The sequence below is a fragment of the Megascapheus bottae genome, chromosome 2 (genome assembly GCF_031878675.1).
Source record: "Megascapheus bottae isolate mThoBot1 chromosome 2, mThoBot2.hap1, whole genome shotgun sequence".
Classification (NCBI taxonomy): Eukaryota; Metazoa; Chordata; class Mammalia; order Rodentia; family Geomyidae; genus Megascapheus; species Megascapheus bottae.
The window spans coordinates 23,969,978-24,113,799 of record NC_143510.1 but is presented as its reverse complement, the minus strand read 5'-3'; the positions used below and the strand labels follow the sequence as shown (position 1 = coordinate 24,113,799).

General features: G+C 42.7%; 4 protein-coding genes across 7 annotated transcripts in view; 1 reads left to right on the top strand and 3 right to left on the bottom strand.

Annotated features, from left to right (window-relative positions):
* Nr1d2 (nuclear receptor subfamily 1 group D member 2) overlaps nucleotides 1-9,187 on the bottom strand; it is a 33,954-nt gene extending 24,767 nt beyond the window's left edge. The window contains exon 1 of the mRNA XM_090322243.1: nucleotides 8,938-9,187. Coding sequence (XP_090178369.1) covers nucleotides 8,938-8,953 — 16 coding nt within the window. The 5' untranslated portion in view covers nucleotides 8,954-9,187. The remainder of the gene's footprint in view (nucleotides 1-8,937) is intronic.
* An 18,887-nt stretch (nucleotides 9,188-28,074) lies between these two features.
* On the bottom strand, nucleotides 28,075-30,293 carry Rpl15 (ribosomal protein L15). The gene is made up of 4 exons (XM_090322210.1): nucleotides 30,195-30,293; nucleotides 29,311-29,492; nucleotides 28,957-29,093; nucleotides 28,075-28,433 (listed from the first exon to the last, which is right to left on the bottom strand). Exons 2-4 carry the CDS (start codon nucleotides 29,480-29,482, stop codon nucleotides 28,128-28,130), a joined length of 615 nt encoding a protein of 204 aa, XP_090178336.1. The 5' UTR covers nucleotides 29,483-29,492; nucleotides 30,195-30,293; the 3' UTR covers nucleotides 28,075-28,127.
* Nucleotides 30,294-30,335: 42 nt separating this feature from the next.
* Nucleotides 30,336-42,628, top strand: Nkiras1 (NFKB inhibitor interacting Ras like 1). 2 transcript variants are annotated; one of them, XM_090322225.1, is made up of 4 exons: nucleotides 30,336-30,573; nucleotides 36,303-36,413; nucleotides 39,638-39,879; nucleotides 41,390-42,628. In XM_090322225.1, the coding sequence occupies exons 2-4, from the start codon at nucleotides 36,320-36,322 to the stop codon at nucleotides 41,630-41,632; spliced, it is 579 nt and encodes a 192-aa protein (XP_090178351.1). In that variant the 5' UTR covers nucleotides 30,336-30,573; nucleotides 36,303-36,319; the 3' UTR covers nucleotides 41,633-42,628. The 2 variants fall into 2 exon arrangements, with proteins under 2 accessions (XP_090178351.1, XP_090178357.1); XM_090322231.1 differs by lacking the exons at nucleotides 30,336-30,573; nucleotides 36,303-36,413 and adding an exon at nucleotides 38,410-38,499.
* A 1,370-nt stretch (nucleotides 42,629-43,998) lies between these two features.
* On the bottom strand, nucleotides 43,999-99,270 carry Ube2e1 (ubiquitin conjugating enzyme E2 E1). Of its 3 annotated transcripts, none has more exons than XM_090322196.1 (6): nucleotides 99,190-99,270; nucleotides 98,054-98,145; nucleotides 93,635-93,685; nucleotides 47,400-47,532; nucleotides 45,540-45,687; nucleotides 43,999-44,763 (listed from the first exon to the last, which is right to left on the bottom strand). In XM_090322196.1, exons 2-6 carry the CDS (start codon nucleotides 98,092-98,094, stop codon nucleotides 44,666-44,668), a joined length of 471 nt encoding a protein of 156 aa, XP_090178322.1. In that variant the 5' UTR covers nucleotides 98,095-98,145; nucleotides 99,190-99,270; the 3' UTR covers nucleotides 43,999-44,665. The 3 variants fall into 3 exon arrangements, with proteins under 3 accessions (XP_090178322.1, XP_090178313.1, XP_090178305.1); XM_090322187.1 differs by having other exon boundaries at nucleotides 98,054-98,238; nucleotides 99,190-99,268; XM_090322179.1 differs by lacking the exon at nucleotides 99,190-99,270 and adding an exon at nucleotides 98,363-98,618 and having other exon boundaries at nucleotides 98,054-98,238.
* Between the last annotated feature and the right edge of the window lie 44,552 nt (nucleotides 99,271-143,822).

Below are 143,822 nucleotides of genomic sequence, written 5' to 3'. Positions count from 1 at the left end.
GAGACTGGAGTAGGGCACGGGGTGACTCACACTTGTAATCCTACCTATTTAGGAAGCTGAGATATGAGGATCAAGATTTAAGGTTATGGGGCCAGGAGTTTGGCCTAGTGGTTAAAGTGCTTGCCTAGCATGCATGAAGACCCGGGTTCGATTCCTCGGTACCACATACATAGAAAAAAGCCGGAAGTGGTGCTGAGGCTCAAGTGGTAGAGCTCTAGCCTTGAGAAAAGTCCAAGGACAGTGCTCAGGCCCTGAGCCGAAGCCCAGGACTGGCAAAAAAAAAAAAAAAAAAACAAAAAAAGATTTAAGGTTATCCTGAGCAGAAAAGTCCTTGACATCTTATCTCCAATTAACCATCAAAAAAGCCAGAAGGTTGGCTCAAGTGTTAGAGCACCAGCCTTGAGCAGAAAAAAAGTTCAAAGACAGTTCCCAGGATCTGAAATCAAGGGCCAAGACCGGAGAGAGAGTGAGAATGAGATAAATAGAGAGAGAGAAAGACAGAAAAGAACATGCCATGAGAGCACACAAGTTAGGCTGAAACTAACCTTCTTCCTAAAACTATTCTCAAATCTTAATTCCCAAGTTCACCAATAATCCTCTGGAAACTGACCTAGACTTCTTAACAGCTATAAGCCTCCCAGGTTAAGAAAAAGCATCTAAACTTATTCTCAGGAATAATTTTAAACTACTTCCCTCAATGCAATACCATGTTACGTAACCTCAAGACCAAATATATCACTATCTCAAATCCCACACCAAATACATAAATCTATCCTCTGCCTATGTCCACTTCTTCCCTTCAGCATGAACACATACTTACTGGCTTTTCCAGTATATGCAGGGATTGATTATATATCTCATATCACGGTACTGAAATCTTAAACCTACGGCAATGTGGTTCAACCAACCAATCTCCAAGGGAAAGTGGACCCTGGACCAGGAGAATCATGCCTCCTGGAAATCTGTAAGAAATAGCAATTCTCAGAGCTCCTCTAGATCCTTTCCATTATAATCTTCCTGAGTCTTTCTGGAAATTCTGACACACACTAGATTGAGGAACACTGCCACAAATCAACTACTGCATGTGTAGGGAAGTACCCAGGGTCAGTGCTCATATACCCCAACTTTTCTAAACCAGCAAGTCCCCAGAAATCAAAGCACTAGGAGAAAAAACTCCCAAATTCTGACTTTATCACCAAGAGAAATTATGCAAAATACCTGTTACCAAAAGTACCCAATATTTTAAAACATGCTTCCAAGGCTCTGCCTAGTATAGAGAAGATACTATCAGAAGAAAACCCTTTTAAACAGACTCTTTTGTATGCTAGTTTAAAAAGAGCTGAAATCAGTGAACTTAAATACAAATCGGTACATAGGATGATGGAATTCACTTATAAGTCCAGTACTCAAGACTGAGGAAGGGGGAATGGAGATTTTTAAGACTAGTCAGGGCTACCTAGCAAGTCTGTTACCAAAAAGAAGGCCTACTCTGAAAGCCTATCATTTTTAGTGGTCTAAGTAATGTGTTTGCTGAGCACCTGTGGCACATATCTGTAATCCTAGCTACTCAGGAGGCTGAGATCTGAGGATTGTGAAGCCAGCTCTGGCTGGAACGTCCATGAGACTACCAAGAAAACACTGGAAGTGGTGCTGTAGCTCAAGTGATAGAGCACTACCCTTGCACATCCAGGCCCTGAGTTCAAGCAACAACAACAACAAAAAAAAAAGGTAGTGAATCATTTGTCTTTACAATGCTTAATGAGATAAGGCTTGCCCTAGAAATTTCAGCTATTAGCAAGCTACTCCTTTCTTATATGTGTATCCACTCAGTATATAAATATGAAGAAAACATTATTCTCAATCCTCGATAAAGTCCTAAAGTAATATTTCATAGCTATTTGTCTTTTCTAAATTAGTGCCTCATGTACTAAATTCACACCTAACATATTTCAGGAGGATAAAAAATGATAAAAGCGGGTAGGCTTTTTCTAAGGCCAATATTCTGAGGCCATTATATGCACAAGGTCTTCTGACTACTGACTACCTCTACTTAGATAAACTTTTAGCCCTATGTATAGTGCTACATACCTGTCATCACAGCACTTGAGAAAGAGGTAGAGAATAGGAAGGGGCTCAAAAATAAAAGGAGAAAGGAGAGGAAGAGGAGAGAAATAAACATAAAGATCTGACAGGCAGCAGTGGTTCATGCTTGAATTCCCAGCTACCTAGAAGGCTAAGAATGGGAAGATCATGGTTTGAGGCCAGCTCAGGCAGAGAAGTCACAAAATCCCCTTCTCAACACATAACAGAGCACCATGTTGCACATCTATTCTTCCAAGCTACATGAGAACTCAGATTGGAAGGATCATGGATGGTACCAGCCTGAGTAGAAAAGTCCAAAAGATGTGTCTCTGTGGAAGAAAAGCTGGAAGCCATAACATGTAACTGTGATATGAAACCTATGACAGGTAAAGCAAAGCTCAGAAACCAGCCTGGTAGGAAACAAGAACCCATCGTCAAGTAACCAGTAAAAACAGAGCTGGACAAGTGACAGAGCACCAGCCTTGAGCAAAGTGTCCAAGGACAGTCCCCAGGCCCTGAGTCCAAGCCCCTAGTCTGGCCAAAAAAAATAAAAATATAGAGCTGGAGATATGGCTCCCCAGAACTGTGCCAATCTAACAAGTACAAGACACTGGGTTCAAATCACAAGTACCACCCCCCCACCCAAAAAAAAAAAATCACAGCTATCCAGATTGCTTAAGAACTGTTTTAAAACATTAGCTATATAATGGGAAGCACTGTAATTAATTACCAAAAAAATTAATTGAAACAGTTCCAATCAAACCTAAGAAAAATTACTAGGTTACCAATTCAAATCAGATCTGATTCATCTTCAGGAAGTACAAACACACACAGAATCAAAGATGACTCCCCTGGAAGCAGATACCTTCTCCTAGCAAACCTTCAACACTAGGTAAGCTGTCTTTAGCATCTATCCTTACCACCAAAAAAACTGCCAGCACAATGGCTAGCAATCCAAGGAGTGAAGTTGTACTTTCCTAGAACCTAAGGAGTTCATCCCGTGGCCCTTCCACCCAATTAAGACAAAGATGTAAAACTACAGGTCACCATTCACCTATTGGGTGCCAACCACAAAATGATACAACTTCATGTCACGCTTCATCCTCATAAGGATCCTGTGAATTGGTTAGTTTCTACTGACCCATTTTGTAGATGAGCTGAGAGCTTAAAAGGTTAATGTACCTAAGGAGCAGGGCCAAAGCTGAGAATTGTGGCTGTCCAAGCCAGAGTACAAACTCACTTTGTATATGTGTGAGTGGAGGGGTTGAGGGGATGTGCACCAGTGCTGAAGCTTGAACTCAGGACCTTGGGCTCTCAGCTTTTTCACTCAAGCCTCCTAAGCCTAGGGCTCTACCACTTGAGCTGCACCTCCAGTCCTGGCATTTTGCTGATTAAGTGAAGTAAGAGTATCTCAGATTTGTCTTTCCCAGACTAGCTTTTGACTATGATCCTTAGATCTTAGCCTCTTGAGTAGCTAGCCTCATAGGCATGTGCCACCAATGGCCAGCTAGACTGTCACTTCTTAATAAGAAAACCTGAGCAAGCAAGCCACTTTTTGTCTCTAATCCTGAGTCACTTTCTATAAAATGGGAATATCTTGCAGTTAGTACAAGACTGAAAAGAAATTAAAGGGCTTTCTGCAGTTTTTGATGATAAAGCAAGAAAGGTAAAAATCCCCAAACCAGCAGGTTCCAACACCTCCAGAAACACAGATTGCACTTCTTAGAGGCCTGGAGCTAAAATTAGCTAAGGCAGAGTCCTCTCTATTTTTAGTTCAAAGGGACTGTGGAGCAGGGCCAGTTCCCAGGCTAGGGCTTACCCAGTGGTCAACTTCAGACAAGGCAGAAGTCAACATGCACTTACTGCTGGAGAGCACTAGTTCTGCAAACCTGGAGCGGGGAGGGGGAGGGGGAAGAGAGAGGCTGCCCCTGTTACAGGCTTGCTCAAACTCCTGGAAAAGACATTTGACGTCAACTTATGACTATACTTTCTTGCCTAGTGATTCAAAACAAAATACTCTATCACAGGTTTCATTTTCTCATCTGACAGGATTATGGATAATGCCTCTTCACCTATGATAAGCTAGACCTAAAAGCATTACATTTCCAATGATGTCCTGGGCAACAGGGCTCACAGACTAGCGTGATCCCCTCTCTAAAAGGTCTACATTTATGTGAGTAGTATTTCACAGAAAGACTGAAATGCTGAGGATCACATGGAGGGCAGAGATCAAGAGGGGCAAACACAGAGAAGGTGACAAGACCAAAGTAATTTTAAAGAATGCATAAATCATTGCATGTTGTATCATGTAGGAAATTGTTTTTTGAAATGAAATGGCAAAACATGAGGTCTTGGCCAGGAACCTGTGGCTCATGCTTGTAATCCTAGCTACTTCGGAGGCTGAGATCTGAGGAGCAGTTCAAAGTCAGCATGAGATTCTTCTTTTCAATTACTAACTAGAAAATCAGAAGCAGAGCTGTGGCTGAAAGTGGTAAAGCTCTAGCCTTGAGCACAAAGAGCTTAGGAACAGAACCAAGGCCCTGAGTTCTAGCACTCCCCCTACCCCCCCACAAAAGAAAATGAGGGGGCCGGGAGTTTGGCCTAGTGGTTAAAGTGTTTGCCTAGCATGCATGAAGACCCGGGTTCGATTCCTCGGTACCACATACATAGAAAAAAGCCGGAAGTGGTGCTGAGGCTCAAGTGGTAGAGCTCTAGCCTTGAGAAAGTCCAAGGACAGTGCTCAGGCCCTGAGCTCAAGCCCAGGACTGGCAAAAAAAAAAAAAAAAAAAGAAAATGAGGTCTTAATTTATAAATGTTTCTGTTTCCCTGTACATTGCTAGAAAGTCAAGGTATAATCTTACATCTAGAAATAAACCAGCTCAACTAGCAAAAAAGAGGGGGGAGTTAGGGGGAGGGAGGGGAGGGGAGAGAGGAGGAGGAGGGAGAAGAAGAGAGAGAAGGAGAGAGGAAATGATAGAAACAGAGAGAGAAAATGAGACAGATTAAGTGCTGGGGTTTGGAGGCCCTTCACCCACCCTTTTCCACCAGCTTTTTAAGATGGTGTCATCAGGAGGGCCTAACTATGCATACACTTTTCTCCTCCCACATGTTTTACTAGCACCAATCACTTGTGCAAGGGGGTTCCATTTTGGCATATGCATCCAGTGTACCTAGATCAAACTTACTCATTACACTCTTTCATTTCCTCTGCCCCCTTTCTAAGTCAATTTCTTTTTTTCTTTTTTGCCAGACCTGGGCTTGAGCTCAAGGACTGGGCACTGTCCTTGGACTTTCTCAAGACTAGAGCTCTACCACTTGAGTCTCAGCAGCATTTCAGGCTTTTCTTCTATGTATGTGGTACTTAGGAATCGAGTCTGGGTCTTCGTGCATGCTAGGCAAGCACTCTACCATTAGGCCAAACTCCCGGCCCTCTAAGTCCACTTCAACAAGCTTCACTGTTCCATATTTTTCCTTCTTTTTCTTTATAAAGTTTAAGCAAGCATTTCAGTATACGAAAATAAAGCAGGGAGAGAGGAAGAGCACTTGTTTCACGTCCAAGAAAATGGGATAGAGGACTCCCATTGTTCCATTTTCACACAAAGTATTTCTGCGCATTCACTTTCAAATGTTTTGTAGGCTAACATCTTTTACATAATAGTGGTTCAGTTTAGGTTCTCCAAGAGAACTTTTGTGGTTTCAAATTCTTACTCCTACCACTTGAGGGGGGAGGAGGGTTGTGACTTAAGCTAGCTCTTCATCTTTTATGATGTCAACAGCAGCACATTCACAAAATTAATGTGCCTGCCACATTTATGGGTATACAAAGTAATTGCTCGATTGACAATGTGATTGTTGTTCTGCCATCTTTATATGGGAAGACTTCAATCACAATAGCTCAAACAAAACACCCCTATTGTGTCTGCTTTCCTTCGTTTTTAATGTGTCATATAAGCCTAGTGGCTGTAGCTTACCTCCACATTGCCCTTAACTAATCAAGCAGTTTCCTACTGCCCTTTTGACTCTTCACATTATTTTGCTATTTCTAGAACTGAAGATTTCTCTGCCCTTATCCTTCCGGCTCTCTCCTCTAAGTTTGGCAAAAACACAATACAAATCTATAGACCTAAAAATGGACTGTGCAGGAATACTTTCCTTAATTTCAAAATTGTTCACAGATTGTGCAATCAATGATCTTTAGGGAATTTGTTATATGCTACCAAAAGCCTTCTGTGACATAAATGTAGGCAGTTTCTCATCTGTGTTAGTCATGGTAAAGAGTAGACATTGTGTCATGAATCATAGGAGATTAAAATGAAGTTATCCCTGGCCAATGTGTGTCAAGTGATACCAAAGCTAGAGGAAAGTGTCCTGGTCAATATGTATAACTCCTAAGAAAGCTAAAGGAAATTCTTATCAAAGCATCCTCTGAGGGCTGGGATTGTGGCTTAGTAGTCAAGTGCTTGCCTAGCATGCAGGAAACCCTGGAATCAATTCCATGTAACCAGAAAAAGCTTGAAGTGGCACTGTGACTCAAGTGATTGAGAGCTAGCTTTGAACAAAAAAAGCTCAAGGACAGAGCCCAGGCCCCGAGTTCAAGTCCTAGGACTGGCAAAAAAAAAGGTACATCCTAGATGGTGAAAATAATTTAATAGGTGATAGCACAAACTTGGGGTTAAAAATGAACGTGATAAAATTCAAGGGGATACATCTAGCTAATCCTAGCTACTCTGAAGCCTGAGATTTAAGGAGCAGAGCCATTAACAGACAAATACAAAAGACATTTATCTCCAATTAGCCAGAAAAAAAAACCAACACAGAAATTGAAGTCCTGCATTCAAGCACCAGTACTGGCACATAAAAAATTAATAATAAAACAAAAACATTCAAGGGCCAGGAGTTTGCCCTAGTGGTAGAGTGCTTGCCTAGCATGCACGAAGACCTGGGTCCAATTCCTCAGTAGAACATACATAGAAAAAAGCCGGCAGTGGTGCTGAGGCTCAAGTGGTAGAGTTCTAGCCTTGAGAAAATCCAAGGACATTGCTCAGGCCCTGAGGTCACGCCCAGGACTGGCAAAAAAAAAAAAAAAAAAAAAAAAAAGAAAAGAAAAACATTCAAAAATCATAATAGTAAATTCCTACACTTCAAGTCAAGCAATTATTTGTACAACAGATACAATGTGGATTCAAAATACTTCACATGAAAAAGTCCTACCTAACTACAAGTTTACTATGAGTCAGCAAAGGAACACGCCAGCGTTTAACTAAATAAATAGTAAGTTTGCCAGATAGTTCATTTGCAGCAGGGTCCAAAACAAAGAGGGCAACTTGGAACATGGTAGCTGCCCAGTCACTTCCTCAATAGACTATTCACTTCTGCACATTGCATCCCGAAGAGAAAAACACAGATGGGGAGTGATGTGAGCTGGAACCAATGGTTAGAACTGCAAGTTGAACTGAAAAGGATGGGGGAAGGAGTTATCAAGTCACCCAGAGGGATAATTCCTAGCCTCCAAAGTCAAGATTTACAGGGTCAAACCAGAAGAAAACCCACCAGAACCAAGACACATCTGAAGTTTCAAACCATGCCAAAGGCCAGATTAGAAGAGTATAAAGTGAAAGGCTGCTAACTACTATGAGTTGCTACATGTTTTTAAATACCTTCAAATGCTCCTACTTAGGCCCATAGAGAACAATCAGAAAACTTGATTTTTCACCATCAATGGAAGAGTCACAACACAGTTGTTATCAGGATACGATTTTGAGAGGTGTACAACACTTGATTAAAAAAAAGAAACTGGCTGTGTGACCTCATTCCCTTCAGGTAAAGGCCATTGTGTTAGGGGACAAGAACAGTATGATTACTATGACACAGTCGCAGGAATTGTAGTAAGAGAAAGAGTTAGACATTTACGATAGATTCCGGGTCAGAGAGTCTTCAATGTAAATTAAAGTCTGGGAGTCACCTACGATCACGTAACCAGATACAGGGTGACCCGGCTTAGAGAAAAATCCCCGCCCCAGGGAACCTAGGTTTTATTTTTGTGTAACAACGAGGCGGCATCCTATCTGTGGTCGCTGCTGTCCAGTCTCGCCCTAGCCCTGGTCCTATCAGGTCTCCTGGCGGGGGGAGGGGAACCCCCCACGGTGTCTTCCTGGAGTCATCTCCAGCTTCCTCCAGATATCCGCATCGCGGCGTTGCGCCTCTGCCCGCAGGATCGGCCAAGTGTGGGCTGCGACAGCCTAGGCGCCCGGGTCACCGCGAGTCTATGCGGGGGGGCGGCCCCGCGCACTGCGGCGCGGGGATCCGCCGCGGGATCCTGGCGCGCACGCGCCCTGGCCTCCGCAATGTGCAAGCCCGCGGGGGAGGAGGGAATCGCGGCTACGTCACAGCCCGGAGGGCCCCCCGAGGGGGCGGGGCTTCCCCGGTCTGCGGCGCTCCCTGCCGGCGCGCGCAGCCGCCCCCACGTGTCCCTGCGGCCCCGGGGAATGTGGGTCACCGAGCCGAGCGGCCTCACGTGTCCCCGCCCGCCGCCACCGCCTCGGCGCCCATTATGTAATGCCGCGTCACGCGCCCGCCCAGCCAACCGGAGCCCGCGCGCCGCGGAACGTAAACACAGCGCGCACGTGGCTCGCGCGGCCGGGCCATGTGAGGGGGGGGCCGGGCCGGCCGCCGCCAGGGCCGCGCTGCCGCCTCGCGGGGCAGCCCGGGGGGCGACGGGCGGCCCACCTGGGTCGGAATCGCGGCGCGCGGAGCCCACCCCGCCGGCCCCGCAGGCGGCCCCCGCGCCGCCCTCCGCCCCTCCGGCCGCCCCCCCCCCCCGCGCCGCTGTCCCCGCCGCCGCCGCCCGGCGCTTACCCGCATTCACCTCCATGGTGCCCTCGAGACGGGGACTGAGGCCGCCCGCTCCCCGCAGACGGGCAGCGCCGCCGCCCCCTCAGCGCCGCGCCGCCCCGGGCCGCCGGCAGCGGTGGTCGCCGACCCCCCTCATGGGTGGGGCGGGCGGGCGCCCGGGACCCAGGCCCCGAAGCGGAGGGCGGGTGCCGCCCCGGCGAGCGGGCGGAGAGCGGCGCTCCTCGCGGGATCCCTAACAACAAAAGCAGCGGCGCGGCGGCTTCCTGCAGCCAGCACACCGCGGCGGCGAAGGCGGCTGACGGGGAGGGCAGCGACGGCCACGTGACCCGCGCACACCCCCTCCCTCCCTCTGCCCGCCCTTCCCGCCCCCCTTCTCTCCCCTTCCCCCCCTTTCCCGCGGCTGGCCGCTGCGGCGACTCCGCCCCTCCCTCCTCGCTGCGCTGGCCCTCCGCCCCGCCTCGCCTGAGGCCCCGCCCACGGCCCCGCCCCTCGCTGGCTCCGGCCCTGCCCACCGCCGCCTCTTAGGGCCTCGTCCTGCCCCGCCTTCTGGCTGACCTTCCCGCCTAAGGCCCTGGTTCTGTCCCGCCCTGCTCTGCCCGGTGTCGCCACGACCACCACCCGAGTCACCTCAGCGATTGACAGGTCCACCCCGAGGCGCCGAGCCCGGACCTCCTCCCGACTGACCTCTCCCAACTCTGGTCTCTCCATCTCTTTGGGTTTGTTTGTTTGTTTTCTCCTCTCTTTCCGCCTCTAATCTCATACCTGTGTTTTGATGATTTCCAAATTTATATTCCAAAGGGAGACCTCTCTCAACTCTGTCGATTCCCGCATCCAGCCGCTGGCCTGATGATACAGCCTGGCGTCTCAATTTATCCGCGTGTGTTGGCGCCGAGCTGGCGCTGCAGGTTTGTGCAGCTCACCTGGTATGTAAATTTCAGATCAAAAGCAAATCGGAGAGTAAACCCGTGGCTCCGGTGAATTCAGGGGCAAGTGTTTTGAGGACGACAACTCAAATGCACTCCAAAAAGTAGGGTGGGCATGAATTGATGCATAAATAGATGCAAACTTTAGATGGTGGATACGTGGAAGTTCACTGTAAAATTATTCCAGTTTACTTTGAATTTTTTTCAGTATAGAATGGGGAATGTGCCACACAGAAGACGTGTATTTACACGTGCAGTACTTTCCTTCCCCATGCCACCCACATCTGCGAATGGATACACAAGTTCCTTCACCATTATCAGCCCTTACTATTTTGGTGATTCCATCTGTTCTGGAAACAAGCAAATGTTAGGTTTCTAACTTCTCTCGCATTGCCTTTTATGCTCCAATCCATTAACAAATCTAAACTATTCTACCTTCAAAATGTCTCCAACTATGGGTAGATATCAGAGTTTTGCCTTTACCCTCTGACAGCCAATGAGCATCGCCTCTTGTAAAGGAACTAGTTTCCTAATAAAAACCTGTTCCTTGGGTCTTTTCTCCCCCAGACCATGCTATTTTAAAAATGTAAATGAATTCTTATTATTCTGCTTAAAACCTTCTAGCGGCTTCCTAGGACACATTGAAAATGTCCATTCCCTTCCTCTAATTGGGCACGACTCCAGGCTTTGCTAATCTTACCCTCCTCTAAGCAGTCTCTAAGCATCTCTAAACTCAGTACCCACATCCTGCAGCCTACAGTATGATTAGGCCCCCTTGCATCTCAGTTTAAGGTCTAGACAGGTATGGTATACGAATAGGTCAGAACTCACCGAACATGTACTGAAGATTTGTGTATTTTTATCTTATATGTAAATTTTAGATCCAAAGGAAAGTCCTCTTTCCTTCCCACAAACATGTGATGCTAATTCAAGAGTTTCCCAGACCATACTTCATAGTTTGTAGCTTGATCTTCCATTTTCTGTATCAACCCCACAGTCTCTGTCTGCACAAGTCTGGAAGGAAGTTAAAAAGTCATAGCAATGGGTAGCACTCTGATACTAGCTATATGACCCTCTGAGAAGGCAAAACTGGTGACAGAAAAAAGATCACTGGTTGCTAGGTGCTAGAGGAAGAGAATACACAGCATAGAAGATTTAGAGGATGGGCAAAGAAATAACGCTGAATACATATGTGTATATATTAGCCAAAACCCACACAATGTCCAACACCCGGAGCAGCAAATGCTAATGTTAACTATGGGCTTTAAGTGATAAGGATGTGTCAGTGTAGATTTATATAGATGAAAGCAACATGTACCACTGTGCAGCAGGATGTGGAAAGTGAAGGCACTTGTGCATTTGTGGTGACAGGAGGTAGGTGGTAACTCTTAAGTACTTTCCATTCAGAACGCCTAAAAAGTAAAATCTGTTTTAAAATATGAAGTGTTCACCATCCAAATTTGAAAAGACTCTGAAAAATCATACTACGAGACCCTCTCTTCAACGATAACGTCTAAAAAATCTATGGGGGGGGATAAAAAGGGTGAAAGGATGAATATGGTCATCTTTCAATAACTGTTGTGATGTATGAAAACAGAACAAATGAAACCTGTTGAAATTAAGAAAGGGGAAGAATAAAGGGGAATCATGGGGTAGATTAGTTGGAATATATTGTGGACTGGTTTTCCATTTACTGTATCAAGCCTACTGTCTCCCTCTACACAGATAAAATGAAGTTAATATGAACAGTCTGGAAGGCAGACTGGGTAGAAATGTTACAGTGAAATCCCCCCTTGAATAGCTAATGTACAGTAATAAAAATAGTTTAGAAGGATGTAGAAAGAAAGCGATCAGACATGAAGCATGGCTCAAGTGGTAGAGTATCTGCAGATGAGTTCCAACTCTAGTACTTAAAAAAAGAATAAAAACAAAAATCTATGTCTGTGAGCCCAAGGGTTTGTTTGCTTGCTTGATTGCTTTAGATGGGACTTCACAGACTCTTCTTCCTATAGCTGACTTCAAACTTTAGCCCCAAGTGGCTAGAATTACGGGCATGAGACAGCTACACCCAGCTAAGCCTGGGAGGTTTTTAAGACTGCATCACACCTGTAATCCTGGCTGCTCAAGAAGTAGGAGAGCTGAGAATCCAGGTTCTAAGCCAGCCCAGATGGGAAACTCTGTGAGACTCTTTATCTCCTATTAATCACCAAAAAGCCAGAAGTGGAGCTGTGGCTCAAGTTGCAGAGTGCTAGTCTTGAGGGACAATAACGCTCAGGGACAACACCTAGACCCTGAGTTTAAGCCCCAGAACTGACACAAAAGGAGGAGAAGGAAGGGAAGAGGAAAGGAAGGAAGGAAGGAAGCAAGGAAGGAAGGAAGGAAGGAAGGAAGGAAGGAAGGAAGGAAGGAAGGAAGGAAGGAAAGGAAGGAAAAGACTTGCCTGAATCTTATGGGGCTGTAGTGGTCCTAGAGCCACATACACCCAGGTCAGGCTACACAGTCTAGCCACTTGGGTTCTCCAGTACAGTAGGAGCCTGCAAGGCAGCATGTACACTGAACTCACCGGCTGTGGTATAGCTTTTTGCAACTGTCAGGTTTGTTAACCCTGTGGTGTCTAGCTCTATCTATTGAGATTCTCAGACTTTTTTTTGCATTTTTTATTGTAATTAGTAAAAGGGTTACATGATATTTGCCAGATAGAAGGTGCATTAATTCACGTACATTGATACCCTTTCACATGTCTTGGTACCCATTTCCCTCCCTGAGATTCTCAGACTTCTAAAGTGAATTTCTAACCACTCTACTTTCCTATTCTTCTGACCAAAATAGCTACTGAATGAATTAACTATCTTCATAAGTTACCTGTAAAATGAATGTTATAACTATAAGTAGTACACAACTATAATCCTAGCTAGTTAGAAAGCTGAGCCAGAGCAATTGTTGGCATTTAAGGCCATCTTTTGCCACCTGGCTCAAAAAAAAAAAGGGAAAGGAAAAACTATTTCCTAGAAAAACTATCTTGATTTGCCCTTACATGCAACTAACAGCATATAACACAGACAGGTCAATCTGGATATGGGTAAAGGAGAGAATGACGAGTTAGAAATTGCTACCTGTCCATTCTAGTACAATAGACCAAGGGAGGCAGTACAATATGAGGATGTAGGTGAAGAAGGTATGTTAGGAAAAAAAAAGCAAACAGAAAAAAGATGAGATTTTTCCTAAAGATCAAGCCAATGCCTCATTTAAAAATGTCTAACTTCTAAATGTCTTCAGACTGAAATTTTCTCATTGTTAAATGTCCTGATAAGTCCTGCTAGGTCCTAATGCCTCACATGCCACTTAACATTTACCTCTGCCTTGCCCTAGATGATCACATATCAAATATTTTGACCTCAAACCTCCACTGCACTTTTTAAATGGTTGAAGACCAGAAAGTGCTCCTTCTGTAGACTCTATCAATTCCTATCTATTAGAAATAAAAACAGGAATGTTGAATACATATGCACAAACATGTATATATCAAAAGCAATACCATCAAAGAGCAACAGTTTTGACAGATTGTTCTGCCACATGAAATTGCAACTTGCTATCACTCATAACATTTGTGACTTACCTTCTTCTAGGCCCATTTTTTTAACTTACTATTCTAGGCATGATACTAGTTTCTATATACAATATGGTATGCTTTTACTTAAAATTCAAAATGTTTCCAGGCACTGATGCTTCTGGACTGTAATCCTACTCAAGACACTGAGATCTGAGGATCTCTATTCAAAGCTAGCCAGACCAGAAAAGCCCACAAGATTGTTACCTCCAACTCATTACCCAAAAAGCTAGAAGTGGGGCAGTGCCTCAAGTAATAGAGCTCTCATCTTGAGCACAAAAAGCTCAGGAACAGCCCATAAGCCCTGAGTTCAAGCTTCAGGACTGGCACCAAAAATAATAAAATAAAATTTCAAAATTATCTGTACTTTTTAGCTAGAAAAACTAATCTTATCACAACTAAATAAGCAAGGCCCAGAGCCAGTATTAAATTTTTTTCTCCTCATCAGTTTTACTGAAAATATATCTACCTGAAGGCTTTATTAAACTGCCTAAATTTGTTCTCTATTTTAATGAATTGCATTCTTTATCGTCATCATTCTATTTTAATATGATCTTCCCTCTCTTTATTGTTTTACTTCAGGAGATGGAACCCAGGGCCTCATGCATGCTAGGCAAGTACTCTACCACAGGGCCACATCTCCAGACCCTCTCACTTCTTGGGTTTGGACTAGTAGAGTCAGTTTCTCTTATTTGAAATAAGCATCACTGGTCCTCTTGCTTTAACTCATTCTCAGGTATTTTAAGAAATAATTAAACTACTATTTCAGGACAGCAAATCACTCATAACAATGATTTAAAACAACAGTAGCTCAATGGTGTACCATTTGTCTAGCATATACAAGAGCTTGGGTACAATCTCCATCTTAAAAGCCAAGGAAGAAATAAGAGCAATCATTTGATTAATTTCCAATGATTTCTGTGGAGCAAGGTGTCCTGGCAATCAGACAGCAGGTGGAGCTGGAGTTGACAGGACCATCTGGTAATTGATTGATTGATTGATTGATTGATTGATTTCCATTCCTGGGGCTTGAACTCAGGGCCTAAGCACTGTCCTTGGGCTTTCTAGAGGGTAGAGCTCTACCACTTGAGCCACAGCACCGCCTCCAGCTTTTTCTATGTATGTGGTACCAAGGAATGGAACCCAGGTCTTAGTGCATGCTAGGCAAGCACTCTACCACTAGCCAAACTCCTGGCCTGTCTGGGGATTTCTGTCTCTTTGGCTATTGAATGGCTTCTCCACAAAGGCTCTTCACCTTTGCTACTTTAGGCCTCCTCATGACATTGTGGCCTCAGGGTAAACTGATTTCAGTCCCTTCAGTCACCAAAAACCCAGAAGTTGAGGTATGACTCAAGTCATAGGGCACTAGTCTGGAGAAGAAAAAACCAGGCAAGAATTAAGGTCACAGGTGGAATTATGGTTATTAATCAAGTGAGGTTGAAGTGGTCCAATGTAATCTCAGAACTCCTCCAAATGCGGAGAGAGGAAAAGGTCACTGTCAGCATAAACCCGCCTGAGAAAGGTAGAATCAGCTATTGCTGGCCTTGAAATAGAAGGAGACCAGGAGCACAGGAGTTTCAGCTCTTCTAAGACACTGTAAAAGTTAGCCGGGCACCAGTGGTTAATACCTGTAATCCTAGCTATTTAGAAGGCTGAGAATTGAGGGTTGCAGTTCAAAGCCTACCCAGTCAGAGAAGTCCATGAGACTCTTAACTCCAATAAACTAAGAAAATGTTGGAAACAGAGCTCAAGTGGTAAGAGTGCTAGCCTTGAGCACAAAAACCCAGGGATATCACCTGTGCCCAGGCCCAGCATAGGAAGGAAGGGAGGGAGGAAAGGAAGGAAGGAAAGAAGAAAGGAAGGAAAAAAATCTCAAGAACAGCCATAGTGGGGCCGGGAGTTTGGCCTAGTGGTAGAGTGCCTAGCATGCACAAAGACCCGGGTTCGATTCCTCAGTACCACATAGAAAAAAGCCAGAAATGGTGCTATGGCTCAAGTGGTAGAGCTCTAGCCTTGAGAAAACCCCAAGGACAGTGCTCAGGCCCTGAACACAAGCCCAGGACTGGCCAAAAAAATGCCATGTCCATGCCATGATTTGCTCAGTAAGATTCCATTCAGACTTCTGACTTCCAGGATTATAAAGTTTACATTTAATAGAGAGGCCACAAGCCACACAAGTAAACTAGAGAAGAAGCAAAGCTCATGATTTGGTGTATAGAAAAAATTAAGCAGAAGAGAATTCCAACCTCTTGGAGTACTGACTTTACATGGGCCATTATTGCTTGGTTATCACATAAAAACAAGCTGGTATCTCACACCTAAAACCCTAGCTGTAGGAGGCTGAGATCTGAGAATTGGAGTTCAGAGTCATCCTAATCAGGAAAAGTCTATGAACTCTCAAGCTGTGGCTCAGAGTGATAGATCGCTAGGCTTTGAGCAAAAAATTGCTCAGGGACAGCACCTGGGTCCTGAATTGAAGCCCCAGGCAGGAGCAGGGCAGGATCCTGCTAAGCTATACCCACAGTTTTATCATTCTGATAGAATTTTAAAATATTTTACTGCATGGATGCCTTCTACACATTTTAGAGAAAAATATATATTGTATAATAGTAATAAGTCTTGTGATTTTCTCTAAAAGTATTTTTTTTTGGCCAGTCCTGGGCTTGGGCTCAGGGCCTGAGCACTGTCCTTGGACTTTCTCAAGGCTAGCACTCTACCACTTGAGCCTCAGCACCACTTCCAGCTTTTTTCTATGTATTTAGTACCCAGGAATCGAACCCCGGTCTTCATGCATGCTAGGCAAGCACTCTACCACTAGGCAAAACTCCTGGCCCCTCTAAAAGTATTTTTTAAGTACAAGAATGCTAAAAGAATAGATGCTTTTGATTAGAGGAGGGGGCACTCTTTCTGAAGATGGACAATAGGGCCAGCTGTGAATAATCACTTCTGTAGTTACCGTTAATTCCAGCAGTCTATAGGTCAACCTGATTCCTTTCTTTTGCTTTATAAATGGAGCTGAAATAGTTCCTGCTGACCTAGGAGTGCTGGCTGCATGCCCAGAAGTGCCACCCCTGCAGGCAGTGTATAATGAGACAATCCAATGGGCTGAGCTCAGCATAAATACAAGTTCAAGCTGGAACTTCAATTTTTAACACATTTGCAATATGAAAGCAAAATCATCAAGGGAACTACAAGAGAGTGACATCATTCAAAGAACTAAAAAAATCACTTTAATCATTCAAAGATACAAGGCACAAACATCAGGACAGCCTGACCCTCCTTGCCTGAAATGTAAGCCACTTGTAAGCCCATGACAATACATTTGGGTGCAGTTTTGTGAATTGTTTGGCTTTGGTTTATTGAAGTGGTTTCTTTGAGGATAAATAAAGGTAAGATGCCCAGGTTATGTTTGTGAGGGAAGAAGTAATGTTTCTCTGTGTAATGGATGGACAAATGAGCATTTCTTTTAGACAAATATAAAGTTCAAGTCATTACCATGTCATTCCTTGATATCATTCTTTTTTGTGAGGGTAATGAAGCTTGAACTCATGGCCAGAACACTGTTGTCCCATAGCTTTTTCATTCAAGGCTAACGCTCTCCCACTCAAGCCACAGCTCTTCCAGCTTCTTGATGGTTAAGTAGAGATAAGTGTCTTAGAGTTCCCTGCTTGGGCTGGCTTTGGGCCAGATCCTCAGATCTTGGTTCTGAGTATCTAGGATTACAAACATGAGCCACAGATGCCCTGCTGATCTCATTCTTTGATTTGTAATTTTTTGAGATTTTTAGTTTTTAAAATCTCTTAAGCTTTCATAAGCTTTCCATAATATTTATGTGTATCTGTGGTTCTAAGCATGTGCTTGGCATGTTTAAAATTTTTGATTCATGCTTCAGCACCATAAATAAGTAAATAATGTAAATTTTATTTATCTATTGGTAGTACTTGGGCCCAAACCCAGGGCCTCACGCATGCTAAATAAATGCTCTGCCACTGAATTGCAACTCTTGAAAATATGCAAGTTGGGCTGAGTGTCTGGCCTAGTGGTAGAGTGCTTGCCTAGAATGCATGAAGACCCAGGTTCGATTTCTCGGTACCACATAACATAGAAAAAAGCTGGAAGTGGTGCTGAGGCTCAAGTAGTAGAGCTCTAGCCTTGAGAAAGTCCAAGGACAGTGCTCAGGCCCTGAGCTCAAGCCCAGGACTGGTTGGTGGGGGGAAGAAAATATGCAAGTTATCAAAGCTCAAAAATTTCATATCCATAGGATTATTTGTTATACTGTTGGTAAAGACCAGGTAAATAAGCCCTTTTGACATATTGTTTAACAAAAACATTATTTGGATAAAATTTAAAACATTCTATTTGGAAGTTTCTAGCATTTCTAGCATATTAGTAGATCTTCTTTCTTCAGATTAATGGGGGGGTCCTCAAAAAATGAAGAAACGGTTAAAGGACAAAAGATCCTAAAGTATATGATAATTGAACAGTAAATTGGTAACTGTTCACACATTTTAAGAATTCATAAGCATGCAAATTTAAAAATCAATTTATCTTTCCAAAGTATATACTATAATACTCTGTGTGGCTTGTCACTGAACTAAACACAGGTTCTCTAACAGCTTATAGGTTAATTCCCCTAAAATCTAACAACAACATAAAAGCTCAGAGGCAAAGATCACTTTTAGAAAGGATTAATGACACACTTCAGTGAAAAGTGGTATTTCCCAACCCTTTTTCTTTTCATTCTTTATTTTTTTATTTTTTTGCCATTCATGGGGCTTGAACTCAGGGCCTGAGCACTGCCCTTGGACTTTTTCTCGAGGCCGGAGCTCTACCACTTGAGCCAAAGCACCACTTCCAGCTTTTTTTCTGTGTATGTGGTACCGAGGAATCAAAACCCGGGTCCTCATGCATGCTAGGCAAGCACTCTACCACTAGGCCAAACTCCCAGCCCCCTTTTCATTATTTTCTACCTAAGGAAAAAAAAATAAAACATAATTAAAATTCCCCCTATAATTAAAGAATAAGAATTTGTCAGATTATCGGACTGGGAGCATAGCCTAGTAATAGAGTGCTCACCTAAAATGCACAAAGCCCTAGGTTCTCTTCCCCAATACCATATACTCAGAAAAAGCCAGAAGTGGCACTGTGGTCCAAGTGACAGAACACTAGCCTTGCACAAAAGTTTCCAAGGACAGTGCCCGGGCCCGAGTGTAAGCCCCAGGACTGGCAAAAAAAAAAAAAAAAAAAAAAAAAAGATTGTCAGATTATATAAAACTTTGGAGGTTACAAACCATTGCAGCATCTGATGCTTTCTGCACTTTCCCAGGGACTGACTGAATTTCTGTGCCACCCCCCACCAAATGCATATATTGAAACTCTCTCTCCCTCATGATTGGGACTGTGAAGCCTTTGGAGAATAATTAAGACAGGAGGATGGAGGCCTCATAAGTAGAATTAGTGCTCTTATGAAAGGAGACAGGCATAGGCTGGAAATGTGGCTTAATGGTAGAGTGCATGCCTAGCATACATGAAGTCCTGGGTTTGATTCCTCGGTACCACATAAACAGAAAAGGCCAAGAGTGGCACTGTGTTTCAAGTGGTAGAGTGCTAACCTTGAGCTAAAGAATAAAGAAGCTCAGGGACAGTGCCCAGGCCCCAAGTTCAAGCCCCAGGACTGGCAATAAATAAATTAATAAATATATGTAATATATGAATACATAACATATATGTATATATATATGTGTGTGTGTGTGTGTGTGTGTGTGTGTGTGTGTGGAGGCATAGCAGGGCACCAGTAGCTCACACTTGTGATTTCTTTTTTTTTTTTTTTTGCCAGTCCTGGACTTGAGCTCAGGGCCTGAGCACTGTCCTTGGATTTTCTCAAGGCTAGAGCTCTACCACTTGAGCCTCAGCACCACTTCCGGCTTTTTTCTATGTATGTGGCACCAAGGAATTGAACCCGGGTCTTCATGCATGCTAGACAAGCACTTTAACCACTAGTCCAAACTCCCGGGCCCAGTAGCTCACACTTGTAAGCCTAGATACTTAGGAGGCTGAAATCTGAGTATGACAATTCAAAGCCACCCTGGGCAAGAAAGTCTGTGACTCATCCTCAGCTAACCACAAAAAAAAAATAAAAAACCCAAAGCTGGAGCTGTGGCTCAAGTGGCAGAGTACCAAGGCCCAGATTTTAAGTCCCATGGCTTGCAAAAAAAAAAAAAGAAAAAAAAAAAACCATGAGTTTTCCCCCAGGCATGTGGCATAAGGCACCCCGAAGAGTGGGAGATCTAAATATTCTTTAAATCACCCATCTAGAATAATTTGCTACAGCAGATAAGACACCCCTTAAGAACCAATTTTTGCATCCCTGAGGTCATATGGCCCCCTTAAGAATGTGACACTTGAGAGATTGAGGGCTGGAACAGCAGGTGTGTGTCACCATGCCTGGCAATACTGTGGAATACTTAATAGCATCTCAACCTTCTTCCCACCAGAAGCCACTGGCAAACCACTGCTCAATTTTGACAATTGAAAATGTCTCCAAACATTGTCAAATGCCCACAAGAGGCAACCATAAGCATAGAACGATCGAGGAAAAATTGGCCACTGTGGAAAACATTCTGGGGAAGTTGATGGGGAAAGTAACTTCTGAATATGAGATTAAATGACAGAGAATGCATCATATTTGAGCATAGCTTCCTTCAAAGTATACAGGCACTGCTTTCCTTTAATTTACTTTATTAGTATAGAGATGATATAAAGAGGGGTTACAATTGGTACTGCTTTCTTTTTTTTTTTTTTTTTTTTTTTTTGCCAGTCCTGGGCTTGAGCTCAGGGCCTGAGCACTGTCCTTGGACTTTCTCAAGGCTAGAGCTCTACCACTTGAGCCTCAGCACCACTTCCAGCTTTTTTCTATGTATGTGGCACCGAGGAATCGAACCCGGGTCTTCGTGAATGCTAGGCAAGCACTTTAACCACTAGGCCAAACTCCTGGCCCTGGTACTGCTTTCTTAGCTTTAAGTGTTAACACCCCTTCACTAAGCTGGTAAAAAAAAAAACTTTCTCCCTCTGATCTTACCTACTTGCCAAATGATTAGTATATTCTAGGAACAGGGCTATCTTAAAGACATTTATCTTGGGAACAAAATATTTGTTAAAACAACTCCTTTGGGGTGATATTGGTCCACATGCATTGCATTCATAAGCTGCTTGGTTGAATAGCAACTCCTTTGTATAACTATTTACAAATAATAAAAACGATTTTGAAAATGACTTCTTTGAGAGCCTGGGAGCATAGCCTAGTGGTAGAGTGCTTGCCTAGCAAGCACATAGCCCTAGGTTCAAGTCCTTGGTACCACATACACAGAAAAAGCTAGACGTAGAGCTGTGGCTCAAGTGCTAGAGTGCTAGCCTTGAGCTAAATGTGTCCAAATACAGTGTCCAGGCCTTGAGTTCAAGCCCCAGGACTGGCAAAAAAAAAAAATGACTTCTTTGATCACATAAGGTCAAGGGAAGAAAGCATACATGTGTTAAGGAAGACACTGGCTTAAAGGAGATTGGATTAAAAGGAGATTTAAAAGGATATTTCATTTAAGGGTTATTCATGGAAAATACATATCTATGTCACAAGGACATTATGTAATGAGCAGATGGGAGATCTCTGGACCAACTGATAATGTGCAAACAATGTAACAGCAATAATGATGGACTGTAGCAGGCATCAGCACAAAGGGAAGCACTCATCTTCAGCCTGCCTTAGTTCCCTGATGCTACTGCTATTACATGTTGATAGATGTAACCAAGCCCATGTCTGGGCTTGTACTCATCTTCCCTTTGTTTTACTTTACTGATACATTTTTTTTGGGTCTATACTTGAATATATCTGAAAATCCTTTTTTACAGTACCCAAGGTCCCAATAAGCCTCACAGTTTCTATATTTATTGAGCATATCATTACATGACCCAGGAAAACTAAGTGTACTACACTGGAAACTTCTGGAGACAGAAGCCAGGAAAAATGCAATAGTAATGAGGCCAGCCCCTAAATCTCCAAATGAGTGATCTGCAGGGGAGTGATAGCTCCATCTCAGGAATATTTGTGAACTCTCTATTATTTGTCTGTTTATTTTTGTATCTGGTACCAGGGCTTGAACTCAGGGCCTTAAGGGTTTTTGTTTTTCACCACTACCCCTTGAGCCACAGTGCCACTTTCTGGCTTTTTCTGTAATTTACTAGAGACACAGTCCCACTTGTGGCTTTTTGATGGTTAATTGTAGATAAGAGTCTCATGCTCCGGATAGTCTTGGGATGACTTAAAACATCAATCCTCCCCAATCTCTGCCTCCAGAATGTCAGCCACTCTGCCTGACAAGAGAGCAGTCTTATTTATTAACAACTATATTATAAGGACATTATAAAATAATTATATAGGCAATCTATAGCATGGCTTTAACTTTAATTTTTTTCTTTGCCTGTCCTGGGGCTTTGACTCAGGGCTGAGCACTGAGGGCTTTCTTCAAGGCTAGCGCTCTACAACTTGAGCCACAGTACCACTCCCAGCTTTTTCTGTGTATGTAGTACTGAGAAATCAAGTCTAGGACTTCATGCGTGCTAGGCAAGCACTCTACCACTAGGCCACGCTCCTGACCCCAAAATTTAATTTTTTTGTTTTAAGTATTTTCCTTCAAGCTTGCTCTAAATCTAGCCAATAAGGAGCATATGTTTATTACTCATTCAAAATTAAAACAGATTTAGAGCAAGCTTGTTAAGAACCATTTCATTTTAAGAGAGGTGAATATCTCTTTTGTTGAACATCTATGGCCTAGAAATTACTTGACTTAGTGAAGTACTTGACATAATCAACTACTTCCTTGACTATGTGAAAAATCATAATATATAATTGAACAACTATATGCTTCTCCTGGAGGCACAGACCTATTTTGAAATGCTACATTTAAATATTTATCTAAAAGTGATTGAGCTTAAAAAGCAGATCTGAGACATCCAAGACTAGATGGAAAATCATGCAAAATCATTCACTGGCTTTGTTATACTTGAAATGGTGGCTAAAGAAAGTATAGATAATGATAATGCTTTTAGAAGAGACCCCTGTGTAGAGAGAGGAAAATGCAGAGATGTTGTTTGGATCATCAGCAGCTTTTCTGTGGTCCTGATTAGTTCCTGTGCTTTTGTTCCTGATGGTCTCTGTTTGACGCCCCCATCCCCACCCCCATAGGACAATATTGAGCCACCAGAGCACTTTGCCTGCACCTAGGTTGGCCTAGAGAATTATTAATGTCCTTGGGCAGGTTTTGCCCATAGATGACTGACTCCTTAAATGATATGCGACCCCACACTTTTCTTGCCACCCCTAAGTATATACCCAGGAGTACAATTTCCAGTATAGTTTCTCAGGGGGAGCTGGGGGATAAGACTGAACAACTCTGAGTCAGACTTGGACTGAGATCATAGTCTGTCTTGGCTTCTCTTCTGTGTCCTACATCCTTGGTGATTCCCCAGCCTTTAATGACAAACCACTATCAGAGAATCCTTGACTTGCAATCTGCTTCTACATTAGGCAATTCTCACATTACCACTTTTCTAGGGGAAAATGTTAGTATGAATACCCTATTCTAGATTGTTAGGATGCAATAGGCTTTAGTTCTGGGGCCGGGGGGTTGGCCTAGTGGTTAAAGTGCTTGCCTAGCATGCATGAAGACCCGGGTTCGATTCCTCGGTACCACATACATAGAAAAAAGCCAGAAGTGGTGCTGAGGCTCAAGTGATAGAGCTCTAACCTTGAGAAAAAGTCCAAGGACAGTGCTCAGGCCCTGAGCTCAAGCCCAGGACTGGCAAAAAAAAAAAAAAAAAAAAAATAGGCTTTAGTTCTTCATACAAATCAAATATGAGGTCTGTGAGTGTGCCCTAGTAGTAGAGTGCTTACGTAGCATGCATAAAGCCCTGTGTTGGACTCCTCAGTACCAAATACACAGAAAAAGCCAGAAGTGGCACTGTGGCTCAAGTGGCAGAGCTCCAGCCTTGAGCAAAAGTGCCCAGACCCTGAGTTCAAGCCCCAGGACTGGGAGTGGGAGGGTGTGGGGGGAGGGAGTCAAATATGACAATGCATCTGAATCAAACACATTTTATGCATTTAGAAACTTATCAATTCACTAGGACATTGAGGTTAATTATTTTATTTCAGTAACATATAAAATGGATAGCTTAGATCTACGGTCTACAAAGAAGTAGCTATTCCTGGACAAGCAGGAATTCCTGATTGTCAAGCAGTTGCTTGGGGAAGCCCAGGGTTACAGGGAAAGGATTGGTTGGTTGGTTTTTAGTGTCTAGCTATGTAGTAGAGGCTAGCCTGGAACCTGTGATCCTCTCAAATTTGCCTCCTGAGTGCCAGAATTACAAAGGTGTACCACAATCCAGCTCAGAAACTGGCTAAGTGAAATTTCATGTTTCATCAAAGCAATGTTGTTTTTTTGTCCAGTCCCAGGCTTGAGCTCAGGGACTGAGCACTGTCCTTGGGTTTTCTTTTTTTTTTTTTTTTTTTTTTTTGCCAGTCTTGGGCTTGAGCTCAGGGCCTGAGCACTGTCCTTGGACTTTCTCAAGGCTAGAGCTCTACCACTTGAGCCTCAGCACCACTTCTGGCTTTTTTCTATGTATGTGGTACCGAGGAATCGAACCCAGGTCTTCATGCATGCTAGGCAAGCACTTTAACCACTAGGCCAAACTCCCGGCCCCTTCTTTTCTTTTTTTTTTTTTTTTCCAGTCCTGGGCTTAAGCTCAGGGCCTGAGCACTGTCCTTGGATTTCTCTCAAGGCTAGAGCTCTACGATTTGAGCCTCAGCACCACTTCTGGCTTTTTCTAAGTATGTGGTACCAAGGAATTGAACCCGGGTCTTCGTGCATGCTAGGCAAGCACTTTACCACTAGGCCAAACTCCTGGCCCTGTCCTTGGGTTTTCTTAAGGCTAGAGCTCTACCACTTGAGCCACAGCACCACTTTGGCTTTTTTTTTTTTTTTTTTTGTATGTTGTACCAAGGAATCCAACTCAGGTCTTTCTTCATGTTAGGTAATCATTTTTCCACTAGGGTAAACTCCTGGCCCAAGTTTTTCCTCTTAATAGGTAGAATTGGAAAAATACTAATAAAACCCCAGTTGGTTTTACCCATTGTAGGATTAACAAGCTCACCTGTATTTTTCTTGTAAAACCAGGATGTATAACTAGTTCTTTCTTGTTTAGATTCTGAAGAGGTTCAGAAGATCTCTCCTGGTCTCTCTCTCAGCTGTAGTAGAATATAAAGATGATTGTGATATTTGTAATGGTGATCACTGCCAGCCCAAATGGTCAGCAAAGTCTTGCCTATCCCAGCCCTCTTAAAGAGCAGCTACTTCTACACATCTGTAATGAAAGGTTTATTTTAGTTTCTAACACTTGGTGACATTTATGATGTATTACTTTGAAATGACAGTAATGCTGTTATTTAAAATGTTTTTTTAATCCATAACAAAAACTTCAGAAGTATTTTACTAATCACACAGAAACAATGGCTTTCTATTTTGCATAAGGGTTTGCATGAGGAAAAATGTTCAGTAGCAGGTAGCAATTTTAGTAGTGGTTTCTGTCTTTGGGACAGGCATTTTTTTGGTCTTGCCCTTAGGTTTTGTTACTGATTTTACTTAGGGTGATGGAAGGTAGACTCTGATTCTCTTTTCTCATGGAGTTCACTATAAAAAGGGAGAAGGGCTGGAGTTTGGCTTAGTGGAGCTCTTAACTAACATATGGGGTACTGGGTTTGATTCTTAGGCAGGGCAAAAAGAAGCAGGAAAGAAAAAAAAAAGGTGAGTTAAGAAAATTTAGCTAAGTGAGACTAGAAGAGAAAATCTACTAAGCAGCCATTATACCAAATTATATTATACAAAAACAGCACTAACAGACTGGGCTGGTAGTATGTGCCTGTAGTTCCACCACTGAGGATGCTACAACAGGAGGATGAGGGGTTGGAGACCCTGCCTTACAAAGAAAAAAAAGAAACTAATGAATTAATGATTCCTGTATTAGAAGAGGGTGGAACATTAAAAAATGCTTTCATTAAAACCAGTGTGAGTACTGAAATCTTTGGTCAGCAACTAAGTCTAACATACCCTACCCATAATCTAACTGGGGACAATGCACAGAGATGCTCAATGGAGATAAACACTTTCCAAATTTAGCTATGCAAGAAATGAAACTTCCTAGAAGTTAATAACCTCTAGAAACGGAAGTGTTTAGTGATTAGATAGTTCACAATTCCATTACTTACCTATTATTGTTTCCGAAGCAACTACCACTGTCAAATAGTGAACCTCTAAACACCAATGACATTCACAAGCAAGTAAATTGAGATGTTCTTAGGTGGCCAATTAAAGTAAAAGTTAGCCAAGAGGGGCACCCATGGCTTACTCCTATAATCCTAGCTACTCAAGAGGCTGAGATCTGTGGATCACGGTTCAAAACCAGCCCAGGCAAGAAAGTCTGTGAGACTCTTGACCTCCAACTAACCAGCAGAAAACCAGAAGTGAAGCTGTGGCTCAAAATGGTATAGTAGTGTTAGCAAAACAGCTCAGGGCCAGCACCCAGACCTTGAGTTTAAACCACAGGATAGGCACCATTTTTTGTTTTCCCACTCAGGTGCTGGTGGCTCACTCTTGTAATCCCACTAGAGGCTGAGACCTGAGGATACCTAATTGAACATAACTTGGGAAGGACGTCCATGAAAGGATACTCATCTCCAAAAAGCCAAAAATAGTGTATGGCTCAAGTGACAGAGCGAGCTAAATTCAAGGCCCAGAACCACCCCCCCCACCCTGACCCCCAAACCAGATTGGGGAAAAAACCACTTTGGATGATAGGGCATGTCTACTGGACTCTGTTTTCCAGAACAAGTGCCTGATTTATGTGAGTTCTAGCTGCTATGGAGGTAAAACCGTAGGCAGCGCTAGGTACTGGTAGTACATGCCTGTAATCCTAGCCTCTTAGGAGGCTGAGGTCTGAGAATCTAGGTTCAAAGCCAGACTTAGGAGGCTTGCTGTTGCTCACTCTTCTAATAAATTACCCAACCCAGAAGCCACAGCTCAAGTGTTGAGTGCTAGCCTTGAGCATAACAATCTCAGGAACAACAGGCACTGAGTTCAAGCCCCAGACCTGGCAACAGTAACACTGCAGGCAGTAAGACTGCCCCAACCCTCCCCCCTTTTTGTCATGCTGGCAGAATGCTTCTTTCCACCCCAAATATCTGAATAGTTGAACAGTTTCTAACTCATGTCCTAACAAAAGAACAAGAGGAATCTTAATTACCCCTTATTTCTTTTGCTGGGTTAGTTTTAAAGCACATTAGGACTAGATAACAAAAGATAACATAAATTCCACTTGTTCAATACACATTTATTCCTTTAGTCAAACAACCTCTATATACAGAAAGTCTCAGCTTGCCATGAGTATTTCCTGGAAATCATCAGGCCCTTTTAAAACCCGAGATAGATCAATTCAGAGAAGACACCAATTAGATTTGGATATTGAACCATCACTGACAAGAAACCCAGAATTTCTAATAAAGGAAAATTCTTCCTGAACTTACTTCATACCCAAACATCCGCTGGGAAACAGCATAGTATACTAGAAGACAGGATACAAATAAAAATACAATTTATTATCAAGCTCAACGGATGACCTAATCTTGTGGAATGCAAGAATTTTGAGGGTAATTTGAGCAAGGATGAGAAATGTAAAGCTAGATTGGAAACCAAATATAAATACTGTCTTCTGAGTAGCCTTAATAACAGATGAGTTATTCCAAGATAGTTTTACTAGATCAAGTAAAGCCTAAGCCCCTTCCCCCACTGTCAGACTTTAAATGTAGATTGAAACTTCATTTTTAAGCTCACACTCAAAATGTCAGTGCTAGTTTACCCCACCCCTTCTACTGCTAAGCTTACAAACCATAAGGTAAATTTCTACTCACCCATCAGCTTCAAAGTACCTGTACCATCTTAGATGGCTTTAGAGTCATCATGAATTTGATATGGGGACTTGGGGAAATTCTACTCAAGCTAGATTTTCTTAAAGGAACCCATAATAGGTTAATCCAATTCTGAAAATGTCATTCGGAAAGCTTTCTGAAACAGCAATTCCATGACTGTTTAACATGGGCTGGCTCTAGTGATTTCTACACAATTCTGGCATGTTCTCACTCCTCCAAAATTCAGAGCCAAATCCAATCTTGTTTGTACTTGTCCAACTCCCCAAACCCTAGCCACTTTAACCAACACCTTCCCCATACAGCTGCAGGTTCCAGCACATGCACCAGACAAATCTACAGGGCTAGCCTCAGTGATCCTCTTTTCAAGAATTTATTTCACACTTATTAGACCACACTGCAACTTTTAAATATTGACATAGCTCCCTAACAAGATAAAGCAGAGACAGAAAGTTTTATATTAATAGAAACAAAACACACCATCACTTTAGATTTCAAACATTATTGCACTTCCATAACTTGACAAAGCAGTCATGAAATAATCTGCAGACTAGTTCTAACAGACAAATAACACCTCTAAGCAGACATGACTGTCCTAAATTGTTTATTAGGTATGAATTGTACAAACACTTTTTTATTCTTAGCGGTAACGGTGGAGCTGGAGGGTATTGCGCCTTCTCCATGCTGCTCTGCGAGAACCACCAATAGTGTGGTGGAACTTGTGGCCCTTCCCAAGGCCACGGCTCTTGCGGCCTGCAGATGTCAGCCCACGCATCTCTCTGTGCTTGTGGACTGGTTTGGTGATCCACTGGGTGTCGGGGTTTCTTCTGATGGCCTTATGGAACGGATCAATGAGGATAACCTCAAAGAATTTGTATGTAGAATCTTCACCAACCCAGTAAGAATTCAGGACTCTCAGAGCTCCACAGTGACGCCCAGCTCGCTCCTAAAATGTGGGGGAAAGCCCAAGATCAGCCTCCTGCTTGGCTTACTGCAGCAAATTAAGACCCTGTTAAGCACCCTACCCATTAAACTGTACCCCTTAGCCCCAACACTTTTGATCACAACTGAAGCCAACAAAACCTTCTGCCCAGGTCTTAACAAAACTTTTACCTTGTAGAAGGTAACAGTAAAATTTACTTTGTTATTGCCCACAACAGAGAACAGCTGAATTTACCAACCCCTAAATCCTCCTAATGAAGGAGCACACTGGCTAAGTAGGTACATGCAATGTTTGAAAATCGTGTTAAAATCAAGTTTTAATGTCCTTTAAAAGCTTAGGCTTCTCCAAGTCTATTAACCCCCAAATACCTCTTCAGTGTATTATCAACTCAGATTAGTAGACAACGATTGACAGCAACTAATTTAAGATAAATGCCACTCAGGCTTCCCCAAGGTTCAGACAAGGTGCTCCGTCTTCACTAACCACCACTGATAGGTTGGTTCTACAGCCAGTCAAAACCATTTACCTCAGCAACAGACTGAAGACTACGCGCAAACTTGAGCTGGTTAACTCCATGATGGACAGGCTTGCCATAAGTTGCACCCTTAGGTACAGGACGTTTGCGGCCACCGCGGCGCACACGAATCCTGTATATGACATAACCTACAGATTAAAAAAAGATAAAGGTTAGGAGACGCATTGAAAGTTCTTTACATTGGTTACACTGTGAAGAAATGTCCTAAGCTCAAACCTGAGACATGCTGTTGGCACGTCTCACAGTAGTGCGTGTGTAACTTAGTAATTTAATTACAAAGCACTAGGAAGAGACAAGGAAGACAAGGGAGCAGAACATCCGGGGACCCCCACAGAAACCACACACCTTGCTTGGCCTTGTATCCCAGGCGGCGTGCCTTATCTGGCCGGGTGGGGCGGGGCGCCCGGTGCAGCGCCGAGAGCTGGCGGTACTGCCAACAGCGGACTCTCAGAAGAAAGCGCATCACATCGGACTGCTTCTTCCTCCATAGCTCCTGGATGTACTTGTAGGCACCCATCTTGGCTTACCTAGGAGATAAAAGGCGAGCATTCAATTATAGCAATGGCGGGGATAAAGGCAGGCATTAAAACACGGGAATCACCTGCAGAGTCGCCCGTCCATCTTGATTTCCACCACCCACAAGGAAACGGCTGCGAATGAAAATGGCTGTGCACCGACTGCAGGAGACAGCGCGGGACCCAGCGCCCAGCTCAGATCCCCGGAAACCGCGGAAAGCCACCTCTGCGACCCCGGCACGGAGCAGCCCGGGGAAGCGCTCTGCGGACGTGCAGACGGGTGATGGGAGCCGGATTTGCGCACCGAGGGGTTGGGTGGTGGCGGCCAGCGGCGTGTCACCGAGATGTCGCCGCCACCATTGGAGGTGCTGATGATGCCACCGCCGTGGCGGAGATTCAGCTCTCCAGAACGCACTTACCCCACCCAACCAGGCGGCCTCACGTTAGGTCGCTTCAGCCCAAACCTCCCATCCCTCGGCCCCCGGGCCTGCTTCAGGCTTCGGGCCCAGCACCAATGCCCGCCGCCATCACGTCTTTCCCCAACCAGCTCCCGGACCATGCCTCTCCACACTGTTGCCGTCCCCCCTTCTGACCCGACTCCCGCCACACGGGACGCAGAAAGAGCTATCAGAACATAGGGTCTTCAGGCACGGATGGCTGAGAAGAAGGAAGATTAACGACGGATAGATTAGCGAGGAGATCGGTTCTTCCTACCTGATGGCTGCCACCAGACGGAAAGGAAGAGACCTTTCTCCCACAATTCCTTTTGGGCCCCTCCTCTTCTTTCCGGTGGAACGCTGCGGCCGCCCAACGCCTCATGGGACTTGTAGTTCCCGAGGCGAGTCCGGAGGGGCGGAGCTAAATCGGGATTGGGCACAGCCTCCGGTTGTCCCGCCCCCTGCACTGCAGGATTGAGTTTGTGGGAGCCCGGCAGGCAGAGGGTGGTCAACGTTAATGGTGATCCCCGCCTTCAGCCCCGCTGGTGATTCCCGGCAGTTTCCCTTCACTCCGCTGCCCAGCGGAGGCGGGCTGTAAAGCTTCGTCCGCGGAGCTCGGTGCAGCCACTGCCGCTGCTTTGTAGGTTGCTGGAGCGGTAGGTTTGTTTCTGGACCCACGGAGCTGGCGGGCGCCCCAGTCCGGGCAGGACGCTTCCCCGGCCCCCCGGGAAGGCGTCTGTGGAGAGGGGCGTAGGGGGGCGGACGGGAGGGAGGGAGGGGGCCCGGGCCCCGGGGGTGGGAAGGAGGAGGGGGCTGTACCTTCCTAAGAGGCGCAGAGGCGTTGGGTGTCCGCAGCTGGGCACCTTCCATCCCCGGGCTTGTCCTATGCGTGGACTTCATTTGCCAACGTCAGAACCGCAGTTTTTCAGAAAAGCGAAATACTGATTTGCCAAGCAGGAGCGAACTGAACGTATCGGGAAGAAATGCGGAGGGAAATGCTGGCGTTTTGCATTGCGGTGTTTACCTGAGAAGTCGTTGGCTGCTTCCCCCTCTTCTATCTCTGATATATCTATATCTCTATATAATATTTATATATATTATATTTTGTGGTTTTTAATTCCCTCCCAATTTCTAACGCTTACGTCTGACCAATGCTTGAAAATCATATTTACACAGGAAATCAGTGCCTTACCATCTTTTAAAATTAAAAGAAGAAAATATGAAAGGAAAAAAAACCCACAGCTTTTCCATCGTAAGAGTCTTAACATGCTTTTCGACCAACAAATATTTATAACATGCCTAATTTGCCCCCAGGCACTGACCCAGCACTGTTAGGAGTGCAGCAGCAAATAAGGTAGAAATTCTAGCCTTCTTGGAAGCAAACGTTAAACAGTAGGTAGGTATTGTTTGTGTTAAGCGACAAAAGCTAAGGATAGGTTGAAGGGGTAAGGGATGTTGAGGTGAAGGTTTGCATCATCAGCGTTCCCCCAACCCCCCCCCCCTCAAGCCAAGTGACTGCCTTGGCTTTCAGTGCTCCTTCATGCCAGTGTGCCTCCCAGCCTGGTTAGGCAGAGACACCCCTCCGGCTCTGGTTGGGTTTTGACAGGACTGAAGGAAGGTTGGAGGTTGCTGCTTGCTGCTTCCCGATTCCCAATTCACCACCATCCTGCTTACCCTTTGAGTATACCTGATGTAGATTGCACTTTGGGTGGGATGTTCAGGGTAAATTTTCCTAAGGAGTTTTAACATTTAAGTGTGGACTTCAGGCCCTGCAGTAATAGCTAAGAAGGCCTTGGGGTCAATTCTCAGCAGCAATGAAACCCCCAAATCTTTGGACTCTGAACTGATCTGACAGAAGAAAAAGACAAAACAGCAGCAAGCAGAGAGACTGTAATCAACTATAAGAGAAAGAAAGGATGAATGACCTCAAAGAGGAGAGGACTTTAGATTTCAAATTGAAAAGCCACTGGATGACTCTGAGCATCTGGCCTACAATTTACAAAGCTGCTTTGAGGCAAAAAGGAGAAAAAAATGGAAGCAGGCTGTATTGATTCCCTATTGTCACTGTAACAAATCCCCGAAAATTTCCTGGCTCAACACAGCATACATTATCGACTTGTAGTTTGTAGATCAGAAATTTCAGTAGGTTAAAATCAAGATCTTAATTTATTCACAGCTGTAAAATACCCTGTGTGGTAAAATAAGTTTCTCACAGTTTAAGAGAATTAGGATAGAGACATCTTAGGAGGAAGAGATGAAGCCACTTGAATTGTGTCAGTGCATCTAGATACATTTCAAAGGTTTGCTGGTGGATTGGATAATGAGGTGTAAGAGAAATAAGCTGAGGATGATTGACTACCAAGTGTGATGGCTTTGTTGGGGATGGGGTTGAAGGTGATGCAGCAATGTGAATAATCACTCTAACTTATTAATTAGCTTTTCAGTTTTCTTAGCAGTTTATCAGAAGTTGTATTTGTTTCTAATTGGTTTCAAGATTCCTAAGGATAGGCAGCATTTCTGATTTGGCCCTTTAGTTTGTTCCTAATGTTTAGTAAATGCCTACTAATGAATAAAAAAAAAGGCTAGTAAGCTAGAATTTAACATTTTACAACATGGCATGTTTCCAAAAACCCTATGTGTATCTACACAAAATGGTTTTTTTTTTTTTTGCATTTTTTATTGTAATTAGTAAAAGGGTTACATGATATTTGCCAGATAGAAGATGCATTAATTCACATACATTGATACCCTTTCACATGTCTTGGTACCCATTTCCCTCCTCCCCCCACACCCCCCACCCGTCTTGGTTTTCCCCCCTTCCCTATCAAATTTCAAATAACCAAATACAAATAAATTCAATATATCAGATAACAAAGTGAGATACTATAACAATATGAGATAACCAAGGGACAGCAAAGGAGATGAGAGACAACATAGTACATTAAGGACAACAATACAAAATGTTTATATGTGGTGAAACAGTACTAAATACCACAGTGTAGTACATTATTATGTAATGTAACATAGCATTACATAATATCTATGCAACACACATATTGTAGAAGTTCTACTCATCTGATATTTATTTTTATTTTTAACTTGCCTTTTTGGCAACACTGATGCTTGAAAGTAGGACTTAGATCTTGCTAGGCAGGTGCTCCACCACTTGAGATATGCCCTCAGCTTTCTTTTGGCTTTAATTATTTAACAGGTAAGATTCTTTGATTTTTCACCTAGCTAACTAACAACATTAATCATTAGTCCATCTGATCTCTGCCTAAGTAGTTGGGATTACAAACAGGTCCTTTGATGTTAACAATGTTTCCGTATTTTTCTAGTTGCATAAAAATTTGTATTTTAGGGTTGGAAGTTTGGCCTAGTGGTAAAGTGCTTCCCTAGCATGCACAAAGACCTAGGTTTGATTCCCTGGTACCCCATACATAGAAAAAGAGAAAAAACAGGAAGTGGTGCTGTGGCTCAAGCAGTAGAGTGCCAGCCTTGAGAAAGCCTAAGGACAGTGCTCAGCCCCAGGACTGGCAAAAAAAATGTATTTTGGGGCTGGGAGTGTAGCCTAGTGGCAGCATATTCGCCTAGCATGCATGAAGCCCTGGGTTCGATTCCTCAGTATGCACAGAAAAAGCCAGGAGTGGCACTGTGGTTCAGGAGGTAGAGTACTAGCCTTGAGCAAAAGAAGCTCAGGGACAATGCCCAGGCCCTGAAATCAAGCCCCAGGACTGGCAAAAAAGGCAAAAAGAACAAGTTCCTTACGCAGAAGAACAGAAACCAGGAAGTTTGGGGGAGCTATTTTTATTTCTAATGGCTCTTCAAGTGGTTGAGAAGGCTTTGTGTTCTCCACAGAAGTGGACAAAACTGTATGTGTATTCTGTAGCAACATATTGAAAAGCCTGGAAGTCAAAGCAGATACACATTTAAGACTGCATTGGATCTTGCCTACTAAGCATGTTTTCTTAGTTATTTATGAGGTTTAGTAGTTCTCAGATTGAATTTTGTTGTCCAGAAGTTTCTTAACAGTAGGGACTATAAGAAGTAGCTTTAGGTAATGATGGTCATATTAACCTTGCTGTTTATGCATGTTCTGGATAAGCAGTTTTCACTATCAGAACTTCACAGTGTTGTGAGAAAACTAGGTTAGGTCATCCATTTACTCTGAAGTCTTTCCAAACTCTTCAAACTAGATTTAAGTAATGGGGTATAGCCACTCCAGCATGTTTGTATCCTTCATTGCCAGTATGTGGAGGAAAATGATGTACATTCATTGTGCTTATGAAATTTAATCATGCTTTAAAACAATGTTCTAGAACTCACCATTCAGTAAATCACATATATTCCCATGTAGACAAATATATGTATTTGGTGGGGGAGAGGGCTTGAACTCTGGCCTGGGCACTGTCCTTGAGTTCCTTTTATGCTCATGGCTAACATTCTATCCCTTAAGCTACCATACCATTCTAGCCTTTTCTGTGATTAATTGGAGATAAGAATCTTGTGTATGTTCCTGCTGGGGCTGGCTTTGAACCTTGATCCTCAGATCTCAGCCTCTTGAGTAGCTAGGTTTACAGGCATAAGCAACTAGCACCTGGCCCAAATCCTATTTCTGTAGTTGTTCTGACTCAAGGAATAAGATGAGCTGTCCCTGTAGCCAGGGTTACTTAGTGATGCTTCACTTGGAGGTAAGCAGAGAACTGGGAGGAAGGAAGAGGTAGTAGAAAATGGTCAAAAGCAGTGAAGACATTGGAAGTTGTTCTTTCTCCAGGAGTAGGACTTGAACTGAGTATCTGATGATTTCACTTCTTGGCTGATGCTTTATTACCAGAATCATGCCTTCTAACCCCATTGGAATATTTTTATTGTATTTTGTTGTAGTTAATGAGGCCCCACTTTTTTTCCTGCTCTATCTCTGACAGCTTTCCTTCTGAAAACCAAACACTTCAAGGAAACTTGAAGAAAGCACCATTGAATTTTGCTCTTCTCAGATAATTTGGGAAGGTTAGAGACATGAATTTCCCTTTTTTCAGTTCGAAGTATCTCAGTCATCTTTTGGGGGTAGAGGGAGGACAATCCTAGGGCTTGAGCTCAGGGCCTGGGTATTATCCCTGAGCTCTTTTGCTCCCTACCACTTGAGGCAGTGTCACCTCCAGCTTTTTCTGTTTATGTGGTCATGAGGAATCAAACCCAGAGCTTCATGCATGCTAGGCAAGCACTCTGCCACTAAGCCACATTCCCAGCCCCTCAGTCATTGTTCTGTTATCTATTCTTCCTGAAAATGAGCAATGTCTAAGAGCTCACAGGACTACCAAATCCAGTCTTTCATTCCCTTGGGAAGAGTAATGGAGTTGTTAATAGCATTAATGTTTCTATTAAAAAGTCAGATCCAACCCAGATGTCAGCCATTCTAATGACTCATGCCTATAATCCTAGCTGCTCGGGAGGCTTAGATCTCAGGATCCAGATTGAAAGCCAGCCTCTGCAGGAAATTCTGTGAGATTCTTTTCTCCAGTTACTTAGTAAAAGGCCAGAAATGTGGAACTATATGTAGCTCAAGTGGCAGTGCCCTAGATTTGAGTGAAAAAGCTAAAGGACAGTGCCTAGGCTCTGAATTCAAGCTCCAGTACCAGCAACATACACACACACACACACAAATCTGTGTTCTTTACTCCCAATGTCTTATTAAACATCTTACCTTAATGCTTCCTCAAGGTTTTCCTTAAGAGAATAAGAATAGGTGACTTTGTATATGTGTATGAAAATTGTCTTCACCTTTGCAAGTTAATGTATGCTAATATGATTTTTTTCCACTTAAATGTTTATTTTTTTCAGGGAAGTATTTCCAGGTAGGCAGTCTCTTTCATGATTAGTCAAGATTCAGTTAGGTTCTTCTCCCCTCCCCCACACCTCCTCCCTAATACTGAGGTGCTGACACTGAGGCTCGAACTTAGTTCCTCTCACTTTTTTTTGTGTGTGCCAGTCCTGAGGCTTGAACTCAGGGTCTGACGGCTGTCCCTGAGCCTCTTTGTGCTCAAAGCTAGTACTCCACCAATTGAGCCACAGCACCACTTCTGGCTTTTTCTGTTTATATGGTACTGAAGAATAGAACCCAGTGCTTCATGCATGCTAGACAAGCACTCTATCTTTTAAGCCACATTCCCAGCCTGGGCACAAAAGTCTGTGAGACTCTTTGTTTCCAATTAACCAGCAAAAAACTGGAAGTGGAATTGTGGCTCAAGAGGTAGAGTGCTAGCCTTGAGCTGAAGAGCTCAGGGACAGTGCCCAGGCCAAGACTTCAAGCCCCACAACTGAAAGAAAAGAAAAAGAGGAAAGGTTGCTTTCAGCAGTGTTGAGTTTGAGTCTTTTATTCTCTTCACAGTGATAATTTGAGAGAAGATGGGAAAGGGCTGCAAGGTTGTGGTTTGTGGATTGCTGTCTGTGGGGAAGACAGCGATTCTGGAGCAGCTCCTTTATGGAAATCACACCATAGGTAAGGTTATTTTCCTTGAGTTTCTTTCAATTCTGGTTTTGTTGGTACAAAAAATGAGTGTGAGAATGAACGTAGGCACAAGGAAACATTTCTTTGTAATCAAAACCTCATAAGTTTGTATAATAGAATGGCCTCTAATTTTTTTCACCTTGAATATGTTGTTTTTATTGATCCATTTATACCTTGAAAGCTGAAAAAGATGGTATACTTACAAGAAAGCCTAAATGATAACAGAATGTCACAGACTCTCATACATATCATCAAGTTCATGAGTAATTTCCTTATCAAATATGCAAAGTTAGGCTTATCAGATGATTTCTCAGGATGAAATCTATATATCATTAGATCATTATTCCTCTTCACTTAATATTTATGGAGGTTTTAGTACTTGTGGACATTTCTTATGTGTGCATGCACATGTGTCAGGACTGGGGCTTGAACTTAGGGCTCCTCAGTCCTGCTCATTTTATTTTTCTGCTCACTGTTGGCATCTGCCACTTGAGCCTCATCTCCAGTTCTGGGTTTTTGTTGTTGTTGGTTGCGGGACTTGAACTCAGGGCTTCAGTGCCGTCCTGAGCTCTTTTTACTCAAGGTTAGCACTCTCCTAGTTTGAGCCACAGCTCCTCTTCTGGTTTTCTGGTGAGTTCATTGGAGAGTCTCATGGACTTTCCTTGCCTGGGCTATCTTTTGAACTTCCATCCTCAGATCTCAGCCTCCTGAGTAGCTAGGATTACAGGTATGAGCCACCAGTGCTCATAGGTTATCAGGATAGTTCAGTGTTTAGGAGAAACTACAACCAAAGTTTCAAAAAAGTATAATGTCATATGTATGATATATTATGTCTACTATATACAACATATATGGTATACATGTTATATATTATATAGTGTATTGTAATGTGTATATACTATAAATGTATAATATAGCATATATGTATATATTATATACATGTGTATATGTATGTGTGATGTTAATCATAGAATTTTATCTCTGTATGTACCTCATTTAAAACACAATTCTTTTGGAAGTGGACCTGTGGCTCAAACTGGTAGAACTGAAGAGCTCAGGGACACTGTTCAGGCCCAGAGTTCAAGCCACAACAACAACAAAAAAATTTTTCAGTTTTGGGGATTGAGCCTTCCGAAGGCTCAATCTATCTACAGGTTATCTAGTCAATTGCTCTTCTACGTGAATCATGGCCCTGGCTCTTAAAATATGAAACTTAAACTGGTTATAGGAGCCATGCCATATGTTTCTGCTGTATTCATTAAAAATTAGAATATTTTCCTCTTATTCTTTCTTTGATCAACAGAGCATTATTGAATATTTGCTCTGATTCTTTTCTAGCTGGGTGTTGTAACCTACACCTGTAATCTCAGTACTTAGGAAGCTGAGGACAAAAGACTAAGGTTCAAGGCTAGTTTTGGCTATAATAATAAGACTGTCTCAAAAAAACAAAAATGAATCCCCATTCCCAAAGAATAGTTTTTTTTCACTCAAAGAGTTTACAGACCTGTCAGAGACAAACCCTGCACAAATGGAACAAATAAGTAAACAACATTTTTTTTTAAAGCTCCCAGACAAGAAGAGAACTGAAAGAGGAATGTTATGAGATCATTCATTCATAAGATATTGTATTAAGAGCTTTCAGTGTATGTGAATCTGTTCTCAAAACTACAAAGATAGAAATCCATCTGAGCTCCCAAGATATTTATACTCCCATGGGAGGGGATAGTTATGAAAAGATTAAATAGTAAAACACCATATTAACTGTACAGAGCCCAGTAAGGACAGAAAGAGAAGTGGGACATCATTAGCAGCATCTTCCCAGGGTAAGCATTTTTCCAGGTGCTTGCTGTGTTGTGGCAGTAGCTCAGGTGAAGACAGCAGGCCCATGGCATCCCTGGAGGCAGTGCTGAAGCCAAGTTCAAGTTGTATAGTGGCAATTTGTATTAACTTTCTCACTTTTTTGTGGTTGTTCAAGAACTCTGCAGACTGCCCAGTGGACTGCAATAAAGGGAGGAAGCAAGATGGAGGGAAGAGAACTATGAGTAGTTTGAGAGGGACTTTCACATGAAATTGCCTGGTGGGTACTTGGGAATTGAAGGCCTCTTGCTCCAGCTTGGACTTGACATGTGCAGTTTTGAGTTTTGGGGTTCTACAGAAAAGAGCAGAGTTCTTGTTCTTGCTTAATGGAGAAACAAAGGAGACTATTATTTTTAATTTTTAGATTTATTTTTGCTAGTCTTAGGGCTTGAACTCGGGGCTTGGGAACTGTACTTGAACTGCTTTTGCTCAAGGATAGCACTCTACCACTTGAATCACAGTGCCCCTTCTGGCTTTTTCTGGTCATATGATACTGAAGAATCAAACCCAAGGCTTCATCATGCTAGGCAAGCACTACCTGCTAAATCACATCCCTAGTCCAGCTATTTTATTATTGAAGTTACTTTTGGGGAGGAAGGGTCGATTGTGGGGCTTGAACTTGGATTGGGCACTATCTCAGAGCTCTTTTTGCTCAAAGCTAGCACTCTGTCACTTTGAGCTACAGCACCACGTACGGTTTTTTGGTAGTTTCTTGGACATAGAGTTGCAAGGACTTTCCTTCCTAGGCTGACTTTTGAATGGCGATTCTCAGAACTGTGTTTTGAATAACTAGGATCACTTGAGATTACAAGCCACTCTTTTTTTTTTTTTTTTTTGTGGGTCATGGGGCTTGAACTCTGGGCCTGGGCACTGTCCCTGAGCTCTTCAGCTCAAGGCTACTGCTCTATCCCTTGAGCCATGGCCCCACTTCCCATTTTCTAGTGGTTAACTGGAGATGAGAGTCTAATGTTCTTTATTGTGCTGCTTACAAGCCACTCTTGAAGCTACTTTTGATATCAGCCTTTAGCTGTTCAATGTAGGTATTGTTGCTTAATTTTTGAACTTGTTAAAAAAAGTGGTAATTCTCACTGCCATTTTTTTTTTTTTTTTTTTTTTTTTAATGAGCCAAGGGCTAGGCTAAGCTCTACGACTCATCTACATACCTAACCCTGGAAGAACTGTTTTTAGAAAGCACTTTGTTAATTAACTATGAGCAGACATCTTCCATTTTCAAGTAGAAAAGACTGGCTGTATATATGACAGATAGGAATGCTAAAGAGCTAGTGTCTGAAGGACAAGCGATAATGGGCTATTGGCCAGCTCATCCAAAAGGAGTCAATTGTTTTTTTAAATCTGAGGGATGGAAGACTGTGAGACGATGGAGGATGTCTACATGGCTTCGGTGGAGACAGATCGGGGTGTAAAGGAGCAGCTGCATCTGTATGATACCAGAGGCCTGCAGGACGGGGTGGAGCTGCCAAAGCATTACTTCTCCTTTGCCGATGGCTTTGTCCTGGTGTATAGTGTGAATAACCTTGAGTCCTTCCAAAGAGTAGAGCTTCTGAAGAAAGAAATTGACAAGTTCAAGGACAAAAAAGAGGTAAGCGGCTATGAGAACATTGTCATGTGGACAGTGGAGGTAGTTTGCACACTTAAAACTCGTAAACGGTGCTCTCCACATCTGTAATGTCATCTTAGTCCCGTGCATACAGGTCCTACTGGGTTCTCTCCAGACCACCACCGACTTGTAAGTTTTACCATGTCCAAGTTGGATTTTGATGGTTTCATTTTATGTTGAGGCCACTGTTTCAGCAGGTGTTTTAAAATCTCCTTGGATAAACAAGATTCTTGGTAAGCACCAAGGTCCTCCGGTACCTTGGAATGGGAACACAGCTGCTCTGTACATGCTGTGTGACAGGGCAGTGCCCAGCACATACCACTCCTCAAGCATGCTTAACCGTTTATAGTTACTAGAGGAACTATCTATGCTATTCAGGGGAACGAATCATTTTGGGACGTTTCTTTATATAAATATAAGCAAATAACCATCTTTTTTTTTTCCCCTTAAAAAGGGCTACCCTTTCTTTCAAAGGTATCATATACTACCTTTTTTTTTTTTTTTTTTGCCAGTCCTGGGGCTTGGACTCGGGGCTGGGCACTGTCCTTGGATTTTTCTAAGTCTAGCACTCTACCACTTGAGCCACAGCACCACTTCCAGCTTTTTCTGTGTATATGGTATCAAGAAATTGAATTCAGGGCTTCATGCATGCTAGGCAAGCACTCTACCACTAGGCCATGCTCCTGGCACCCCTGGTAGGTTGTTTTTTTTTTTTATACCAGGACCTAGATTCCTTTTTTTCTGATTATGTGATTTTTTACTGTAGATACAGATTTATATCATGTTCATCTAGCTTCAAATTGATGGATACTTGGGGCAATCTGTTATTTTGTAGGGTGTAATCATAAAATCAGTCATAAATGGGGTTTTTGGGTTGAATGGTAGATGTATTGCTAAATTACCTTCCACAGGATTATATGAAATTGTCTGTTTATCTGGTCTTGACCAAGAGTGGTTTTATGAAAACTCTGCAGAAGCATCTTCTTCGACAAGTCCTCTGTTTCTTTTCTGGCCACATGAAAATCAGGTCACCGTAGGTGTTGTGCTGAGCAGTAAGCATACCAAGTTGGAATGGGTGCTTGACGTATACTTGGTGTATTTCCTATTGGCCAGTAATTCACCAGAGGAGCTTTTATCTGCCAGATATCTATAAGGATTGGCAATGACTTGTGAAACTTAAGATTTTAGGGACACAGAACTCAGCTCTTACGTTGTCTTACTTTATTTTGAATTACTGTATCGCAAATCTCCCAAATACCCATCAGAGCCAAACTGCTATCACTATCTTGAACCGCTATCCTAGACATCATTTTCCACTCATGAGTTAAGTGACATTCCCTGCTAATTTAAAACTTGATAGTTAGCAACTGGCAGTTGGCTAAGGGAAAGGAGTGAGGTGAAACCTTCCTATTATCCCAGTCACATTTGAAAAATCATATTAATGAAGCCAGTTGTTCTATAGAGTGTAATCTTTCAACCTGTTTTCTTTCAGGTAGCCATTGTGGTATTAGGAAACAAACTCGACCTTTCTGAGCAGAGGCAAGTGGATGCTGAAGTGGCACAGCAGTGGGCAAAAAGTGAGAAAGTGAGACTTTGGGAGGTAACTGTGACAGACAGGAAAACTCTGATTGAGCCATTCACTTTATTAGCCAGTAAGCTCTCCCAGCCCCAGAGCAAATCCAGCTTCCCTCTGCCTGGGAGGAAAAACAAAGGGAATTCTAACTCGGAGAACTAAAATCAAACTCCACAACTGCTTGTGAATGGTGATCCCCATTAATGTGTATAAACATGGTACATAAGATTAATTCGTAAAATAGGCCTTTCTACCTTTGATCCCTAAGGACCAAAGGAAGTAATTTAATAATGCACTTTATGTTGTAATTAAAATACTGGTCTAAGTTTATTCTTGCCTGATATGAAATCTTTTTTTTTTTTTTTTGCCAGTCCTAGGGCTTGAACTCAGAGCCTGAACTCAGGGCCTGAACACTTATCCTTGAGCTTTCTCAAGGCTAGAGCTCTACCACTTGAGCCACAGCACCACGTCTGGCTTTTTTTATGCATGTGGTACCGAGGAATCGAATCCAAGTCTTAGTGCATGCTAGGCAAGCACTCTATCACTAGGCCAAACTTCCGGTCCTGATATGAAATATTTTCATTCTTGTTCAAAGCCTTTCTTTTTTTTCTGCCTATGTTGCACTTGTCAAATAAGTTTGGAAAGCATCCAGATAGCCCCAGGTAAGTCCCATCCTGTGCAGAACTTATGCCCATTGTATGTAGCTGTATGCATGTGAGCCAGCCAATATTCAGGGTTATAAAACTCGATATTTTTAACACATGCAAATTGGAACAATGACACTACCAAATTTGGATAAGCTAGTTTCTTACCTTACTGATAATTTTGCTGTGTATAACAAAAGTCAAGTTTTAGCTCTGGTCATGTTTAATAAGAAAAAAAGTAATAGGTGTGGCAGTTTGTGCAGGCTTCAGCCTTGCCTTATTCCTTCATTGGCAAGTCAGATACCAGAGGGTCTTTCCTCTTTTGAAAATGGCTACGCTCCCATACCTATAGTTACATGCTACCCAGGTTACCCTGTACTGGGGTTTGTACTAAGGGCCTCAGGCTCTCACTTGGCTTCTCCTTCAAAACTGGAGTTATTCCATTTGAACCACACTTCTACTTCTGGATTTTTTGTCAGTTATTTGGAGAGCAGAGGCTCATTGACTTCTCTGTTTGGGCTGGCTTTGAACTATGATCCTCAGACCTCAGCCAGCTAGATTATAGGCTGTGATCCACCAGTGATCAGCTTGTACTATGGTTTTATGAAGATTCTGTCAAGATGTGAACAGTGAGATTCATTGTACTCAGTGGTTTAATAGCTTTACAAGTTAAGTAGGAGCCAGGCACAATAATCCAAGTGTGTGACCCAAGTACCAAGAGGCCAAGGCAGGAGAATGTGTGGTTTAAGACCAGCCTTTGCTATGTTGTGAAATCTAATTTTTAAAAAACGAAGTAGGAAGCTGTTTGGTTACAGCTGTGAGTCAAGGTATTAAGCATTAAACTTTGAATTAAACAAATCTGGAAAAAAAAAAACACCCAGCCATTTTTGAAGAGTAATGTTACAATTGACTTGTAACATTATTGTAACATCTTAAATAAATTTGTGTGTGTATATTTATGTGTGTGGGGGGGGGGTGGTACAGGGGTTTGAACTGAGGGCCTAATATTAGCTAGGCAGGCCCTATGTATTGCAAGAAGGCACACCTCCAGCTTAGATGGAACACTTGGCTGATTCAGTGAGTTCAAGCCAAGAATTACTACACATAAAAGACAATAAAATTGCTGCTACTGTTTTAAAGTCTTTTATGTTTCTCACTACAAGTACATTATGTAGGCCAAAAGCTACCAGATACTGAGTCATCTGATTTTTTTCCTATATTTTACCTAGATCCCCGCAGTTTGTTTTTTTCACTACTTGTTAATACCCACATGTTACCAGGTTCTTTAAAATAGTACAATGATGGTTATATGCACTTCGGTGCGCTTCTCTAAAGAAAATGGACAGAACAACTGCCCTGAGAGGGTTCTCCAACTTATCTGTGGGAACTCATTTCTTAAGTGCTTCTACCACAGAATCTGCAAATTGGAAAATCCTTTTAAGATGCAGGAAGGTGATTAGACCACAAAGTTGTCACTCTCATGCATTCGTTTAGTGTCCCAAGGGGCTGTTTTGCCCTTACCAACCAGTGAGCTGGAGGCTTGTTGCTGCAGTACAGAACTTGCCTTGCAAGCAGGAGGATCTGGGTTTTAACCCCGTACCATCAAAAAAAGAGACATAGGCAGAAGGCAGACTCTCACCATACACTGAAGCTGCAGAACCTTGAACTTCTCAGCTCCCACACTAGAAGTAACGTGTTTGTTATCTAAATGAAAATAAAGAGCACAGGAGTTTGTCTTTGAAATCTAGATGGCTTAGACTATGAAGTCTTTTCTAAGACATCTCCAGTTCTTGCATAGGCAGTGACATCTACTCAGTTAACTAATGTGTCAAGTTGCTTCAGAAGAAAAACGGCAACCAGCAGGCAGAAGAAAACAAGTGTATACAGCAGTCAGGTTTTTAATGTTTATTAGCACAGTAACAAATGCAGACATAAGAAGTCTACAACATAGAACCAATCCACTGAGCGACTCCTATTCCACGCCTTACAGTTAACAGCTTAAGGTATTTCACTACAGGATTTCCAAGTTGATTCAAATCTCTAAAGTAGATTTCCATATAAAATAAAATACATAAACTATTCATTTCCTACATGGTGTCTTTTAGCCACATATCCATTATATATATGTAATATATATATAATGAGATGACAGTCTCTAAAAACTCTGTTAAATATCAATGTTCCCTTCCAAGAAGGGAAAGCAGATTTTACATAAATGGCTGTGTATAACCTGTACAAAATTACGTTGTTTTAAAATTAAGACTACAAGCAATTGAGCCCAAGTACTTACCTAAATGTACATTCTTTTCTGTACTGCATATCAGCTAACATTGCAGAACTAGTGACAGTTTTTAAAAGTTGCTATTCCCAATTTTGCCTACTGTAGCAAGATACCTTAAGTTACAACAAAATCTTAGGAAATAAGACTGAATAATATCTGTTATAGAAATACCCTACTCTTTACCAACTCCCACCCTTCCCCACCCCTTCAAAATCATCAGCAGCTCTCTTCTGTGACAGACAAATAATGCTCGAACTGTGAAGACCCAGCTTAGGTAGCATATCTCTTAGTCCACTGTCTGGCCACTCTGTCATGTTCTGCTCTGTTGGTCATATACTGAGTGGCAATACTTCCTACCAAAGGGTCGGCTGTAAGAGAAAACAAAAACAAAAAGAAAAGTAATTACTTTGGACAAAGGAAAAGGACATTTTTTTTTTCAAACTACAGCAAACTGGACTGCTTAAATAGAAATGTATACTAAAGCAATTGTGATTAAACTAATCATTGGAACACCACTCTGCCATCCGGTCTTTTTTTTTTTTTTTTTTTTTCTGAAATGTCACATGAAGAGGGTGGTTAAGATTGCCTTTGCTGGCTTTAGTTTTACTCTATTGCACCCCACATGCAACACCCAAATGTTTACATTTAGGCCAAGTTAGCTAGGGCCCGAACGGTCAAGGTGGCAGAGCACTCTGTTCACCTGGAGTGTAGGGAAGGCTGACAAGTGCTCATAGCTGCTCCAATGGAACACTTTCTAGAAAAAATTTATAAAGTAAAAATCTGGGCCCTTCACTGGTGTTTCTCTGAAGGTACAATCTCAAATATTGTGCAGAAAAATGAACTATTTTAACAGAACCAAAAACAATCCCAATTCAGTACTAAGTAATTAGTAAAAGAAAAACATTAACAAAATTGAGCACATCAGCTGGCAGCTTATGGAATAAGTGCTCCGAGAGCCCAGCGACACCCGGGGGAACACAAGGAGAATAATGTGAAACCTCAAGTGAACAGAGTCAGATAAGTTTTCAGTTCAAAACATGTGTTCTATACCACCGAAGGGTGAATTTGCTGTTTTTCAGCTAATAGACTGAACCTCTCAAAAACATAGAAAACTTGTAGATAAAAAGAGAATAATCAATCTTACCAGGATTACAGTCTGTGAGAAGTGAGCAGATAGAAAGGAGGACTTTAGAAATGGTTAGTGCTGGACTCCAGTTATCTTTGAGTATGTCCAAGCAAATAACTCCTTGACTGTTAATATTACAGTGATAGATTCTTGTCCGAAATGTAACCTACAAGAATAAGGCAGTGTCAAAACTATTCAAACAACACACTTTCTAATAGAAAACAATCTCCCAAGTAGTTTAAAAGATAAAGTCTGACAAGATAGGGAAGACTGGTAAGAGAGATTAGAAAGTATTCACTGATACCATTCTCAGGGATTGTCACTCTTATTTTCAAGTATTATCCACTGACAGAAGCAAAGGAAGTTCAGTACTTAAGTCATCTTTAGCAATTTTAATACTTTTTAAAAGGTTAACATTTCCGAGTTTCAATGGTTGTCTGCTGACCTCTAGCGTTAGATAGTAGTAATGCACTGCTTCAAAGTAAGCTTCAAAATCAAATACTGAGAACCATAAATCATCCTACTCATTAAAAAAAAAATTGCAGCTTGAAATGAACCATGGACTGAAAGGCAAAACGAGCCCTCTTCAAGAGCCATGTATGAGTTAGGGATGCAGTAAAATAGCCAGCTGATGCTTAGTTTGATCTACATATTATCTGAGGTTTAAACCTGCCTAGAGTAAAGAGTAAAACAAATTCATAGTCTGTACTTTAAATAAATCTTAGATTTCAGCGATAAAAGAAATGCAACTAGTGGCACTGGTGGCTAGTTTAAGGGCACTGTGCCTGAAAATCCTAGCTATTTGGGTAGTTGAGATCAGAAATACTGACTTTCGAAGCTAGCCTCCACCAAAAACCCCATGAGATTCCATTCCAACCAATAACTTGTCCAAGGGAAAATATGCCTGCCACCCCAGCGACATGGGGGTGGAGATGGGAGAGGATATTGGTTCTGGACAAGCCTGGGCAGAAAAAAGTTTTCAAGAGTCATTGCAACAGAAAAGGATGTAGGCCTGCCAGGTATGGTGAAGGTATGCCTGACAGCAGAGTTACAGGGAGAAACATAAAACGGTCTAAGCTAGCATTGGGAAGAACAGATCTCATTAAAAATAACAAGCAAAGAAGAGGTCAAGTGGTAGACTGCCTAATGATCAGAAAGTTCCAAAATTCAAACCTCAGTGATGCCTCCCTCTAGAGCAAAATGCTTTTATATACTATACAAAATGAAGAAATGTCTTTTCTGCCCATACATTAGATCCAGACATTCTGTCTACCCAAATGACAGACTTACTAAAATGGGAGTGAGCAGCCAGTAATAGACATGTCAACACAAGCAGCAGGACTTATTTTGACTGCCACATTTTTATTTGTGAAATTCACTAGAACACACTAAAGTCCACAAATTCCCTGTAACTTTACTGATCTAAAAAAAAAGGGGGGGGGAACGGGTGTGTAATTCTTATTGCTGTGCATGTATCCTGCAGCTCTTGGGCTGCTGGTGGGATAGGAAGAGGTGTTAGTCTGGGTGTTGCCTGTCTACCCCGGTGATGGAAGGAATGGAACATGAGAAAAAAGGTAACAGTGAGGAGACTGATTGTCTAGTGTTTAAGTGCATGGATATGTGACACAAATTTGAGCTGTTCAGAAGCAAAAATAGTGGATGAATTCTCATCTGCTACCTAGGTTACTTCTAAGTAGAATAAATTTAAGCATTTTCTCCTAGGAATGGTCTTTGCCAATGAAGCAGAGTCGAGCCAAGGACTCAGCTCGGTATGCTCATATGGATTTAATACCTAACACAGGAATCAGCTGAGGGTTTAAGAATCTCAATAGCCCATACATAGGTGTTTGTACAGCTGAGCACAAGTGGCTTCCTCACCTTTGGAGGCTTGAAGGGGTACTCTGGTGTGAAAGTTATGTCGAGGAAGAAGACACCACCTTCATACACAGACCCAGGAGGCCCTAAAATGGTCGACCTCCATTCATAGATGTTGTCACCTTTGGGACCAGCACTGTAAAACAACAAAGCAGTGGGTAAGTCAATGGTGGCACTTTTTAGAAAAGAGAGAACATCGCCTCTTCCCATCACCTTCTTGATACCAAAGTGAACAAACCCACCAGCCTTCAGGTAAACTGGATGATTAAAAAAAAAATGTTAAACTCATTGTAAGCTCTTCAACTCTCAAACTTCTTCTTCTTTTTTTCTTTTTTGCCAGTCCCAGCTCTCAAACTTCTTGATGCATAAGAAATTGAAATAATTAGGGGCCGGGAGTTTGGCCTAGTGGTAGAGTGCTTGCCTAGCATGCACGAAGACCTGGGTTCAATTCCTCCATACCACATACATAGAAAAAAGCCGGAAGTGGTGCTGAGGCTCAAGTGGTAGAGCACTAGCTTTGAGAAAGTCCAAGGACAGTGCTCAGGCCCTGAGCCCAAGTCCAAGAATGGCAAAAAAAAAAAAGAAATTGCAATAATTAAAAAAAAGAAAAATGCATCTTAGCACACGTAAGCGACATTAGTGACAAATGACAGCTAGCCTCCCCCTCCAGCTACATCACTTGTGACCATTTTAAGTACTGAAAGTTTCCATTCAGGACTACAGACTAGCTCCTCCCTCCCCACTACTGCGGGTGAAACCCAGCATCATAGGCAAGGTTTTCCTATGGAAGCTCTATCTTTCTTTCTATCTATCTATTTATCTATTTATCTATCTATCTATCTATCTATCTATCTCTATCTATCTATCTATCTATCTATCTATCTATCTATCTATCTATCTCTCCCCAGCATTTTCCTTGTACTGTATTTCTACAATCTAAACACAATCTAGTAGACTGCTACAGCTTTCTGCACTACAAGCTGAAGGGTGGGAGAAGGAGGGCAGTGACAAGGACTTAACTGTGTCAGTTATTAAGAGTCATTTAGGGGCACATTGTCCTACACTAGGTTTTTTTTTTTTTAAATCCAAGGAGTAATAATTTCCTATCAAGGTTGAACAGACAAGATAAAATAATGACATTCGCAGGGAAGTGGATGAATCTAGAGCGAACCATGTTGAGTGAGATAAGTCAAAACCAAAGGAACAAAAGGTGCATGGTATCCTTAATATGTGGCTATTAGCTCCAAACAGAACAAGAGTGGTGATTCAATATTTGCTTACCCAATGCTATGGACATGGTATTGGAAATATAAACATAACTACATAGACATAAAAATGTATGACTCTATAGACATAATGTTGGTTTTTTTGTTTGTTTGTTTTGCCAGCCTTGGGCTTGGGCTCAGGGCCTGAGCACTGTCCTTGGACTTTCTCAAGGCTAGAGCTCTACCACTTGAGCCTCAGCACCACCAGCTTTTTTCTATGTATGTGGTACCGAGGAATCAAACCCGGGTATTCGTGCATGCTAGGCAAGCACTCTACCACTAGGCAAACTCCCGGCTAGACATAATGTTTTATTACATAGATTAATAGGTGTCTATGACATACAAACCCTCAGCCTAATTTTAACTATGTTCTAAAATCTAAGTGCCAGTGATTGTATATGGAGATTCCCTTCTTGAATACTTGGGTTTGTTAAACACGTCATTTGAAAGATGATGTAAAAATCAATGTTAATAAATTCTTTATTAAAAAAAGAATTTAAGGCTGGACCTAACAGTAGTTAATATTTAATCAAATGGTCAAATGTATGCCACTGTTTAGGATCACATACTGGCTGGCCGCTGTCCCTGAGTTCTTCAGCTCAAGGCTAGCACACTCTACCACTTTGAGCCAGTTCCACTTCTGATTTCCTAATGGTTAATTGGAGGTAAGAGTCTCATGAATTTTCCTGCCTGGGCTGGCTATGAACCACGATCCTCAGATTTCAGCCTGATGAGTAGATAGGATTACAGGTGTGAGCCATCACTTGGCCACATGCAATTTTTAAATTTGGCAAAATAATCATACCATGATCTCAGTGACTTCTTGGCCATATGCTCTGTGAGTGATGTGAATCTATGATTATCTTCTTGTATGGTGACCTTTTATTCAGCAATAATGAAGTAAGACTCAAGTGGTAGAGCCTCTAAATGAGAGCATGAGGCCCTCAGTTCCTGCCCCAGTACTGCCACACACAAAAAAAGTGGCTTGGTGGTATTATGTTTGCCTAGTATGCATGAAGTTCTGGGTTCAATTCCCCAGCACCACATAAATAGAAAAAAGTCGAAAGTGGTGCTGTGGCTCAAGTGGTTGATAGCCTTGAACAAAAGCAGCTCAGGGACAATGCCCCAGGCCCCTGAGTTTAAGCCCCCAGGACTGGCAAATGTGTATGTGTGTGTGTGTATGTTTATACACACACACACATACATATATTTTTTTCCTAGCTACTCTTGAGGCTGAGATCACAGGATCATACTTCAAAGCCAGCTTCGACAGAAAAGTGCATAAAACTCATCTCCAATTAAGTTGGAACTGGAGTACAAAAAAAAAAAAAATCTCAGAGACAATGCCTAGGCTTCAAATTCAAGCACGCATAGGGTTCTAATTTGGATGCTATGAGATTATCCTATTATGAGGGATATTGGGTACTTTCCTGCATCATCTGATCAGCCTGCAACTTTCCTACCTCCCTCTTATTTTGGGCAACCTGTTGTTTCCTTGTCCTCTACTTGCAATGTCCTTGTGGGGCATCCTAGATCAAGTTTCTTATCTCCTTTCAGTATAGAACTCATGGGATTTGGATAAACATCAGGGAAAGTGCAGGAGGGCCTCTCAAGACCCTTTCAAGGAACCTACAAAGTCACATTATTTTTTTTTCATATGCATAACTCAAATTTATTTTCAAAGATACAACAGTTCAATGAGGCATGTGTTTTGAACATAGTATGGGAATAAGTCAAGAAACAATGGAGACATAATAGATACAAATAGAGACAAGAAGAGAAATCTTGAATAAATTCTAGGCATAAATATAATTACTGATTCAATGTTACACAGAATCACAAGTAACTTAGAAATTTGAGATTATGCAATTCAATGAATAATGGTGCTACTTAGGAGAAAGAAACAAAAATTTAAAGTTAGTGATTAAAAGAAGTAATAGGCTGAAATACTTAGGAGAAAGAAACAAAAATTTAAAGTTAGTGATTAAAAGAAGTAGTAGGCTACAGTTATGTGACTTAAGATGATACATGACATCAATCACATCTTCCAGAGATAATGCATGGGTTCAATCAAAGTAGCAGTATATATACAAGATCATCACTGATGGAACAATACTTTTTAGCAGAGAACAGGGTCCCGTGAATCAGGGCACTCTGTAGTAATTAACTTGTATACAGCAGAACTCATTTGAACTACATAAAATCACATTATTTTTACATTTACCATTTTTACTCCCATTCTCTCACAACTGCAATACAGGCTTTACGGAAGCTGCACCAGATGTGATGTGCAAAAGATTGAATGCAGAAGCAGATATGCAAGCACAGCTGTTTTCTATTAAGCCAGACAATAAAGCAATTTGTAAATACATAAACCAGTGCTACTCTTTGAAGTTCTTTTTTGTTTGTTTTGTTTTGTTTTAGATTTTGTAAAGTAGCTACTTTGATTAAAATGATGTTTATATTAATGTTTTTATTTTAAAATCATAGCTATTTCAATGGTTAAAGTTTGTTAAGCATTTAATTAAATACAGTAAAATCCAATTATTAACCATATAATCAAAAGCTCCTGAATCTGAAATAAGTATATCCAATGGAAGGGGTGATGAAAGTGCATTGTATTCATAAAACTGACAGGCTGAACTGACACCCTTTTGTGTAACTACCTCGAAATAATAATTAAAAGGGGGGGAACATAAGTTGGACACTAGTGATAATTTCTGTAATCCTAGCTATTAAAGAGGCTGAGCTCTGAGGATCAACAGCTCAGGCAGTTATCTCCAATTAACCACTAGAAAGCTGGGTAGAGGTATTTGTTATGCAGCAATAAATAACTGTTGTATCTGTGGAGTGCAGACTCAATCATAAACAATTTCATATACAGATGATCACTTATTCAAAAAAATGTTTGGAACCAGAAATGTTTTGAATTTCAGATTTTGGGGGGATTTGGGGATATTTGCATATACCAAATGAACTACCTTGACGACAGACCCAAATCTAAACACAACTCACTTATGTTTCCTATGTATACTCTATACATAGCCTGATATTTAAGTGCTCCTGCATCTGACTACAGTTTCACGTGAGTTCAGGTGTGGAATTTCCACTTAAGGTGTCATCTCTGTGTGAATAAAATTTAGGTCATATTAGATGAAATTGGGAAGGCTGCACAAACCTGTAATGCTAACCACTTGGGAGGTAGAAATTGGGTGCTCTTGAGCCATAAGCTTCCAAGTTCTTGCGATTCCAACTCAACCAACAACCATGGTTGGTGACAGGTGCATGTTACCCAGGCTATGAGGGAAATACCTGGCTGGGTATAGTGGCTTGTGCCTGATAGCCTTAGAGACCGAGGAAGCACAGATTAGAAGACTGCAGCTGACCTGGCAGAAAGTAAGATCCTACTTCCCAAATAAATATGGAAAAGGGCTGGAGGTGTGGCTCAACAGAAAGAGTACTTGCCTAGAAAGTGTAAGACCCCAAGTTCATTCCCTAGTACTTGGGGGGGGAGGGAAGCCAGATTTGGAACCTATGATAAAAGCTTCTACTGATATTCAATTTAATTTGAACACTGGGAAATATCTAAAATGAATGGATACTATCTTACTGTCTTGCCTTCTGCCCTCCTTAGTGCAGGTGTTTTCTCTCTTCCTAACCTCTTTTTACAGTGTTCACAGACAGCAGCAGAGATAACTTGGCAGAGATGCAAACCATGCCAGAGGGTAAATCGAAGGACTCAAGGTTATTCCAGCAGCAGGATGCAAATCTACTTTCAAAAGGCAAGTGACCAGACTGTCCAACCGGGAAACCTTTCTACCAAAAGGGGGTGCTCTTCTTCTCTTTTCAAATGCAAAAAACCCCTATCAGAAGCTATTCACCTAAATAATCAAAACAATTCCCCCAAAACAAAGCTCAAAATCATTTAGCCAAATACAAGTAAAAGTAAGTTGGAATTCAATTCTCCATGTTTTTTTTTTTTTATTTTTTTCTGATCTGCACATCTAAGCATCATTACAAGAACATAAAAAGGGGGCTGGGAGTTTGGCCTAGGGGTAGAGTGCTTGCCTAGCATGCACAAAGACCCTGGTTTGATACCACATACGTAGAAAAAAGCTAGAAGTGGTGCTGTGGCTAAAGTGGTAGAGCTCTAGCCTCAAGAAGTCCAAGGACAGGGCTCAGGCCCTGAGCCTAAGCCCAGGACTGGTAAAAAACAAACAAAAAAACATATAACACACAGAAAAACACCAAACTTTAGTAGTAGAAATATATATAACCCCATAAATCTTGACTTCTTCCAGTCTGTCCCTAAACAGACTTAGGCAGGTCAGCAAAGAGTTTGTATAAAGTCACAAAGCTTGCAAGTCACTTTTGGCCAAGCCAGTCCTGGTCTTGAGCCTATTCCCTCCACGGTACCAACGAGGCTTATGAAGAAAAGCTGTGGTGTGCTATACCACAAGCCTGTGGTGTTTATTTTGTATTTCTGGCTTCTTCAAGGAGTTTCACTAGAAACCTGAGGCAAGGTTGGCCTCTAACTCAATCCTGTCTCAGTCTCCTGACTGCTGGGATTATAGCTGTGTCCCACCATGCCTGGCTTTAAAAATTTCCTAAACAAAAAAATGACTTTTATTTGTAGAAATGAGTTAGTTGAAAACAGCACATATAGCACACATCATACTTAGTGTAGTGGAGATTTCAGTAAAAGCATAACAAGCCCCAAATCCCTGCCTTTAATGGAAACCGAAGACTGCTTTGTGGAAAACAAGCATCCGTTCAACTCAACAGCCTGATGTGGCCCTACTGCAAAGGGAAGAAACAATTGGGTCTTCTCTAGAGCAAATAAGCAGCTAATAACCTGACGCCCGCTTTTCAGAGGTAAGGCTGGCCTCAGATATCCTCCAGGAACTCCGATCCACTCCACTCCATTACAGATCGCAGTGGCCCTGCAATAAATGGGCAGTCACTAAGCCCTGGGGCCTGTCCCTGTGTGAGGTCTCACTGTGAACTCCCTACTGGGTGCTCTGTGGAGGGCAGGCTGCTGCACTTGGCTTCTTACCCCTCCATTCCCTTGCAGGACTCAAGCTCACAATTCCCAGAGCTATTCATGCACTGTCTCTCTGGACCTAGATGGCCTGGAGAGAAAGGAAGAGGATTGCTTGTGTTTGTACAGGGCTGAAAGATGGGATGAGGGAAGCTGGGCCCAGTATATGAAATGTGGGGATAAGCTGGGAAGGGAGTCACCAACTCTCTGGCCTTAAGTGACTCTCCACACTGCTGTATATACCCACACAACACACCCTTCTAACTGAGCAACAGACCACACTTCACAAAGCTGGAGGTTATTGGTGGTGGTAGTGGTTGAGTGCTCGTCTAGCATGCATGAAGCCCTAGGTTCAATTCCTTGGTACCACATACTCAGAAAAAGCCGGAAGTGTTGCTGTGACTCAAGTGGCAGGGTGCTAGCCTTCAGCAAGAAGTGTCCAAAAATAAAAAAAAAGTGTCCAAAGACAGTGCCCAGGCCCTGCGTTCAAGCCCTAGGACTGATTAAAAAAAGAAAAAAAATTGCTAGGCACAGATCAGCTGCTGAGAGCAGCTTGGACCCAGACCTCACTGGTCTTGTACTGGGGCTGGCAAGCCATCACAGGGCTTTCAACTCTCTTGTAATCAACACTGAGCAGGCACTCTGTGTTGACATCGCTGCTTTCAAAAATGACTCTAGGAGGTATGCAATGTCCTCAAATAGAGATGGCTCCTAATCTTCCAAGAATATCCAAATTACCTACAAAATATATCTGCAAAGAACTCATTTCTAAGGTATATGCTATGAAAAAAATCCAAAAAGGCTTGGAATAAAGTTCTGAAAGGTGTGCAGTTAAGTATAAAGCACTTGCCTAGCAAGTGCAATGCCTTGGGTTTGACCTCTAGAACCAAAAAAGATAATAATAATAATAATAATAATAATAACAATAATTAATAAATGAAAAGAAGTTGCTTCAAGCCTAAGGAAAGGGGCCTAAGGGAAGGGGCTTGGCTTTGAGGACCTTCACGGGGATACAAGCCCAAATGCATGACTGCAAAATACAAACACTAAATGCTCAAAATGAGGCAAGTGGAAATATTTTAACCTTATGTTTCTTTCCTTCTGGCCAAGATTGAGCCACATATCCCACATAACCTCCTGGGCTCAGGAATTTGTGGCACCTCTAAATGTTGGCAGTGTGGCAGGAAAAGGTTTGGCCAAGTGTGTATAAACATCCCTCTGTGACAGGCAGAATCGGGAGAGGGGCTGCTCTATTACCTCTCAAGTGTGGGCAGAGCGGCAACTGGTTTCTAACCCACAGGACATGGCTAAGTTCACAGGGTGACACTCCCTAGACCTGGTGGTCTCAGATCTAAGACTCAGACTTTATTGACAAGACAGAATCTCTTGCTAGCTTTGCAGAAGCAAGCTGCTAAGACAAACTGCCTGTGAAAGGCTAGAAAACCACCAAGAGGCTGCCAGAGGCCCAGAGCTACAGAAGATGAACTCAGCTAACAACAGTGTGAGCTTGGAAGGCTTCCCATTGAGGACACAGGCCAGCCAATTCCTGACTGCAAGTCTGAGAGACCTTAAGCAGAGGACACAGCTAAACTCTGCTGTTTCTTGACACTCATTAGCTGTGTCCACTGTTTTAAACTGATAAATGTGCACTGTTAAGTAACAATAAAAATCCTGCTAGCATGAGCTTCATGTTCTGGAGAAGGTTAAACAGAGGGTCTCTGCATCAGGGATCATTGTATGGATGCCAGCAGAAATGATATGCTGTGAGCCCCTTGCAAGCTGGAAAATAAGATCCCTGGCTGCTTTCCGCCACTCAGCTCCCAGAACACAGTCTGACTCTCACTCTCCAGGCAGCCTCTTGGGGCATCTGAGCCTCCCAGAAGGAAAATCTTGATAAACTGATATTAAAGTTTCCTGAATTAAGGAAAAGGTAACAGTTCCTGGGTTCCTAACATGGAAAACAAACTAGAAAATGGCAACAAAATCCATAAATTATATAGAAAAAGAAACTTCAGAATAGATTTATCATTAATAGACAGAGATAGAAAAGGAAAAAAAGAAAAAAAAAGTCCAAAGAAATTAAAAAACTATCAGAAGATCCACAATGTTAATGAGTAGATCACCAAGAGTTAATAAAAATAACCTGAGAAATTTTCCAGATTGAAAGCACACAGATCCAGTGGCTCACACTTATAATCCTGGCTTCTCAAAAGCCTAAGATATGAGAGGATAGGGGTTTGAAGTTAGGCCAGTCAGGAAAGTCTGTGAGACTCTAATCTCCAATTGATCACACACACACAGTTGTGGCTCAGTGGTAGAAGACTAGCCTGAAGCAAAAGAGCTCAGGGACAGTGCCCAGACGCTGAGTCCAAACCCCAGGATGCACACACACAAAAAGAAGGGGCACAGAAACTGCAGGAAAATATCCCAGCCCAAGGCACATGCAGTTCAACGAATAATTGATGATCAGATAATGTACATGGAACCCAGAAGCAGCTAGCTTTGGATTTCAGTACAATAATGGGATAAAATGACTCCAGAGCAATATCTTCAAGATGATTTCCAGCACAGATTCTATACCCAGACAGACCATCAATCAAGTTTAAGGAGAGAACAGAAATCTTTTCAGACATCTGAGGAAGCTAATGGAATATGTACTCTACAAAAACAAGGCTGTAAACAAGCAAAAGAAAGATAAAGGAAACAAAACATTCAATGGAGATTAGTAAAAAGCAAACCTCCAAAAGACAGTGATAGTGAGCACAGCATGACATGACAGACAGCCATATACACTTAGCAGGGAGCTGTCCAAACTGGAGCAGGTCAAAGAGCTCGAGGGGAGATGACTTCAAAACAGATAAGATTCCCCTAAAACCCACCGCTTCTGATTTGGGGTTAGAATAGTGACAAGTAGGTAGAAAAAAAAGGATAGGTAGAGTGTGACACAGAAAGCAAAATGTAAGAAAAAGCAAATAACTTTAGGAAAAAAAAATACGGAGAAGGAAAGTTATTGAGTGTGTTGTATTAAGTAACATTCATACTGTATAAATAGCAAACGTGGCATGAAATGAAACAGGACCATGTAGTGGGGTGGATGGGGAAGTGCATAATTCATCACCCACAGTGCCTAAAAACATGGAGGAAAATGCAAAATAACTGGCTCACAAGATGCAAGTAACGGCCACTAATGAGCAAAATGCAGGTAAGGATGCTGAAACAACTTTTTGCAACAGGGTCCACAGACCTACTCAAGTCACTAAACTATATTAGGTACACTATTCTAATAAAAAAGAAAAGGCAGAAAGAAAAAGGATCCCTTACAATCTCTAACCATACGATGGACATAAATAGTTCTTTTTGCTTCTCTATAGTGTTGGAAGTGGTATACATTTATCCAGAAGTTCTCAGAGGTGGAGAGTAGAATCTTAACTATACAGTTACAGTGTTCAATACATACTGCACTATGTACAATATAATGCAAACAAAAGTAAGAATGTCTATAATCTGAGCTACTCAGAAGGTAGATAACGATTTGAGTTTGAGGAAAATTAGGGAGTTGCAGGATCAACATTACTACCAAAAGGGCTCAACTGTGTAAGACTGGCTTAGAACACACAAGGTCCTGGATACTGGATTCAGTTCTTCAGTACTACCACTACAGGCCAGGTAGAAAAAATTTATTCTTTTTTTTTTTTTCCTCCAATCCTTTGGCTTGAACTCAGGGCCTGAGCACTGTCCTTGGGCTTTCCTCAAGCCTAGCGTTCTACCACTTGAGCCACAGTACCACTTCTGGCTTTTTTCTATGTATGTGGTGCCGAGGAATCGAACCAGCGTCTTCCTGCATGGTAGGTAAGCACTCTACCATTAGGCCAACTCTTGTTTTTTCCCCCCAATTTTAATTTGTCCTTTATTAAACAAGTATTTTTTTTCATTTTTAAATTGTATTTTATTGTCAGGATAATGTACAGAGGGGTTACAGTTACATTCATCAGGTACTGGGTACATTATTTCTAGAACCCTGATTCCCCTTCTCGTGTTTTTGTCCCCTTTCTCTTCCCCTCCCCCTCCCAGTCATCTTGTTTTCCCTCTTCCCTAAGTGTATATACAGTATATCAGGTAACAAAGTCAGACACAGTAACCACATGAGAGTAACTGAAAGTGGAAAAAAGAAAAAAGAGAATAGCACATAGTACATTAAGAACCACAATCACAAAGGTTTACCTCATTTCCATAACCTGCTTAGCTGGAGTAAAAGTCTTTCCATTATGTCTACCCAGGCTGTCTTTGAACCAAGACTTTTAGATTAAGACTTGTGAATAGCTATGATTACAGATGTAAGCAATGGATGTCTGGCTCATATTTAATATATATATATATATATTATTAGAACATAGGCCAAACTCTTGGTCCTAGAAAAATTTATTCTAAGGAGAACTGGGAAGGTTTGCTATTCTGGGGGCCTAAGCTCTGCTAAGATTAGAGCATAACAGGTGGGTAAAATGGAGAAGAGCTTCGGGGATGGAGCAGAAATAAACTGGAAGGACTGAACAAGAACTGACCACATGTAGCTTTCCAAGCCTATGGAGAGATTTAGATTATAACAGCTTTTTACTGTTACACAGTTATTATCCAAAGAAATGAAAAATATGGAACATCAACCTACTCAAAAGGGCCAAAAAGAGGCTGTAGAGGTCCAGGTTTGAACTACAGCAGTGCAGTAAGAAAGAGAGTCTCTGGGGAAATTAAATACGTCCCAGAACAACTCTAAAGGGCTTTATCTGTATATCACAGATCCTGAAGGAACATGAACATGTTCACAAATGAGATATCTTCATGGAGCTCAACAGAAAAGAACCCAAATTGTGTCCAATCCTGGAAGTACTGTTAATCACATCACAGGCATAATTTCAAGCACACCTAGGAAGCATTTAGCTAAGACAGCATATGGGTTGAGACAAGGTGGGTTACAGAGCAAGACCTTGCCTATAAAAACAAAACAACAATAACCAAAACAAGCCAAACTTCATGGTGCACCCTTATAATTCTAGTACTTAGGAGGCTGAGGCAAGAGAATGGTGTTTGAGGCCAGACAGGGCTACACAGAGAGACACCCTCAAAACACTGAAACTAAACTGAACCAAACAAACAAACAAAAAGGCATTATTTGGAGCTGGGCGTGGTGGCCTATACCCTATGACTTCAGTGCTTGGGAGTTAGGGGCTTGAGGTAGAAAGATGCTAAGTTTCAGTCCAACTTGGACATTCCAAGTCTGTCTGAGCTATATGAGACTGGCGAGGTGCAGGTGAGGGACTATCTGAGAAGAAAAAGTGACCTTCTGTATATAACCTTACCTAGTTAATAAGCATACAATTAGTTATATGCTCATTTGCTACCATATGCAAGAGTTTCAAAATTATATAAATGGCTAGGTGTGGTGGCACAGGCCTGTAATTCTAGGTAGTCTGGAGGCTCAGATCTGAGGATCAAGGTTCCAAGCCAGCCCAGGACAAAAAGACCTTATATCTCTAATTAAACTCTAGAAAAATGGGAAGTGGGGTTTGGCCCAAGGGTAGGGCAGTAGCCTTGAGTGGAAGAGCTCAAGGACAGCGCCCAGGTTGAGTTCAAGCTCCATTACCCACAAAACAAAAAAGATTACATAAACAGACCAGGTATGGTGGTACACACCTAGAATTCTAATCACTGGAGTACCTCAGGAAGACTGAGGTTCTAGGCTGGGCTGGGCAAAAGTTACTGAGAAATTCATCTCAACAAACAAGCTCGGTATGGTAGTCCATTCAGCCGATAATCCCAGCTATATTAGGAGACCTTACTTAGAAGGAACATGGTCAAGACACACTCTGAAAAAATAGCTAGAACAAAAGAGATGTGTATGTGTCTCAGCATTTGTCTAGTAAGCATAGTATAAGTTCAGATCCCAATATCTCTCTACAAAGCACTAGATTTATAGCTTATAATAAACAAAGTATACGTGCACTTGAAGGAAACACGTTTGAGTAAAGTGAATGCTTTCACAGCCAGCTCATCTGGCACTCTGGTTGGGGGTTGGGCTGTTCCTTGAAGATGCCACACTGACAAGTGTAAATCTTACAGATAGACAGTCAACACACCAAGGGGCACAAAGATAAACATGACGTAAACTCATAGGCCAGCCACTAAAATGCAGTGACTACACTGCTCACTACTAACTATGCTCCTCTCAGAATTACGTTTACCAAAGAAACTGGAGATCTCGCCCCCTGTAGTGCTGGGTAATGGGTAACCCCCACGGGCAAGGAGTACTATACAAAGAAGGCATCCTCGTCTGAGACACTGCTGAGGGGATAAAATTAGCAGACTCAAGTTTGGCCAGACACCAAAGTCAGTGAGCAGCAGCCAGCACTGGAGGCACAGCAGCTGCGGACTTGGGCCCAGCCTGTGGAAACCTGATCAGGGGACAGAACGTTCGTCTTCAGCCAGCCAAGGTGAGAGCGCCCTGGCAAAGGAAGGCACCCCTGCACTTTGGGCTGCTAGTGGAAGGACTTCCTGTGCACAGGCACTGCTCCACACAGCATCCTCACCAGCACTAAAGGGAAGTGCTGTGGCTCTTATACTTAGGACTGCTAGGCTACATCGGCGAGGGTATAAAATGCACTAAACACTGCAGAACTACTGTTTGTTCAGTATTATGCTGGATATAAAAGAAGTCTGCCTGCTGGGTGGGCGGACTGAGGCCTTTAAAACCCAGGAAGAAAAGTTGGCCCTCAATGCATTAGATAAAGCAAAGCCACAGCAGGTTATTTAAAGTATGACTTTGGAGAGAACATTTCCTCCCATTTTGCATGCTTCCATGCAAACAGGCTCAGAGCGTTTAAGTAACTGACCTCAGGTTAAGGTCACACAGCTATTAACTGGCATGTATGTACTTGTGTGTATATATGAGTGTGAGTGTGTGTGTGTGTGTGTGTGTCAGTTTCTTTTTAAAGCCTAGAATCTTTGAACAACATGACCTTCTGTTGCTCAGGTGGGAGAAGCTTCACTTGGCCTAGTGTTTTTGGCGAGGAGCCTGGGGTCATGGGCGTTCAAGTCAGAGGAGGGGCTGGGAATTTGTACAGACAAGAGACGCATATATAGCCAGGGGAATTTCCAAGCCTCTCCCTTCCCTTAAGGAGAAAAGCAAGCAAGCAAAAATAGAAGAAGCGAAGGGCAGCTGTAGGCACACCACTCCCTGGTAGAAGAAGAAAATGAGGCCAAGAACTGCTCATTTCTTCTCCACCAACTAGGTGGCACACTTCTACCTTGGGCCAGCCAGTGTTAGGCTGGAGCTGGCACAGAATCTGGTGGCCAGGAGTTTGGTGGGCTAGGAACAAGTTTTACCTCCATTCAACAATGGTAAACTGTTGTAAAAGCTAGTGCCTCCTCTCTTAAAACGTCCAAGAAGAGGGGCTCTGATAATTAAATGATCAACATATAAAAGGTAACGCGCTAGAAATTGGTCAAAGGCAGGCTTAGAAACATTTCAAATGGATGTTCTATCCCTTGTGTGTATACACACACACACACACACACACACACACACACACACACACACACAGGCTTAGAAACATTTCAAATGGGTATTCTATCCCTTGCACACGTACACACACACACACACACACACACACACACACACACACACACACACCAGCAAGTAGCACACCAAAGTTCAGCCAGAAGAAAAGCTCCCTGCCACTTGTAGAGAGCAGGAAGGACAAGGATTTGGAACAAATTTTCCCAAAAGAACAGCCTCAGTGCTGTAGGCCAGTGAGTGGTTCGAATAAAGAGAAAAGGATTAGAGCATTACATTTTTTTCATACAATTTAACTGGTAAAATTCTAAAGGTTCCCTTTTGTTCTAAAGCACATGACTATAAAAAAGTACTGATATGGTAAATCATAATTTCTCCCCAATGTCTGTGCAAGACAAAAGAAGTTGGCAGCTCTCACCAGCCTTCCATGTGGAACTGCAGACTTCAGGGGTGACATCCTATGTAATCTTGGGGGGTGTTTGCCACAGAGGAAGGGTCAGGGAGGCCCCAAGCCTGTGGCTTGAGTGGCCTAGGAATCTCTCAACAGTGTCTTCAGTGTCCAGAGCTGAGGCAAGGCCCCTACCACCCTCTCCCACCCAGACCAGCTGCTGAGAGAAGCCCACCCTCTCAGAGTTGCCCAGAGCTTTCTAACCACGAGCAAGTCCACAATGAACACTGGACAAGTCTCTCACAATCCACAGGTGGAGGGAAGCCTCTGCCGCCAAACCATTTCCTAAAGCAATTCAGTGAAAGCTGCCTTAGCAGCCAGCTTACCACATCCATTCTGACAGGCAGCCCTGGAGTACAGCTTTTCAAAGTGCTCTTTATGAGAACTTACCTGCCTACACACTAACATTTCTATCTTTACTCCAGTGAACATGTAAGTTACTTTACTTTTATCAAGGGAACATTTGATTACATACTTTTCTCAGGAGGGGAGGGGAAGGGAGAAACCCAAACATAAACACCTCCATCCCCACTTTAGGATACTGGCCTAGCTTTCTCCTGACTCTCATGCCAGCTTCCTTGGGATACCCACTCCATGGGATCAATTCTATTTCATCCCCAATGTTCTGCAGCAAACAAGTCTTCTAAAGCTCATCCATATCCTCACCTCAACATTAAATGGCAATTCCCACTTTGTGTATCACCCAGCCTTCTGGAAACTTTTCTGACACCATGACATCCATTTCCAGGGTTGTCCGCTGGCCTTCGAACTGCAGCCCCCAGCTTACCTTCCTGAAGCCTTTTCCTGCTCATCTGTCACAACAAATGCAATGGGAGAGAGAGAGGAGAAGAGAAGGACTGAAGGAAAAGTGGCCTTACCAGGCATTCGTGCAAGGAGAAAGGGAGAAGGCAAAGTAAGAATTGGATACAGATCGGTTGGAAACAGCTGGCAGGTTTAACCTTGCTGGGGCTTGGCCACACATTAGGAAAATAATGCTATAGTAAGACACAGTGAATGCTTTCCAAACCAAATCCTAGATGAGGGCAGCAGTTTTACTGTCGTAAATGCTTGGCTTCAAGGAAGGGTGACCCTGCCTTTTAAAGCTTTAAAAGTATACTCAGTGGTATAACTACACTAGGCACTTGAAAGTCAGAGCAGTGTGCAAATTCTAATTCAGCCCTACCTCCATTTCTTCATCTGGAAAGCATGGCTAGTGATAGTCCACAGACCATTTCACTGAATGGAACCTGTAAGGATCTAAAATGAGAACCGCATGAAGTGCCTCTGAACTCAAAAGCACTGACTTATGAAGACCAGTTTTGTTTTGCTGTTGTCTTAAGCAGTGTTTTGCATAGTAGCTCAGGCTGGTCTGGAACCCGTGATACTCCTGACTGAGCTGGGATTACAGTTATACACTGCCATGTCCCACTCCACAAAATTCTTTAAAAATAACAGCTCAGTCTGCCGTAGAAATAACAACTGCTCAACCGAGTATCAATTAACTGTCACAAAGATGTCAAGCTACATTTTCACTTTCTAATAACTAATTTAATACAACTAAAAATGTGAGAACTAGTAAGAATGATAGGTTTCTCTTAGCCAGCTAAGTAGAAAATTCCATGACCCACATTATGCTCAGATTGGTTTTTTTTTTTTTGGGGGGGGGGGTCAGTCAGGGGGATTGAATTCAGGGATTCCACACTGTCCTTAAACTTTTTGCTCAAGGCTAGTGTTCTACCCCTTGAGCCACAGCACCACTTCTGCTTTTCTGGTGGTTAATTGCAAATGAGTCTCATGGGCTTTCCTACCCATGCTCACTTTGAACCATGATCCTCAGACCTCAGCTTCCTGAGCAGCTAGGATTACAGGCGTGAGCCACCAGCATCCGGCCATAGATTGTTGTAAGTATACTAACTTCACCAGCATATAACAAATTCTAACTATTATATACCTGATGTAACTTTAAAGTATGAAAACTTTAAGTTGAAACAGTTCTCATTTTACTCGCAAAAAGTTTCATAAAGCCATTTATGTAAAGTAATAAAAGTTATACTTGAAAATCCTAACTTTTCAAAACCATTTGCCTTCTTAGAAGTGAGATCTTGATATACATTTCACTCCCCATAAAATACTAACAAGAAGTTGGCCACATTATACGGTTTATGAAACTATAACCTCTCTGTACATCACCTTTATAATAACAATTTTAAAAAAATTTAAAAGTTAGCCATGTGAATAATCTATTCATTAAAAGCAGGGAGATGTTTAATGCCCAATAAGCCTATAACTTATATTTAGTCTTCCACAAAAGGAGTATTATGATCCTGGTTATTTAACAGAATCTTGGAGCTTTGGTTTAAGCCACAAGGAACTAAATCTCCCAGCACATACACAAGTTACTATTCCATCACTATCTGTCCATTAATAAAGTGGAATTTGAAACTACTATATAGATCAACCCTTTATTTGACATTTATTAGATCAGCACAGACAATGTGAAAAGCCTGAGCCCAAAGGAACTTGGTAGCCCAATAATTTAAAAGTCATGAAAGGTTCCTCACTGATTCTTCTTTTGCAGGGGGTAGGAGGGACATACTGGGGTTTGAACTCATAGCCTCACACTTGTTTGGTAGGTGGCCTGCCACTTGAACCATTCCTTCAGACTATGTGCTGATTATTTTTGAGATAGGGTTTTGCTTCCTATCTAAGATTTCAGCCACCATGCAGATGGTATTTATCCCCATACCCAGTTTTTTCAGTTGACTTCTAGCCGACAAAGCAAAGATGACACACAGGCATGAGCTACCAGTACTCAGTAGACTTCATTTCTGAGACACGCTTTCACACATGATGGCTTGGAAAAGGAGATATCAGAAGCCTAGCAATCATGCCCTCAAGTAACTGCTATCTTAGGAAAAGGTAAAACAGCATCCAACACTTCTGCCATGGTTCTAATCAGTTCATATTAGGTCAAAGACCCTGCCTGAACCAAGCCAATGTAGGTAGGATGAATTATCTTTAGTCAGGTAGGCTTGGGTTATGTACCCTTTGTGGGGATTGGAGGAAGAGTGGGACACAGGTAAGAGAAGATACATTCGAACCACATAGATAGGAAGGATTAATATAAATTGGAGTGTTGGTTCCAACAGTATATTAGGTGGAAAATAATACATGACCATTACAGATATCAAAAATACACATGTAAGGTTACAGGCTTACATGTCATTGTTTTCATCAATATACTCAATGTAAGAAACAAGTTAGCAACAAATGCTGCCCCTCTCTACCAATTCTACTACATGCCTTTAAACTTAAAATTTCAACTGTAAATAGGCTTAACTTTAAGAATACTATAAAAGTTGTTAGAATAACAGGAGGAAAAAATTTTGCAATCCTTAGGTAGGCAAAGATTTCTTTTTTTTTTTTTTTTTTTTTTTTGCCGGTCCTGGGCTTGGGCTCAGGGCCTGAGCACTGTCCTTGGACTTTCTCAAGGCTAGAGCTCTACCACTTGAGCCTCAGCACCACTCCCGGCTTTTTTCTATGTATGTGGTACTGAGGAATCAAACCCAGGTCTTCGTGCATGCTAGGCAAGCACGCTACCACTAGGTCAAACTCTCGACCCTGGCAAAGATTTCTTAAGTGACAAAAAATACAAGCCATCTGGATACTGGTGGTGCAAGCCTGTAATCCTAGCTACTCAGGAAGGTGAGATCTGAGGGTCACAGATGATCAAAGCCAGCCTGGGCAAGACTCTTATCTCCAATTAACCACCAGAAAACCAGACGTGGTACAGTGGCTCAAAGTGGTAGAGCACTAGCTTGTTGAGCAAGAGCTCAGGGACAGGGCCCAAGTTCAAACCCCAGGATAGACCAAAACCAAAACATGAGCCATACAAGAAAAACTTGATAAATTGACCTTATTCAAAATTTAAAACTGGTTTTTCAGTACATTATTTAAAAAAAAACAAAAAACCTACCACCACCACCACCATAAAGCTTAATGGTTAAAGATCAAACTTTCTCAAAAATAACAAACAAACAAAAAATAACAAACAAGGCAAACATGTCCATCTTATGGAAATTCCAGCATGTTATTAGGCAGGACAAACAAAATAATCCAGACTGCAAAAGGAAGAAAACCATTTGTATTTGCAGGTGACATGGTCATATGTAAGAGAAATTCTAAGGAATTCACTAAGATATAATTAGAATAAATGAACTGAGCAATGGAGTCAAGTACAACGTATCAACTGGCATCAGAAAGATTAAAACACAAATAAATTTAACAGACCAAATGCAAAATGTGTACCCTGAGAACTATCAATTTTCATTAGGAAGTTAAAGGTGGCTTGGTACTGGAAGATGAGATCTGAGAATTTCAAGCAAAGCCAGCTCAGGTTGACAAATCCAGAACACACTTATCTCTGATTAATCAGCAAAAAAGAACTGGGTGGTGTGCCAAGTGGGAGAACATCAGCCATGAGTGAAAAAGCCAAGCGGGCAAGGTCCTAAGTTCAAGCCCTAGCAATGGCACATGCACACGTTCGTGCTGGCACTCACAGCATGCACAACAGGCACGCGCGCGCACACACACACACACACACACACACACACACACACACACACACACAATAAACAAATAGAGAAATTAATCATGACCTGGATTCGTGGAATCATAGTTCAAGTTCATGAGTCAGAGATTTAACATGGGCAAGACAACTAATTCCTAAACTGAACTACAGATTCAATACCATCCATTTAAGAATCTCAGCTGGGAGCCAGAAGCTGGTGACTCACACCTTGTCATCCTACCTACTCAGGAGGATGAGATCTGAGGATTGTGGTTCAAAGCCAGCCTGGGTAGGACAGTGGATGATACTCTTTTTTTCTCTTTTTTTGCCAGTCCTAGGGACTGAACTCAGGGCCTGAGCTCTGTCCTTGAGCTTTCTCAAGGCTAGAGCCCTTTCACTTGAGCCACATCACCACTTCCAGCTTTTTCTATATCTGTGGCACCTAGGAATTGAACCCGGGTCTTTGTGCATGCTAAGCAAGCACTCTACCACTAGGCCAAACTCCCAGCCCCTGGATGAGACTCTTAATCACCAAAAATAAAGCTGGAAATGGAGCTGTGTCTCAAGCCGCTAACCTTGAGTGAAAATGTGAAGGGATAGTACCCAGTCCTAAGTTCAAGCCTCGTTACCAGCACAGACAAACCAACCAGCAAAAACTCAAGCATGGAAGTGATGGTTCATGGGGTAGAGCACCAGCTGAATTCAAACCTTGTTTGAATTAGCAAAAGAAAAGCCATCAACAAAAGAAAAACTACTTGAGTACTGCTTAATTAAGCCCCTCGTTACAACTCCTCACCCAGGCTCCACTGCACCTTGCATGCTCACTACCCTCCCATTTTGAGATAACCTCCCAGTGGACCTGCTCTTCAAGCTTTCCCAATCTCTCTGCATTCTCTAAGATTTTCTTGAAATATACCAAACCGATTTTAATTTGTCCTATGTTTGATTTGCTGAGGCAGTTATTAACTGAATCACATTATATAGTTTAATTACGCTGTCATATGAATTTCTTCTGAAGGAGTGATTATTGTCATATATATATATATATATATATATATATATATGTATTTTTTTTTTCCAGTCGTGGGCTTGAGCTCAGGGCCTGAGCACTGTCCTTGGGCTTTCTCAAGGCTAGAGCTCTACCACTTGAGCCTTAGCACCACTTCTGGCTTTTTCTATGTATGTGGTACTGAGGAATCGAATCCATGTCTTTGTGCATGCTAGGCAAGCACTCTACCACTAGGCCAAACTCCCAGCCCTAAGGACATATTTGAAGAAAAAGAAAGCAATTGGAAACTAACATTTATTAAGTGCTTAGCAAAATATTTAATTTGTATTACCTTAAAATTACAACCTGTGCTGGGCACAGTGGCTCACGCCTGTAATCCTAGCTACTCAGGAGACTGAAATCTGAGGCTCATGGTTCAAAGCCAGCCTGGGCACTAAAGTCCCTGAGACTCTTATCTCCAATTAACCACTAGAAAATCGGAAGTGGTGCTGTGCCTCAAGGGGTAGGGCAGTAACCTTGAGGGGAAGAGCTCAGAAACAGGGCCCAGGCCCAGAATTCAAACCCCATGACCAAAAACAACAAAAATTTACAACGTTGGAACCCAAGTTTTTTTTGTTTTGTTTTTTTGGTGGTGGTGGTGGGGTGTTTGTTTTTGGCGCCAGTCCTGGGGCTTGAACTCATGGCCTGGACATTGTCCCTGAGCTTCTTTGTGCTCAAGGCTAACTAACACTCTACCACTTGAGCCACAGTGCTACTTCGAGTTTTTTCAAGTAGTTTATTGGGATAAGATGCTCGCAGGACTTGTCTGCCTCTTTGTGTTTCTGGCTGGCTTGCTAGCTACATGTTTTCTTCTTTTTTTTGTTTTGTTTTGGTGCTGGTGCTGGGGATTGAACTCAGGGTCTGGGCATTAGCTTTTTCCCTCAAGGGTAGTACTCTACCACTTGAGCTACAGATCCACTTCCAGCATTTTGCTTATTAACTGACGATAAGTCTCACAGACTTTCCTGCTCGGGCTGGCTTCAAAGCACAATTCTCAGATGTTGGTCTCTTGGGTAGCTAAGATCACAGGTGTGAGACACCATTGCCCAGTTTTTGTATCTTCTTTATGATTTAAAATGATACAGGGCCAGGAGTTTGGCTTAGTGGTAGAATATTTGCCTAGCATGCATCACAAAGTTCGATTCCTAGGTACTACATACACAGAAAAAGCCGGAGGTGGTGCTGTGGTTCAAGTGGTAGAGTTCTAAGCCTAAAAAAACAAAACAAAACACCAAGGGCAGTGTTCAGGACCTGAGTTCAAGCCCCGGAATGGGAAAAGTAAATAAATAAATTAATAAATTAATAAAATGGTATAGGAGGGAACATCCAAAGAAATGTATTTTGTGACACAAGAACATATAAATTTATATTGAATTGTAAAACTGAAATTTCAGTTTATCAGTGTCCAAAAAAAGTCTTATTGGATTACTATCATATTTTGTATATTGTATATTAGACACATGATTGCTTGTCTGGTGTTAACAGAGATCACATGGCCTGCAGAGCCTAAAGTATTTAGATTTTTACTACGTTTGCCAGTGTCTACTCCAAAGCTTGTTTTCAATGCAGATCCCTCTACCCTGTATAGTGAAGGAGCAGGAGAAAAACAGGCACCCCAAAAAAGTGACTCTCAGATGGGCAATACATTAAAATAAGGTGGCTCATAGCTGTATTCCTAGCTACTCAGGAGACTGAGATAGAGCCCAGGGAAAGGAAAGTCCATGAGACTCGCATCTCCAATTAGCCACCAGAAAACTGGAAGCAGTGCTGTGGCTCAAAGTGGTAGAGCAAAAGAGACCAGGGATAGAACCCAGGCCTTGAGTTTAAGCCCCGGGACAAGCATAAACACAACAAAACACTGATCTAGACTTGTTTCTTCCAGATGCTCTTCAGAAAAGGCAGTACTTGACCCATGGAGGCTTCTAATTTCACTGCTGAAAAGACCAACAATAAGCAGCAGTTTCCCTCTAGCCTTATGCCAAGCCAGTATGCAAGTGCTCAGCCAGTTCAGACTCCTTCCTAAGTATAAGGTAGCAAGTAAAAAAGAGGAGATATTCCATACATTAACCAGTAATACTTAATTTTATGTGATGAAATTAATTTTATTTATCTTAAAATTAGTATTTTTAAAAAGCCCCTTACAGCCAGGCAGGCCCCTTACATCTATAATCTTAGCTCCTCAGAAGGCTGGGATCCAAGGATTAATGTTTGAAAACAGCCCTGGTAGACAAATTCACAAGACTCTGATCTCTATTAATCAGCAAAAATATTGGAACTGGAAGTGTGACTGAAATAGCAGAGCACTAAGCCATGCACAATTTAAAAAGCCAAGTGACACTGTGAGGTCTAAAACTCTAGCCCAGGTACCAGCACATACACACAAACAGCCCTTCTTCTAACCCGTGGGTCACATTTTCTTTCCAGTTTTACTTTCATCCACCCAGTCTACCGTTGTATATGTTATTAGGCAAGAATTCAGTCTTGCCTGTACAGTGTGTCAGTTTCCCCTACTCCATTAACTAAACAATCCTAACCTTTATATCACTACTTTTCCAGTGTCGCCAAACCATTTATTAAACTCTTGTGTATATCTTGTGACAATCTGAGCACTCTAAGTCTGCTTCCCTAGGTTCTATTTATTACCAGGGTAATAAAAACCATGTGGTTGGGTAGTACTGGAAGAGTACCCCACCACTACTAATTTACTGTTTCTAAGAATCACCCAGCCATTGCCGGATATAGTCTCCACAAGTTTAGAGTGAAACTGGCAAAAATTACAAACTCAGGAGATATCAAAGAAAGATGTGGGAATTTTTCGCACCCCGTTCCTGGTGGATATGAGAGATGAGAATAGTCTCTGGAGAATTGTTTTAGCACACTAAAATTTGGTAAGTTCTTATGATCTGCAATTTGGTTCATTTTTCCTCTAGGTCCCACAAAAGGGTATATACCATAATGTTCAATACCTCTGCCAGTATTAATAGCAGAGAGCAACTGAGATTTTGCAGAGAATGATTATATGCCCATGTGGCAGCTCAAAACAATGAAATACACCTTTCCATAGCAGCAGGAAGAGAGACAAAAACACTGCTTGGTAAAATGTGGAAAATAGAATGAGATCATCCCACTTACATGAGCATACCAAGAACATTCTGCAAGAACAAAGACAATATATTGAAATGCTCTAAAATAGGTGGTGTAAAATGAAAAATAAAGCCCCCAGTGGCACACTCCTGTAATCCTAACTACTCAAGAAGCTGAGACCTGAGAATTGTAGTTTGTAGCCAGCTCAGGTAGTAAAGTTTGGACTGCTAGCTGTTTTGTAAGGACTTGAAAGTGTTGAACTAAGTATGTAGCACAGATGTACAGGTACATGTAGAAAGGGAAATTTTCAAAGCTATGATAAAAATTTCTGATTTTCAATTCTCTGTATTACCTAAGTCGGTCTTTAGCTGAAATTTATACTACAAATGACTTAATTCTCCACATGTCAAAAGCTTCTCCAGCTCCTCAGAGATCATTCTTACTCAGATTACAATTACACTATCCCTCTAATTAGAAAACAAAAGCCAAAACCTAGACCAAAAGCAACCACTGTGTCCAGTGCTTTGAGAAACTAGTCATTTTTAACACGCCACATCATAAATCCTTTGAATCTGAAGTTGAAATCAGCCAATGGCTAAAACCAAAAATACATAGCAACTTGGACTTGAACAAACAGCAACATTCCCAAATCTAGGCCCACTTCTCTTCAGAAGAAAGCAACCATAGTTCAGAGCAAAGAAATTACTATCTTTTCCAGGCTCTACTGAAAATCCTGGCATGCTTAGAATTTCCAGAATGTCTATCATATCAGTGGTGGTAGGTCTGGAGCACACTGACCCAAACAGACACTGGGTTAGACTCCCAGTTTTCAAATTTTGGCTCCCAAACTTTCTAGCTGTGTAATCATGGGCAAACCATCTAAGTTTCTGCTTCAAGTTCCTTGTAGACAACCTTATGAACTTCTTTTAAGACAGTGATACCTAGAACGTACTGAGTGCTTATTATGAGGCAGGTACTGCACCAAATGCTTTATGTGTGTTTTTAAATCCAAAAAACCCCATAAGATAGTATTACTCCTTTTTACAGATTAGGAAACTGAGATGCTCCTCCCAAAATTATATTGCCTATTACATGGGGCCCTAGGATTTTAAATCAGATAGGTGGGTTCTGGTCCCAGAATGGACCATTGAAGTCAATGTGCTGAACAAATTACTCATTTAGACTTCTAAATTGCCTACCTGTCTGTTTATACTAGACTGAACTGTTGAACAGTAAGAACTTTATCATTTTTCCTTTTGTGCAATCCCAGCATCTAACGTAAGAAGCGTAAAGCAGAAGATCCATCAAAGTTGCAGAATGAACAGACTCTGGACATGACCCAGCCTGTCTCTTACAAGCCCCTTCACAAGCCACTGGGGACACAGTAAAGAATCCAACCACACCAGTCCTCACTCAGCTGGGCCATTTCAGGACAGTTACATCCCTTCCCTAGATCTAAGTGAAGGTTTGAACTAGATCTAAGTTCTCTTCCAGACCTAAATTTTAAAAGAAAAAAAATCTAATACTGTTCTAAAGAAAAGTCAAAAGTTACCTAACTGAGCACTTTGCTGTTTTGAGAGGACCTATTTCAAGGTCTTATTTAAAATCCCTCCTCTACATTAAGAGCTCCAACAAGAACTGAATCTAGTCTCTCTTGTTTTTATGTATTTCCAAACACAGCACATGGTATGTGGAAGATTATCTGATGTCCAGAGAGTGAATGTAGGCAAAAGCTTGATAAACTGTTTTTGCCTTACCCTCCCCCACAAGGTTTCCCCTAATCTCCATAAATGTGATGGCTAATTTTACTAGTTGGATATTCATTTTGAATATTCCTAGATGGAAAAACTTGCATTAAAACATTTGTTCACAAGCTCCTGGAGAGTGCTTTAACTTCTTACTTTCCCAATGATTTCTATCTGTAGCCTAAACAGTCTTTGTTCCAAGCCTCCTACTTAACAAAGAAAGTAATGATGAGGAGGAGTGTTGCGCGGTGGGAGAGTGCCCCTCCCCCCTCTACACGTGCAAAGACCTTGGGTTTAATCCCTTCAAGTGCCAGTCCCAGCCCTTGAACTCTGGGCCTGGGCCCTGTCCCTGGGCTTTTCTTCTCAAGGCTAGCTCCTACCACTTGGGTCACAGTACCACTTACAACTTCTTGGTGCTTAATTGGAGATAAAGTCTTCTGAACTTTTCTACCCAGGCTGGCTTCAGATCACAGCCTCATGAGAATTGCTAGGATTATAGGAATTAGCCATCAATGCCCAGCCCCAAAAATAATAGCAGCAGTAAAATTTTTCTAAAATACTTATCTTGTTTAGGCTATAACTAGATTGGAAAAGCAGCAGCTGAATTTATTAGAAAATAGCTTAAACCTCAAAGGAAACAGATGCTAACTTTCCCTCTCTCTTTTTTCTCTAGTGCCTTTTAAGTATAAAGCTATTAGGCTCTTATTTCAAGAATTATTTTATATAGACCATCCTCAGAACACACAAATACTTAATACACTCTAAAATCACCGGTTCTTCAAATAATAATCTACAGACAGTTACATTTATCTTTACTCTGAGCTCTCCCGTCTCTCTGACTCCCTTCTCCTCCCTCTTCTCTTTCTCATGCTTTCTTTTTCTTCTTTTCTTTTTTCTTATTTTTTCTTTTTTTGGCCAGTCCTGGGGCTTGAACTCAGGGTCTGGGCCCTGTCCTTGGATTTTCTCAAGGCTAAGGTTCTACTCTTGAGCTTTTTTTTTCTATGTATGCGGTACCGAGGAATCGAACCCCAGTCTTTGTGCAAGCTAAGCAAGCACTCTACCACTAGGCCAAACTTCCAGCCCATGTGTCCCCCCCTTCCAGACCTGGGGCTTGAACTCAGGGCCTGAGCACTGTCCTTAGGCTTTCTCAAGGCTAGGGCTCTTCCACTTGAGCCACAGCACCACTTCTGACCTTTTCTATGTATGTGGAATTGATCCCAGGTCTTCATGCATGCTAGGCAAGCACTCTACCATTAGGCCACACTCCCAGCCCTCTTTCTCTTAGCTATATAGCTAGGGCTGGCCTCAAGAACTTGCCTATATTGCTAAGTACCAGAATTACAAATTTGCTCTACTCTATCCAGCTCCATGGTTTTCCTCCTAGTTGAAAATAAGGTAGGGAAGTTTCCTAAAACTGAATGCCATTTTGTTTTAAATAATCAGTTAATAAAGACCATAGGCACACTATATATAAAATATACATTATTTCCTTGGATTTATATCTGCCTTCAGTTTTGTTTTAATGCAGATGGGTAAACTTCCACTAGAGATGATTCCAGTGGGGTGTGGCCCTAGTACCTGTACTAGGCTTGTACTAGCCAGTACTGGGGCTTGATCATAGGACCTTGTGTTCGTGTTTGGCTTTTTTCTGCTCAAGGCTGGCACTCTATCACTTGAGCCATACCTCCACTTCAAGCATTTTGCTAAGTTGTCTGCCCAGGCTAACTTTAAACCTTGATCCTTAGAGATCTCACAGCCTCCTAAGTAGCTAGATTACAGGTGTGAGCTACCAGTATTGGGTGCCTATATTTTTATTCTTTTTAAATTGTATGTACCAGTATTGGGGGATTGTATTTAGGGCCTGGATTCTGTCCCTTAGCTTCTTCACTCAAGGCTCATCACCACGTGAGCCACACCATAACTTCTGGCATTCTGCTAGTTATGTCCAGGCTGGCTTTGAACCATGAGCCTCTATAGTAGCTAGGATAACAAGTGTGAGCCACTGATGCCAACAGATATCTGTATCTGCTATCTGTAAGCTGGGTGCCAGTGGCTCATACCTTTAAGTCTAGCTACTTAGGAGGCTGGGATCTGAGGGTGGTAGTCTGAAGCCAGCCCAAGCATGAAAATCTATGGGACTCGAATCTCCAATTAACCTCCCAAAAACCAGAAAGTGTAGCTGTGTTTCAAGTGGTAGAATACTGGCCTTGAGCAAAGCAGCTCAGGGACAGTGCTCAGGCCCAGGGTTCAAGCACCAGAAGCAGCACACATGGAAAAACACACACACACACACACACACACACACACACACACACACACACACGCAGCATGTAACTGAGATAAGCAGAATTACTGCACTAAACACAGAATACTTACTAGATTGTCTCAAGTAAATGATTGATTTTATTTGGTATAAAAAATGTAGAAATGTTAAAATATTCTATGGCTGTTAATTTGCTGGGGCAGGCAGGATTGGGATTTAAACTTAAGGATTTCTGCTTGGTAGGCAGGTATTCTACCACTTGAGGCTTTATCTCCAGTCCTTTTGGCTTTCACATAAGATTGCAGTTTTTGCCAAGGTAGCCTAAATCACAACCCTCTTATTCGCATTTTTCTGCATGGCAAGGGTGATAGGCTTCCATTATCACATGCAGTTTTTTATTGTATGGGACAGAGGGTCTCAATAACTGTTCAGTGGGGCTGGCCATAACCCTTCAAGCCTCCTCCTGATCTGAACCTCCTGCTTAGATAGGGTAATAAAATGAGTTACCACATGTGGTCAATTTTTAGACTCTACTATGTTCTTTTTCTCAATCTGGAATGTCAGTTTGGGCAATGATTTCTTATACTGATTGTTTCTGCATTCTAGGGAATACCATTATGTCATTAAAAAAAATTCAGTATGGGGCCGGGATTTTGGCCTAGTGGTTAAAGTGCTTGCCTAGCATGCATGAAGACCCAGGTTCGATTCCACGGTACCACATATATAGAAAAAAAAAGCTGGAAGAGGTGCTGAGGCTCAAGTGGTAGAGCTCTAGCCTTGAGAAAGTCCAAGGACAGTGCTCAGGCCCTGAGCTCAAGCCCAGGACTGGCGAAAAAAAAAAAAAAATTCAGTATAAATTCTCTCTCTCCCCCTCACCTCCTTTTCTTGTGTTGGTCCTAGAGCTTGAACTCAGGAGCTGGGTGCTATCCTTAAGTGTTTTTTGCTTAAGGGTAGTGCTCTACTACTTAAATAACAGCTCTACTTTTAGCTTTTTGGTAGTTAATTGAAGATAAAAGTCTCACTGCCTTCCCGTTTAAGATGGCTTCAAGCCAAGTTTCTTAGATCTCAGACTCCTGAGTACGGAGGATCACAGACATGAGCCACTGGTACCTGCTTTAAATTTACTTTTATTTTATTTTATTTTTTTATTGTCAGGATATTTTATAGAGGGGTTACAGTTACAGTCATCAGGTAGTGGGTGCACTACTTCTCAAACATTGATACCCTCTCATGTTTTTATCCCCACTTTCCTCTCCCACCCCCTCCCAATCATCTTGTTTCCCCTCTTCCCTTCCCTATTTCAAATAAACAAATAAATATATATACACTATACCAGATAACAGAGTCAGATACAGTAACAACATGGATTAAATTTACTTTTTGTAATAAATGTTATGACTTAAGAGAAAGGAAAGAGGATTTATATTTCTTTTTATCCATATCTTTTTTAAAGCTTACATAAGATAGGTGTAAACATACACCTACCTACACCTGCAATAGTTAACACCCCTCTCCCTGCAAAACAAAAAAAAAACAAAAACAAAAAAAACTGAACTTTCAAAATATGTCCTCCTCATGCAATACAAACTTTGAAAAAAAATATAGGGACATTCTCTGGTTTGTTTTGTTGCCTGTAAATTAGGAAAAAAACATACTGGCAAGCACATAAAAAGCTATGGACATTACATTTAGGGAGCATCCAGGTAATACTTAAAAAGTTTTAGGTGATTTCTCCACTTAAAGCCAAGAGGACAAGATATGAGCTGCAGGATTTAGCTACTGCAGTTTTTACTGTATTGCTCCCACTCTAAGGGGAGCTAATACTTGGCTGCTTCAACTGTGACTACTCATCTGGCTCTCACGGCACATACAGAGTAATGTCAAAGCTGCTCTTTCCCATGCAGCTGTACAATCAGGGGAGTGGAGAAAAGTAATGAGGTAAGGAGCAGGACTGGGTTCTTCAAGCATGGCACTCTTCGGAAGAGGCTTCCTCTCAGCCCAAACCCAGCCTGCCCTAGGGCTACGTGTAGTAGTTACTGTTCTACCTTCTGGGCTGTTGGTGTTCTACAGGTAGGGATTTCTACATGCTTTTAGATTCAACAGATAAATTCAGTATGCAAATACACACACGCACATGCACGTCTCTCAATATATGTCTATATAGGTATCTATCAATCCTGAGTATTATAATCCTCAAAGTTCTCCAGTGCTTGTGTTTTTTTTACTTTAATGCAAATATAATAGTAGGCCAAAAGATGAAGTGAACCCTCATCTACAGTAGAACTGGGACTTCCTCTGCTCATCCTATGGATTTGTCTGAGGATATCAGAAGACTTCGTGAAGGCTCAGAATAAACCGGAACACCATCCTGAAACGTTCCTTAACTAGCAGTAAGCATGCCAATGTTTCCGGGCGTGGCAATCTAGACAACAGCAACAGAGTGGGAGAGGACAGGAAACACAAAGCAGGCCTGCAGGCTGACAGCACCAGGGCCTTTACAGAAGTTGTGACCTAACAGCAAACCACAAAATCGTCTTTCTGGTTACCCAGGCCCAATAGCCAATCCCTCTATGTCTATTCGCTCACACATTCTCTAAGCCTTTCAACTTCTCTTTTTACTGAGTCTCTTAGATATTCTCTTACTTGTACAAAAGCAATGAAACCCCGTTTTCTAGCTGTCTTTTAAGAATCCTTCACCTTCTCTGCCGCTCCTGAATGTGTAAGCCTACAATGTTAATTAAGGTCAGCATGTTCCATTTTCCTTTTGTAGTGATACTGGGGTTTGAACTCAAGGTCTTGTGCTCACTAGACAGACATTCTATCATTTGAGCCACATCCCAGCAGCATTATAAATCACTAAAGGGTGAGATATATCTAAGGAAGCACTACAATCACACGGTGTGAGAGTTACATGAATGGGACTTATGATTTTTTTTTAAAAAAAGTAAGCTTATATGTTAGAAAACTAAAGATCCTCATTAACTTGCTATTTAGTGTCTTATTTACTAGTTATTTATTTTATTTTTTTCTTTTTTTTGCCAGTCCTGGGCTTGGGCTCAGCCCCTGAGCACTGTCCTTGGACTTTCTCAAGGCTAGCACTGTACCACTTGAGCCTCAGCACCACTTCCAGCTTTTTGCTATGTATGTGGGGTACTGGGGAATTGAACCCGGGTCTTCGTGCATGCTAAACAAGCACTCTACCACTAGGCCAAATTCCAGGCCCCTTTACTAGTTATTTAATGCCTAACTTACTTGACAACATCTCTAACACCCTTTATACATGCACACATATATACTCAAGAGACAGAGAAGCACATAACTGCTTAGCTGGTAATAATGTGAGTCCAAGAAAAAGTCAAGTCTATTTTTTTTTCTCCCTGATGGTGGTCAATACTCTGTTTTACTGCAAAAGGAGTTCAGTTCTCTCTATGCAGTAACTATAATGCCTCTACCATCAGCTGCTTTAGTTAACAGATGTAAAGAGCCAAGAATGATCCACTTTCTCATGTGTAAGAACTAATATACAACATTAATCACTGGATATATTTTCTTAAAATTAAACCTTCATGCTGCTGGGCATACCAGTTTAATGTCTCTAATCTCAGCACCTAGAGGGCAATCAAACAAACAAAAAAGACTGAAGTTTCAAGTACACTCACTAGTGGTTCATGCCTATAATTCTAGCTACTCAGGGAACTGAGATCTGAGGATCATGGTTTGAAGCCAATCTAGGCAGGAAAGTCTGTATCTCCAATAAACTAATCAGAAAAAGTGAAAGTGGTGCTATGGCTCAAGTGGTAAGTGTACTACTAGCCTTGAGTACAGAGCAGCCCAGGGACAGAACCCAAACCCTGAGGTCAAGCCCCAGGACCAGCAAATAAAACAAAACAAATATACTCACTAGTCCAATCTATTCTTTAAGCCTTTTCATTAGTGTGTAGACCCTTTAGTTCTAATGACCATAACAAAAAACGATGGGAAAATTACTATTCCAAAATCCATCTATCAAACCAAGGAAGTCATTGAGCGTCTCTCTACATCATTATCACAGATGTGCAGCTTCCTAAGGCACAGATTGTATGGATCTGAATTGTAAGAAATCAAGTAGGGACGGGTGGGCATTCTGATAAGCTGCCTCCAGGACTGTTGAGATTCCCTGGCTGCTTCCATGCTACCCAGCTCTGCCTGTTTCCCCACCTGCCATCTCATTTGCTATAACTGCTCGGCAGTGGTAGGAGGCCAAGCTCTTGGTGCTTTCCTGCTGCCAGGACTCAGGTTGGAGCCCAAGAAAGCAGACTTGAAATTGTTTCTGATGGCCTTGAATTTTATACTTGCATTACAAAGCATTCACATTTTTATCCATTGTGTGAAGACTTCTTAAGCAGTACTATAATTCCTTTCACAGGCAGAGAAATAATTTTTTGCTATGTTTCATATAAAGTGTGACTACTGATATTTGAAGAAATATCTGAAATTGTTAATGCAAAAAGTACTTATAGCTGGGTGACTCTCACCTATAATCCTAGCTATCTGGAGGCTGACATCTGAGGAGCTCAGGTTTTGGCTCAGGAAGGAAAGTCCTTGAGACTCTCATCTCCAATTAATTACCAAAAAGCTAGAAGTGGAGGCTGGGAGTTTGGCCTAGTGGTAGAGTGCTTGCCTAGCATGCACGAAGGCCTGGGTTCGATTCCTCAGTACTACATACATAGAAAAAAGCTGGAAGTGATGCTGAGGCTCAAGTGGTAGAGCTCTAGCTTTGAGAAAGTCCAAGGACAGTGCTCAGACCCTGAGCCCAAACCCAGGACTGGCAAAAAAAAAAAAAAAAGCTAGAAGTGGAGGAGTGGCTCAAATGGTGAATTGAATCACTAGACTTGAGCAAAAAAAAAAAAAAAAAAAAGGCTTAGGAATAGCATCCAGGCTCTGTGTTTAAGCCCCAGCATGGGTACACAAACAAAAAGTACTTGCAAAACTGGATGCCAGTGGCTCATGCCTGTAATCCTACTCAGGAAGCTGATATCTGAAGGTTACTGTTATGGTTCAAAGCCAGCCCAGACAGAAAAGTCCATGAGACTTCACTAAACTACCAAATAAGTCAGAAGTGGAGCTGTAGCTCAAGTGGTTGAGTGCTAGCCTTGAGCAAAAGAAGCTGGGGGCAGTGCCCAGGCCCTGGGTCCAAACCCACAACTAACTAACTAACTAAACTACTCCAGAGGCTATATCTGAGGATTGAGTTTTGAAGCCAGCCCAGCAGGCAAGATTGAGAGACTTTTATCTCCAATTAGTTGAGCAAAACTTGAGGTCTTGAGTGCAAACTTCAGTACTGGCTGGGGCACGTGCACATGTGCACACATACATACACACAAATATGTGTCTCCGAGGTATTCAACAACAGGCCAACCTGGCTGGCGTATCACCCTTGTTTAAAGCTCTCCTGTGGCTTCCTACTGAACTAAAAATAAATCTGACCCATGTCTACCTCACTTGTCATTCACCCTTTCTCACTATGTCCAACCACACTGGCCTTCCCTATTCAGTGTCTTTCTAGTTGCTGCTATTTAGCCTAAAATGCTCTTTGCATGGTTGGGTCTCCCATCATCAGCCATCTTCTGAAATGTGTCGCCCACCAATGCCTCAGCTTGCCCACTCACATGCTGTGAATTGACTCCATTTAATCTCAGTGCTGTTATCTGAAGTTACCTTTGCACACATGCCCCTCCTTGCATATGAATGAACATTCCATGAGAGCATGACACCACCTTTCCTATTGTTATATCTTTAGTACACCTCACACAATAGTAGATACCCAAGTTAAAAAAAAATGTTGGCATCAATGACTGAGTATGGTGAGAACCCACTGCTTACAGTTGAACCTTAAATCAAAGGGCCTCAAGACAAGAGCGGGCCAGGAGAGCAGGGAGATCAAAGAAGTGGTGGTGTTGTCAGTGACTGGTATTGCTCAGGCTGGGGCTCAATGCAACAGGAAGAGAAATACAGGTGGGGCAGGTAGGAGACAGCCGTGCCCACTCCAGCTGAGTCACTGATAACTGTGCCAGGCTTCACTACACTTGCACAACTAGTAATAAGACTTAACTGAAATGAATAAAAATCTGTTGTTAGTAGAGATGATTCCCATGATGCAAACGTTATGTATTTGGTACGCTATGTATTTTTAAAGCCAATCCAAGGAGAAAACTACTAATTCTACTGGGCTTGTATTTTACCAAGTTTAGGCCTTTCAGAATTCATAAGCAAGGTATGGTGTCACACTCCTGTAATCCCAGCACTGAGAATGATTAAGCAAGAGGATCATGAATTTGAGTCCAGCCTGGGCTATAAACCAAGACCAGAGGAGTGAGAAGGGGAGTGAAGAAAGAGTAGAGGAGGAGTTTAGGATGTGAGGGAAGAGGAAGGAAGGAAAGGAACAGATGAAGAAAGGAAGGAAGGAAGGAAGGAAGGAAGGAAGGAAGGAAGGAAGGAAGGAAGGAGGGAGGGAGGGAGGGAGGGAGGGAGGGAGGGAGGGAGGGAGGGAGGGAGGGAGGGAGGAAGGAAGGAAACAATCAAGCATACCAGCTTAGAGAAAGCCAGAACTTAAGAGTGAACTCATAAAACTTACCAACTAGAGAGAAAGATGCAAATTAAGCCCACAGTAATGTTACTAAACACATCGAGACTGAACTCAGTCCATTAAACAAGACAGCATTTCTTTCTATGCATCTTCCGTCAAAATGATGCTGAGTAAATATGATCATCTCAAACCTGGCCCTCCTTCCCGGGGATTTAAGGGAGGCAGAGTAGCTTCAGAATTAGAAAATCTCAGAGGACTAACTACCAGGTGGGAAGTTCAAGCTCTGTGGTGAAAACTACAGAACATAAAGGTTTTTGTAAAACACATTAGTCACCTGGAGGCAGAAGGGATAAAACTACTGTTCCTTTTCTTGGCACTAAATTACTGCTATGTTTAGAACACTGATCCAGTCGTATGAATGGATAACAGGGAAGCCAACTTCAATTTCAGCTACAAGAAACATTTCTTCATGTGTCTTCAGCAGGTAACTTATTTTTAGATTGGTCATTGCTTACTTTGGATGGGAGAACTTACCAGGATACTAAACTACAAAGAAATATCTTGTGGGGTAGGCGGTCTACCAGTGTTTCTGAAGAGTGAAACTATACAACTGGAGGATTTTCACCCAGGAAAAAAAAGATCAAGGCCCAAGCAGTATTATACTCTAATAAGTAGTCTACGTTACTAACTACACTGTTCTACAATCTACAATACTACAATCACTTAGTATACATTTATTTTGAAATAGTTACTGTGGTTAAAGCTATGTTTTATGTTTATGAGACATTATCCTCCTGGATGCATATAATAAAACAAATGTTTTCTTTTAGTGTCTTTTATGTATACTAATTCAATGAGCTTTTATTTAGGATAAAGCGCTAGAATTTTTATTTTTTGGCCAGTTCTGGGGCTTGAACTCAGGGTCTGGGTACCGTCCCTGGGCTTCTTTTGCTCAAGGCTAGCACTCTACCACTTGAGCCACACTGCCACTTCTGGCCCTTTCCCAGCCCAAGAAATACGTTTTGATAATGATGATTCCAGTGAATTACTTCCAGCGGAAGATGAAAGGCTGTGAGTGATGGCAGGAGAAATTTAAGTTACTTGTCCAGCAAACTTCCGAGGTAGCCAAAACACTTGTGCTCCCCTTGTTTATCTCTGGCTTTCCTACAGCAGCATTTAAGGCTTTTGTGACCCAAATTACTTTTCTCTGAGCTAGAATGACTCCTAAGCCTGAAAATTTCTGAATTCAACCCTCTATTATTCAAATTAAGCAGAGTACCTGGAATGACCTAAAATGACCAGTGGATGACTAGAAAGATGATGTTTATAAGGCATTTTAAAGAGTTCTAAAATAAGGCATTAACAGCCAGCATTAAAAGGATGAAAAAATAAATATGAGTAACTTCTATTGTGTTCAAAGTAAATGTGGGTATATGACTCAGTTGTAAAGCACTTCCCTAACATGCAAGAGGCTCTGGGTTCCATCCCCAGCAATGAAAAGCACCTCATTCTAGTGTACTTGAGTTTAAGCAAATGCACAAGGTTGACGCATAAAACATTTTTAAAAATGAAACTGGGAGAGTGAAGGGCTGACATTGTCCCAAGAGAAATGTACTCATTACCTGACTTATGAAACTGTAATATCTCTGTATATCACTTTCATAACAACAATAAAAAATAATGACAGCAGCTACTGGCTTATTTCCAATTTACACGCTGCCCATTATTTTCAAACCTATGTCCTGGCAAAAGGAATTCATCAAGATGTAATATACAAATCCAGCACTGTTTATTTACAACAGCCATACTATAATGTTACAAATTTTTTTAAAAAAAATTGAAAATCCGGGGCCAGGAGTTTAGCCTAGTGATAGAGTGCTTGCCTAGCCTGCACGAAGACAGGAGTTTGATTCCTTGGTCCCACATACATAGAAAAAAGCCAGAAGTGGTGCTATGGCTCAAGTGGTAGAGCTCTAGCCTTGAGAAAGTCCAAGGACAGTGCTCAGGCCCCGAGCCCAAGCCCAGGATTGGCAAAAACAAACAAACAAAAACAAATTGGGAATCCACTGAAATGGCATACCCTCCTCTCATTGAAGAATAATTTATACAATACTAAGAAATTCTGTCCTGAAAAAGAAAGTGAAGGCCTGGAGTTGCTTAGTGATAGAGCACTTACCTAGCATGAACAAAGGTCCTGGGTTCGATTCCTTGATACCACATACACAGAAAAGGCCAGAAGTGGTTTTTGTGGCTCAAGTGGTAGAGTGCTCGCCTTGAGAAAGCTCAAGAACAATGCCTAAGTCCTGAGTTCAAGCCCCAGGACTGGCAGAGAGAGGGAGTAGGAAGGGGGTTAGGGAAGGAAGGGAGGGAGAGAGGGAAGAAGGGATGGAGAGAGGAAGGAAAGAAGGAAGGAAGGAAGGAAGAAAGGAAGGAAGGAAGGAAGGAAGGAAGGAAGGAAGGAGGGAGGGAGAGAGAGAGGGAGGGAGGGAGGGAGGGAGGGAGGGAGGGAGGGAGGGAGGGAGGGAGGGAGAGATGGTAACCAATCTCTTCTAAACACACTTATCTCTTTTTTTTGGTCATGTCTTCTTAATTGAGTCTGTCATATGAAGGTCACAGAACTTCAAGGTCATCAACATTTCAGGCTTGATGACTGATCACTCTACCTCCAAACACTTTCCACTCCCTACTGTCTCACACCATACACTCCTTTTCTTTCCTTCTGGCTCCTCCCTTGATGGCTTCCCCTAATATAAACCTATAAATGCTAGTGTCCATGCTCCATCCTGGGCCTCTTCTCATTAAACCTTTCCTTCCTAGGTGAGCTTACCACTGATCTATGCCCCCCAGTTAACACCTTCCTTGAGTACACATACAACTGGCTCTATACAAGGCTTCTACTCTTCTGTAAACCATTATTATCATCTAACCAATGGTTAAAAACTGCAACAGGTCCAGGTTATCTCTAAGCTTATCTCCACTGCCAGTACCTAAGTCCTTACTACCATTATCAACCAGGGAATACTCTCCCCCACCACTCATGCCTTCCTCACGGCTATTTTTCTCACAGCAAGGAGGGTGGGGAAAGCCTTTAAAATTACTCAGTCACAACTAGCTTAGCTCTTCTATCTAAATGGCTTACTGTTGTTAGAATGCCTTCACTATGGTTTACATGATCTATGTCACCTGGTCCCCACCTCTGGGCCTGCGTGTTTCTGCGTCCCTCCCCACACCATGTCTTCAGAGGTAACCTTCATCCACTAAGTATTCACCATAACCACACTTGATTCTTTTCTTTCCATCTAGCCATCAAAACTTGTATTGATCCTTTTATCTCTGGCTCTGCTGCCTACTATAACAAGTTTCAGGAGACAGAGGCTAGCTTTATTGTCCTCGCCTATAATACCTAACTCACAGCACACAATACTATTTCAAATAACTAAGATCAAATAACTCATGCTGCACAACACTGTTTCCTGATCACCATTCTGATTTTTATCCAGGTAAGATCATCCTGAGCTACACTTACTATTCGTGGTAACTGACTGCACTATTGTAGAAACTTGCTTCTCAGTCTTCTCTAGAATTTACTAGAGGGAGACCAATCCTGCATCCATCTGCCATCAATTAAAATAGATACAAGTGCCCGAGGTCCTGACAGTGTATAGAATAGCCACAATGCTAGCAGAACTCTGACACTTCTCCATTGATTATTACTATTTAAAACTTAGAAGTGACACAGGTCAATCTGAACAAGTCAAATACAACACTTGTGGCAAATGTCTGGATGTTAGGAAGAGCTAGGTAATGCCAGCTCCTTTTCTCTGACCTGCTCTTTCACTGTCACATTCAGGTCAGTGTATTCTTTGACAAGCAGACAGAAATCAGTTGTTAACAAGTCTATTAAAAAGTATTAGTGAATAGTATCCTGCTCCAGTAGGAAAATCCGGAAACAGCTCCATAGTCTCCATATGAACCTATGTGCTAATGAAAGCAATCCACGGTCACTGCATACATACCCATTCGCATGGGCAGTTCCTGGATTATGGTTCTTAGGCAGAGGCTTTTTTTTTTTTTGCAGTCCTGGGTTTGAGCTCAGGGCCTGAGCACTGTCCTTGGACTTTCTCAAGGCTAGAGCTCTACCACTTGAGCCTCAGCATCACTTCCAGCTTTTTTCTATGTATGTGGTACCAAGGAATCGAACCCGGGTCCTCGTGCATGCTAGGCAAGCACTTTAACCACTAGGCCAAACTCCCGGCCCTTAGGCAGAGGCTTTATTGAGCTTTTGGTCCCTGGAGCAGTTTGCCAGAAGACATGAGGCATATTCTGGCTCCAGATACTAGGTCCTCTTTAAAGCACAGCTAAGAATGGGTTTATAATGAAAACTTGTCCCACTTCACTGGTAACAAGAATGTGTCAGATGTCTCAAGCAGGTGCCAACACCTCTAATACAGCCATGTGGGATAGCTTCAGGATCCAGGAGAGCATCTTCGGAAGCCCAATCAATACATTTAGTACCCCTAGACCCAGGCTCACTTGTTGGCACACGGTAACTTCATAAAGCCTAAACCTGTGAGCCAGAGGTGTAACTTCTTTGCCGTATCATCTCAGACTAGCCTCTAGCACAGCTCACATCTTATGTAATACTTGGATTCCAGCTTCTGTGTAATTCCAGGAGCGTCCAAATGGCCAAACTGTTTGAGTGCCAATTCAGATAAACTGTCAGCTATACTTCTTGGCATTTCCCAATTATATTCTGAAGAGGGTCATGAGAGGTTTCATATGTGTGTTTTCATTTGACAAATATGTATTGCTTATCATTTCTTGGGCATTATAGGAATGAAAAGATATGAATCTTATGGAGCTTAGTCTACTGAGAGAGTATAAACGGAAGACTGATGCTGTTTCTTTGAATTCTAGATAATGAACTAGTGGTGCACACCTGTAACCCCAGTATTTGGGAAGTTGAAAGATTTTCAAAAGTTTCTAACCAGACTAGACCACAGACGCTAGTTCAAGACCAGTCTGGGCTACATAGCAAACTGTCTCAAGACAACTTCTGATCTTGCAGAAAACTATCACTCCAACAAAACTTCAGGTTACCAGCCTTTCTAAATACGATCTGCTAGAAGCGGCTCTGTGACTGAAAGTGGAAAATGGAAAAGACTCAGGGACAGTGCTCTGGCCCTGAGTTCAAGCCCCAAAACCAATAAAAAAAAAAAAAAGACTGTAAGCATGATCTGCACATGGGGCTGTTTCACCTTCTCTACAACTGTGTTTAAGGACACTACATCTGAGTGACATTGTCCAAAAAGAAATGCATGCAATATCTGACTTATGAAATGCTAATCCCCTGTTTTGTTGAATAAAAATTAAACCACTCTATCTCCTCTTTTATTTTCATCCTCGTCCTCTCTTCACTTTTCCTCTTAGCCTACAAGGGCCTATTCCTCTGTTTTTACATTGTAGCCTTCTTAAGAAATTTCCTTAACTTACCTGCTAGTGCTTTTACAAACCTGTGCTTACTCAATTCCTACTTCTTTTCTGTGTCCTCTTCCTTTACTCATCCTTCATTTGTAGACAGTTCCCAATTCTTTTCCCTTCTTTTACTCTTTTTACTTTTGCTATTTCTGGGACAGGATTTCACTGTGTACAGCCCTTATATGCCAGGACTGTCATGTGAACCACCATACCTTTGGCAGTCTCAAGCATTTTATATCACCAACACTTGCAAATCTAACATGGACTTCTGAACAGCCAGTCCCAGGCCCAACACTGTCAATCCTGCTCAGATTTAATGCCTGCACACCTAAACACATGGAAGTACCATGAAGCCTACAGCTACAGTCACCAGAGGGTCCTACAAAGTAAGTCCACAAACAAAACACCACCAACATGGCCACATGTTAAGTTGATGCAACAAGGGTTTCAAACTACAAAGCTGGGAAAACATGTAGAGTCAGATAAAAAATCTGAATTTTCTCGGTACCATTACATCACTATGTAAGAAGTGTATTCATAAAGGCATCTGTTAGGTAAAATCATTCCCCTTGTCTTTTAGGGAATTTAGAGTCAACTTAATTTGTCTAATCTTATTTAAAAGTAGGCAGGTCTGAGCTTCACTGACTTGGTGGATAATGAAGTCAAAAACAGAATCAAACTGCAAATATTTGCTGAGGGCCTACTAAGTGCATGGTCAACAAAGCACACTGCTCCTTGGGGGGGAGGGGCCTCCCCCCACAGTGCACACATTCACTTCCAGAAGCACCTACTTCTCTGAAGATAGCTCATCTCCCCCCAAACCCAGACTCTCTCCCAGGTTCTCCACAATGAATCAGCAGCCAAGTTCCCTGGGGTCTTCTGCCTCTGCTCCCTTCCCTCCCACTTAGTACACTATTGTAGTCATCTCTAAGCCTACTGCTTTCTACCCAGCTTGGTTCAATCCTCATTTAGTCTCCATACAGTGAATGAACTTTAGTTTCAGCTCTAGAGGTTTCAGTAATTCTCCTGTGTCCACAGAATGAAAGTAGCCTGATTTGTAGGAATTCCACAGGTTTCATCTCTTACTATTATCCTTAGGATATCCTTCCAAAAGTTTATCCACTGTCCAAGTCAGCTCTCCCTCCCTCTAATGTCCTCTGCTTTGTCTCTGCTGACATGGTTTCCACTGCTCGATTTCTCACCTCCTCTGTGGAGCCTCCCAAGATAATAAAGTGCCCCCACACCACCCTTCGTACTCAGGTCAAAGTAATTTCTCAACCTTTCTGTCATTTGCATTTATTATTTTCCCCAAATACCGGTATTTCCAAATACAATTCCATTACTCAAAATACTGAGGCAAGAGGATCACAGGTTCAAGGCCACCGAGCTACAAAGCATGACCCTACCTCAAAAAAGGAAAGAGCCGGTCTCTGGCGGCTCATGCCTATAATCCTAGTTACTCAAGAGGCTCAGATCTGAGGATCACAGTTCAAAGTCAGGGAGGGCAGAAAATTGCCACCAGTTAGCCACCAGAAAACCAGATACCGTCTGTGGTCAAAGTGCTACATTACTAGCCTTGAGCAAAAGAGCTCAGGGATAGCACCCAGGACCAGAAACTGATGAAAGAGAAGAAAAAGGCCGGGTTCCAGTGGCTCACACTTGTAATCTTATCTACTTAGGAAGCTGAGATCTGAGGATCAAGGTTCAAAGCCTGCCTGGGCAGGAAGTCTGTATCTCCAATAAACTACCAAAAAAAAAAAAAAACCCAAAACAAAAACAAAAGTAAAACTCAGGAAGTAGAGCTGTGGTTCAAGTGGTAGTGGTACAGCACACTAGCCTTGAGCTCAGATACAATTACCAGAACCTGAGTTCAAGCCCTAGAATGGGTACCAAAATAAGCAATGATAACTAAAGGGATAATTCTAATAGTTACTATGTATCATATATAGAAAACATTCATCTCAACTGATCTTTTTAACACGTATTAGGTCCTGTTATTAGGTGAGGAAAAGAAAGCTGAGAAATTTAATGTCTTAGAAAAATGTACTTCTTTTTCGCCCCCTCCCACCCCAAATGCTTTTCTCTGTCACCCTTAAATCATTTTTTACAAACAAGACTTAGCTGTAAAACTTTAAAACTAAATGTATCAGATTATATAATATAGTTCTGGGATGAAGGAAGTGCAGACTTAGGCTTATATCATAGTCAAGGAATAAGAGAATATTGGTCAAATGTAAAAATTATATTAAAATTATTTTTAAATGTATTATGTACTCTTTACCTGCCTTATGGAACTCTAACCCCTCTGTATATCACCTATATAATAAAAACTTTAAAAATCATGCAATAATAAAGCAAAATAAAACTTTTCAAAACAAAAAATATTTTTATTATCCCTTCCCCCTGCTTCAAACGTTTAATGACTCCTAAAAGATATATGAGAAGTTTACTCATATTACAAATGCCCCCACTAAATGAATTCTGAAGTCTAAAGGATTTACTTGGGCAAAACATGCCAATTGTGATAAACATACGGTTCTACAGACATTGATGTCTAGTCATATAACTGTAACTAGTCAACTTAGCAAAGCTTGAGCTGTGGGTTATATATAACAGCTGCAAAAACAACTTCAGTGGCCCACAGTTCACCAGCTGTAATTTGACAATTCAAGATAGAAGAAGCTTTAGGAAATCATTATAGTAGTTAAGATGGTTATTATTTTCCAAGAGAAAAAGGCAAATTGTAGGGGAAAAAAGCCTAATTGCAAGACTATTTCATTCATTCATATGTATATATGCATATACACACATACGATATATGCTAATTTTTTTAACTTATATGGCAATATAAAGTCAGATAAAAATATTTGAACCAGGTGATATTGACTCACACCTATAATCCTACATACTTAGGAGGCAGCTGAGACTAGGAGGATAAAGGTTCAAGACCACAATGGGCAGTAAAGTTCAAGAGATCCCTTCTCAACCCACAGCTAAATGCCAACAGCACAGGACTGTCACCTTCAGCTCCAAGGAACACTGAGGTCTGCAAGACCTCAGCCAGTCCAGGCCCGAGGGTCCTCAAGTCCCCATCTCAACAGAGGGACGGTGGATGTGGTGGCATGAATCTGTCATCCCAGCTACAGTAAAGAAATCAAAAATAGGAGGATAGTGGTCCAGGCAAGCGCCCAGGCAGAAAGTGAATTCCTAGCTCAAAAATGACCAGTGCAAGGAAATGGTGCTGTGGCTCAAGTGGTAGAGCACTAGCCTTGAGCTGAAGAGTTTAGGGACAGCACTCAGGCAGAGTTCAAGCTCCATGACTGGCCAAAAAAAAAAAAAAAAGGCTAGAAGCATAGTATCTGCCTAGCTTGAGTTCCAGAGTTAGAACTCCAGGTACCATCAAAACAAAGCAAACAAAAACAGTCATGATACTTCTGATGTCATCATTAAAGTATAATCTGCATTACATTTTAGTCAAACAAAAATCTATTCAATATATGTTCTAATAGAAGTTTTGAAGTTCAGTAACTTTCAAATGTAAGTACCTTTGTTATTTGTTAACATTAGTGTACACAAGCAATGTACACAAGCAGTGTACACATCCTTCAAGAGTAGTATTTCTCCTGATTTACAAAAAGCAACTGATTACTGGAAAGATGCTGTGTGCCCCAACCCATGTTTTAAGAAAGCAATGTGTTTAAATTTAAAACTACACACTGAATACTGATTGAATACCAGTATTTACTGGATAGGAGGAAGCAGTGTTCACTCACTGAAGAAACTTCTGGAAAGGATAAGAAAACATATTCTAAGATAGATTAATTAGAAAACCAATCATTTTGTCTCATTCAAAATATAATATTACTAATAAGATTACAACTTCAGCTTCTGAGCTCTCATGGAAAACTATTTTTGAAAATGCAAGGACCTAACTATATCATTTAATTCACATATTTTAATTAAAGCTAACTTCAAAAAGTATCTGTTTCCATCTCCAACAATAAAGTATATTAACATATTAAATAAATCCTGTAAGTTACCAGCAGAAAACATAAAACCAAGCTCACATAAGAGAGCTGAATTTCAGAACATTAAGATAACACATACGGTACCCCAAAAGAAAATTTAGTTTATAGTACTGAAAGATCCCTTTGGACATCTTCAGGAAATACAGCAGTCATTATTTATGAAGAAAAATGCCATATACATTCTCTTACAAAATAAAGATGCCTGGTATTTGCTCTGAAATCAGTTTCTCAAAATGTTTAAGTATAGTGGGGTTTGTCTTCCTAACACCAACTACCCAAGAGCCATCCAACTGAAACTTCCCAGTGCAGAGGTACTGGCCAAAGGTTTCACCTTGAAGAATTAATTAGAAGGGTTTTCCAAAGATAAAATGTTCCATCAGCATCAGAACACAAACTTCTCAGATAGGAACTCAGCTAAAATGATGGGAAATTCAAGTGTACTTATCCCATTTCACAAAATAATTAATCCTATGAAAATCTTGCAATTGTTTATATTTTTAAATTTGAAAGTACTTCTCCGAGAAAGCTATCTATGTGTATTAATAAAGGATTTCCTTTTAGAACTGTGCTTGATCACTTGGGCAGCCAGAGAGGTCTGAACTCACAAGAGTTCTGGCAGCAGAGCCAGGACCCCTGACAGGAATGGTAAATGCCACAGATCTGTCACAGGAATGCTGCACAAACAACCAGGGAGCTGTTCATAGTTCTCCACTTTCTCAACCATCTGAGAGGATTCTGAATGCTATGAAGAAACTACTCTGGGGTGAGTAAGTGGTTCAACTGCAAACTATACTTTCAAACTCTAAATGACTTTCCTCACAGAAACAGGACAAAATTGTCACCAAAGAGAATCTCACAACTGATCCAACATTAAGAACAAATGTGTCCAAAGTAAACACAAAAGCTCACATTTAAGCCATTAAGTACAGTAGAAAACTTGAGTGGTACTAAGCAAAATATTTCATTAGTTTCCAATCTGACCATATTCACCTTAAATTGTGCATATGGGCCTGGCACTGGTGGCTTACACCTGTAATCCTAGCTACTCAGCAGGCTGAGATCTGAAGACTGCAGTTCAAAGCCAGCCAGGGCAGTAAAGTCTGAGAGATTCTTATCTTCAATTACCCACCAGAACACTTGAAGCAGCACTGTGGCTCAAAATGGTAGAGCACTAGCCTTGGGCTGAAGAGCTCAGGGACAGCTCCCATGCCCAGAGTTCAAGCCTCACAACAGACTTAAAAAAAAAAAATTGGGGGGCTGGGAGTTTGGCCTAGTGGTAGAGTGCTTGCCTAGCATGCATGAAGACCCAGGTTCAATTCCTCAGTACCACATACATAGAAAAAAAAAAAGCCAGAAGTGGTGCTGAGGCTCAAGTGGTAGAGCTCTGGCCTTGAGAAAGTCCAAGGACAGTGCTCAGGCCCTGAATTCAAGCCCAGGACTGGCAAAACAAAAAAACAAAAAACAAAAATTGGGGGTGGGGGGTGTGTGGCCTAGTGCTAGAGTGCTTGCCTAGCATGCACAAATCTCTGGGTTCGGTTTCTAAGTACCACATGCAAAACAAAAACAAAAACCGCCAGAAGTGACACTGTGGCTCAAGTGGCAGCGAGCTAGCCTTAAGCAAAAAGTGTCCAAGGACAGTGTCCAGGCCCTGAGCTCAAGCCCCAGGACTGGCAAAAAATTAAAAAAAAAAAAAAAACTGCATATGGTCACTAAGTATTTTCTACTAATTTCTGTTCTGTTCCTGCTTATAAATTCACAACACTGATGAAATCTCATGTGTAACTCATATATCAGTCCTGAAAAGTTTAAATTATGTTTGCATTTTTAGTAATACTCTCACTTTATTTGTGCTCCTAGCCCTTTTTTTTTTTTTGCTTTATTTTTTAAATATTTATTTTCACCTGGATGTGATCCTTCCACACAGTATGCACAGTGGCTGGATGACAACACATGCCACTTTCACAAGCTATTAGTTGAGATGATGTCTCCTGAAACTTTTGCCCTGGCTTTCCTGGAACCTGGATTCTCCCCATCTCCACCTTCCAAGCACCTGAGGTTATAGGTATAAGCCATGGTTCCCAGCTCTGTATTTAGTTATGATACCACAAGAGTTAATAGAACTGAACAGTCTCTCTTAAATAAATGATTCCATGTTTTAAGTCCTTCCCTTCATTATTGCTATTTTATAAAAATAGTAAAGTCATCAAGTCTTCTTTCCACGTTGACTCAACAGCAGCAAAATGCTATTTTACATAAAGTTCAATATCCAACAAACCCTTTGAAAGCTGGTTTCAAAAACTGTGTTGAAAGTGAAACACACACCTATATTTACAGTCTGAATGAGGCAATATCAAGGAAAAGCACCACCTTGTAAGACTTTAAATCTATAATTTAAAATAAAATCCTTTCTTATCAAAGCCACAAATTATTTTCTGAATCGCTCTGCCAAAAGTCCAATACAAAATTACACACATGGAATAAGTTTGAGGATCCAATGTTTGATTTGATTCTATGTTCTACAAGCTTAATGGAGCAAATCATCCCTCTAAACCAAAATGTACCTGAGTACCAAACAGTTTTACACCACCTTTAGAAAACATATCAATGGACAATGGTGCTCCTTTAAATTGATTTAAGTGTTTTCATGTACACCAGTCCACTCCAAATAAATATTCTTTGCCATGCTGCGATGTGACAGTTCTTTTGTTTGTTTCTGTGTCAGACCTGGGGCTTGAACTCAGGGCCTGGATGCCATCCCTGAGGTTTTTGCTCAAGGCTAGCACTCTACCACTTGAGCCACACAGCCTCCACTTCAGACTTTTTTGTTGTTGTTGCTGTTCAGTAATTAATTAGAAATAAGAGTGTCAGGGACTTTCCTGCCAGGCTTGGCCTCGAACCTTGAACCTCAGACCTCAGCCTCCTGTGTAGCTACCGACGTTAAGAGCCAAACATCACACACAACATCACACACAAACTTGAATACCTATCATCAGAAATGCTAGCTGTTAACCTGGTTAGGACCAAGGAAACAAACATTAACCAGAGAAGCAAAATTCTAACACAATGCCAAGAGGAAACCCTGGGTGTTGGGGAGGGGTGGGGGGAAGCTTTAAAAAGCAAAGGCTGTGAGCGCACTCACCTGCAGTTGGGCGGAGGGTCTAAAGTGATGTCAGCCAGTTCCTTCTGAATCCTGAGGGAGAGAGGGAAGCACAGGGGGGCGTTAGGGGTGAGGGCTGGGACCCCCCCCCCCACCGCGGGTGCAGGGGACAGGGAGCGGCCCGACCTGCTCGGGTGTATGCCCTCACCTGCGCGCCCGCCCTGGCTGGCCCTGGCCTGGCCTGGCCTTACCTACCCGGGTCCCCCAGCCCCTCCCCACCCCCAGGCTGCCTAGGGGAGACCTCGAGGACCACTCCATCATGGTGGCCTGCGAGGTCCCCCGGGGGTTCCCGGGGCACGGCGATGCCTCGGGGTCCGGGAGGCCCGCGGGGTCCGGGAGGCGCAGGCCATAGGTCCAGGCCCCGCCGCCGCTGGGCCGCCCTGCGCCAGGCGCGCTCGGGCGGAGGGGATCGGTCCCCGGAACGCCAGCCTCCCGCCCGCCGCCGCGCAGGTGCACCCGCCCGGCCTCCGCACGCGGCTCGGACCCGCACCCCGCTCCCCTGCCCCCGACTCATGCGCCCCCTTCTCTGCCCCCCCCAACTTCCACGGCTGCCTCTTCCCGCCCCAACGTGGGCACCCGGACTTCACAAAAGAGCCCATCCCCCGTCCCTGGGCCCAGGCCACCGGCCTTTGTCTCCTGCTTACCTAGGCCCTGCTCAAAGCATCAATTATTGGGCAAACTCCACCTGCTACTTTTCAAACCTGTTCTCCTATAGTAGCCCTACGGGGGGGAGGGGGGGTGACAACTTTTAAAGAATCTCACATGTAGTAAAATCAGGGACAACTGGGATGACCATACATGTTTTGCTCTTTGCAAAGGTTTTTCCCAAGGCAGGCCACCTATATATGTGGAGAAGTTAAAGGTATTGTGTGTGTCTTGTATGTTGGAAAGTAAAAAAGAACTGAAGTTCTTAAAGAACTGATGTTTTTTAAACTTTCCTACTGAAAGATAGTTCCTGTGGTCTACAAATCTGGGCAGCTTTCAGACCGAGTTTGTTCAGCCTCCCCTGACATCAGTGACCGCTCAGTTCTACCCCTACCCAATAAAGCATTTCTGTTTTGAGACTCACTGGATATTAGACTAAGAGTTTAGAACACTGGTTTTTCTGATTAAGAATCTCTTGGATGTTTCTGTACTGTGTCTCAGGACCTATGCACAAGCAAACATTTCCTCCTCCCCAGGCATTTACTTCCTTAATGTGGAAAAACTGTATTACCACAGTGCTTTATCTACTGCATTTACACCCTTTCCAAAGTATTAGTTAAGGAGTTGCAAGAAGACCTTCTCATACCCAGGCCAGGAAGGTGGCCTAGTGGTAGAGTGCTTGCCTAGCATGCAGGGAGCCCAGGATTTGATTCCTCGGTACCACATACACACACACACAAAAAAAACCCCGAAGTGGTACTGTGGGTCAAGTGACAGAGTGCTAGCTTTGAGAAAGCCCAAGGTCAGTGACCAGGACATGAGTTCAAGCCTCGGCTGAACAAAAAAAATTTTTTTAAAGACCTTGCATGTGGGTCCCAGGGGTTCTTGTACTCCAACCCATTCTCCCTGGGGGCTCTCCTTCTGCCTTCCAACTGGCACTGAGAACCTGCCAGTCTGCCAACTCAGGCTTGCATCCTTTCCTTCCATCTCCTGGTTAATCTGTCCCTTCCAATGCTATGGGTGATAGCACTGGAATCCATAGTCTTCACAGAGCTACCTTTATAGGAGGTAACATCAAACTGGCTTTACACTTTCCTGGATACACTGGTCTCTACTTTGTGCCTTTTGAATATTAACCTTACTCTGTTCATATGAAGCTGTCCTTTAAGCAGGACATTCAGGGATCTAAATTCACTGCACACACACACACACACACACACACACACACACACACACAAAAGCAGAAACAACAACAAAAAACCCATGTTAATTTTACAGGTAAAAATGACTATTTGTGGCTTCCTAACTTTCATTTTCCACATCATCTCTTTTCCAGCATTTCCAAGTATGTTTTTACTTTCCATAGCATAAAAATGAAAAAAAAACAAACAAAACAAAACTCCCTCTTTGTAATTTACTGACAAAAAAGCAAACTGCTTTTGACTTGATCCCTTTCCCCCGAGATACATTTGGGTATACCAGGAAGATGGCCAGCAAAATACAGAAATACTAATGATTTGATGTGATGGGCCTGCAGTGGGACAGAGCATACCCACAGCTAAGTAAGAATGAGAGGCGTCTAAGATTTTGAGGGAGGCAGACTGTTAAGGAAAAGTCCATCCAGAGTAGCCAGGGTAGATGCCAGCTTCTGGGAGAAGGCACATAGGGCTATCTCACAGAGGAGATATGTAATCAACCCTTACCATTTTTCTCAACACCTCCACACTATTTAAAACAAGTCAAAGTAAGCTGGGTGATGGTGGTTGAGACCTGAGGATTACACTTCAAAGCCAGCCAGGGCAGATATATACAAGAGATTTGTATCTCCCTATTAAACAGCACAAAGCTAGAAGTAGAGCTGTCGCTCAAGTGATAGAGCCCCAGACTTGCGAGGAAAAGCTAAGCAAGAGTGCATGGCTTTTAGTTCAAGCCCTAGTATAGACATTAAAAAAAAAAAAAAAAAAAAAAAAAAAGCCTGGGCCTGGTGGCTCACATCTGTAATCCTAACTATTTAGGAGGCTGAGATCTCAGTATTGTGGTTTAATGCCAGCCCAGGCAGAAAAGTCCCCATGAGACTCTTATCTCCAACAAAATATCCAGAAAAAGCCAGAAGTGGCACTGTGGCTCAAGTGGCAGAGTGCTAGCCTTGAGCACAAAGAGGCTCAAGGACAGTGTCCGGACCCCGAGTTCAAGCCCGAGGACCAGCAAAAAAAAAAAAAAAAAAAAAAAGGCTATACCCACTGTATGAACCAGGGTTGGATCACCAAAACAGTGTGCCAACTTTTCCAATTTAAAATCAAGGCGTAGACTTAGATAGCTGGCAGTCTCAAACTCCTACTCCTCAGCACAAAGATCTAAAGCCTCCCTGTTTTCTTTTCCATTCTTTTCAGAATGAAATCCCTACCTCACCATTTGGGTTCTTTACTGTCTTCCTAGCTGGTCTCTTTAAAATTTAACAACTATCTGACTAAGAACAGAATTTATGCAAGGGTATCTAGGGTTCCCAGGAATCTAATATGGATTAGTTGAAGGGTCATGGGGCTAAAAGGAAGTTACTAGAGGATGAAAAAGGTGAGAAGTAGCTACCTCCAGAGAAGAAGTGGGGAAAGGAAAAGCTACTGCATTTAAAAAAAAAATAAGAGTGAAATAACATTTTTACCTCAGAGAGCAAACAAGAGTGGCATCTGTGGGTAATCCTAGATGAGTGGGGCTGTGGTTCTGGTAAAGGCCACCAAATCAAGAAGTTCTCCAGATCCCATCTCAACAGAAAAAGCTGGTCAAAGTGGCACCATTTCTAGTCATCCCAGAAACAGGGAAGTATAAATAACATGATCATGGTCCAAGCCAGCTGGGGCAAAAAAAGACAAGGCCTCATTTTATTTTATTAAATAACCAGAGTCAAAAAAGGTCTGGGGGCAACAAGCAGTGGGGGCCTATATAGCAAATGCAAGGCCCTAAGTTCAAACTCCAGAGGAGGAGCAGATGAAGATGAAGACGAAGAAGAAAGAAGAAGACCACGACGACGACGACGACAACAACAAATAGCATGGAAGAAAAAAAAAAAACCTGAAAACAGGTAAGTGCAAATTCTTAGAGCAAGAGACCCATCCCCACAAAATTAAAAAAAAAAAAAACCTGTAATAACCATTTTGCAATCATTCATTTGCCTTAAATCTCCAAGTCAGAAACGGCTCTTTAAATTCCACCAGAAAATACCTCCTACTAAATATCTGACTCACTGGTGTGAATTACTTATTCCTTATGCAGTTGGAGGAAAAAGCTCTATTCAAAAAAAAAAAAAAAAAAGATCATCCCGCAACAGGTGAAAAGCAAGGAAGATGGTCACAGAATTCATTTCGATAGAGTTGTCCGGGGAAGGTATCTCTAATTACGAAGTGGAATGACAGCCTTGGGGAAGAGTCACAGATTCCTGCTTCCTAGCAATCAACCCCGGAATCTGTAATCAGATGGGGGGTGGGGTGGGGATTGAGGGGCGGGGGTGCCACTAATAAGGATCCTCACCAACTTCAGCAAGACAGGGATCAGACAAGTCACAACTACTGCCAAGTGGACGAAGATTAAAATATATAACACAAAAGCAGCCATGGAGGGGGGGGGACAGGATTCCCACGGCCCCATTTTCGTTCTTGAGAGCCTACAAAGTATGAGGAGCATTTCGTCCCCCCCAGCTGGGTGTGGGGGGTAGGTCTCAGGACAGAGGCATGCAGGGGGAGGGTGGGGAAGGAGTGGGGGTACCTCTTGGCGCTGGTGGAGAGGAGCTTGGAGTTTTTGCTCATGCTGACTTTACTCTCCTTCTTCTTGGGGGTGTTTGATTCTTTCTCGGTTTGCTGGTTGGAGGACGAAGATGAGGAGGAGCTGGTGCTGGCCCTCGAATCGTCATCCGACATAGCGAACCCCCCACCCCACCCCGCAAACGGCCCCTGCATGGGGGGGGGAGAAGGGGGGGAAACAAAACAGAAAGCCGGAGCATGCGGGCGCTGTCAGGAGCTCGGCCGGGCCGCCCCCGCCCTCGCCCTCCACGCGGGCCCCGGACCCCGGGCCCACCACCGGCTTCGGCAGATCCGACGCGGCTTGTTTATGCTGGAGCCCCAGGGAACGGGGAGCGGGGCGAGGGGGGAACGCCGTGGGGACCCCGCCGGCCCGGAGGGCGCCCCGGGAGGCGGAACGGGGCCGGGAGTCCCGGCGGCCTGGGGCTGGGTTTTGTCCGCCACCCGGGGATCGCGGGGCCCGGGGTCCGGGGAGTGGAGAAGTGGGGGGGGAGAGGAGTTTGGCGGGGTCGGGGAGGGCCGAGGGAGGAAGCCGAAACGGGGGGCCCGGCGGCGGGGAGCGCTGGCCGGTGGGGGCGGGGAGGGTGGCGGGGGCCCCGGCGCCCAGGCCCAGGCCCGCCCGCGGCCCCTCGGGGACAGCCGGCCGGGGACGCGGGGTCCCAGCTCCCGCCGGGCGCCACCGCGGACGGGTGGGATGCGGGTCGGGGAGTGTGGGCTGAGGGTGGGGGGGAGGCTCGGCCTCCGCCGCCGAGGAACAACAATGCGCCCGCGGCCCCCGAGGGGCGAACCCCGCGGGCCCCAGCCCCGGGGGAGAAGCCGGGGCGCCCCGCTCCCCTCCCCCCCCGCTCCCGGCGGAGGCCCGGCGGGGGCAGCCGAGGGGGCTCCCGGGGCGGCGTTGACAGTTCGGGGTCCCGGGCGCCCCCTCCCCGCGGGCGGCCACGCACCCCACGCGGCCCGGGGTCCCCGCCCATCCCCCCCGGCCGCCCGCGCCCGCCCGCGCCGGGGCCCCGCGGCCGGGCGGCGCAGGTCGCGGAGGCGGCGCGGGGTGTCCCCGGGCCCGGCGGCGCGGCCGGGGGGCGGCGGGCGGCGGGGGGATCCCCGTACCTCTCTTTGTGTCTGGCTCCTCCGGGCCGCCGCGGCGGCTGCTGCTGCGGCTGCGGCTGGGCCTGGCCACTCGTGTCTCTCTCTCCTCTCTCCCCTCTCCTCCCTCTCCTCTCCTCTCTCTCTCTCCCTCTCTCTCTCTCTCTCCCTGTCTCTCACTGGGAGAGAGAGGCGGAAGTGCAGCAACAGCAACTATTAAACAGGCAATGGCTTCCCCCAGCCACACACGCTCCACACTCCTCCTCCTCCTCCCCCTCCGCCTCCCCTCCTCTTCCTCGCTCCCCTCCCCCACGCGGCCCGTCTCCTCCCCCCCCCCCCGCCGGCCCTTCCCCTTCCCGGCCGCACCTGGTGGGGGGGTCCCCGCCGGGAGGACCCGGGAAAGCCCCCCCTTCCCTGCACACCCCAGCCCCGCGCCTCCCCCCCTCGCCCGGGAGGGGACGGGGGGGGGGTGGATTTTTCCTTCGGTGGTTTGAGGACCCGGGTGGCAGGGCTCGGGAAAGGAGGCCGGGGAGGGGTGGGGTGGGGGCGGGAGGGGGCACGATTCTAACTCGGTGGAACTGGGGGTCACCCAAAGGAGGGGACCAAGAGGTGGCAAACTGGGGAAAAGGATGGGCCTCTGGCGACCGGGACTTTGTACTGGAGAATGCTTCTAAAAGGTGTTGGTTGAGGGGGGGAGAGGGGGGGGAGGAGAGAGAGGGGGGGGTCCTTTAAGCTGACACTTTTCCTCCCCTGGGCAACTCACCTGCTAGGAGCAGAGGCCAGGCCTCTTGAGAAAGCCCCCAACCTTTCTATTGAGGGCCCAGACACGTGGGATTTTACAATATGAGATTGTCTATTCACTTTTTTTTTTTAATCCAAAGTGGTGTTTTATAATAATGTGATAGAAAGGATCTCGTGACAGGTAAAACGGTCTTGACTGTCTGTCGTGTCAGGAGAGACTTGCAAATGTGAAGAAATCAGTGGCACTAAACCGTGTACCGGTGACACAAGGTTTGGAATTTGGGGTGTCGGGCTTACATTATATGTAAAGTTTGCAGTTTTAGGAATGGATGGGAAGTGCTAGGGACTGCTTGTTGTGACTTCTTTTGCAACGCATATAAATGCACTTCAAATAATGTATTTAGTATTCACACAGGAATACTACCTAATTATTTAGGATTGTATCAGAATGGATTATTAAAATACTAAGCCTTCAAATTATGATTAATTTTCTTGCCCATTTGGCATTCAACTTGAAAGGAAAGAAACTTGTGCCATTCCATTACAGCAGGGCCACACATATAAGATCTTGTACATTGAGTACATAACCTCCATTTCTATGGTCCACTTCAAATTATCTCATTCAAATTGCTGTCATTTTCCATGGCCACGGTGGCTTTAAGTTACCATAAGACAACACAAGCTATAAAACCCATAGCACATCCAATAACCAGGAAAACAGGCGTTCTCATTACCTCTACTAGCCCTCAATCGGAAAGTTCGTCATTATTAATATTCATGAAGTAATTATATCCACTTCTTGTTCAATTCTTACAAGGAAACCTATATTTACCAAGAGCTGCTTAGAATCAGGAAATAAAAGCTGGAATAATCCTTAGAAAGCATCGTTTCAGCCTCCTGCCTCCAGATTCAGAACATTTGAAGATCCTGAACATAACCTGTCTCAGGGTTTGATCTCAGAAGTTATGTCACCATGTTTCAAAATGAGGCCATTTGTTAATGTGGTGGTGCATACTTGTAATCTCAGCATTAAAAAAAGGAGAAAAATCAAGTATAAAGAGCTGGCAGAGGTCTCCGAAAAATAAAAGGCTTGATTTGCTGGAGCAAATAGGATAGTGGATAAATTTCCCCCTTTATATTGGCTGACATAAATTGTACAGGTGGAAGCTGTATTTTTTTTCTAAGGAAAGATATATGAGACTTTGTTTCCTTGTTGATGCTAGGCTTTGGAGAATAAACCATGAATTCCAAGAGCTCCAAAGAGAATGCTTTCTCAATTCTCTGTCCAGCAGACTCCCAGTCCTCTTCTGTGAACTATGACCTCTAACCTCTAATATGCAATAGTGTAAATTATTGCCTTTTGTTTTTATAATGACCTACCAGAGGAGAATAAAGACCTGTAAGTGCTTAGAAGAGTCTGCTTTCAAAAGACTTGTTTGTTTTAGACAGTGTCTTACTATGTTGCTGGGCTGGCCTAGCCACTCTCCATTCTTCAGCTTCAACTTCCCAAGTGCTAGGATTATAGAGGGGTATCACCAAACGTAGATAAGACTCGTCTTCACACCAGACTATTATGATGATGGTGAGGGTGTTCATTTATGGGGCTTGAACTCAGGGCCTAGATGGTGTCCCTGAACTTTTTCCACTCAAGGCTAGCTAGCACTCTACCACTTTGAGCCACAGTGCCCTTGTGGTTTCCAGGTGGTTAATTGGAGATAAGAGTCTCCTGGACTTTCCTACCCAGGCTGGTTTTGACCCAAGATCCTCATATCTCAACCTCCTGAGTAGCTAGGATTACAGACATAAGCCACCAGCACCTGGCCAGAGTATTTTAAATACAGAGAGAAAAAAAAAATTACAAGCTTCTGGCTCTTCTACTTACTAATTACAAGGCCTAAGGAATTAAATTGACCTCCCTGAGTGTAGCTTCTTCTCCACCTGTACTATACTGAATGACAGGATGAAATGTGCACTATAATAACTATGATTTCTTAACTGTTGTACAAAGTAAATTATTAATAATTCCCCTTTGTCTTCTTGCATTTGGGTCTTTATCATTTAGAATTGAAGACAAGTAGTACATAAGAAATCTAGAGGCAGAATCAGGAAATTAGTAGTTTACTGTTCATGTTACAATGAAGAAAGTAAGGTGAAGAAAGTAAATTGGTTGTGTGTGTGTATGTGTATATATGCCTCTATGTGTCTCTGTGTGTGTATGTCTCTGTGTGTCTGTCTGTCTATACTGGGGTTTGAACTCAGGGCCTGGGTACTCACTGTTCCTTAGCTTTTTTACTCAAGGCTGGTGTTATACCTACCATTGAATCACAACTCCACTTCTGGTTTATGCTGGTTAATTCGTGATAAGAAACTCACAGACTTTCCTTCCCTGGTTGGCTTTGAACCTCAGTCCTCAGCTCTCTGTCTTCTGAGTAGTTAGGACTACAGGCCCGAGGCACCAATGTCTGGCAAGAAAGCCAGTTTATCTAACCCAAGGACAAACAGTAAATTGGAAGCAAAATAACGATTATGACCTTTGCTGTCCTTAGAAAATCTTGTCAGTTCTGGCAATATTTGGGAGGTAGAAGAGCCTCAGTTACACTGGAGGTGGGGAAGAATAACAAAACCTGATAGTATTTTCAAGAATGCCATAACCATCAAGCCAGTTAGGAAAGTGGAAAAACGGAGTAAGCAAAGGAAATCACTTCATTGGTAACATTTCATTGAATGAATGAATGACCTCCTCAATCTGTGAAGAGTCCTCATGGATTATTCTACCTGTATGGATGTATTTTTAAGCATGTCATACATTTTGATGCTTCTTTTTCCATAAAGAAAAATGCCCTTTTGCTCCTCCCCCACTCCCAATTTCCTGAAGGAAGCAGATTCCTATTGAAGTCTATGCACTGACAAGCCAAATGCCAGACCCTAGGAATGCTTTGATTAGAGTGCTCAATTTACATTTTAAAGATGCAAGCCCAGTGATGCTGTCTGAGACACCTCCTGGGCTTGAAGAAAATGAGCTCCCATTCTTCCTAGCACCAATTCTTTTGGCGGGGGGGGGGGGGGGGGGGGGGGGGGGGGGGGGGGGGGGCTGTTCTTGGGCTTGCACTCAGGGTCTGGGTGCTGTTTCTGAGCTTTTTTTGTTCAAGGCTAGTTGTGCTCTACCACTTGAGCCACAGCACCAGCTTCCAGCCTAGTTATTTGAAGGTAAGTCTCTGGGGCTTTCCTGTCCAGGCTTCAGACTGAGATCCTCAGATCTCAAAGCCTCGAGCTGGTACTACAAGCATGGAATCACCAGTGCGCTGCTCTGGCATCTACCTTTTGTTTTTCATAGTCATCTTGAGAGTATCAAGTACTTTTAAGTAGAAGCACTTGAAGATCAAGACCCCAAGAGGCAAAACAAAGTATTTAATCCCAAAGAAAAGAGACCCAGTGTCATTTTTTGAGCACTCCTATTTTTGGTTTACTGGTTATACTGAAATTCTAAAGAGAATCAGTTTCCTTGGGCAAAGGAAGATATACAAATGGGCATTTGTTGATAGTTTCTTTTTTAATTTACTTATGACTAAAAATAGGTAGGATTTCCTTTTTCTTATTAAATAAATAAAGTATCTAGAAATTCCTTACAAGAATTCCTTCAGTCCAGTTCTGTTGGCTCACGCCTTTAATCCTAGCTATTTAGGAGACTGAGTTGTGAGGATTCCTGTTTGAAGCCATTTTGAGCAAACAAATCGATGAAACTCTTATCTCCAATTAACCAGCAAAAAGTTGGAAGTGGAGGTGTGGTTTAAGTGATAGAATGCCAGCTTTTAGTGAAAAAGCCAAGCAAGAGAGAGAGGATGAGGTCTCCAAAGTTAAGCTCCAGCAAGCCCCCTCCCCGCAACACACATACACACAAGGAATTTCTCCACAGTCTTCCTAGGAGAGATAGACTCAGTCCACGAGTGGAATTTCAGTTTCAGTCCACTTGTTTTCCTTGGTAATGTCCCTTTAGTTGAAAGACATGCATTCTTTATACAGAAAGGTAAGGAAGGCTTAGGAGGGACAAAATGGGGGGGGGGGAGGGAATCAGTTCCTGGAAGCCAGCATCAATTTGTGTTATTTCCATGGGCTAATAATTAAATAAATAAAATAAATGAAAGTTGATCCCATAGACAGGCTCTGATACTATCAGACACTATTGGTCTTGAATGCCCACTGTACAAGGCAGCTAGGATTGAACTAAAAATTCTTTCCTTCTACCACATGGAGGCATTGAACACCATGTGATTTTCAAAATTTGCTACAGCTTGGTAAGAATCTTATGAATGCTCTTTCATACAAGCACAAAAGAGCTTACCTGAAGTCCAAGAATGAATATTACTGGAAGATGAGAGATCTTTTTTTTCCAGTTTTTAAGTTAACATTTCCTCTGTATAATAGTTCCTAAGTAAAGTAACTTTCTTCTTCAACCTTCATGCACTGATCATGTGTAAGAACAATGTATTGATATTCACAAGATTGTGGTTTGAATAGTTTGGCTCATTAGTTTATGAAACTTTTTCTTAACTTTGAGACTTTTTCTTTTCAGGTTGCCAACATTTGGAGAGGAGAAAAAGTAGGAAGAAATTAATCTTATTTCACACCTGTAATTATTGTGACACTTAAAAAAATCTCTCCGTGGGGCACTGGTGTTTCACACCCATACTCTGGAAGTCATGATCTGGGAATCTCAGTTTGAGGCCAGCCAGTCCAGTAAGGAAAGCCCATGAGATTCCTGCCCCCCAACACACTATTGTTGGTCATAGGGCTTGAACTCAGGGCCTGGGCACTATCCCTGAGCTCTTTTGCTCGAGGCTAGCACTTTACAACTTTGAGCCACAGCACCACTTCCAGTTTTGTGGTTAATTGGGTTTTATTGTCCCATCTGGCTTTGAACTTTGATCCTCAGATCTCAACCTCCTGAGAAGATAGGGTTACAGGCAAGGTGAGCCACCTGTGCCCAGCTACCCAGGAGATTTTTTTTCCCCTTTTTGGCAGTCCTGGGGCTTGAACTCAGGGCCTGAGCACTGTCCTTGGACTTTCTCAAGGCTAGCACTCTACAACTTGAACCACAACACCACTTCCAGCTTTTTCTATGTATGTGGTAGAGCTTCATTCATGCTAGGCAAGCACTCTACCACTAGGCCAAGCTCCTGGCCCCCAAGAGACTCATCTCTAATTAATTACCAAAAGAGCTAGAAGTGGAGCTGTGGCTCAAGTTAGCCTTGAGCTAAGAAGATCAGAGACAGCACCCAAGTCCTGAGTTCAAACCCCAGGTCCAGGCACACAGACACTCACACAAATCAACTTTCTCATGGTTCTATGGTGTGACCAATCTTTAGTGAAGGATCTAGTTTTAAACCAGAATTTACCTAAATAATTGCAAAACCCAGAAGCCCTCAGCAGCAAAGATGTCAAGCTTGACTTCCTCAGCGGATGGCTAAGTACTGTCTTCACAACAGGGAGTGCTTATGTTTGAACTGCAAGTCAATCAACAAATATTTCCTAAGTAGCTATGTTGGGTAAACCTGGTCTAAGTGCCCAGGCAAAGGGAAAACAGCCTAAGAGGTATGCTTGGGCTTCCAGCAAAATCCAAGGCAGAAAAAGTGACCCTAATTGTAGTTGTGTATGCCTGTGGTTCCAGCTACTTAAGAGGCAGAAGTAGGTGGTTTACTGTATCAGGCTAGCTCGGGCAAAGTAAGATGGAGACTGCAACTGAAAAACTAGAAACAAAAAGGAATGGGATGAAGGAAAATAACGAAAGGGGTACCATCGATCAAGATGCATTGTGTTAAATGCCTCCTTTGTTAAGTGGTAACTCCTTTGCACAACTACGTAAAAATAATATATTTAGAAAAATAAAATTTAAAAAGGGATGGGAAACCCTTCTATTAATTACAATAAAAATATATGAAAAAAGGGATGGGAATACAAGAGATCCTAAATTCAACCCCATAGTACTGCCAAGAGAAAGAGAGAGGAAGACAGGTAGAGAGAGAGAAAAAAAATGAGAGAAGAAAGGAAGAACAAGAGTATGCACAAGCCTAGAAAGATAAGCAATTCCTTGGGAGATTGAGAGGCATTCTTAAAATTTGAAATGACGTAGGAAAAAAATGTAGAGAGCAGGGGCTGGAAATTTGGCCTAGTGGTAGAGTACTTGCCTAGCATGCATAAAGACCCACGTTAGATTCCTCAGTACCACATCCATAGGAAAAGCTGGAAATGGTGCTATGGCTCAAGTAGTAGAGCTGTATCCTTGAGCAGCCCAAGGACAGTGCTCAGGCCCTGAGTTCAGTCCCCAGGACTTGCAAAAAGAAAAGAATATGAAAAAAAATGTAGAGGATATCAGATAGAATCAAACTATTTTATCATTAAAAATAACAGCCAATAAGTATTAGTAATACTTAATAGTAGTCTGAGCTGCTCAGAAGGCTGAGACAGAAGGATCTGTTGAACCTAGGAATTTAAGATTAGCTTAGGTAACAGGAAAACCTTGTCACTTTTTAAAAAGTGAAAATATATGTGTATGTGTATATATATATGTATATGTACATATACATAACAATTATATAATACTAATTTTGTGTGTACCAGTCCTGGGGTTTGAACTTTATTCAAGGTTGGTGCTCTATCACTTGAGCCATAGCTCCACTTCAAGCCTTTTAGTGGTTAACTGGAGATAAGAATCTCCCAGACTTTATTGCCTGGGCTTGCTTTAAGCAAGGTCCTTAGATCCTCCTGAGTTGGTAGGACTGCAGGCATATGCCACTGGCACTTAGCTAAAATACTAAACACTTTGAAAAAATACAGAAAGAAACTGGCCTTTACTTTTCAAAAGTATCACTGGCATGAAAGAGAGAGAGAAAAGAAAAAAGGAAGGTTCCAGACTGCAGGAGACTAAAGAGACAAAGAACTAAATGTAGTGAGTGATCCAAGACCTGGGCCTGTATTACATGGGGAAAAAATTATAAAGGACAGAACTAGGTCAATCAAAAAAATTAGAGGATGGAAGTTAGATTAGATAACAGTACTGTATCAATGTTTAATTTCCTGAAGTAGATAATTATATTGAGGATATTTTTGTAAGGAAATATACTTTGAAATATTAAAGGCAAAAGGGGCTTGAAGTCTGCAGACGATTTCAAATACTTAAGAAAAGCAAATAGGGGCTAGGAATGTGGCTTAGTGTTAGAGTGCTTGCCTAGCATGCATGAAGCCCTGGGTTCAATTCCTCAGAACCACATAAGCAGGAAGTGGTGCTGTGGCTCAGGTAGTAGACTGCTAGCCTAGCCTTGAGCACAGAGCGGCTCAGGGACAGAGCCTGAGATTTGAATTCAAGCCCCATGACTGGCAACAACAAAAAGCAAATAACAGTGGGTATAGGGGTGCGGGAAGAGAGGAGGAGGGGGGAGGGGAGAGAGAGAGAGAGTCAGAATGTACTCAAATGTTAGAAATTGGTGACTCTTGGCATAGAGTCTATGAATGTTCTTTGTCAGGTTCTTGTGACTTTCTTGTGGCCTCTGAGGGAATGAGATGAAGGAGTGATTATCTAAATTCCTGTATTATTTCTTAAAAGAAAGGTGGAAGGCTAGGAATGTGGCTTAGTGGTAGAGTGCTTGCCTAGCATGCATACAGCCCTGGGTTCGATTCCTCAGTATCACATACACCAAAAAAGCGGAAATTGGTGCTGTGGCTCAAGTGGTAGAGTGCTGTCCTAGAGTACAGAGGCTCAGAAAGAGAGAGAGCCCAGACCCTGAGTTCAAGCCCTAGGACCGACAAGAAAGAAAGGAAGAAAGGGAGGAAGAAAGGAAAAAAAGAAAGAAAGAAAGAAAGAAAGAAAGGGAGAACTCTAGTATTCTCTGAAAAATCCAAGTCTTAAATCTTTAAACAACAATATAGGAAGTAGAGAAACACAGAAAAAGATTGGGGAGACCATGAACAGAATCATTTAGTTGAGGGACACAAACATTAGTGATGGGTAGAAAGAGGGATGATGTGAAACAGGCAGTGAGGGTTTGTGGAGGGTGAAGAAGCCTGGATTCCATTACAGGATAAAAAATATAAGAGAGCTGGGAGTTTGGCCTAGTAGTAGAGTGCAAGCCTAGCATGCATGAAGACCGAGGTTTGATTCCTCGGTACCACATACATAGAAAAAGCCGGAAGTGGTACTGTGGCTCAAGTGGTAGAGCCCTAGCCTTGAGAAAGCCCAAGGACAGTGCTCAAGTCCTGAGTTCAAGGCCCAGGACTGGCAAAAAAAAAAAACAAAAAACCCAAGTATAAAGAAAAGACCTCAATTGTATATTAGCTTACGAGTGTTTTTTTTTTTTTTTTTTTTTTGCCAGTCCTGGGCTTGAGCTCAGGGCCTGAGCACTGTCCTTGGACTTTTCTCAAGGCTAGGGCTCTACCACTTGAGCCTCAGCACCACTTCCAGCTTTTTTCTATGTATGTGGTACCGAGGAATCGAACCCGGGTCTTCATGCATGCTAGGCAAGCACTTTAACCACTAGGCCAAATTCCTGGCCCCATAGCTTACGAGTGTTTTAAGAAGATTAGTTGAATAGAAGAGGCAGAAAAAAGGAAACTGGGGAGGGAACCATTGAAGAAGTCTGGGTTTAGGGAAGCGATGTCAAAGTCTTAATTCTTCAGCCTTATTTTAATTGATCACCTTTCAATGCTGAAGTTCTGGGAATTTTAAATTCCATGATAACGGAGAACTTGTCTGTTTAATGTGAGTTTGGACAACAGTGGAACCCAAGAGGCATGCAATAAAAAGTTAATGAAGGTCAGGATAGAGGCGCATGTCTGTAATCCCACCACTGGGAAGATAAGGAGAGTCACCACTTTTGGAAACTGGTCTAGGTTATATGGTGAGATCTTGTCACTAATAGCAACAAAAACAACAACAAGAGCTGTGTGCTGGTGGCTCATGCCTATAATCCTAGCTTCTCAGGAGGCTGAGATCTGAGGATCACAGTTCAAAGCCAGCCCTGGCAGAAAAGTCCCCATGAGACTCTTATTTCCAATAAACTACTCAAAAAAAAGCTGGAAATGGCACTAGTCTTCACACAAAGTGGCTCAGGGATAGAGCTGAGGCCCTGAGTTCAAGTCCCTCGATCAACAATAATAATGGTAATAATAATAATGATGATGAATGGAAATCATCCCTGTCTCAAGCAGTACTCTTTCTCCCTTTTCCTATCTTAAACAACAACAAAAACACACACACACAAACTTTGTTATTCACACAATGATTACACCATCACGTAGGTAGCAAGGAACATATAGAGTTTCTGTGTGTTCCTGTTGTTGGTCCCTAGGGGAAGGTAAGTTAAATCAGGATGAGACCAAATGATCCTTAGCATGGAAAGGAACCCCAGACCTTCGTCAGTTACAGAATTCCAAACTGGAAGAACCCTAGACCTCATTTGGGCACCCCATTCTATTGACAGAAGGAAGCTGAGATTCAGGAAAAGGAGAGAGAGGGGGAGGGGGGGAGAATGTGTGTGCTGGGACTTTAATTCAGGGCTTACATCCTCCCTTGTGGTTTTTTGCTCAAGACTGGCACTCTGCCAGTTGAACCACCTCTCCATTTCTAGCTTTATGTTGGTTAATTGGAGATAAAACTTTCTCTGACTCATCTACCCAGACTAACTTCTACCCTTGGTTCTCAGATCTCAGGCTCTGGAAGAGGTAGGATTATAGGTGTGAGCTACTGGGGTCAGGTGACTGTACATTTTTAGGCCATTTGAAGGGCACAGACAGACCAACCTTGTTCTGTTGGTTGAGAAATTGTAAAGAGAAAGGAAGAGGACCCACCCTGCCCTTTTTAGCACAGCCCCGTGCCACGCTCATCCTGGGAGCTGACTAACCACCTGTTTATAAATCACTAGAGCAGTAAGAGTCTCCGAAAGAGCATGAACACATAGGTAAGTGAGAAAACATCTGGCCTTTGCTCAGAAATGCTTCTTCCTAAACAGAATGAGCTAGAACAGTCCAAGTATTGCCTCTTCTGCTTACGTTGTTGGGAAAACTGTCAGGTAAAGGATCTTCACAGATGTCTGGTCATTACCTGGAATTAATTTCTCTTTCTCTTGAGAAGGAAGGGCACTTTAGCTCCTTAGAAGTGTTATGTCAAGGACTGGGGTATAGCTCAAGTGGTAGAGCTGTTTGCCTGACCTATGCTTCCTGGCTGCCATTCCCAGCCCAGTATGGTGGTAAATCGAGTGATCTAACAGAAATCTGGCCATGGGCATTTTGGAACTAAAAAAAAATTACATTAAACTTATTATCTGAGCACCAGTGGTTAATGCCTATAATTCTAGCTATTCAGGAGACTGAGATCTGAGAATTGTGGTCTAAAACCAGCCCTGGCAGGAAAGTCTGTGAGACTCTTAGCTACGGATTAACTACCAGGAAATTGAAAGTGGAACTGTGGCTCAAAGTAGTAGAGTGCTAGTCTTTGCAAAAATACTTAGGGATAGCACTCAGGCCCTGAGTTCAAGCCCCATGACGGACCAAGAATTAAAAATTTGTTTATTTTTATTTTTTATCTTTTTATTGTAATTAATAGAAGGGTTACATTATATTTGCCATTATATTTGTACCATTATTGGGGATTGAACTCAGGGCCTCGGCATTGTCCCTCTACACAAGTGGTAGCACTTTACCACCTGAGCTATAGTTTACACTTTTTAGGTGTTTGGTGGTTAATTGGAAATAAGACTCATAGATTTTCCTGCCTGTGTTGGCTTTGAACAGTGATTGTCAGATCGCAGCCTCCTAAATAGCTAGGACTATTGATGTGAGCCATAGGTTTCTGGCTAAAAAACAAAACAAAACAAAACAAAAAAACAGCTAGTGACAGACCATCCATGGGACACTGGCAATCATATTCTGGGAAAGTGTGAAAATGTTTAGGCTTCTTATCATGCTGCTTCTCCTTCCAAAAATTTATATCTTGGTCTCTTAGAAACAATAAATCTATCATAATCAACGCTTTTTGTTTTGTAAAGTCTATTTCCTGCCACATCTATGAGCTATTCAAGTTCTTATGTATAATACAGAAGAGAGAACTGGAGAATCTAGAGAAATATTTACTTAGAGTTTTAGATTTTTATTTTTATTACTTTTTTGTTTTGATACTGGGGCTTGAACTCAAGACCTCATGACTTATCCACGACCGGAGCCACATCTCCCCTTTGGGCTTTTCTGCTGATTAATTTAAGATAGTAATCTGTTGGATTTATCTACCCAGAACTGGCTTTGAACCTTGATCCTTAAATCTTAGTCTTCTGAGTACCTAAGATTATGGGCATGAGCTGCAGGTGCCTGACTTTGTCTTAGAATTTAAAAATTTTAACTACATTAAGGGACTGATAACCGTTAGTTATGGCTTTCAATGTTCTTTGAAAACAGATTTTTCTCCCTATAACTGTAAGAAGTAATATTCATATTCAGAAACCACTGAACAGTGAAAAAGCCAGTGTAGGTCAGCCTGTGGCATCCTGTGTTCTTGGCTGCTCTAGGTGGATAAACCAGAAGGTCCTTTCTATCCTCAGATTTATGTTCCAGTTCTGAGGGTTTATTTAGTTCCACTTGTGTCTTTGCTTAAAATAAATCCTTACGGTGATGGGTTGGTCTAAGGGGTATATATTTAAGATGTTATTTTTGGAAGCTGTTAGAGAATGAAATGGAAGCATGTGATTTTCCTTGAGCTTGGCTTGAGAGTAAAATAAAGATTTTATGAACTTGGAGGTGAATACATTTACTCTCTGCAAACATTCCCACTCCTAAGTGAGAAGCTTAGTGAAGGTCCCAGAGCTGAGAAATTAAATTCTATAGATTTTTTTTAGCTCTGTCCCTGCTTGTGGATTAATATTCACATAAATCATCAACTGTCCTCTTATTTGTTAAAAAAGAGTACAGTCCAAACGTGTTTGCATTGCAAACACTTAGTTATGTTAATATACAAAGGGATTTCATTGTGATATTTTTATCTATGTATATATGTATTTATATGCATATAAACTTATTTATATGCATATATACACATCTATGTCTTTATATGCACGCATATATTTATTTATCCAAGTCTTTATATGTATACATATATTATTTATCATATGTATTTATATACATATATGTATTTATGCACACACAAATACATGTATTTATGTGTGTATTTATATATATAATACATATTAATCTGCCTCTTAATTTTTTCTCCTCCCTTCTGCTGCCCCCCCAGCAGTTTTTTTTTACAACTATGTCACATTATGACTGCACTAACAAACATTTCCTATTATCTATTGAGTTCTGTCAATTATTTGTTACAAATGTAATTCTGCATAGACCTTAAACTAGATGGCTTAGGTTTTGCCCTTCACAAAAATTGCTAAAGATGTTTTCCAGGAGGTAGAGGTGGTTTTGTTTCACAATACAGTTTCTGTATCCTCTGCTCATGAAAAATACATGAAACTCTCAATTGTGTGTAAGATGCAAACACAGGCTGTGTGTTCCCACCACTGATAAGACATGTGCACATGGATCCAGATAGGCCCTGGCCTAGCATACTACTTACTGTGTTTGGCAGTACTGGGAACTGAATTCAAAGATCAATTCCCTAATTTTCTTTCTTTTTTCCCTCCCTCCTTCCCTCTCACCCTTTCTCCCTCCCTCCTTCCTTCTTTCTCTTTCTCCCTTCTTCCTTCTTTCTCTTCCTCCCTTCCTTTCTTTCTTTTTCTTTTTTGCAAGTCCTAGGGCTTGAACTCAGGGCCTGGCCACTGTCCCTGGGCTTCTTCTGCTCGAGGCTAGCATTCTTACCAGATGAGCCACAGAGCCACTTCTGACTCTTTCTATTTAAGTGGTACTGAGGCTTCCTACATGCTAGGCAAGCATTGTACCACTAAGCCACATTCCCAGCCCCCCAATTTTCTTTTAGGTAAAAATCAGTATTCTACTAAAGAGAATATTGCTTTTGTTGGTTATGTGTCTTTTAACTAGAACAGTCTCCTAATTCGCCCAACTGCTTGGCTGGCTCCCTGCACCTCTCCCCTGCCTTTAATTCTAGTATGACTTATTGAAAAGTGGCTACTTTGTGCTATGGAATGTCTCATATTTTGTATCTGCTTGAGTGTACTGTTGAAAGTGACCCCTCTTTCTGTCTCTCTGATGGCCTGTATCCTGAGGGTTCCTAGAGCTGTCATTCAATGGCAGGCACGTTTTCAGCAATCAAGACATAAGTGACAGGACGTACCCCCACTGTCTTCTTGGAAGGCGTCTTTTGGGAAGCTGAAGTATCTGCCATTTCACATTTGCTTTAAACACCAGCAACAAACTAAGCTCCCTGTGGACCCACAACATCACTTAGCCTCTCCTGTTCTCAGTTGTTTTATGAGAAACAAAAGAAACCCCTGCCTATTTAATGGTATAGGGCCCTAAGGATGGCAGGAAAAATGAGCCATATCACCAGTAGCCATCACTTACTGAGCAATCACTATACCACATCTTTTGTGAGAGTCTTCCCTTCGCTACTCAATCCTGACAATACCATAAGAGATGGGTACATTGCATAGGGGAGGAAACTGAGCACTGAGAGGTTGAGCAACCTTGGCTCAGATCAAACAGCTGGTAGGGCAAAGTGGGAAATCTCTCCATCAGCTTGGCTACAAGCCTACATAGGAAGTTAATGTGCTACAACAACTTGAAGCATTTACCCAGAAATAGCAGTGGTGTGTTAAGGGACCCCAAAGACTCTTTGTTCTTGCATACTTTCACCAGCATTATTCTATTGTTTTAATGATCTTAAAGTGAATAAGTACTCCAAGGGTGAGACATAGAATGTGAATATAAAATATCAATTTGAATTATGTACTTACTAGTACCTGCTCTAGTGGTACTGTCATCCAGTTGACCATGAACTTTGTCCCGAGGGAAATTAGACATAGAAACTGATGCCATGAGCAAATAGTCTATATTTTCCTCTTCACCATTCCATTACTTTGTCCCTTTTTATTTGACATATGGCTCACTTCATTAAAATGTTTCAATATTGACTTTGAAATAGCCACACTTGGTCCTAAAACAATATTAACAGACCATGTGGTTCCTGGAAAGATCTGTTCTGTTGTTTCTGTTTTGAAAACTCCTCTTTTTCTTCTTTTTCCATTTCATGCTTTTAAATCAAGAAAGTCTTTTGGTGAATTGTACTCAAACATGATGCCATGTGGTATCTTTTTAAAGGTTATGGTTAAGGTGCCTAAGAGCGCTCAGTGTTTAGCACATTATCTCATTGTCTGTCCTCTCCAAGGTGCGAAATCACACTTGGCAAACAGCACCGGAGTCACATGCAGAGTTAGCACATCTCATGCCCATACAGTATAGATTGCATTTCTCAAAAGACCTTTGCAGCCAGGGACAATAGCTCAGGCCTATAATCTCTGGAGGCAGAGATCAGGGGGATTGTGGTTTAAGGACAGTCTAGGAAAAAGGTTTGTGAGATCTCATCTCAAAACAAGCTGGGGGACTGGGAATGTGGCTTAGTGGTAGAGTGCTTGCCTAGCATGCCTGAAGCCCTGGGTTCTATTCCTCCCTATCACATACACAGAAAAAGACAGAAGTGGAACTGTAGCTCAAGAGTGCTAGCCTTGAGCAAAAGAAGCTCAGAGACAGTGCCCAGGTCCTGAGTTCAAAACAAGTTGTGTGTGGTAAGGAGCATTTGTGATCCTGGTTGTGTGTGATAGAGGCCTGGGTAGGAGGGTGGCAGTCTGACAATGGCCTTAGGCAGAAAATGAAAGAAAGAAAGAAAGAAAGAAAGAAAGAAAGAAAGAAAGAAAGAAAGAAAGAAAGAAAGGAAGAAGAAAGGAAGAAGAAAGGAAGAAGAAAGGAAGAAAGAAGAAAGGAAGAAAGAAAAAAACAAAGAAAGGGAAAAAAGAAAAAGAAAGCAAGACATTACATGAAAAGTAACTTAAGCAAAAAGAGTTAGAGATGTGGTGTTAGTGGTACAGTGCTTGCTTAGCAAGCACAAAATCTCATATGCAAACTCCAATACTCTCACACATAAAAAGACTTGAAACTAAACATGCCAGGTTTTTTTTTTCTTTTCATCTTTCCATTCTGCTTCAACTATCACAAATACATAATGTTTTATTTGGTAGTAGTCTTCATAGTGATAATATTTATTATAACTTTATAGGAAGGTCAAAATGAGTTGTTGGGGGTTTTTTTTTGGTGGGTCATGGGGCTTGAACTTGGCTTGGGCACTGTCCCTGAGCTCTTTAGTTCAAGGCTACCACCCTACCCTTTAGTCAAGCCCCACTTCCCATTTTCTAGAGGTTAATTGGAGATAAGAGTCTTAGGTCCTATTGTGCCTGGGCTGGCTTTGAACCTTGATCCTCAGATCTCAGTCTCCTGAGTAACTAGGATTACAAGTGTGAGCCACCTCTCTCCACTTCAATCTGATCTTTGAAATAGATTTGTACCACAGAGCCACTTCTGGCTTTTTCTGAGTAGTTTATTGAAGTCTTGTGGATATGATTGCCTGGGTGGACTTCAAACCACGATCCTCAGATCTCAGCCTCCTGAGTATCTAGGACTACAGGCATGAGCTACCTGCTCCAGGCTTATCACAGGTTTTTTTTTTAAAACTTAGAATTATCTTTCATTATATATTAGTAGTAATAAAAAATAATTTTGCTAGGTGCTGTGGCTCATGCCTGAAATCCAGGCTGAGATCTGAGGATCGTGGTTCAAAAGTCAGCCTGGGCAGGGAAGTCGGCGAAACTTATTTCATTTAACTGCCAGAAAACCAGAAGTGATGCTGTGTTATAAGTGGTAGAGTACTAGGCTTGAGCAAAAGAACTTAGGGACATGGGGTTGGAAGTTTGGCCTAAGGGTAGAGAGCTTGCCTCGTATGCACGAAGACCTGGGTTCGATTCCATGGTATCACATGCATAGAAAAGCCAGAAGTGGTGCTGTGGCTCACTAGAGGTCTAGCCTTGAGAAAACCCAAGGACAGTGCTCAGGCCCTGAGCCTAAGCACAGGACTGGCAAAAAAAAAAAAAAACCCAAAACAAAAAAATTCAGGGACAGTTCCCAGGCCCCGAGTTCAAGCCCTCTGACCTCCAAAAAGAAATAGTTCTGTAGAAATTTCACATACCATTTTCTACTGGAAAGATTTTACCTGGTTGTTAATAGTGGCTGATATGTTTTGGCTCCCTAAATACTTACCTTCATTATTTCCCTTCGTCTTTACATCATTCCTCTGAATTACCTTTATTAGCCCCAACTCACAAATGGGGAAAACTGAGACTTAGAGAGGTTGAGTAGTAGAATCCTCATGGGGTTGTTCAGTGACAGACTCTGGATCTCATTCCAGAGGCCAACCTCCCCATCTAGTCCCAAACACTTAATAAGCATTACAGTGTCCGTCAGGTAAATCTTAACACCTAAACCTGTGCGAACTCTGCACTAGGTAGAATTCTCTGGTGGAACCCAAGATAATGCAGGAGAGTAAATATTAGATAAGAGGTTCAGGCCAAGCCATCTCCTCTCCTCCCATTCTGCTCAGTTGCCTGCCTGCTTCTGTGTGTGTGTGTGTGTGTGTGTGTGTGTGTGTGTGTGTGTGTGTGTGTGTGAATCCTGGGGCTTGAACTGAGGGCCTGGACATTATCTTTTGCTCAAGGCTAGTGCTCTACCATTTGAGTCATAGCTCCATTATTTATTTATTTATTTATTGTAATTAATAAAAGGGTTACATGATATTTGCCAGATAGAAGGTGCATTAATTCACATACATTGATACCCTTTCACATGTCTTGATACCCATTACCCTCCCCCCCACACCCCCCACCTGTCTTGGTTTTCCCCCCTTCCCTATCAAATTTCAAATAACCAAATACAAATAAATTCAATATATCAGATAACAAAGTGAGATACTGTAACAATATGAGATAACCAAGGGACAGCAAAGGAGATGAGAGACAACATAGTACATTAAGGACAACAATCATTCGTTATATGGCTTTTGTTTCAATATCCTGGAGGTCCTTTCAATTAGCTTCCTACTATATGTCCTTATGTATCAAGATTTTGCTCTATTGCAGATCTCTGCTAGTAGAGCCCAAGGTTTCTACTGATTATGACGAATGAGGGAAACCATTGAGCCTAAGTTCCTTTGAGTCTGGCTTACTTCACTTAATATGATTTTTTCTAAGTCTTTCCATTTCCTAACAAATGGGGCGATGTCATTCTTTCTGACAGCAGCATAGAATTCCATTGTGTACAAATACCACAACTTGTTGATCCACTCATCAACTGAGGGACATCTAGGTTGGTTCCATATCTTTGTTATGGTGAATAATGCTGCAATGAACATTGTTGTGCTAGTGGATTTAGAATGCCCTTGTTTCTGGATGGTTGGGTAACTGCCAAGTAGTGGAATTGCTGGGTCATAGGGGAGCTCTATGTTTAGCTTTTTGAGGCACTGCCACACTGCTTTCCACAGTGGTTGAATGAGTTTGCACTCCCACCAACAGTGTAGTAGTGATCCCTCCTGGCCACATCCCCTCCAGCATCTGTTATTATTCGTTTTCCTGATCCTGGCCATTCTAACTGGAGTGAGGTGGAATCTTAGAGTTGTTTTGATTTGCATTTCTTTTATGACCAGAGATGTTGAGCATTTCTTCATGTGTCTATAGGCCATTTTTGTTTTCTTCTTCAGACATTATCTTTTGCTCAAGGCTAGTGCTCTACCATTTGAGTCATAGCTCCATTATTTTTTTTAAGTTTATTGGAGATAGGAGTCTCATGGTTTTCTGCCAGGGCTGGCTTTGAACTATGGTTCTCAGATCTCAGCTTCCACAGTTGGTGGGATTACAGATGAGAGTAGCTGATACCTAGTTACTTTCTTTTTGAAGACCCTTGAAGACAACTTGTGCTTCCTGCCCCAATCCCCAGCTGACAGTATGTCTTCATTCCACTCCTTTCATACCACTCAGCCGACAGTCAAGGAATGTTTGTTGAATGAAACCTGGAGCCAGTGGCTCACACCCGTAATCCTAGCTACTCAGTAGGTTGAGGTCTGAAGATCCAGGTTCAAAGTCATCCAGGGCAGGGAAGACTGTAAGACTCCAATTTCTTCTTTTTTTTTTTTCTTCATCTACACTGGTGTTTTATTATAACTAAGGAAAAAAAACAGAATGGGCAAGAGTAAACAATCTCAAGCAACACATCACTAGTGATTAATTCAACATAAAGGAAAAAACTAGTCATTTTGGGGTCAAAATTCTAAAGACTCTTCTCTTTATTTACACACCAAAGAACCAGAATTTATGCAGTGGTTCAAGTGGTACAGCATTAACCTTGAGCAAAAATGCTTAAGAACGGTGCCTAGGCTCTGAATTCAAGACTTGTACCAACACAGAAAGAAAATATATACCCAACTGTGTGTCCTTCCATGTTCTCCGAATGTTTCAGGAACTAACAAGGGAATAAAAGTTGTTAAGACAAGCCAGGCATGGTGGCTCACACTTGTAATCCTAGCTACTCAGGAGGCTGAGATCTGAGCATTGACAGCCTGGGCAGTAAAGACCACTAAAGACCAAGAGACTCTTATCTCCAGTTAATCACTAGAAAAGGGGAAGATGGGGCTGTGATTGAATGAGATACGGTGGTAGCCTTAAGCTGAAGAGCTCAGGGACAGTACCCAAGCCCAGAGTTCAACCTCCATGACCCACCAAAAAAAAAAAAAGTGTTGAGAGATTTGACTTCTGTAAAAATTTTATAATAAACATGGAATTGCATCTTCCATTCAAAAAATGAACCGGATGTAGTATGTCATTATTATAATGCATGGACCACAGAGTGGGAGACTTTAGGGGAGTAGTGGAGAAATCGATGCTTTCCGTAGCAAAAAGCCAGAAGTGTAAGTGTGGTTCCATTGATAGAACAATAGCCTGGAGCGAAAAAGGCTAAGGGACAACCCTGAGGCCCTGAGTTCAAGCTCCAGCACTGGCACAGGAAAGAAAGGGGTGATGGGGAAAGAATTCCAAAGTCCAGGCCGTCACTCCCTGAAACAAAACAGATTACAAGTCACTAGGCCTTCCATGAAGCTGAGTTGTTCAAGGGGATCCTGAGAACAAGGTTCTCAATTTGAGGAAGGCCCTGAAGGCCTCCTGAATGGCTGTGCTTTTCCAGACTTCATCTAAACTGTAGTCAGAGCTCTGTGGCTATCATCAGCCCTCTGCCAGATTCTATACTTCCATTGCACATTTGCCCTTAGGATAGACAGCAGATCTGAGAAGAGAAGACCATGCGGGAGCAAGGCCTTCTGCCTCTGAGGCCAGCCACTGAGGAATAGGGCTTACCTTCTTTACCATCCATTCTCCACCAAATAAGAAATGGGCAAAACATGGCTCTGGAGTATGGCCTAGTGATAGAGTGCTTGCATAGTATGCATGAAGCCCTGAGTTCAATTCCTCAGGACCACATACATAGAAAAAGCTGGAAGTGGTGCTGTGGCTCAAGTGGTAGAGTGCTAGCCTTAAGAAAGTCCAAGGACAGTGCCCAGGCCCTGAGCTCAAGCCCCAGGACTGGCGGAAAAAAAAAAAAAGGCAGAACAAAACTCGTCAATTTTCTTGAGGCTAACTCATTCCTTTCCCTTATTGGGATTCACGTGTGTGTGTGTGTGTGTGTGTGTGTGTGTGTGTGTGTGTGTGTGTGTGTGTGTGTGTGTGTTGCTGAGGATTGAAGCCACAGAAGGTCTTGTGCATACTAGGTAATCAAGTAGCAGGGCACTTTTTCTTTCTTTCTTTCTTTTTTTTTTTTTCTTTTTGTAGTTCTGGGGTTTGAATCAGGACCTTCTGCTTGATAGGCTGGCACTCTACCACTTGAGCCACACTACCTCATGCTGTTTGCTTTTTGTTTTTTTTTTTTTTCTCATGCTGTTTTTTGCTGATTAATTTTTACCAACAATCCTCTTTCCTTCCCCCAAGTGAGTGCCTGAGGCACAATCTGCCTGTTTGATGCTTTCCACAGTTGATGGATAATGCACATCTCCAGCTTTCCTTCCTGGAGCCAATTGGGTCTGTGGACTTCTCTCTCCTGGGCTGGCTTAGAATCACAAGCCTCTCAAGCTCAGTTTCTCACATAGTTTAGGATAACAGATGCATGCCTCTGCACCCAGCTAGAGGTTGACAAGGGGTGTCAAAATTTTAAATTTATTATTATTATTGTTATTTTTGCTCAGGCTGGCCTCAAACCACAATTTTCCTGAACCCAATCTTCCATATATAGCAACAGTTGCAGGGATGAGTCCCTGATGCCCAACCCTGGTTTGTTCTTGGAAATAGGGTGTTGTTAACTACAATTGCTTGGGTTGCTCTTGAACCATAAACCTCCCAGTTATCTCCTAAGTAGCTGGTATTCTAGGCATGATCTAGCCCACTCAGTTCTGATAAATCTTCTTCACCTTTCCTTTCTGTCCTCCCTGCATTCTCCTCATTGCTATCCTCTCCCTTCCAGTGTCTGTAAAACCAACTAACAAAGCTTCCTTTGTTTCTTCATCCAAGGTCCTTTGTACTCATTTTCAAAACTTTAGAATTCCCCTGAAAATAGTTTTTTTGGGGGGAAGTTTGGAAGCATCAACTTTTAATTCTCAGCCCCTAAGTGAACCTTTCACCTAAGAATCCACCCTTTAAAAAATTTAAATAAAAGGTAGGCAGTCATTTGCTCTAGAAAAGAAAGACCTAGTATTTTCTTGGGCCTTCTTGCAAACAGAGGCCCTTTGGACAATATTTATGTCTCAGTGTGGGTGAGTTGGGGCTGTGCTCAGGGCTGCTACAATAAGAGATTCATTGATAGATTCCAGTAAGGCTGGCTGGTGGGTTAGTATATGTGTGGTGTTAACTTAGGAGCTGTCACAGAGTTTATGAAAATGGATACTGTCTGTTATGGAGCTCTCTGTTGCTTACTCTGCAGATTTCTTCATTTACAGGTGAAAAAAATAGGACCCAGACACAGAAGGAGTTAAAGTCCCATGGCTGATGGCTCATGCTACTAATTCTAGCTGCTCAGGAGGCTGAGGTTTGGAGGACCATAGTTCAAAACCAAGCTGGAAGAAAAATCTTAGAGATTCCATTAATAACCAGCAAAAAAAACTGGGCTGGAAGCTTGGTTCAAGTGACAGAGCATCAGTCAAACAAGTAAGTGAAGTGAAGAGTGAGGCCTTGAATTCAAACCCTGGTACTGGAAAAATAAATTGTTTCATGGCTTATGCATCTTAGAGATGAGATTCTAACACATGGCTCCTGAGTCTGGACTTTGCTACTGTGTGTGGTCTAGCTTTCTGAGGCTTAGCCAAGATAAAAATGGATAAAATGAAGATGGGTCTGAGACTGTTGTAGTATATGTTTATAATCCCAGCACTTAGGAGGCTGAGGCAGGAGGGTTGCTAGTTAAGATAACCTGGGATACATGGTGAGATCCTATTTTAACAAACAAACAAGAATTGTTTGAGAACAGTTCTATTGAGAATTCAATGAGATAAAATGTTTAGGTCTTCAGGATATGGCAGCTGTTTTCTTTTTTTTTTTGCCAGTCCTGGGCTTGAGCTCAGAGCCTGAGCACTGTCCTTGGACTTTCTCAAGGCTATTGAGAAGTGGTGCTGAGCCTCAGCACCACTTCCGGCTTTTTTCTATATATGTGGTACCGAGGAATCGAACCTGGGTCTTCATGCATGCTAGGCAAGCACTTTAACCACTAGGCCAAACTCCCGGCCCTATGGCAGCTGTTTTCTAAATGTCTTTTTAGGCCATTTAAAAAAGTTGAGTAAACCTTGTCTACATTAATGGTCACAAAAACTACAAACAAAATTTCAAAAAACTAAAATATAAAGCGATTATAACCTTAAAACCCACTATCCTGAGATAACCTCAGAAATACTGAGTTACATTTCTTTCCAGGATTTTTTGTGCCACACATATGTGCTTATGCATTACATACATATATTTTTTACAAAATTGGGACCATTCTGTATATACATTTACATCTTGAATTTTTCTTTCCTCTTCACATTCAGAAGATCAGCATTTTTGCAACAGTTAAAGCCAGTGAATACACAAGCTGTTCTTTGGGCTCCAACTCTGGATTAGAAGTGTCTTTCTAGCTAGCTGTTTCCTGGGGATTGGACCCAGGACCCCAAGCATCTGATCCACTTAGTTTTAATTCCTTTCATTTCAGGTTCAGAGGTGAGGAAGGAACTTCCCATTGCTTGAAGTTAGGGGTGATATCCCCTGAGATGACAGAGAATGAGAAACATTAGGAAAAGAAGGATTTGCTTTGACTCATGGATTCCTGATCATTTGGGTCTGCTGGTTCTAAGCTGGTAGTGAGACAGAGCTTTGTGGTCAAAGGATGTGGCAGAGAAAAGCTGCTTACCTCACAGCAGTGAGGAAGCAGAGAGAGCCAGAGAGAAGGATTCTGAGATCCATCAAAGGCAACAGTGGTGAAGCCCTACACTATCTACTCTCTACCAGGCCCCACCTTCTTCATTTAGCTAAGTCACAGGCCTCAGGAGCCAACACATTTCAAAAGTCCCACATCTGGCAACTGAGCCCATAATGCATTCATCTACCAGGGGACAGTTTGAGATTAAAACTATAGCCATAGGAATGGTCCCTTGGCTTGAACCAACCCCCTCTTCCATCTTCAGTCACCTTGCCCCCGTGTCTCCTTTCCCTGCACACTTTAGCCTCCCCAAGGATCCATGTAGAATAGTAATCCTCTCCTAGAAAAACCAGTTCCCAGTTTCCATTCCCTAATCCTACCTTATTTTTTTTTCTGTCTCTCAGTGCATAATATTCTACACTCTGTGTTTCTCCTTTTCAATAAAAGCTCCCAAAGAACAAAGATGCTCTTCTGTTTTATTCATGGCTGTTTTCGAATGTCTTAAACTGGTTGGGCGTTGGTGGCTCGTGCATGCAATCCTCTATTCTGGAGGCTGAGATCTGAGGATCAAACCTATAAGAGTCATAAGACTCTCATCTTCAATTAACCACCAAAAAGCCATAAATGGCTCTGTGGCTCAAATGGTAGAGTGCTAGCCCTGAACACAAAAGCTCAGGGACAGTGTTTGAGTTCAAGCTCCATGACTGGCACACACATACAAAAAAAAGCCTAAACTGTTGCCCTGACTCTGCTGTTTCTTCTTTTTTTTTATTAAGTGAATATTGAGTAAATCATAAAGAACTATGATATCTAGCACTGATCATTTTTTATTTTTTAAAAACATTTTCTTTTATAGTTTCATTATCTATCTCCCAATACGATATCATATTAGCTTTTATTACAAGGCTTTTCATTTCAAAGCAAATCCCCAAGTCAGAAGAACTGGCCAGCTGTAAATAGATTCTGAAGTGTAATAAAGCACGTAATGATTTTCATTTGCTCCCCAAACAGGTCTATGCAACAGCTGGGGTCTGATTCTGCCTTTTGTGCCCGGGTTTCCTGGTTTGTTTTAAGTGTGTGACTGGAGATACCTGGTAGTATCTGCTCAGGTTTAGCCACTGCACTTAGGGGCAGAGTACACAGTTTATAAGTGAACACTAAAGATGAGAGCTTTTCCTTTCTCTTTTATTTCCTTTAATTTTTTTTTTCTTTTCTTTTCCTTCTTTTTTTTTTTTTTTCTTTTTGGCGCCAGTAGTGGCACCAACTCAGGCCTCATACTCTTGCTTACCTTTTTTTTTTTTTTTTTTTTTTTTTGCCACTTCTGAGGCTCCTATGTATGTAGTACCAAGGAATCAAACCCAGGTCTTCGTGCATGCTAGGCAAGCACTCTACCACTAGGCCAAACTCCCGGCCCTTAATTCCACTGCTTATATTTATTCAACCAAGCAAGAGACTGCTGTCCAACTCGAGTTCTGAGAGAAGGCAGCCACTGGGCCAGGTGGCCTTTCCAATCCACTGTCTTCTGGCCTTGGCCTTGCCTGGTCCCCCAGGCACAAAGTTTCCCTGGGGCATTGCCCATAAAATGACAGGTTGTCCAGTACCTTCTCAGGGAATTTCCTGAGGAGAATGTCCCTCTTATTGCCAGGATCTCACAGTTTTCCACAAGAGGTGACTTGTAGCATCAGCCTGTGGAGTGGCCATTCATTCTGCTGCCCTTTAGCCAAATATCTAGTCAACCAGTCAAGTATCCCTGCCTCTTCCTCTTCCTCTTCCTCCTCCTACTTCTCCTCCTCCTCCTTCTTTTTTTAAGGGGGGTTCCCATAATTCTGCTGGGAAGTTTCACTTTTAGGAGAAACAGTTTCCCTCTTTCTCTTCCTCCTCTTCTTCCTCCAGTGTGTGTGTGTGTGTGTGTGTGTGTGTGTGTGTGTGTGTGTGTGTGTGTGTGTGTGTGTGCTAATCCTAGGGCTTATTCAAGGACCTGGGCACTTTCTCTAAGCTTTTTGCTAAAAACTAATTGAGCCACAGCTCCACTTCTGGATTTCTGGCAGTTAATTTGAGGTAAGAATCTCACAGAGTTTCCTGCCCAGGCTGGCTTTGAACTATGGTCCTCAGATCTCAGTCTCAGAAGTAGCTAGGATTATAGGCCACTGGTACCTTGTCTTCCTCTCCTCTCCCAACCCCTTCCCCACTTCCCCTGTAGGTTTTTAGAGGCAGATGGTCTCCCTACGAAGTACAGGCTGGCCTTAAAACTGTAAACCAGGTTGGCCTCAGCTTGTGATTCTTCTGCTTTGGTGCTGGGATTATAGGCTTGCTCCACTATGCCTGTCAGAGGGGAGACACTTTTTCCTGTTTATGCAGGGCAAAGACCTGGAGCTCTGACTGTCTTACATCACAATTCTTACTGCTGGGATCGGAAGTGTGGCTCAGATGGTAGAGCGCTAGCCAATAACAAAAGCATGGTACTGAGTTCTAACTTCTAGTCTTGGATCGAGAGAGAGAGAGAGAGAGAGAGAGAGAGAGAGAGAGAGAGAGAGAGAGAGAGAGAGAGAAGAAAAGAAAGAAATCCGTACTGTTCTACCTTGTGGTAGCATTCACCCAGCTCCCACCACAGCCTCAGGTTTTCAGGTTTCTGATTATTAAATTTCTTCTGCCATCTCAGTGGGGTTTCAGTAAGGAAGGCAACATACCATGAGTCCCTAAAGAATGTTAAAAATTGAAAATTAATCATTAAAGAAAAACATAAAGTGGAATAAGGGATATTTAGAAGTACAATTAAGGGAAGCCTAACCACAGTGAAGTTATTTTCAGGACTAAAATGGTATTCTTCAGTAGGAATCCCTTTTGGTACATTCCCCACTTTGCTGCCCCTCCCAAACCCTTATCTACAGTTTAGCCATTCTCCCCACCCTGGGGCTCCAGTGCCCAGAAAAGAGGTCACTGAAGCTTTCTGGACTTCCTAGAACCTAGGGGCTGACCCAGAAGGGAAAACTATGCCTCAGTGGAGAAGGTTGTCATCTGGTTCCTGGGAAGTGGGGACTCCAACACATTCCTCCTCTGTCCCTGAGAGCCCCAGTGCCTGATATCAAGGAGTACGCCAGTTGTGGAAGGTTTGGTGTTGGTTTTTTTTTTTTTATGCCAATACTGGTGAACTCAGGACCTGGGTGCTCTTTTACTTGAGCCACAACTCCACTTCTAGTTTGTGATGTCTCTGTCTCTCTGTCTCTGTGTCTGTCTGTCTGTCTGTCTCTCTCTCTCTCTCTCTCTCTCTCTCTCTCTCTCTCTCTCTCTCTGTCTTTGTCTCTCTCTGTCTTTGTCTCTCTCTGTCTTTGTCTCTTTCTCTGTTTCTCTCTGTCTCTGTCTCTCTCATTCTCTCTCTCTTGCTGATTACTTGGAGATAAAGAGTCTCAAAGAACAATCTGCCCAGGCTGGCTTTGAACCTCAATAATCAAATCTCAACCGCATGAGTAGCTAGGATTATCGGTATGAGCCACCAGTGTCCAGCTTTAATTTTATTTTTGAAACATTGTCACTGTACTACCCAGGCTTGTCTTGAACTCATGGCCTCAGCCTCCTGGATAATGGTACTACAGGTGTACATCACTTTACTTTCTCTCCCTCCCTCTCTCTGTCTCTCTTTATGCCAGTCCTGGGACTTGAGCTTAAAGCCTGCAAGCTATCCCTGAGCTTTTATGTTCAAGGGTAGTGCTTTACCATTTGAGCCATAGCTCTCCTGGATTTTGGGGGATAGTTTATTAGAGATATAGATTCTCATGGGCTTTCCTGCCTAGTCTAGCTTTGAACTTCTATCCTCAGATCTTCACTCTCCTAAGCAGCTAGGATTATAGCCATGAGCTACTCACTGGTGCCTGGCTCTACCAACTCTTATGTTCTTGGGTTTGTATACTTTTTGTATATGGCCTCATTTAATTCTTACAAGCATTTTGTAATTTCACGACTTTCTGAACAAAATATCTGCTTTCCACACATGTTGAATTTCTTTCCCTTAATCTGTTTCCATGCTTTTTGAGGTTCTTCTACAAGGAGAGTGAGGCAGAAGTGGGAGAGATTGTGCCAGGGTTATAGTAGGGTGGAGGGAAGGAAATATGTCATAGTTGCTGAGCCCTGAGGCAATGCAAAGAGGCAAGGGCCTTTTCTGAACCATAAACCTGGCACTCTTCAGCTAAAAGTCATCCTAAACATAGCTGGTTTCCAAACATCCTGGGATGGGGGAGTGGAGTGGGGAATGAGGGGATACTGCTGTCTGAGGCCTGCTGCCCTGTTTGCTCTGACTCCAGGGAAGATACTAGGGAAACAAACAATAAAAGAATGCAGCCACCTTCCACTCTTTGGCTCATAGAGCACAAGTTTCAGGTAATGATTAAGAGATCAAGATAAGGCTAAAATAAACTTTAAAAATTAGGCCTCATACTTCCTACAGTCCACTGTGAAACAACAAAAGGCTTGGTGGTCTGGTGGTACATGATTCTAGCACTCAAGTTCAAAATCAACCTGGGCCATGTAGCAACACCTTGTGTCAAAACAACCAAAAATAAGAGCTGAGGATAGGTCAATGTTGTATGTAAGATTCTGGGTTCAAATCTCAGCACAGCATCAGGAATTAAAGGGGGAAAAAGAGGCTATTCAGGAGAATCTCAATTTTGGAACCAGCCTGGGGTATATAATCAGACTCTGTCTCAGCACAGTAACAAGGAGCTTTGTGCCAGTGGCTTCTGCCTGTAATCCTAGCTCAGGAAGCTGAGATGTGAGGATTGCAGTTTGAAATCAGTTTGGGCAGGAAAAAGTCCTTGAGATTCCAATTAACCAACAAAAAAGTAGGAAGAGGAACTGTGGCTCAAATGGTAGCTAGCCTTAAGAACAACAACAACAACAACAACAACAACAAAGCTCAGGAACATGACCCAGATCCTGAGTTCAAGCCCCATGACTAGCACAAAAACAAACAACCCCCTCCCAAGAAAATGCCAATAATAACAACAGCAACTCAAAATGCAGACGGGACTGCATTGCTTCTTTAGAATGAATAAAATGACTTTCAAGCATCAAGCTATGTTTAGGTAAGGCAATATCAACATATTGAAACTATTCAGTGTCTGAACACTGGGGACAGGGTGTTCCTTCCTGTCATGGTGTTTTATGGGCGTGGATGTCTGTTGTTCTGTGCTAATAGAGGATGAGGCTCTGATTTGTACTTTGAGATGCTCATTGAAATTCCCTAACTCTAGGAGAACAAAGCAGACGTTCCTGCCGCCGACTGCGCCTTACCTAAGCGTGTCACATGCTCTTCCTAGGGAAGTCTGCAGCCTCCCACTCAGTCCCTGAGGGACGGAGAATCATGATTTCATGTTGTCTGGCTACTGACTCCCCAGTGGTTCTGAAACATAGCTTTTGCCTTTGAAGCCAAAGCTGCCTCGTCCTTCTTAAAGGACATCACATGGCTCTCGGTTCTCCACAAAAGGCATCTGTGTGTCCTTCCGGGGCTTGGAGCCAGGCACTCAGACTGCCCAAACTTTCTGCCCATCTGCCACTCAGAAGGCAAAGCCTTGGCTTCTGCTAGGTCATGGCAAAATTAAGACATTTGGGAAACAAAGAGAGCGATTGCTCTTGTCTATGCACCTACCTATGGCTACCTAGGCAGGAGCCTGAGGCCACTGCTATATTGCAGCGTCCAGTTGGCAAGGTGAGAAAGGCCAGGACAGCCAGCTTGGTTTGACAGACAAAAGGACAAGCACGTGATAAGGTGTTTGTCTTTCACTGGGGTGCCTGTAAATGGTGATGAATTTCATGTGCAGAAGAACAGCTGGGCCAGGGGAAAACCTCCCAGAAAACCTCTCTCCTCAGCTCCCACCTTTTTGAATCTCTGCCAGCCCAAAGTCCAGTAACTCCACAGGAGCCCCCAAAGCAGCCCCCTCATTTCTCTGAAAGGTTAGGATACTGGCTCTGGTGAAAAAGACTTCACCATCCCCAACCTTGGCTCATTACTCACAACTGTGTGGCTAAACTGCTAGCTTCTCAATTTTTCTGTTCAGGAGTCCTTCACAGGTGCTTACCCAAAGCGGGTGATTTGGTAAATTAGTCAGCCGGTAGGAATTGCAGGAACTGGCTGGGGGGAGGAGGAAAGGGGAGAGCAGACAGGCAGGTGCTTTAGTGAGCAAGGAAACACCACAGACCACCAAAGCTTGCTCATGCCTGCAGGCAACTCCATCCACTCTAACTCAGCACTAGCCCAGCTGGGGTTTTTACTCTACTATATCTGTCAGACATTCAGGTAACTCTCAGGCTTTCCTGGCCTGTCAAGCTCCTGGGAGAAGATGGTACCAAAGGCAGCTTTTTATAATGATTCAGGGACCTGTGTGCTTATTACCATTTGAAAAGTGAAAGCCATCCTAGGATTTTTTTTTTTTAATGAGGATCATAAGTCCTTACCTTCATGAGCCTTTTCTTCAGCATAATGATGTCTGTAGCAGCCTTGATCATGAAGGCTGGAAATATGGCTTCGTGGTAGAGTGCTTGCCTAGCTTGCATGAAGTCCTAGGTTTGAGTCCTCAGTGTCACATACACAGAAAAGCTGGAATTTCCAGTGGGAAGCCAGTCATAGGTTGCTACAGAAGCATCAGGGTCATCCAATACCAACATTTCTTTGAGTCTTTCCTTTCTCTCCCCCTCCCCCATGCTTCAAATGCACCTCCAATAAAGACGTGAACCAGGAAGCATCATTACTGCCATGGAGGGCCTGCTGGGCTCTGTAGCTAGCAGAGCTAAAAATAACTAGGGAGGTCACAAAAATGTGGAAGCAGATTTAGGGGCTCTTCTTCAAAACAAAGCTCAGAAGCTGGGCCCAGGGTGGTTCTATTTAAAGAGGATCATTATGTCATCCATTTCTGTGGATTTACATTGTGAGGATTTTATTTCCCAGCCAGCAGAGGAAGGAGGTATGACGTAGAGAGGGAGGGCTCACCAGCTCCCATCTGCCTCTGAAGAGAAGTAGCTGTCCAGAGAAAAAAGGAGCTCTCCGGGTTTGGCAAGCCACTTTGGCTCTTACAGTTGTTGGTCTGAATAAAGGAAAAGTGAAAATAAAGTTTTTGGGCTGAGATGTAGTTCAGTGGCAAAGCACTTGCCTAGCAAGTGCAAAGTCCTGGGTTCAATCCCCAGTACCAAAAAAGAAAAGATTAAAAAAAAAAATACAGCTTAAAAAAAAAAACCCAAACGAAAATAAAGTTTTCAAGGCCAGTTAACAATTTTGTCTGTGATAAGGGAAATCAATGAGGCTATGAAAATGTACAAGTAGAAGCAGTTAAAACACTTTCCTGTCATCTGAGAGACAGTGCAAATCAGACTTCTTTGTTCCAAGCAACAGTCCATGCCAGCCCTTTAAGCACACACACACACACACACACACACACACACACACACACGCACGCACATCTGGTCTCAATCTTTATACACCAGTGGACAAAAGCAATTAGACAGCTTTGCTTTCTGTGTCATAATAATGAAAGTCATCTATTTTTCATGTTGCATTGGGCTGTCCCCAACACTGCAGACTGAGCTGAAAGGGAATTTTCAAAAGCAGGTCGTGGCTTGACAATAGTTGGAGACTGAGAAATGCCAGCATCTTCTACAATCTGAGAGACAGGGTGGACATTATAGGTACTTGTGTTGCCAAGCTTCACCTAGTTTATGGAGACACACCTTCCCATCCCTCCCCCTTCATCCCCCTCCCCCCCATTGCCTGATTCTCCTAACAACCCCTCTGAGAAAAAGGTATAGCATTAGAACAGTTCTGATTTGGGACAGATGAACAAATCTGCTGAAAGAGCTTTGTGGTGGGTGAGACTTTGTCTTGTTCAGCATGGTGGTTGGGCTCATGGCTGCAAGGCCTGGAAAGGAACCCAGTTCAGCCTCATTGATGGATTGGTTCACACTGCTGGGAAATTGAAGGGGGCAAATCTGGTGTCACTCTCCTGATTCAAAGGTTGCAACAATGTCATTTCCTTTCCTTTCCCAAGATGAGCAGCTCCAGGAAAGGGGTCGATCCAGGCCCAATAGTTGCAGCAATAATTCTGCAATTCTCATTGAGTCAGGTGCTCACCCTTAAATGGACTATGAGCTTGGGGTCATTGTCTCTTTGGGAATGGCAAGAGGAGTAGGGTTCACTCCATGAAATCATGAGACAGATTGAATAGGAATTGGCATCTCCACAGCAAGTTGTGCTTTGGCTTCAGACGAAGGGAGATACAGGCAGGATCTCAAAGTTAGTCCACTGGCTTTTTTTTTTTTTTTTTTTGTCAGTCATGGGGCTTGAACTCAAGGTCTGGGTGCTGTTCCTGAACTCTTTTGTTCAGGTCTAGCTCTCTACCACTTTGAGCCACAGTGCCACTTCTGGTTTCTGGTGATTAATTGGAGATGAGAGTCTCATGGACTTCCCTGCATGGTCTGGCTATGAACTGCTATCCTCAGATCTCAGACTCCTGAGTGACTAGGATTACAGGAATGAGTCATCAACGCCTGACTCCCACTGTCCTGCCTTAGGATATCTTTGTGCAGTGCAGTACCAGGCCAACTACAAGTGGTGGCACCTGTGGGTAAACAAAAACAAGCAGAGTCCCTGACCTTGTGCCTAAGCCATTTTAAAGCAGATACTTGCCCACAGTTTCTGGTCTGATATGCATACGCCGTAGCTCATCCTTAAATTGTTTGCTTTTTTATTTTGGTTGCTACTGGAAGCATAGGGCCTCATTTTTGCTAAGCAGGTGCTTTACCACCTGAGCCACTCTGCCAGCCCATTTCTGTGTTGATTATTTTCAAGATAGGTTTTCACTTTATGTCCAAGATGGCTTGAATTTCAACTTGTCACTTCTCTTTATCACTGGGGTGATAAGCACATCACCCAGCCCTTAGTCAACATGAAGACTTATATATATTTTTTTTTAATTTACTTTTGCCCTGGCTGGTCTTGAACTGTCTCCCAAGAAGCTAGGCTGACAGCTTTGAGCTACCACATCTGGCCCTACGCTGTTTTATAACTGTGTTCAGGCTTGGGCATGTGATGTGAAGCAAGAGAGAGTTTGTGCTGGAGAGGGGCGAGTCTTGAGACCTGGGTTTGATGAATTGTTTTGCTAGTGGAACACAGAAACTTTTTGGGCATCAGCTTTGTACTTTATAGGACTCTTCAAAAATTGCTCTCCCCCTAACCAAAGTGCAGGTTAGGAAAAGTCCTGTGGTTTGGGGGTCTCAGGTTTTCTTCCAGTCTCCTACTATGGTGACAACTAAGACAACCCTTCCTTCTACACCACTCCTCACTCACTCCAGATGTGTGAAATAAATCTGAACTTAAGTCAGATTGAAATACCCCCAGGGCATCTTTAAATTGAAATTTCCTTCTCATAAGGCATTGCTGGGTGATACATAAACTCCTTTATGCCTGTTAGGCAAATGAACACCCACCTGGCAGTCCGGGGCCCTGCAGGGAGCTGACTGGGGACAAAAACACAAAGAGTGTGAAGAAGTGAAACTGCCAGCGCAGCAGGGAGAGGGGGCGCCCCCGGCAGTCAGGCTGCTCAGTTAAGCAGGGGAGCACTGTCACCAGAGCCCAGGCTGGGTGTCCCAGAAGGGACTCTGGGCCGGAAGCCCAGCTTCCTCTGGGGTTCTGAGAATAGATGGAGTGAAAGAATTCTTTCTTCTTCTTTTTCTTCCTTCCTTTCTTTCACCACCGTCCTCCTCCTCCTCCACCTCCTCCTCCTCCTGCTTCTGCTTTTGCTATAGTCTGCTTCTTCTGCTTCTTGGGGCTTGAACTCAGTGCCTTGGCATTGTCCTTGGGCTTTCTCAAGGCTGGCACTCTACCACTTGAGTCAGCACCGCTTCTGGCTTCTTCTATGTATGTGGTATTGAACCCAGGGCTTCCTACATGCCAGACAAGCACTCTACCACTAAGCCACGCTCCCCGCCTTTTCTTTCACTTTTTAAATTTTAATGTTAGTCTTGAGGTTTGAACCCAGGGTTCCTGAATATATATATATATATATACATATATGTATATATAAATATACATATATGTATATATATATATAGTGTGTGTGTGTGTGTGTGTGTGTGTCTTGGGGCTTGAACCCTGCCTGGGTGCTGTCCCTGAGCCTTCAGCTCAAGGCTACCACCCTACCCCTGGGCCTGGGCATTGTCCCTGAGCTCTGCAGCTCAAGGCTACCACCCTACCCTTGAGCCAAGTTCCATTTCCCGTTTTCTAGAGGTTAATTGGAGATAAGAGTCTTAGATCCTTTTATGCCCAGGCTGCTTTTGTACATTGATCCTCAGATCTCAGCCTCCTGAGTAGCTAGGATTGCAGATATGAGCCACCATGCCTGGCCCGAGGCTAGCACTCCACCCTTTGCTCAAGGCTAGCACTCCACTTCTGGCCTTTGGTTTGGTTTATGGTTTTGGTTTTTGGTCAGTTATGGGGCTTGATTTCAGGGCCTGAGCCTTGACCCTGAGTTCTTTTGTTCAAGGCTAGCACTCTGCTGCTTTAAGCCATAGCTTAACTTCCAGTGTGGGGGTAGCTAATTGGAGATAAGACTCTCAAGGGCTTTCCCACCCAGACTACCTTTGAACCATGATCCTTAGGTCTTGCTTCCTGTGTAGCTAGGATTACAGATACAAAATCAGTGCTCAATCAAAAACTCTTAATCAGCTGTGTTCTGCACTTGTTGGCCCCACAAATACCCTATCTCCTGGGTCATCTACAGAAACCAAACCTTCCTTTCGGTGCCTGCCTGAACCTGGGAAGGATAAGGCAATATGGCCTCAGTCTCTGCCAGAACTGCTAGGGGAGGACTTGGGGGCCGTATGGAATGTCCTTTGAATGACTTCAATCTTCTTGTATTTTATTTTTATTGTTGTTTCTGGCAGTACTGAGGTTTGAACTCATGACCTTGCTCTTGCTAGGTAAGATGCTGCTACCACTTGGGCTATGCCTCCACCCCCCCCCCACTTTTTTATTTTGCTGGCTATTGCTGAGACAGGGGTCTCACTTCCTGACCTGGTGTGGTTTGTGCACACAATCCACCTGTTAGGCTTTCCGTCGTTGTAGCTAGGATAATAGGCACATTCCTCAGCATCCAACTCTTGGTTGAAAAAGTCTCATGAACTTCTCAAATGGACCTTAAATGGAAATTCTCCCAGTTTCAGCCTCCAAAACAGCTAGGGTTGCAGGAATGAGCCACTAGATACCTGAGTGCATTTTCTTATTTTGCAATAAGAGTCTTGCTATGTAGCTGACCTTAGAATTCATGATCTATCCCAGGCTGGCCTTGAATTCAAGATTCTATATCCTAAGAGCTGACATTAGAGCATCTACCGCAATAACCTGATAGTTAGCATCTGTATTACTGCTCCCAGTGAGATTTGGCTTCCAAGGCCTAGAGATTCCGGTCCTTGGCCTGAGTGGGGTTAAGCAATGCCTGTGGGTGCCACTGGGTGCCAGTAGTGGAGTACTTTGGGGTCCAAACAACCAGGCACACACAGGATGAGTTTCTTTTTAAATAATTTCTGCTCTATTTACTATTCCCTGTCTTTGAGAGCTCAGAGAACACACAGGAAACAATAACAACAATAATAATGCTGGCATCAGAGAACCATTAAATACTTTTTTACAGTCAGGAGAGTTTAGCAGGTTGAACTACTGGGTTCAAACCTTGACTCCTCTAAAGACCAAGAACACTTCAGCAAATGACTTTACTTCCAGGAGCCTGCTTGCTTTTCTGCAATGCAAGATAACAACAGCCTTTCCCTTAATAAGTTTTGGGAGAGTTGAATACAAAAATCATATACAGTAACCTCTTAGCACATATGGCCAGACAGGGAATAATAGGTCAGTCAGTACAAGTTGGAGACTAGTATTATGACTCGAACTCATTTGACTGTAGGAACTCCCTGAAGTTGGGAGAATTGAGATAGCTACTCCCTTGCAGTAAATGAGGAAAGTGAGATGGGAACAGAGAAGGGTAGGTAGGGGTAGGGGAGGGGCGTGGCTCGTGGAAGCATGGGCAATAAGAGGCGTGGTTTATCGGGAGGTGTGGCCCGGGGCAGGAGACCTGGTTTAGTGATAGAGGGTTAATTTAGCTTGCCCAAAGCACTTTTACTCCCGTGGGGGAGGGGGATGGTCCTGTGCATGGGATAGGGGGGAAGGGAGTGGAAGAAACGGGGGTGGCGGGTGGCGGGGGAAGGAATAAGAGCAAGCTTAAAGGATTGGAAGATGTAACAGTGCAAGGTACATTGAAGGCTCATTCTTCCCACAGTAGCCACGCACAAGAGAGATCATGGCTTGCAAATAGCTGGTATCCAGATGAAGCCATTTGAAGGGGACACACAGAAGAATCTGAAACCTTACTGTAAATGGATTGGCATTTTATCCTGGCAAAAACAAGGCACCAAAAATTTCATCATCATTTGGCCCCTCTAAATTTAGATGATCGTTTTCATCTATGTGCTAGCTCTGAGAACAAAGAACCTAAACTTTTTACTAGTAAAATTGTATGGATTCCTATGAATTGTAGGATCAATGGTACATGTCTGTAATCCAAGCCTTGGAAGAGAGGCAGGAGGATTGCAAATTCAAGGCCATTCTATGTAACAAAGAGAGAAGCTGACTTACAAAGAATTTTTTTTGGGGGGTATTCCTTCTTTCAAAAAGATTCTTTAAAAATACACTGTCTTGGTGCCGGGAGTTTGGCCTAGTGGTAGAGTGCTTGCCTAGCATGCACGAAGACCCGGGTTCAATTCCTCGGTACCCACATACATAGCAAAAAGCCAGAAGTGGTGCTGTGGCTCAAGTGGTAGAGCGCTAGCCCTGAGAGAAGTCCAAGGACAGTGCTTAGGCCCTGAGCCCAGGACTGGCAAAAAAAAAAAAAATACACTGTCTTTCACTTTAGAAGTTGGAATATTATGAACCTGAGGGCTCCGAATAATATGCCAAATCTATATTTGTATATCACATTCATAAAGAGAGACATTTTTCTCCCCAGAAAAACATTTGAGGATCTCATCCACATTTGAAGGCCTGTTCTGATTTATTGCCATTCACATGGTCTCTTCTGCCTTTTTCATTCCTCTTGGATAGTTGTCATCTGGTCTCATTCTAGGTGAGAGCCGTAAGACTTTGCAAAGTTTGCAGTTCCTCCTTGCCAACCAGTTTGCATTGAATTTGAATTGCAATTTTGAAGGCTGCTACAAACCACAAAGGGGTTGTGTGATGGGTGGAGCTGACAAGTAGTGTGAACTAGGCAGAGATTGTACAGACCATGCAATTGTTCATTAGCAAATACTTCCATGAAAACTTGTGCTTCATAAACAAGTCATAACTGTGTGGGAAACTCAGATAACCATTCCTTTTTTTTTTTTTTGTATGCTGATACTGGGGCTTGAACTCAGGGCCTTGGCACTTAGCTTTTTCACTCACGTTGTCATTCTAGCACCAGAGCCATAGCTCTACTTGTTTTTGGTGGTTAATGTCAATTGGAGACAACAGTCTCATGGACTTTGCTGCCAGGAATTACTTTGCTGCTAGGATTACAGTTGAGCCATCAACTACTATCTGACCATAAGGAACACAGCCCAGAATTTTGATTAACACAGATTTCTCTCTTTTTTCTATCTTGCTAGTCCTGGGGCTTGAACTCAGGGCCTGGGCATTGTTCTTGTTGGGCTTTATCAAGGCTATCTCTCTACCACTTGAGCCATAACATCATTTCCAACTTTTTGTGTGTATGTGATACCGAGGAATGGAACCCAAGGCTTCATGCATGTGAGGCAAGCACCCTTACCACCACTCCACCCTCCCAAGCACAGATTTCTATGGATAGAAATATGACTGCAAATCTTTCACTATAGACAATTGTAGAGGATGGCTAAGTTGTCAGAGCAGGAGAGCAATGCTACTAGCAGATAGATTGTAACCCATTGGGTAAAGTGGGAGACCACTGGTTCATTCTGATATGAATACCTCACGCTTGAAGGTATGATAAGAAATCCAATATTTACATCATTTTATTTCCCAAAATCCTTAAGAAAGAAAAGTCCTGTATAGATGAGAGTCCTGGCAGGCCTCAGACTCACTGAGGAATCCATGAGAACATGTGCAGGAGGAGGACAAGCTGGCATTGTGTACCATGAAGCAAGAGGCAGCTTCATGGCTGCTGGAGTCTAATCAAGGGAAACATCATGTCACACTATAATTGATGGACAGTCTATGCACACCCACCATGTAATCTTCAAAAGTATCAAGGACATTTAAAAAAATCAAGATAAGAATTATAGACAGAAAAAGCCCAAAGAGACATGACAAATGGCACCACATGTGATTCTGAGTTGAATTCCATTGCTGTATTATGGGGACAGCTGGCAAAATTGGAATGGGGCCTGAGGGCTAGCAGTAATGTACGGAGGTTGATTTCCTAGCTCTTCAAAGGGTTGTATTGTGTCTATAGAGGATGTCCTTGTTGGAAGGAAATGTATTCTAAAGATTTCAGGGTACCAGGTCAGTTCTGTCACTTACTCTCCGACGGTTCAAGAACAAACACCACTGTACATTCCTTACTTGTTAGCTTGTAAGTTTGCAATTTCTATTTTTTTAAGTGTAAAAAGGAGGTCATTGTGGATAGGTTGGATCTGGCAGTGCCAGGAAGTGGTGCCCAGAGTTCTATAGTGGGACAGATGCCTGTTAGCTGGGTGTAGGTATGGGTGTGGGTGTACCTGAATAGAACAGAGGAGGAAGACCAAAGGCAGGTGACAAGGAAGTAGGTAAAACAGAAAAGAGACATCAGGTCTCTTCAGGAAGGATGACCTAAGATTTGAAGAAAAATGAGGAAGAAAAGATGGATACCATACATATACCCCAGAAAGAATGGTATGGGGTGAAGAGTAAGATGAGGCCTGAGGGAGTGAGTGTTTGGAGAGAGGCAGTGGGTACTGATTGGGGTGTGTTGAATTGAGGAGCAGTCTGGCTGTGGCCCAAGACTCCTTGCTGGACTCTAGAACATCAGCTAGCTGCTCCTTTTCTCAAATGCAGAATTTGAGGTCTTGAGGGAAGATAGTCACTGGGATATTAGGAAGCAGTAAAACACTACATGGAGTCAAAAAGAAAGATCAGTGAGTGCCTTGGATGAAGATAATTTGCTTGGAAGCCAGAAGAAGCGTGAAGCATGAGGAAGGATGGTAGGCTTCAGAGGAGGATGAAGGGAAAAGAGGGAAGTAGGAAGGAAGTAGTGGTGTGCCCGCAGAGGGCGAAGGAGAGACAGTTTAGGGGACTATGTAACAACACAGACATGGATCTCAAATTTCCTTCCGCACTACTGAGGAAGAAAAATTCAGTAAAATCAAAAAGGCTTCCTGGGGCCAGAGGTTTAACCTAGTGGTAGAGTGCTTGCCTAGCATGCACGAAGACCTTGGGTTCCACATACATAGAAAAAACAAAACAAAACAAAAACTGGAAATGGTGCTGTGGCTCAAGTGGTAGAGCTTTGGTCTTGAGAAAGGCCAGTGCTCAGGCCCTGAGATCAAGGCCCAGGACTGGCAAAAAAGAAAAAAGAAAAAGGAAAGAAAAGGAAAGAAAAGGCTTCCTACTTATTTTCTTATACTGTAGACTCTGCTAGTTTCTTTTTCACATATAAATTAACACCGCTGGTTAACACTTCCCATAGCAACGCATATGATCTGTATATTTCCCCCTAGTTTAATTGCAATAGAAAACTGGGTCAAGAGTTGCCAGAAAGGACAGTACAGTGTATGTTAAGAACCCAAAGTCTGACTTCCAGGTTCAAACATCTTCACTCTACCATTTACCAGCCAATAACCTTGGGCTAGTTGCATAACCTGTCTGTGCCTATTTCTCCAACTGTAAAATAGAGCTAAAAATAGCTGCATTATGGGGGTTAAAAGGGATGTTAATTAGTTGTGTAACAGTGTCTTATTCCTTGATGATTGTGGTTCAAAGCCAGTCTGGGCAGAAAAGCCTGTAAGAGTCCATCTCTAATTAACCAGCAAAAGGTGTCACTCCAGTGGAAGAGTGCTAGTTGTGAGAAAGAAAGTCAAGCAAGAGCATGAGGATCTGAACTCAAGATCCTGTACTGGAACAACAACCACAAAAGTGATTTGGAGTCATGCCTGGTGTTTTGTAAGTGTATGAGTTATAAAATGAGCACAAGCCTAAATAAGCTATCAACTCTCTGCAGTCCAGCATTGACATTCATTTGTGAATATAGCTGAGCAATGCACAGTTTTATGTTGTTTGTTATAGATCTTAAATCTTCAATGCCCAGAGGCTAGTTCAGACATCATTTGTTGATGGAACCCCAGGACTGGGGTTGTAGCTCAGTGGTAGAGTACTTGCTTAGATTAGCAATTGCGGGCCCCTGCGTCACTTCCCAGCACCACAGATAAATGAAAAGGAGAAGATTGGAATCCAAGTGTTTTATCTCAGGAATCTAAATTGCATTCACACACATGGCCATGAAAATAATCCTCTGCTGCTGGCAGCAGCTCATGCCTGTAATTCTAGCTACTCAGGAGGCTGAGATTGATTACAGTTATAATCCAGCTCAGGCAGACCAATCTGAGTCTTATCTCCAATTATTAACTGAAAAACAAGAAGTGGAGGTATGGCTCAAGTAACAGAGTACTAACCTTGAGTGAGAAATCTTAAGACCCCAAGTTCAAGCCTCAGGACACCACACACACACACACACACACACACACACACACACACACACACACACACACACACGATGTGAAGATCTGCCTAAACTGGAGGTTCTGCTACAACATCATAAATCTGAGGACATTATACTAATTATACTAAGTAACCACTTATAAGAACTAGAATAGTGGGCTGAGAATGTGGTTTAGTGGTAGAGTGTTTGGGTTCGATTCCTTAGTACCACATACACAGAAAAAGCTGGAAGTGGTGCTGTGGCTCAAGTGGCAGAGCACTAGCCTTGAGAAAAAGAGGCTCAGAGACAGTGCCAAGGTCCGGAGTTCAAGCCCCAAGACTGGCAAAAGAAAAGGAAAAAAAAAAATAGAAGAACTAGAATAGTCAAGTTCACTGAAACAGGAAGAATGGTGATTGCCAGGGAGAAGGGGTGTGGCTTTTTTTTTTTTTCCATGTATGGAACTTCTGTTTTGTAAGATAAAAAAGTTTTGTGTGTCAGGGCCCGGAGTTTGGCCTAGTGGTGGAGTGCTTGCCTAGCATGCATGAAGACCTGGGTTCCGTTCCTCAGTACCCAACATACATAGCAAAAAGCTGGAAGTGGTGCTGAGGCTCAAGTGGTAGAGCTCTAGCCTTGAGAAAGTCCAAGGACAGTGCTCAGGCCCTGAGAACAAGCCCAGGACTGGCAAAAAAAAAAAGAAAAAGAAAGAAAGAAAGAAAAAGTTTTGTGGATGGACAGTGCCAATGGCAATGGTTGTACAATAATGTGAAAATACTTCACACCCCTGGCATGGTGAAGGTGGTAGATGTTATATTATATGTTAATGCAGCTTCTGATTCAGTAGTTCGTGGGTCAGACTGAGATTATGCATTCCTGTGCAACTTCCAGTTAAGTCTGATGCCATTCACCCCTCTCTGCAGAGAAGTTCTGTATGGAGCTTCAAGTTACTAGAAAGTTGAGCTAAATTCATGTAGTTTTAAAAAATTAGTATCATTACTTTTAACAAGCTCAGCACCTACTTTGCATTAAAGTTGTAATAACTGCTTGAAAAACTGAATTGGACTCCGATCTTGTTGAGAACTCTGGCTTCTTCATCCTACAAGCAGAGATGTAGGAGGTCAAGAAAGCCTTTATTGCAATGCACAAGCACAGGAGAAACATGCCAATGACCAGAATTATTTTCTCGTCTTCTGTGGCAGGTTTGGATGCTAGAAAACTATTTCTAGCCAAATATCTTATGTGGTCAGCTATGAGGAAGATCCTTTAGTGACAAGTTTAGCTGGTAACTTTCTTCTGATGAGCTCAGCAGTTTGGGATGTTGCTGTTGTATCTAGCACATGGATAGTCCATAAATAGTGCTTGGATGCAGTTATACACAGTTGTAGTTCCAGCCACTTGAGATGCTGAAGTAGGAGGGTCATGAGTTTTGAGGATAGCCTGGACTACATAGCTAAGGAGATCCTATCTATCTATCTATCTATCTATCTATCTATCTATCTATCTATCATCTATCTACCTATCTGAAAGGAAAGACAGTAGGTAACCATTCATAGTGCTCATAAAAACAATGTTCTGAGAATTTTAAATGGTAGGTTAGAGTTTCTGAAGAAGGCTATATAATATCTCCCATCCTGCATGTCTTTTTCTTTCTTTCCTTTCTCTCTCCTTCCTTCCTTCCTTCCTTCCTTCCTTCCTTCCTTCCTTCCTTCCTCCCTCCCTCCCTCCCTCCCTCCCTCCTTTCCTTCTCCTCTCCTCTCCTCTCCTCTTTCTTTCTTTCTTTCTTTCTTTCTTTCTTTCTTTCTTTCTTTCTTTCTTTCTCTCCCTCTCTTTTTCCTCTCTCTCTCCCTCCCTCCCTCCCTCTCCCTCTCCCTCTCCCTCTCCCTCTCCCTCTCCCTCTCTCCCTCCCTCCCTCCCTCCCTCCCTCCCTCCCTCCCTCCCTCCCTCCCTCCCTCTCTCTCTCTCTCTCTCTCTCTCTCTCTATCCCTCTCAGTTGTGGGGCTTGAACTCGGGGGCCTGGGCTCTGTTCCTGAGCTTTTTGCTCAAGGCTAGTGCTCTACCACTTTGAGCCACAGTACCACTTCTGGTTTTCTGGTAATTAATTGGAGATAAGAGTATCATGGACTTTCTTGCTTAGGCCGACTTTGAACACAGATTCTCAGATCTCAGCTTCCTGAGTAGCTAGGATTATAGGTATGAGCCATTGATGTCCAGTTTCCTTCATGTTTTTCTTATGTGACTTTTCTATTCCTCCTATTGAAAAATGAGGTTTATGCCCCTTCCCTTTGAACCTGGGCTTGAGCTCAGGGCCTGAGCACTGTCCTTGGATTTTCTCAAGGCTAGAGCTCTACCACTGGAGCCTCAGCACCACTTCCAGCTTTTTTTCTATGTATGTGGTACCGAGGAGTTGAACCCCGGTCTTTGTGCCTGCAAGGCAAGCACTCTGCCACTAGGCCAAACTCCCAGCTCTTGGGTAGACTTTTTTTTTGCCAGTCCTGGGGCTTGAACTCAGAGCCTGAGCACTGTCATTGGGCTTTCTCAAGGCTAGAGCTCTACCACTTGAGCTATGGCACCACTTCCAGATTTTTCTCTGTATGCGATACTGAAGAATCAAACCTGGGTCGTCATACATACTAGGTAAGCACTCTACCATTAGGCCAAACTCCCGGTCCCTGGGTGGACTTATTATAGGCCAAATGATGAACTTGAAGGGAAGAGTGAAACTCCAAATTTGTCAATGCTTTCTCACTGGAGGCACGTTCCCTCTACTATGAGTCAACTGTTGCCACCAAAGTGTTACATCCCCTACTCATCAGTGGGGTTTGCAGTGAGTTCTCTCTGGCTGAGATCAGGAGGACTGAGGTTTCAAGTGGGCCTGGGCAGAAGAGTCTGCAAGACTCCATCCTCAATTAATGCAAACAGAAGAGCATGGCTCAAGTGGTAAACTGCAAGCTGTGAGCAAGTGAGCAGAGTTAACTCGAGACCCTGAGTTCAAAGCTTGGTACTGGCAATGAAATACAATAAAACCAAGTAGGGAGCTTGGGCATATTTTTCTAAAGCTCAGGATAACAAGCCAAAACTCTCAAGTGCTTTTCACTCTTAGTCTTGGACCACATTTGTGTATATCCTAGCAAATCATAGTAAACATCTTTGCTGAATCTGGGGTGAAAAGAAGGGGAAGAGTCATATGTTTTTCTAAATATGAACAACAGATTTTGAAGTGTTGAGCTCTTACAAATACATGATGAGCTAGACACTAGGAATGCAAACCTGTAATCCTAGCTACTCAGGAGGCTGAGATTTAAGGATTGCTGCTTGGAGCCAGCAGAGGAAGGAAAGTCCATGAAACTCTTAGCATCAGTTAAATAGCAAAAGGCTGGAAGTGGAGGTGTGGTGAGTGGTAGAGCACCAGTCTTGAGTAAAAACATTAAAGCATGGTACCTAAGCCTAAGTTCAAGCCCCAGTGCTGGCACTGGTGCCTGCACATACATGCACACACACATGCACGCACGCAAACACAGAAAACCACACCTAAAAATCCCAAATATATGATGAATGTTGTTTCACTCCAATGAATACACTTAGCAAGTACTTTTCAAAGGCTGTGTGGAACACCCATCATTTAAATGAACCTTAACACTCCTTACTAGCTGAACACTTGGGTTGTTCTCTTCTAGATGTTGTAATTAAGTTGTTCAAATGAACATCTACATACATAGGACTTGATTCATAGACCCTTATCACGAGGACAAGTTCCTACATATGGAATCTCTGGATAAAAGGGTTTCAAAGCTATGGCTATAGATAAAGTATTAATAGCTGAGCTCTGCTTTGAACTCCTCTCTGGAAAGATCATACAACAGCTGGTTAAGATCAACGGAAATACACTAGCCAATTAAACTTTCCACTGCAACCCATTAGGGTGGCTTGCCAGCATGTTTAGTTTGTGTTTGGGTGGCCAAAGTTAGTTTTGCCTAAGACTGCCACGGGAAAAAAAAATGGAAAAGTTTCACTAGGAAGAGAGATGCAGTGCTTAGATCAACACATTTTTATTTTTCAAACACTAGAGGGGAATACAGAAGAACAAAACATACTTTCTGTCCTTGACAAGTACAGACTTTTTGTACGAACTCAATTAATAAACCACACTCATAGTGCAAGACATATGATATTTATTTTTAAAATTTGTAACTCTAGGCCACCCAGTGTTCCAGGCTGGTGTGAAGTCTAAGCCAGTTGATTTGAGAGGTCCTGTAGGAACACACACACACACACACACACACACACACACACACACACACGCGGGTGGCACTGCTCTGACCTCTGAAGCAAATGGGCCATTCCAAACTGTTGTAATTCACTGTAACCCTCTATTCAGCTCCCCTTAGGGCGATCAGACTGTGGGGTTTATCTTACCATCTTACATGGTCTCCTTTATCATTCCCATCTGGGAATGGGTATCTCTTTGAACAGTTCTGGGCACAGCTCAGCCATGAAGATACTTCCAGGACATTCTCAAAGTGAAAGCACTTCTAAACACTCAGTGTTCACAAGCCACCAGCCGACCACCTCTGTCAGATACTACACCCCTTAGGGTGGCATGTCAGAGTAGGTCCAGGGTCTCCAGACCCTTGGAATAGCCATGCCCTGGACCTTGAAGCACCTTCTTCTCCTCAGATGCCTCAGCTAAATCCTTCAGGCAGGGGTTGAAAACCAGAGGCCTACAAGAACTGGTAGGTACAC

Bases quoted from the DNA above. Each gene is read 5' to 3' on its own strand.
- Rpl15 (XM_090322210.1), bottom strand. From the start codon at position 29,482: ATGGGTGCCTACAAGTACATCCAGGAGCTATGGAGGAAGAAGCAGTCC. The intron at 29,094-29,310 runs GTGTGTGGTTTC...TTTAATCTGTAG, and splicing joins GGGATACAAGGCCAAGCAAG to GTTATGTCATATACAGGATT. The intron at 28,434-28,956 runs GTAAATGGTTTT...CCCACATTTTAG, and splicing joins GTCTTCAGTCTGTTGCTGAG to GAGCGAGCTGGGCGTCACTG.
- Nkiras1 (XM_090322225.1), top strand. From the start codon at position 36,320: ATGGGAAAGGGCTGCAAGGTTGTGGTTTGTGGATTGCTGTCTGTGGGG. The intron at 36,414-39,637 runs GTAAGGTTATTT...TTTAAATCTGAG, and splicing joins TTATGGAAATCACACCATAG to GGATGGAAGACTGTGAGACG. The intron at 39,880-41,389 runs GTAAGCGGCTAT...GTTTTCTTTCAG, and splicing joins AGTTCAAGGACAAAAAAGAG to GTAGCCATTGTGGTATTAGG.
- Ube2e1 (XM_090322187.1), bottom strand. From the start codon at position 98,205: ATGTCGGATGACGATTCGAGGGCCAGCACCAGCTCCTCCTCATCTTCG. The intron at 93,686-98,053 runs GTACCCCCACTC...TCTCTCCCTCAG, and splicing joins CTCTCCACCAGCGCCAAGAG to GATTCAGAAGGAACTGGCTG. The intron at 47,533-93,634 runs GTGAGTGCGCTC...GTTGTTTTACAG, and splicing joins GACCCTCCGCCCAACTGCAG to TGCTGGTCCCAAAGGTGACA.